This window comes from Temnothorax longispinosus, chromosome 1 (assembly GCF_030848805.1).
Source record: "Temnothorax longispinosus isolate EJ_2023e chromosome 1, Tlon_JGU_v1, whole genome shotgun sequence".
Classification (NCBI taxonomy): Eukaryota; Metazoa; Arthropoda; class Insecta; order Hymenoptera; family Formicidae; genus Temnothorax; species Temnothorax longispinosus.
This window is the reverse complement of record NC_092358.1, coordinates 10,745,905-10,864,649: the sequence shown is the minus strand read 5'-3', so window position 1 is coordinate 10,864,649 and position 118,745 is coordinate 10,745,905. Positions and strand designations below refer to the sequence as shown.

At 34.8% G+C, this 118,745-nt stretch overlaps 9 protein-coding genes across 27 annotated transcripts; 5 read left to right on the top strand and 4 right to left on the bottom strand.

Moving 5' to 3' along the window:
* Positions 1-2,564: 2,564 nt before the first annotated feature.
* Positions 2,565-24,292, bottom strand: LOC139816222 (uncharacterized). 4 transcript variants are annotated; one of them, XM_071783802.1, is made up of 14 exons: positions 24,133-24,292; positions 23,121-23,307; positions 22,226-22,579; positions 21,750-22,023; positions 21,326-21,439; positions 19,251-19,343; positions 9,417-9,506; positions 9,068-9,190; positions 8,403-8,729; positions 8,019-8,240; positions 7,005-7,853; positions 6,758-6,859; positions 4,916-5,049; positions 2,565-3,926 (listed from the first exon to the last, which is right to left on the bottom strand). In XM_071783802.1, the coding sequence occupies exons 2-13, from the start codon at positions 23,300-23,302 to the stop codon at positions 5,026-5,028; spliced, it is 2,754 nt and encodes a 917-aa protein (XP_071639903.1). In that variant the 5' UTR covers positions 23,303-23,307; positions 24,133-24,292; the 3' UTR covers positions 2,565-3,926; positions 4,916-5,025. The 4 variants fall into 4 exon arrangements, with proteins under 4 accessions (XP_071639903.1, XP_071639758.1, XP_071639823.1 ...); XM_071783657.1 differs by lacking the exon at positions 2,565-3,926 and having other exon boundaries at positions 4,915-5,049; positions 6,235-6,859; XM_071783722.1 differs by lacking the exon at positions 2,565-3,926 and having other exon boundaries at positions 4,915-5,049; positions 6,295-6,859.
* A 2,940-nt stretch (positions 24,293-27,232) lies between these two features.
* Positions 27,233-35,585, top strand: LOC139825405 (uncharacterized). Of its 7 annotated transcripts, none has more exons than XM_071769281.1 (4): positions 27,233-27,599; positions 30,499-31,004; positions 31,096-31,596; positions 32,465-35,585. In XM_071769281.1, the coding sequence occupies exons 2-4, from the start codon at positions 30,652-30,654 to the stop codon at positions 32,763-32,765; spliced, it is 1,155 nt and encodes a 384-aa protein (XP_071625382.1). In that variant the 5' UTR covers positions 27,233-27,599; positions 30,499-30,651; the 3' UTR covers positions 32,766-35,585. The 7 variants fall into 7 exon arrangements, with proteins under 7 accessions (XP_071625382.1, XP_071654236.1, XP_071625391.1 ...); XM_071798135.1 differs by having other exon boundaries at positions 27,233-27,615; XM_071769290.1 differs by having other exon boundaries at positions 27,233-27,625.
* A 1,357-nt stretch (positions 35,586-36,942) lies between these two features.
* Positions 36,943-38,818, bottom strand: Noi (splicing factor 3a subunit 3 noi). The gene is made up of 2 exons (XM_071798092.1): positions 38,449-38,818; positions 36,943-38,335 (listed from the first exon to the last, which is right to left on the bottom strand). Exons 1-2 carry the CDS (start codon positions 38,659-38,661, stop codon positions 37,046-37,048), a joined length of 1,503 nt encoding a protein of 500 aa, XP_071654193.1. The 5' UTR covers positions 38,662-38,818; the 3' UTR covers positions 36,943-37,045.
* A 3,369-nt stretch (positions 38,819-42,187) lies between these two features.
* Positions 42,188-46,764, top strand: LOC139817898 (uncharacterized). Its single transcript, XM_071786179.1, has 6 exons — positions 42,188-42,510; positions 45,317-45,458; positions 45,550-46,063; positions 46,147-46,378; positions 46,469-46,619; positions 46,739-46,764. Exons 1-6 carry the CDS (start codon positions 42,298-42,300, stop codon positions 46,762-46,764), a joined length of 1,278 nt encoding a protein of 425 aa, XP_071642280.1. The 5' UTR covers positions 42,188-42,297.
* On the top strand, positions 46,693-48,460 carry LOC139809622 (CD180 antigen-like). Of its 2 annotated transcripts, none has more exons than XM_071772648.1 (3): positions 46,693-46,826; positions 46,904-47,258; positions 47,398-48,460. In XM_071772648.1, the coding sequence occupies exons 1-3, from the start codon at positions 46,817-46,819 to the stop codon at positions 47,675-47,677; spliced, it is 645 nt and encodes a 214-aa protein (XP_071628749.1). In that variant the 5' UTR covers positions 46,693-46,816; the 3' UTR covers positions 47,678-48,460. The 2 variants fall into 2 exon arrangements, with proteins under 2 accessions (XP_071628749.1, XP_071628758.1); XM_071772657.1 differs by having other exon boundaries at positions 46,904-47,252; positions 47,398-48,459.
* A 41-nt stretch (positions 48,461-48,501) lies between these two features.
* LOC139809616 (transferrin-like) lies at positions 48,502-54,939 on the bottom strand. Its single transcript, XM_071772635.1, has 9 exons — positions 54,781-54,939; positions 53,036-53,272; positions 52,219-52,515; positions 51,870-52,030; positions 50,801-50,910; positions 50,257-50,649; positions 49,706-50,175; positions 49,326-49,447; positions 48,502-49,020 (listed from the first exon to the last, which is right to left on the bottom strand). Exons 1-9 carry the CDS (start codon positions 54,836-54,838, stop codon positions 48,691-48,693), a joined length of 2,178 nt encoding a protein of 725 aa, XP_071628736.1. The 5' UTR covers positions 54,839-54,939; the 3' UTR covers positions 48,502-48,690.
* A 1,473-nt stretch (positions 54,940-56,412) lies between these two features.
* LOC139817875 (modular serine protease-like) lies at positions 56,413-60,764 on the top strand (the record flags this gene model as incomplete). The annotated part of the gene is made up of 9 exons (XM_071786158.1): positions 56,413-56,627; positions 57,027-57,223; positions 57,364-57,583; positions 57,659-57,778; positions 58,048-58,376; positions 58,501-58,761; positions 58,998-59,429; positions 59,846-60,147; positions 60,407-60,764. Coding segments are annotated over 9 exons (2,181 nt in total), but the record flags the coding sequence as incomplete, so codon positions are not given.
* Positions 60,765-60,950: 186 nt separating this feature from the next.
* LOC139817867 (cilia- and flagella-associated protein 47) lies at positions 60,951-76,931 on the top strand. Its single transcript, XM_071786151.1, has 26 exons — positions 60,951-60,974; positions 61,196-61,390; positions 61,473-61,750; positions 62,043-62,180; positions 62,252-62,386; positions 63,128-63,285; positions 63,604-63,927; positions 64,098-64,296; positions 64,462-64,573; positions 64,935-65,320; positions 65,728-66,115; positions 66,193-66,478; positions 66,778-67,097; positions 67,314-67,837; positions 67,987-68,317; positions 69,098-69,387; positions 70,835-71,080; positions 71,113-71,320; positions 71,473-72,099; positions 72,672-72,830; positions 73,005-73,218; positions 73,368-73,586; positions 74,132-74,328; positions 75,527-75,752; positions 76,082-76,243; positions 76,781-76,931. Exons 1-26 carry the CDS (start codon positions 60,951-60,953, stop codon positions 76,921-76,923), a joined length of 6,489 nt encoding a protein of 2,162 aa, XP_071642252.1. The 3' UTR covers positions 76,924-76,931.
* A 169-nt stretch (positions 76,932-77,100) lies between these two features.
* Positions 77,101-101,227, bottom strand: LOC139808755 (uncharacterized). Of its 9 annotated transcripts, none has more exons than XM_071771119.1 (15): positions 99,743-99,946; positions 99,113-99,331; positions 86,709-86,827; positions 86,476-86,575; positions 85,816-85,924; positions 85,423-85,737; positions 85,096-85,334; positions 84,878-85,006; positions 84,630-84,744; positions 83,641-84,544; positions 82,762-83,319; positions 80,612-80,752; positions 80,064-80,255; positions 79,812-79,957; positions 77,102-79,716 (listed from the first exon to the last, which is right to left on the bottom strand). In XM_071771119.1, the coding sequence occupies exons 1-15, from the start codon at positions 99,905-99,907 to the stop codon at positions 79,604-79,606; spliced, it is 3,564 nt and encodes a 1,187-aa protein (XP_071627220.1). In that variant the 5' UTR covers positions 99,908-99,946; the 3' UTR covers positions 77,102-79,603. The 9 variants fall into 9 exon arrangements, with proteins under 9 accessions (XP_071627251.1, XP_071627220.1, XP_071627211.1 ...); XM_071771110.1 differs by having other exon boundaries at positions 80,064-80,252; positions 80,612-80,764; positions 99,743-99,944; XM_071771102.1 differs by having other exon boundaries at positions 77,103-79,716; positions 80,612-80,764; positions 99,743-99,934.
* Between the last annotated feature and the right edge of the window lie 17,518 nt (positions 101,228-118,745).

Here is a 118,745-nt window from a genome sequence, read left to right as displayed (position 1 = left end):
TTCTTTCTTTATCGACGAATTGCCTCGATTTCTCTGAAGAATCCTTCAGGCGAAGCGTGACGCCACAGAGTGCACAAACCGAGGAGGACGTGGCCGCGATTAATCCAGATCCAGAACTGCGCGGCTAACGGAAAATACTTACTGTTTTACTTTTAATCTCTTCTGATTATTTTTTATTCTTAATAAATTCAAAAATAAAAATTTCACTACTTGTTTACTGCTCTCATATCGCGAATCAGGATAGCGCATCCGAGGATCTGGGTCTTTTCTCCGTTGCTGCTCTACGTCACTCGCGATTAATTGTATCAATCTCGCAGCTTCCTTGATCGCTTGCAATAAATCGTGGAGGGTCGTAATCTATTAGCAATTTGTTATTTCCATCTAATGTAGACTCAAGTGAACTAATTATGGATACGCACGCACACGTGTACATTGAATAAATTGGTCAATGTAATGATTTTTTAATGATAAAGTTAATATTTTTCAATAATTATTAACGCTTCTTTCTATAATTTTTTGTATAAAATCTTAACTATGTCCAATGTTATAATAGATTCAATTCTTTTAGTTTATTATTTGTTGTATCAAACAGATTAATAAACAAAATAAATTATAAAATTACATTGCAACAGAAAGTAAAAAATTCTTTGCTTTTACCATATCTGATTTATAAATTCATAATATTTCAAGATATCAACATTGAAGTAAAAAGCTCTGATATTAGATATCCACAAGTGAAAAGGAACGAGCTAAATAAGAGCCAGGCGCGGTAAGCAATGCGCAAATAATTATTATCACGCTCTTATTTACCCCGTTCCTCTTCCACTTGTGGTTTTCAAGATATTGTCATCTCTTTAATAGCAATAATTCCTAAACCAATGTTTAATTAACCTCATGTTTTTTTTTCACAAACAAACATATACATATAGACAAATGAAGCTAAAAAAGTTATTTTGAAATGTCTCAAAGTTTAAAAATTAGAAGTTTTATTATAAGAGAATTTGTTAATATTTAATATTGCACTCTCAAGAGTACAGACATAGAGAAGAATGTTATCTACTTGCTGATCATGATCGCTGTCAAGCACGGGCGAACGGTAAGGCCCTCTTGACTCTTTGCAGAAGCGATATGCAGGACAAAGGGGCATTTCGGGTCTCGAATGTGTAGTGCCTGATGATTCATCGCGACTCATCAGCACAACACCTTGTTTCGATGGAATCGCGACGGCAAGAGGACGAAGTCTTGCGACGACATCTTTCGCATCGCCTATCGTTTCCATCGCGTTTAATTTAAAGAAAACAAACTCGGTTTAATCTGCGGTAATAGCGGTGCGAAAGTAACACGATGGCAGCTAACGACTCCGATGACTTCCGATAATGTTGAGCCATTTTTTCATTTTATATCGCCATGTCACTTGTCACTTCATCATTTCGTATCGCCATGTCTCATTCGATGCTGATTCCGACGCCAACGCGACTTGAAACCTGAAGTTTAAAGATTTTTATCCTCGATGTTAATAAAGGACACATTCACGATGCTAATGTTCGTCTGGCATCGTGACCTAATCTTAGCTTGTCAAAATTTTTCGTGAACAATGGCTGATTTCTCGAAGACGTCGGTAATCGACGAGGCAAATACCAGTATAGACAGGTCCGCAAGTGAAGTCAATACTAATAAAACGAGTTATTGGAGGCAAATGCTGAAGAGCTACGAGAAGAGGAACGCATCGTTGGAGAGGAGACGTAGCGCACTCGTCGAGAGAGTTCGTTTTATGGAGTGTACATTGCCGTCTTTGCTGATGAGCGTCGCTGCATCTACTGCTTACGGCAAACGAGGAGTCCACGATAAACAGGCGAAAAGCCGCGAAAACACGTCCAAATCCACCGCTCAAAAAGCGTAGCTACAGAATGTATTACAAAGTAAGAGAGCACTCTGCAGACGGTCAAATCTACCAAAAACAGATTTTATAAAGTATCTGCTTTAATCTACATCTTTTGTCGGCAGAAATATAACAGCCCTGGTGACAAAATTTCTCATATTTCAGGCCCGTATTCTAAATAAATACCGAAATTTTGTAAGACTCAAGACGTATAAAAAATTCTGAAAAAAATATATAAAATTTCTCAGATACTTTCAAAAATAATTGGACGAGGATTCTCGGAATATTTCAGTATCTGTATATGTATAAAAATTTCTGATTAATTGCACAGATTTTCTTATATTTATTCAGATTTCTACAAAGATATGTTAGCGGAAAAGATCTGAAATATTATTATTATTTTGTCCGAGTTTTTCTGAGAAACGTTTCAATTTATATAAAAAAATCCGAAAAATTTTGATTATTCTGAAAATTTTTATAGAAATTCTGATTATAATAATATGAAAAATTTTTTCACTAGGGAAAACCTGCCAATAAAATATGATGGCAAATTGACTACAAAAACCGAGCAGAATCTGCCATTTTATAATCATTAGAAAGACACATTCTATTTGAATAATATAGAAATAAGGTTCCGTTAACTTATACGTTTTAAAATTTAGCGATTTAATAATAAGAAAGACGGTGAACAGGTGGACAATTTTATTCGTTTCTCGTCGATACACACGCGACGAACAAAATCAATTCTACATATGAAACGAATCTATGAGCGAGGCAAACAGCCAAAGCTGTCGAACAGAGGCTTGATTGAATTGCTTCGAAAATTTATACAACATAAATACGACAAGCGTTTGGATATACCTGTATACACTTCTTCTTGCAAAAGATACTAAATCTACCAAATCATTCAATGTCAACGTGCATGTTAAGGCACGCTGTGTTCAATGATCGAACGAAATGTAGGACTAGAAACACATTGTTTATATTCTAATACTATATATCAATGAAACATTAAATGCTGAAGCATACGTACGCGCATACACGTATATATTTTTCAGATATAGAGACACACGCAAGCCTATATAAGTTTAGTTTCGATAAGATTCATGAAATTATATTCTACTCTGTAAAGGTAGCAATTATTTCGGATTAATTTAATATATAATCCTATTATGTACCTTATATCACGCAAAATCGACGTGCAAAAGTTTAAAGAGAAAAACTAAAAGAAGATATCGGAGTCAAGTGAATCGATCCATTTAGGAATTCATATATTCCCTATGATACGTATATATATTATTTTCCTACAATTACTCTCTCTCAAACGATTCTTCACGCAGTGTATAATGACGGAAATATAACAGTATCTCCAATAGTCGTTGATATAGATACTATAGAATCTTTGTTCTCAGCAAATGGCACCGCACAGACATGCCTTTGTGGATCACTGAATGCATTGTATTACGAATCGCGCGCGGTAATTTGCCACGCACACGCGCGACGTGTGTCATCTCAAATTAGTTTTACGGTCACGCGCAATTTTTCCTTGGTCCTATCAAATTTAAATGTACATCAAAACGTAGATTTAAATTTCGATAAGACGATACTAGGAATTCAGAGATACATTTGATTTACAAGGACACGTCCGTTTAGCGCAATCGTCCTTAATCTGATTCTCTCTGGGCGTATCTCCATTTCTTAAAAATGCATCAATCGCAGATGTTTTGAATCATACGTATGAAATTATTTTGTAATAATTATTGCAACGTTGTAGCAATTATTACAAAGCACTGTTACAGTTATTTTGCAATAATTTATCTTCATATAATTTACGCTCGCGTGTGAAGGAGATATTTTTAATCTACGGCTTATTTGGCACTTGATTTCACAGCTTGTACGAAAAGATTGGTCGTGACGTGGGGAGGTGAAGTACGTGAAACCGAGGGTTCAGGTTGGCACTCGATCCGCAGGCGCCCTCGTTTTATTTCTAGGACGTACCATTTCTGATCGTCACTTGGGCACACCAAGCAGCGCCAGCCGTATTGTCCTGTAAGAATGAATAAAAAAATTACATGAACAAGCTGTTATTTGTTATATATAATTTAAAATCGATTAGAGGACCGAATAAAATTGGAACTAAATTTATATTGGGTAATTGTATAGATGGGGGCGATCACCTTGGATGACCTTGATATTTTAGTATGTTGTCAAGGTCACCCTCCTGAGTGACCTTCAGAAGATTTTAGCCCGCGCTCGTTATTCATTAAAAAGTTATTAACAAAAAATGTCTCGAAAATATAGCAGCTATTTTGAGTATTGGAAGGCATAAATGACTAATATATACGTGTGTGTGCCCTGCTTTAAAGAAAATCACAACTTCTATAAAGCAGAACATACACACATGTGTGCGTGTGCGTGTGCACACGTACACGCACACGCACACGCACACGCACACGCACACGCACACGCACACGCACACGCACACGCACACGCACACGCACACGCACACGCACACGCACACGTGTGTATGTTCTGCTTTATAGAAGCTGTGATTTTCTTTAAAGCAGGGCACACACACGTATATATTAGTCATTTATGCCTTCCAATACTCAAAATATAGCTGCTATATTTTCGAAACATTTTTTGTTAATAACTTTTTAACGAATAACGAGCGCGGGCTAAAACCTTCTGAAGGTCACTCAGGAGGGTGACCTTGACAACATACTAAAATATCAAGGTCATCCAAGGTGATCCCCCCCATCTATACAATTACCTTATATTGTCATTTAAAGTCAGTTTATAGATAAACTGACTTTAAAGTCAAACGATCGCTGTATATAATAATTCTCTGTACTATATTAATTTTGCACGTCTTTATTTTACTTGCGAATAGATAATATTAGACACGCAAAGACATAAATCGATATTCAATTTGCAGAATGAGTTGACGTAAATGTTTTGAAGCGTCTGGGAACTTCTTATTATTATGACTTGCCACTTATTAATATTAATGAACATTTGGAAACGTTATCTTACCTCGTTTATGCCGCGGGTCACCCACGGGTTTATTGACTCTTCCGTGGAACTTGTGGGTTGATGGACAGAGTCTGCGACGACGAGAGACGACGGAGAACCTCTTCTCGCCTTTATCTCCAGCGAAAATAGATCACCTGCGTAAAATATACCCAGGGTAATGCACGAGCTCACATCACGTTCCCCATACAGCACAGAAATTTTCAACTAACATTTCAGCAACATCGTAATCTTATAAATTGCGGTATAATATTACAGAGACATTGTAGAGGGACATACAATTTCAACAATTTGTAGCGATATTAGCTACAGAAATATTGTAAAAAATATTACTGCGCAATATGTACACTGCAATCTTGCAGTAAAATATTTTTGGAATGTTTCTGTAATCTTTTTGTGCTGTACGAGTTCTAATTCTTTCGCTATTCAGCCAGAAATGATTAGTCGAATCGACGTCAACTAGACGTCGATGCGTCGATAAATATAGTCTAACTGGATAGAAATGATTGTAATTGCTTAAAAGATTTTTTGCGTGACAGTCGAATCCGCTAGATAGCAATAATGTTTTAAACGTAACAAAAAGACATGATAATAACGCTAAATATTATTGATACGTATTTTTTTCTCAAAATAAAGTAACGCGATTTTTATTCAAAAAATAGTATTAATGTTATTCGCTATCGAATACTATTTTTACGAATATGTTCATGCCATGGCGATTAATTCCTAATGAGACAGATGAAGAAAATAGGAGAAGTGAAGCATAATAATCATTACCATCACCAACTGATATTAAGCGCGTAATGTTTAATGTCGTGACTACACTGACTACGCCGTATAGGCGGGAATATGCTACAAAGCGCTACGGTCTAAATAGCTAGTCAGAGCTATTTTGAATGACTCGATGAAAATTTTCTAATCAAAATACATTAAAAAATCATTAAATGTACAAACACTGGATTTGATCATTTTGAGAATGCAAATGTGATTATTACCACAACAATTTGGAAAATATTAATATTACAGGCACAAAAAATACTGAAAAAATTAGAAATGTAGCGCTACAATATCCCAGCAAGCAAAATGTTAGCATTATTCTAGACAGCCAAGTTTGTCGAAAATATAGATTTTGCAAAATGTCTGCAGAAAGGCCGGCAAAATTTGTAGCAGACATTTCGCAGAGAATTTGTTCTCGACAGTCTTAACTATCTGGGATACTATTTGGCCATCGCGCGTATTTGATAATTATATATCTTTTTCATGTTTTTTTCCGTTAAGTCAAATAAAACTGTGCTCGTCGATCGTCTGTCTCATATACGTACGCTCAAAGACGTAAGGTAGATATGCAGTCGGTTAGCTTTCCTTCTCCTTCTCCTCCTCACCTCCTCATCCGCATATTTTCTCCACGACCTCGGTCTTCTTCAGTTCGTCGCTATTTTCTGGAAGCCGTCGCTCCGAAGAACACACGCTTTGTTCCGCGCGACCCTCCTATCCGCGAGGGAGATTCTCAGCTTCTCAAAAACTACACGTCAACTTGGGCAGAGACACCACAGCTTTCAATTATAACGCGAGCCACAACTTTCTTCACGGTGTGAAAACGGGGAATTACAGCGAAAGTTTACTAGACGATGTTATCGGATCTTTAAGCCACGCCCATCTTACTAGAGTTCGTTGTTAAGGATTCGACATAGCGACGGCGTAAAGCTAAACGCAAATTTCCTGATACAAGACCAACGGATGGTTCCGCCGCCCGAAAGAGATGTCGCGGACGAATCGGTTTGTCATTCTTGCTGTTTTCGCGGGCCGTACTTCGCGCTCGTTACTCCTAATTCGTCTTCGGCTAACCTTCTTTTCTGAGTCGTTTTTGGTAAGGTCAATAACGGCCGGTTTTTCCGATTTACAGAGTTTCAATTCGTCTTCCTTCTCCTTCTCCTCCAGGGATACAAGCTGTAGAAAATGATCAATTTACTCACTGTTTGCTTCGAATTAGAAAAGAGATGTTATATCTCTACTGCAGATGAATAGAATTAAGCTATTGAAATTGATAAATAAATAAAAGAACTTGATCAATACGATAAATAAATTTATGTACCGTGATATTGCGTTGAGCATCCTGGATGATCTGCTGGTCGGAGTTATCTTTATCTTGGCATCGAGGACAATTTGTAGCCACGTAATCTCCATACGTTTCTATGGTTTGAACAGCACGCGTGCAATTTGCATCTTCACATTGATCTTGCACATCTTTCGAATTCTTCTGCATATCTTCTGGAACTTGGTGCTTAGTTTGGCTCACGTCATTCATTTGCTGTTCATTTGCAGTTGTCTCGCCTCTATCTTCGCCATCATGCTCGTCGAAAGTACCTTTTGCCACGGTCCGCAGTTCGTTTTCCAACCAGTATACTCTCTCTGTAAGTCTATAGTTCTCATCCAACAGCTCCTCCTCTCGCTGCTTCGACAGCCGTTTCTCTTGTTCTCGACTCTTTTCGCCTTCCTCATACATTTCGAGTCTCTCCTCGAGGTCACGAACGCGCTCCTGGTAGGAGGTCAGCTGGACTATCGGATCCATTGTCGACACATCGAGACAGATCTTGGACGAGTCAATCGGTTGGAAGACCGGTGTTGTGATCTTGGCCGCTCGTTCTTGAATTCGCGCCCTTAATTCTTGGAGACGCTGCACCTCCTGCAGAAGTTCGCCGGACGGCGCTTCCGTCTGAGTACCGCGGCTAGCGAACTCGACGTCGCGCTCATCCTCATCCTCGTACTCCTTCTCTCCTTCTTCCTCTTCCTCCTCCTCGAATATACCGCTCTCCTGGAGGGTGAGCGGGGGCTTTCGCGGTAGCACGGGTGACGTGGATATCACAGAGTTTATTGTAGCATTATTCGTGTAGGGTATCACGGTCGCCACGGCGCGGCTTCTCTGTTTGTTGATTGAGTGATCCTAAAATATTATTGTATTGCAAAAAGTAAATTACATGATTATCGGCCAGGAATAATCTTGCAACAAGTAGTAAATAAGATTCTTTTAGTGACTAATTATTGTATGTTAATTCACTTAAACAGAACGTTGAAACGATTCAACGTTATATTCGAAAGAGAAACTGACCTTGTTCGTATGAGCGGGTTCCGGTGAGACGATGCCACTGTCCACCGCATTGGGACTGTCCTTGCGCACGGGTATCTCTTCCATTTCGAGCAATCGAAATTCCAGCAGCTCGTTTTGCTCCCGTATCTCCGAGAGCTCCACCAAAAGTGTAGCTTCTCGTTCTTCAGCAGCTCGTAGCTTATCGTTCAGCTCATTCAACTCTTTGTCCCGATCGGTACATTTCTGCAAAATACAAAAACCTTCGTCAAAATTCTCAAGCACGCGCAATACTAAGAATTAAAAATTCTTAATATCTAATTTCTAAAATCCCAGATTATAATCTATTCTACATTATAATATTAAACGAAAAGAAATTGTCAAGAAAAGTACGTAGAAATATTTTACCTCTTGCAAGAGTGCTTTTTCCAAGTCGCAAATGTGAGCCCTGGCGTGCGACAGTTCGCGTTGCTCTTTAAGAAGCTTTGACTGTAGCTCCTCGATCTCGACGAGAACGGCTTCATATGCTTCTCTAGTGACGCCATTGCCCTGCCACTGACCATAGCCTCCAGGCTGCGGCGACATAGAAGACGGGGCGCTCGACAGAGCGCTGTCATCATCTTCATGATCCTCCTCGTCGTCCACTTCGGCCACCGGCTCTAATTCCAGCCACTGTTTATAGAATTCCTCCTTCCTCTTTTTGTTGGATAACTGCTCCAACTTTCTCTCTCTCTCCTTAAGTAACAGAAAAGTAATCCGTTTTTATAGTTTCCAACTTAATTTCTAACAGAGTACTTGTCATTAAGGGAGTAAATATGAGTTGATTGTTTTATTAGCAAATTTAAATTATGATTTTCTCAAATTAAGATACCTATATTCTTATTATACACCATATTTTAAAGATGTTCTTTTTAATTCGCAAACTTTAGATTGAAATATCTTTCTTCCAAAACCAATGACGCGTAATAATTTTAGTATTCCGCATAGCACGTCAAAATTTACAAGATATAAACAAATTAAAAAATTATATTTTTCAAATTTTTGTATCTACTTTCTTAAGAAAATTCCATTACCTTAACTGCCTGTCTAAGTATTTCGATGACTTCCTGCTGCTCAAGCGCGAGTTCACGGAGGCGCTCGACCTCGATTTCATTTATGGCTCTGTCGGATTCTATTGCGCGCACATATGACCTCACCTTAAACAATACTCCACCTTAATGGCTTATGTTATTACACACTTTTATCGCAATGAGAAATATTAATAAGAAATATTAACGGTAATAGATAATCGTTTACGTATAAAGTTATGTACAAAGTTTACATATAAAACTTATATATAAAAAAATAATTAAAGTAATTTCGCAATATGTGTTTGTCGGAGGAATTAATAGAAAAAATTACTTGCGTTAAAGAATTACGTACTATGTGACCATCGTCTTTGAGAATCTTCTTCTCTGTGCGAGATGCGGCCTGTATCGGCCGGTTCCCCTCGTTCTCCCGTAACTTCCGCATCTGTAATAGATAATTAAAATAATTAATCCTTAATGGACGCCTTCATCATATCAATTATTCCTGTAAGTAAACGGATATTCCGTTTTTTTTTGCATATTACATTAAAGTGAAATATATGTGACAAAAATTGTTTTTTGAGCAGCAAAGTTAAATGTCAAAGTTGAAATAAGAGAAAAAAGAAAGTTCCATAATTAACTTCTACATAAAAACTATTAAATCAATGCACAAAATGATGTTCATTAAAAAAATTTACAAGTATTTTTCTTTACAGTTACTTTTCGACATTGTTTTATCGATAACAATGCCATTTTTTGGTCAAATAACCGCGAGGTAAATAAAGCCATTGGATTCAAAGAGAGGAGCACAATATTATTGTGGCTTTCTTCCAAAGCGGAGTTACGCCGTTCGTTCTTAGCGTTCCTCGGAAGGAAGTAGCAGAAATCTATCGCGATAGTTTCAGCGGATTCAGTCTTCCGGATGAACGTCACGGTCCGATGCGACATATGTGCAACGAGCCGGGAAGCCGCTAGAGGAAGAGACGGAGGGAGGGGAGAGATGGGAGAGAAAGAGAGAAAGAGGAGAGAGAGAAAAGCAGACGAGTTGCGTTGCAACGATTGGATTACGGGAGAGTCTCGAGAGTCTGGGTGGACCGTTAGCTTGGCCCCCTGACATACAGCCGCGGCAGAGAGTCTCTCCCTCTCTCCCCCTCGCGCCACACAGTTTCCTTCCTCCTCAGGTGATTTCAACGTGTGGCGGTGTGTGTACAGCGTGTATATGCACCGAAACGTAAAGAGATGCGCCGAGAGAGTCGACGATTGCACCTTGCGCACTTGCCGTACCGCGCGCGATGATGCACTTTGCGCTATATATGTAAATTGTTGGACACGCGCGCCCGTTTTACACCGGCTCGTTTCTCCTCTCTTCTTCGGGCCAGGGGGATCGACTATATCGGATATAAGACATATTGGGACAGGTGAAACGAGCGCGTCACGCGTTACCGTTATCCGCCGCTTCGCCGCTCGTCTCGTCTTGTTTTGTCCCGACGTTTTCTTATATTTATTCGACACCTGGGGTACAGTTAATCGGAATAAACATTGAAATTATACACAGCGATTTCAATGAGCGCAGAAAGAATCTATTTGCCGAAACTCCGGATATTTTACATCGATTCTCCGACCTCTACACATAGTAATTAATACAATAACAGCCTAGGGCAATAATTAAAATGTTCCGGTGAATGAGTAGTCAATGAATATTGATAAATAATTCGATCTTTTTCCTGAGTGAAAATATATGACTTTCATTATTTACTTATCCTTTAGACATCAATTAAAACTTTAATTTTTGGAAGATGACTCTTTAACTCTTTAAAAATGAAAATCGCGTCGTGGCTCTCGAAAGGATTAATTACTAGTGAAATTACTAATAACTTCACCAAGTGTTTCTTTTACATACTAATTGAGTCACCGAATAGGAAAATGATTGTAATCATAAATTATACTTTCTTTTATAAAGTACAACCATCTTTTATAGCATTATTCTTTTCTGTGATTAAAAAAGTTGTAAGGAGAGATATCTGAAATCATAAAAAAAATACGTGATCTTTATTTTCATTTATTTATCATCCCATTTTCTTTCTGATTTATATCGCTTTATTCATACATCATCTAATTATCCGTCCAACATCAATTATTTTTAAAATATATCATATTTAATATTGAAAAAAATTCTACGCTGCAATTGAAGCGTGACATCTCTATAATAGGAATCCGCATGTATCCGGCAACTCTATGTAACGATGTAACGAGAGTAGTAGATCTATCTATAGATTCGTTCCCTCTGTGAACAGGTTGAATTTGGGATATCCTATGGAAATCTCGCGTGCGGCGTCTTGACTTGATCTGTACCATCTCATGCAGTAGGTACCTGATCTCACTTTCACTGATCGTCTCTCGCCCCCGCTTACAGATCTCGTAATCCGTCTGCGTGTTTCGCGAATGGCTTGCGTATTTGAGTATTTCTAATGTACTACCGCCCATTAAAGATGAACGGAACTTCTTTATTAATCCGCGATCGGTCCTTGCTCCTAGACTGTCAGATCGATCGCAATCGCGATAAAGATTTACGTTTCGAGCTTACATCATCCGAGAATACAAGGCAATCGTTTTTCTTTATATGCGATTATGAAAAAAACTAAGACGTTTTATAAAGATTTTATCAAGAGATTTATAAGATATTTTATCAAGAAAAATTTAAGATATCTACAGTATCAGAAATACAGTTGATAAAACTATTTCGTTATTAATTCTTCATTGCGTGTAACACATAATCTAATGGTTTTTATATAAATACATTAAAAATAATTATAGACAATGAAGAAACGTATTATAGAGATTCTTGATAATGACGTTGATTAACAATGTAATTCGAATTTTGCAAATAATATATGCAACACAATTGTTCTCTACACACACACACACACACACACACACACACACACACACACACACACACACACACACACACACACACACACATCTTTTTTTTACAGAAATACGAAACGCTTTTTAGTAAATATATTTTTAATCCTGAAAATATTTTTTATACTGTACAATATACAATTATAAATTTTTATACACAATTATAAACAAAATTATAAACTTTAGTCGGAACACTAAAATAATATAAAATTAATTAATAAACATAAATTTTGTCATATTACAGTCTTCTTTAAAAAGATACGATAGAGGCACAACAAATTTTATTTGTACCAAGAAAAACTCATTAAATTACAATTCTTCTTGAATGTACCTCCTGAAATAACATTCTAAATTTTTCCAACTTTAATCAAATCAAAATAAATTTTCCATTATAAAATAAAAATAAATCTCAAAAGTGGCATTTAGCTCCGACACGTATGTTTTTTTCAATGCGCGCGCCCGGCAACACGACGACGTGCGCTCATGATTTATTATTATATATTAATTCGATTCTTGCCAAGCCCTCGCGCGCTGTCTGTCGCGCTCGAAGCGCGACTTTCGCTCTCATTGTCAGTTTTACTCGCGCTCGCCGACCCGCATGTAAAATCGAAACGTCCGCGTTATTGAAGGACGTGCCGTGGGTGCCGAACGCGTATATATAACATACCTATAATAACGTATCGTCCTTTCTATGCGTGCTCGTTACTTCTTACGCTAAGAAAGGAAGTTGCTAATTGCACCGCAATATACGCCCACGATTACTCAGGTATTATTAATAACGTGACTACGATGATTGGATTGGAATTACATAGCGCTCCGCCGGCCGTATAGACTACGTGAGACTACGTAAGCGCGCGTCTCTCCCACGCCAGTCGCGGTACGTTCCGCACAGATGCGATGCCCAAGGCGCATCGTGTTTGCGGCTTGACCACGAACTTGGACTCCGATCATCCCCCCAGGGTTTCTCAATGACGATTATCGTCAATTATCTTCTTTCGAGAAGAACCAAAATAAAAGACCGAATCAACTTATCCGCTAATTGTAAGACGCGGCCAAGACGGTGAAGACGTGGCGGGATGCCATAAAATGTCACGAAGAGCTCCAGGGAGATCGGTTGGTTTAAGCGAGCGTAACTTTATCGCGGTTTCTCGCGAAAAGAGGATGGAAAGGAGACAGATCTCTCGCCGGATCTCTCGATTATTCTTTCCATCGATCCGCCCGCGCGCGCGGATCTCTCTATAAAGTCAAGGATAAGAGAGGCGAGGTTGAGCGAAGGTGTTGTTAAGTAGGTACATAGAGAAACCGCGACGGTGATCCTCGAGGTGATCCGGTCCGGTAACGTGACCGCGGGCTCGATCGCGCGCTAATATATGTGCGGCTCTCGTGCACCGATGTATCACGACCCGCGCTCATATCTCTGCGGTTGCCTGCAGGGGGACGAGGGGGGACGCGAAGGGGACAGGGAGATTGGGAACTTTCTTCTGCGAAGTAGCTCACCGAGAGTGGCCGGTATCGTTAGTTGTCGAGAAGGTACTTGCCTACCGGCGCCGCGGCCATGCCAAGCCGAGCCGAGCCGCGCCGCATTCTCGCCCCGAAGAGTCTGTTCTCCGCCGATTCTAGAAGGCTCAAGATAGAATCGCGAAGGGAGAGAACGTGCCGCGCGCCGGCCGTTCCACTTGCAATCGAGAGACGAGAAGCGAGGAAGCGCATCCGGTGAAATAACAGCTCCGTTTGGAGCCCGGTATATACGCGCGCGACGGATCGCTACCGCCTTTCTCTCTCTCGCCTTCTTTTACGCGTCGCGGAGTCATTGAAATTCATCCCGCGTGCCAGCCGCCTCGAAGGAGGACAATGGTAGATAGTTAAGTGCTTAAGGCATACTTACGTGTCCGCTCGTGCCTACACGCGCATCGGGACACATTCAGGCATGATCCGCCTTGGATATACCAGGCGTGTGTGAGTGCGGCGGACACGGAGTTTCAACGGATCGGCGAATTTGCATGGAGCTAAGATATTCGCCTATTAACCGCCGATTTCTCGTGTCGATTCATATTTACGAACTTTTTGTTATACCGTTCCCGCGAAGTCGCGGGCATTCCGCATTCCGTGATTGTTCGATCTTAATCTTTGAGCGAGACCGTGGAAAATTAAGTTAAAGTTAAGCTACTATTGTATGGCGCAGCAAAATGCTATATATATACTCTGTCTTAAGAATACTCGTCTTTTCTATAGAAATAGGAGATAATTAACAGTGAAACTTGTATGTTATTTTCAGTTCAGGTAAATCAACCGGATGATGAGTTATTGCAACGCGTTTATACACGCATCGGCAACCACTATAATTCTTCATACATAATGAATGTATGATGGAAACTACTATTGTTGGCTCTTCATAACGAAAGGATTAACGGTTGGCACAGTATATTAATATGTTGTGCAGGATACATTAATATACGGTATATTATACTGTGAGATTTGGCACTTACATATTTACATATTCACATATTTATTGTCTATTGTTCTAAATTTATTTTGTAAACATATTAAAATCTCTTTATTTCACTCTATTTTTCATTTAAAATTCCAATTCTTTGATTCAATGCAGTACATTGCCGGCAATCCGCTCAACAGTTCTTGTAATAATTTGGCAACGACTACCAATTAGTCGAAAACCAATTCTTCTTAGGACAATTTCTACTTTCAGCCAATTGCCTCTTACGGAATTATTATAGGTATTACCAGAAGCGCGCTAATTCAACATGTGTATGACTAACTGGATCCACTCTCTATTCTTCATTAGGCGCAAAATGACTACGCGAAATAATTCAATTACGGGAATTGTTACAATCGTTCGGAATACACTCGTGTTTTCTGCTATTTTTTTTCCTCTCGCGTCGCGACCCGCATTGCGAGGATCGTTCCCACGGTACGTCGACGACACGCAACTTATGTCGATTTCCCTGGGAACGCGATCGGCTCCACGCTCTATTCGCGTTCTACTCAGGGACAAGAGAAGGCGCCGGTGAAACTGGAGTAGGAGCGTGAAAATATTCAATCTTGATGACTACGTGCGAGCGCGGACTGTCGCAGCCAATTGCTCACACGGAATAATAATGTAAATATTTGAACCCTGAGTGATGCCAATGCGCAATATTTTTAAATCTTGAATTGCGCGTTTACGATAGAATATTAGTGTTGCTTTTTATTATTTCTAGAAAAATTATGCTCGTTGTTTTGACCGTAATAGCGGCTCTTATTTATAAATATTTTTTCTAGATTTTGTGATTTTTTCAGATTAAAATTTCGCGATTTTTAATAAATTAATATTATTGAAAATAAACAAGAAAAAAGATACTATCATCGTGCAATGCATCGTTATTATTATTGCTAAGTATTATTGCTAAATATTATTGCTAAGTATTTTGTAACATCTCATATAGCGATCAACTTTCGTGACGACGAAATCGAATGAAAAGCATTATCGTCGTTATGACGTAACAAATTATATTTGAAAAAAAAAACTATTCTTACCTATAGAATTGAAATGTATGACTTTTATCGCATCGTCAATCAACAATTTACTGAAATATTTGTAAATCACCAAGTTACTGAAAAATCGATAAAAAAATCACTGAAAGTTTCTTTCCTACCGATGTTCCTAATGATGCTCTTTCATAACGCGTCTTAACGATGAATCGTTGTAATGTCATTATATATATGCAGTGAAAATTTTCATTATAATGATTTCTTGTATGTGATGAACGCATAGGTGAAAGCCTACTGTAGTAGCTGTTTGTACTGAAAAGGTTAAAAGTTAAAATTGCCAATTTCTCTCCCTCTTACTCCTCTATTCAAGTAACCCTTTATAATATAATATAATATATTTATTATATATTTATAATATAATATAATATAAAATCTAATAAATCTTTATAACATAAAATCCGAAATCAAAGTTATAATTGCCAATTCTCTTTTCCTTACTTTTTTACTCAAGTGACATTTCAAAATATAAAATCTAAAATCAAAGTTAGAATTGCCAATTCATCTGCTCCCCTTACTTTTCTGTCCAAGTGATCCTTTACTTTAAAGTATAAAATCTAAAATCAAAGTTATAATTGCCAATTCATCTCCCCTTACTTTTCTGTTTATAAGTGACACTTTAAAATATAAAATCTAAAATCGTCCGGTGAAAATGACGAATTTATTTGAAAAAATTTGCGATCTCGAGCTCGTCGACTCTAACGGATAATCGCGCGTAAACGGAGGAGACAAGGGGAGATGCGGACCGTAATCCTTACCTCGTTCCACGCGAACCCCATGAAGCGCACGTTGATCCTGAGAATTCATATAACGGGCGTGAAGAAGGGAGTATATCGGGATGTCAGGTATACGCGCCGGTATACCTGTAAAACGAATACACGGAGATCGTTGCGAATCCTTCGATCGTGTGTCACTACTCGAGGGGGGGGAGGGCCACACGTACAGGGAAGTGTGGTGCGGGCCTACGTCGGAAGAGAAGCGGTGCGCGCACGGCCGACGTCTAGACCAGACTGAAGCGAGGGTACCTCCGATAATCGTGGGGGCCTTCTACGCTACCTGTGCGCGCGGAGTTGCGAGCGCGGACCCGTTCCTCTCCTCCATACCATTCGGAAAGTTACGGGCGTATATCTACGGTTTGCTGACCTGGCAGGAACTTAAACCCGAGACACAATGAAACGTAAGATTAGGATCATAACTGCTCCCTATTCCCCTCTCGTCCCAACCCCCCTTCCTCGTCAAAGGGTGTGACGGAAGACAATGCGCTCGCGTACCCTTCCGTGTGTTATCTTCACGTCAGAATCGTACCTGTGTGATTTTGACAAGCTAATCTGCTAATTCTGCATTTGATTAACGGAGCATTTTCTTGAAGTAAGAAGAAAAAATGGAGTTTATATCATCGAAAGCTTCCATTATTATTCTTCTTGATATATTAAAAGAAACGTTTAAACACTCGATTAGGAAGAGTTTTTAGACTGTATATATGTTTCTCCTGGAAAGGAGAGTGTATTAGACATCAATTGAGATTGGAAATTGAAAAGTTTCGAGGCGAAGAGCGAAGCGTTTCTTTGTGTGTTTTCATTTCTTCTCTTTTTTAGATTAGAGTTCACGAAACCGTTGGCAAAGAAAAGAAGCGTCTTTTATCGCTTTTACCGCTTTTACTGTAGATCCCGCGCTACCGTTAGCTAGCTCGATTAAGCTCGGCGATAAGACGGGAAAGGGTGTCAATTATATTGTGCGGCGCATAACTACAACCTTTTAGCGGCGGCCGCTCTCGCTCGCATGGCCTTTAAGTTCCTTTAAGATGACGAAGACGCGTATAATGCACAATGAGCGAGCGGCGCGGGTCGTCTTGCGACGTTGACCCGGTACGTTGACCCGGGCGGTATCACGATATATCCGAAGTACCTTCGGCTAAAAGCGAACCATCAAGATACAAAATATCCATCGGATTCAGCGATTTGTAATGGCTTCGTTGAATCATTAAACGCTTCGACGAAAGTAAAGACCGCTGTCCAAAAAGTAGCGACCGCGACGTCGTCAGCGCATCTCTTTTGGAGCGTGTCCAAATATCTAAGTCTTAAACGGCGCGGTATCATCTTAAGCACACTTCGGTATATCGCTTCACCTTAATGGTTCATTAACCATGCATCGGCGAGCTACTACAGCCACACCTATAGTTTTGCGTTTGACAATGACGTAATTCTAGTGACTAATGGCTTCTTTTAGCTCTGTGCCACTCTGTGGCTTATACTGAAACATCCTGACAAAGAAGAGAAGCGATAGGACACGAGTATTTCCGGTTCGAGAGAAAATGCTCTCTAAAAATCATCTTTAGCATAAGTACTATTATTATGGATAGACGGGTAGATGGCATTTTTAAGAGCTCGAGTATAAGCCGATGATTTTAACTCTCTGAACGAGCCGAGTGTCCGTGTGCCAATGGCTTCTAGGAAACTTGATGCTGTATAAACTTACATCGGAAGTCACACGATATGATAATCGCGTGCACCGGTACGGTCCTCAGGGTGAACCGTTGGACTGTTCACACGACGGTTCTTTGCCGTCGTATCTGAGAACGAATGAAATAAGAAAGAATTCAGAACGAGATATCCCTGGCGAGAACGAGACAAAAGAGACTATTGATACATTCCACTCAGTGACAGACGATTAATTAAACAAACATGATGTGCTATAAATTAAATAGTTTAAAGATCTATATCTGAAGCGATAATATCAATATTCAAATTAGGAAAGATATTTTAATTTATACTGTTTTTTAGCTTTTTTAAATGACCCAAACAATTTCGAGCAGTAAGATCATTGAAGAAATACCTATGAATAAATGGATATATAATAATATATACAATGTCCTAGAACATATTTTATCTCTGCAATCGGAAATTGGAATCGATTTTTATAGAAATATCGAAAGCCTAGTATTGAAAACTGAATAATTATAAGCAATTAGAAATGAAGAACCTTTTAGGAAACAAGCTTTATAAATATGATTGCATAGACAGACATAATATTTCTTATACAATTTAGATATATTGACACTAAATATTTATAAGTCGTAAAATCTTCCAAGACCTAATAATACGCTTCTCTTTTCTCATAAAAATGTTTAAAAAATGTTAGTTTTCTAATGTATAGAACTATTCAAAAAAATTTTATTTTTCAAGTTATATTGATTGCTAAGTATTGTAAAATAATTATAATATTATGTATTATAATTTTGTTTTTTGTACTTTGTAAATGATATACATAGCATGTTTATTACTAAATGTATTTAATGAGCATTGCTCATAGCAATGTTTCTTGTCCAAAATTAAAGTATTTTTATTAACAAAAATATTACGATTCGATGTTAGCAATAATGAATTTTAGACATAGAAATTTATAAACGCAAAATCTTATTATACAATTTTAATAAAATATCTTCAATTTAGATGAATAAGTCGACTTAAAATGCATTTTTCCACGACACTTAATATCAAAGTTTTGTTAAAAACTTAGAAAAAATGTAACACATATTTATCACATTTTATTTTAGTAAAAAAACTTGTCTTTAGCAAAAATGATATCACCCGCACGAGTAAAAACGCAGCTATTACTAAACACTCTTTGTAAAACAAGGGAAACTTTGTATCCTGGTTTTTAATCGCTCCACGACTTTTCTCGCGGAAGCGGAAACACGTCAGTAAATAATGCAGGTACTCACCGTCCTCTCCTGCTCCGCCGGCGCCAACTTTCGACGTTTCAAGAGCTTCGACAGCTTCTCAATCTCTCGGCTCTTGCCACGCAGCTCATCCATCTGCAAAAATTCGCAAAACTCGTTTGAATGCGGCGGATCTCTCGCTCGCGCGCGCGCGCGCGTGGACACGTGTGGCGAAAGTTGCAATGAGAAAAATTAACATCGCCGGCGATCGCGACGAAGAATGGGATACACGGCGATGACGAAGGGGAGGGGCAGAGCGATCGGTCCCTTTCGTACCGCTTTCGAGCTCTCACCTCGTCCCACCGCGTCTCAAGTCAGGCTTGTCAGGCCCCCGGGGCCTTTTTGCCTTCACCTTGTCTGTACAGGTGTGGGATGAGAGAAACGCCGCGTTTATCCGCCGCGCCGTCGATATCCCTAAGCATCCAACGGTGTCCGCATCGTATATACAAGCACGTACAAGCGCGTGCGTTTTGTTCCGGTTGCGCGCGATAGCAGCCACGATTTCTGAGAACGATGAATCATCTGGCGACCGGAAGTTTTAAATCAATGATATTACCGTGATCGGATTACGATCCGAACGTGACGGCTAAATGAGCGCGTAAACGAGCGCCGCTTGATAATCCCGTCGAACGGCATTTTCGTCTCGTAGCAATTATAGGTATAGTTGGATGTCGAATTCGTTCAATTCTTAGCGTTAAAATACACGAAAATTACTAACTTTCATTCTATTTGTATTGTATATACTGTATATTGTATAAATATTTTTAAATCTAAAAGATTCTATTGCAATTTTATGCTCTTATAATCTTAACAACTACCACTTTAGATTAATAATTAATGAGATTTTTCCGTGAATCTGACGTTCGAATTAATTTTCATTAAGTTTCCATTCAGCAAACGAGATTCATGATTCTTCACTTTTGTTTGCTCGCTCCACATGCCGAGCCGTCTCGTCAGTCTCTTTTTGTTATCTTCGATATTTGGCTGCTCGCCAAGAATCAGGTCGCGATCGTATTAGTTCGCGCGCGCCGGCAATGCGGCAGGCAACATCACACCGCACGATTTCGACCGCAATGTGGCATGCTAGGAAGCGGGAAGTGCCTCCCCAAGCTACACACGGCGAGCCGATGAATACGAATAAATATCTTAGAATTAAATATAGCATCCGACGCGGACTTGGACGCGGTAGCGTCTAGAGATTAGACATAGCTTAAAATAAATCATTGAAAGTGAGTTTTCGTTCATCGTAAATAAAACTAAATACAAAATAAAATTACATCGGTGACTTTGAAAGAAAATCGAAAGAAGAGAAATTTTAATCTTATACGTAATTCGAGAAGGAAATGAGTATAAATTACCAAAAGTACTCTTCTTTATTTTTAATGCATTTAAAATTTGAAATAATATAGAATAAAAAAGATCACAAACTTCATTTCCGTAAATAATTCATGCTTTCCATATTCTAGCGATCGATCTATTAGATCGATCGAATAATTACCGTATCAGAATTGAAAAGATGAAATTTAAAAGTCGATTATTTAAACGGAGAAACAAATTCAAGAAGAGGAATAATTTTCCCTATTCATTTGCTGCACGTACGATCTGCCTTGCAATTTGCAAACTGTTGAATCACACATCGAAATTCCGGAGCTCAAGAATAGAGCGTGGGAAACTCGTGACCATTTTGGGTAATCGCATAGCGAGGGTATTCTTTTTCGTCGACGCTATGGCCGTTTCGCCGCGTGTCGGTAAAACTATTGTCCGAATAAGCCGCCGGACCGGACTGCTGCATCCTGGACAGGCTCATTCCTAGTTAGTGCGGGGCCAATACCGCAGGGCATAATTTTTTAATAAGCATCTTCGGAGGAGTCTCGTGCTGACGCTAGCGCTCTCGCATTCGTGAAGGCGGATATTTTTACGTGCCCGAGTGGTGAATCGCCCCTCAGAGGCGATATTACGACTACCCTCTATTTCTACCTTCGGGCCAACGTCACGGCCGCATAATTATTAAGAGCCATTAAGGTATTTTATGACGGCGCTGTTGGTATGTACTTCCGATATCTAAACTATGCGCTTACCATTTTTATAGCCTCGCTGCGAAGTGATTTTCGCAGGGCGGAAAGTTCAGCCTCGTGACTCTCCCGTTGAGCTCGTATCTCAGCGATGCGAGTTTTCTCGGCATTTAGAGCGATCTAAATATAAAAATTTCTCTTATAAGCAAGAAATTACGGAAGAACGAAGATTTATCGCGCGCACGTAATAAATCAATGACAATGTGTCTCGAAAAAGACATTTATTTAAAAGTTATAAATTAAAAAATTCATACGATTAAGTTCTTAGTAAGAAAATATGAACGTCAAATTTGTTAAAACAGAAAATATCGTAGACATTTCTATATTTGTTACTAAAATGATCTATATCTATCATTAAAGTTGATCATTTCTAAATTTAAGTTCGAAAGAGTCTTTCTAAAAGCTTAAAAAATTTAGAGAGTATACTTACACGCAATTTTTCTTCGAGTTTCTCGTTTTCTGCGCGTAGATTTCGTATTTCTGCTTCCAGACGGCGCGCATCACCGTAGGAAAAAGTACCATTGGTATTGCGAGCAATGTTCGCTTGCGATTTCACCAATTGTTCGAGTTTTCGTATTGTGCCCCCAGCTTCAATTAAGCGTTTTCTGAGGGTTGACAATTCATGCTTGTGACTCTCGTCTTTCACGGGATCCGATTTGAATGGCGGCGACGGCGACGGCGATGGCGACACAGATTGGACGATCCTGAAAGAAAATATTAATACTCTTTTAATTACGTTTGTTGGACGACAGTCTTCGGGATTCAAGTTCCGAAAATTACGAATGATCATTTTCTATTGAGGCATAAGAATGGACCTTCAGACTTCAGAACTGAAATAACTGCCATAAGAAATAAAAAATTGAAGAATAGGACACGCGAAGCTTCAGATATGTAAGGACACTTTACCTGGTCTTTAGGTCGGCTATGATCGGTTGGTACTTGGCAGCCTCGGCAAATCTGGTTTCTCTAAGGGCAGTTTCGAACTCCCTCTTGGCAATTTTTGCCGCCCTTCGCTCTTCATGTAACTCCGTTCGCACGTTCGCCAGATCCTCGCGTAGCCTTCGCGCACCTTCCTCGAGCCATTGTATCGTTTTTCTTAATCTGGTCGCATCACTTCTTCCCACACCTGCTTCGCAAGACCGTGACATTCTAACATCTTGCGGATTTATTGGCACAGCCTGCTCTTTCTTTCTCAGACGTGACAGTGATGAGTCCTTTTTATCTTCCGTATGCTCAGCCCTTCTTTCACTGGTTGCTTCACTGAGGATGAAAAGTAAGAAATTGCATCAAACATTAGAACACATAATTTATATAATATTTTCTAATTAATCAAACCAAACTAATATTTTTTTTATGTAAGTCATAAAATCTAAATACAAGAGATTATTATAGCAATAATTGTAATAATTGCTAATATTTCGTTTTTAATGTTTAAAATATACAGAGCATTTTCAGATTTATAAAAAATAAACCTCAAATTTATCAAATTTGAGAACCAGAAACTACAGAAAGATCGAAAATATTTCTGTAGTTATTATTAAGTAGCCACTGTAGTTTGTCTCTTCTAAATTTTTACAGTTTATTTCTTCTAAACATTTTTTTTAATTCAAAGAGTGTTTTTACAATACTAGAGCTCGTTAAGAAATTGTAAAAGGACACATTTTCTTTTTTTTTTGCATATTTAAAACTTCTTCTTTGTTTGAATATCTTTGTTTAGCTGTGTTGTTGATGCATTTTTGAACAATACCGATAATTAATCGTAGATATTTATTACGTGCGAAGTCGCTATAAATATCCTTACGCATAGGAATTGCACGACTCGTCGCGTCGCTGCGTTTTCTCAGGGATCTCCGAGTTCGTTGTCAGAGATTCTAATCGTCGTCGTTTTCTCGCACCCTCCGTGGATGCGAGAATGTTGATTCCAGTCGTCGTTGATTTGTTCGTGTTCGGCTTGACGGTGTCTCCCTCTGAGGAGCTTGCCATCGTCGCTGGTAAAAAAAAACCGCAGATATTTATAAACTTTCAAACGTTCATCTACATACATATATGTAGGATCTCCCAGCATAGGCGCACGTAACCAAAGAGTTGCGAGAAAGGGGTAGTCATTTCCATTCTTAGAAATAATTTAAAAACAATCGCGCGTATACATAATAATATAAATTTTTTTTATAAAACATTAAGAAAATACTAAATTGTAATTAAATAAAATCGTCTTTCAGCATTCTTATCCCCGTAAACTTCGAAACTCGACTTTAGCGTTTAAAATTTTTTTTGCAAATGGAATTATTTTATTGTATTAGTCTGAATTGCAGCAACTTTTTTTAATATTAAAAGCTTTCTATTTTTTAATTTGTCAGGCTCGAAACAATTAATGGAAGTGATATTTCCATTAAAAGGCTGCAAATGAAATTAAGAATAGAACAATAAAGCCTTTATTATGTGTGTGTGAGAATATAGATACTATTTCCAATACTTTGATATGAGACGTGCATTAATGCTATTATCTTAAATGCCTTTACTTTATAGAGAGGGTGCGGGGTCATAACACAAAGAGCGTTCTTTTTCAATTATGAATTTCCTAGTTAAATGGATTCTCTAATTAAACGTTTAAACGTTTTAAATGTAACAGGGATGAAATTCCATGCAAGTGAGGTAATTGCAGCTTAGAACCTCACGTGATATTTTTCTAAATGTTTATTATTATTTAGTGAAACTGAAAAGGCCTCGGCCAGTTCCGTTTTACAGCCACGGCAAGCTTAAAGCAAGCTCGTTCGCCGCTTGGCGAACGAGAATCGCGACAAAAACGGACTTACCGTTTTTCGTGAGGACGTGAAAATATCTTGGCCGACCAATCTCGGGCTTAGCCGAGTATATTGTTGGATCTCCGGTACGGCGGCGAATCCTCCTCGCGAGAGACACCGTCGCCAACTAAGAGAGGCCGAAGCCCTAAACTACACCACGGCCTGCGGCCGCTATATGTGCTAATCGCGTCATCTCGTCTCTTTGGCTCTATTTAGCTCTCATCACTCCTGTCCCCTCGCCCCGCGTACCCGCCCACCCACTCTAAGTTTGACCAACTGGCCGTGCGCGTCCGCTCTCATCTGCACGAACTTATGGTCGCGATCATTCTCGACAAAGTGTCTCGATTAGAAGGGAGATCTTTTCATATTTTAATATAAACTACTTAATAAAAAAATATTTGGACAGATGGTGTCAAAGATTATCATCCGCTGTTGAAAGTTCTAGCAAAGAGAGTGAAAGTTTGGTTTACCATTTTCGATCAGTCTCTCATCAAAACACTGCTGACTCATGATAAAGAAAAGGAAATTAAAAAGGAAAAAATGATAACAGTATTAAATTATACGATGATATACAAATACTTTTCTTTAAAGCGTAAATGAAGTTAATTTATCAACTAACTTTACAGTGCGTGTAAACTGTACTGTAAATATTATTAAATATTTCATATGTATATAAAGTACTTCTATCATAAGTGCTGAAATTGCAGCTAAATTAAAATATGCACTGAAAAAAAAATTGATTGTACGGACTAAATTTTGTAGCTATATACTTGTTGACCCAATGATTGATTCAACAATTATTAAGTTTGCTCTAAAAAGGTATAATTCACTCACATATCAACCATCAAAATTTTTAAATCAAGAATTAGTTAATTTAATTAATGTTTACTTAAATCAACTAATATGTTTAGTTGAACATATTGGACTAAATATTTTAGTTGGATGAAACACATTTTGCGTTTTTCAATAAATTTTTTTCTCAGTGTGTATAACATAAATTAAGCAATTAATATTCTTTCTATGAAATATATAGAAAAAACCGGGGCACCATGAGCCACGGGGTACCATGGGTCATTGACTGTTTAGGATAATCTAAAATGTTTAGGTTGGTATAACTATAGTATCATGTGACAGTTACTTCATTGCCCATACTTTGTATCTTAGGTGATAGTGATCAAAGTCTGTGATCAAAGTCTCGTGACGCACGTGACATAAATGATTTTCGTGATACATATAAGTATATAACTTTTTAACTGATTAAAAAAGTTTTAATATTGGTTTTGTAGTAGAATATACATGTACTGACACTCAGGTGCAACTTTCCTGCTTTCTTTTGTGATTTTATAACACTATAGATAATCATGTATCATTTATTTTTTAAATTACATTTTACCGTTTTCTATATTAAGTGCATTCGGGGCACCATGGGTCACACATTAACTTATGCACGCCATCGAGGATATTGATAGATAAAGATTTACAGTCAACGGCACAAGAAAAAGAAGTAGCTGATGAGATTCCAAGCCAGTTTAAAAGTTCCACAGAAATTAGAGGCTATCCAAAGGCAATACATCAGTATGGAACTAGAAAACGTAGACAGCAGGGTAGCAGCAAAATTTAGACTGATTCTCCGGAAAAAAAAGCTTAGTAGAAAAAAAGAAAAAACAAGAAAAAAAGGAAAATAAAACACGAAAGAGAAAACTTAAAAGTTAAAAGACGTCCTTACAGTTATTAGGTAATAAGTCAAAGCACATAACATGATAGCGATATACGACGGTCGTAGTCCTCGACCTGACAAATCAGGATACGCCAAAGCTTGTGCGTTACTTACGTCCATGACTACGACTGTCATATGTGCTTTGGCCCTTATTAATAAATTAGATAAAGAAAAAAGTATAAACGTTTATGTTTTTTGTTTGTAAAAGAGTATAAACATTTAAGTTACTGTATACATATATGTCTATATATATACATATAATTTTTCCAACAAACTGCGCGCCGATTATTTGTCGGACTTAAAACACAGTAATTGTTAGAATTAAAAACCGAGTCGATTTAATTCCGGGGAGGGAAGGGTTTTTAATTCTAACAATTACTGTGTTTTAAGTCCAACAAATAATCGGCGCGCAGTTTGTTGGAAAAATTATATGTATATATATAGACATATATGTATACAGTAACTAATATAAGGCTGTCAAAGACCTAAGCTTGGATCGCATGGCTTTTGATTCTAATTGATTGTATATCGTTACGATCCTATTTCTCTTATCAGTATAAACATTTGTTTTGTTTGTAAAAAAATGAACAATTATGTCTTTTGTTTGTAAAATGTTATTTTTGATCAAAGAAAACATGTCAGAAATAAGTTTTTTTTCCCAGAAAATAATATTTCAATAGTAGGTAGTTCGGTATCTTGTCTGTCCTGTAAAATCCTAAACAGTGTGATAAAAAATGTATAAAATAAGATATATTTTCAACTTTTGTAACATTTTGTTACTTCTTGAATGAATAAATCTAGTTTTTGTGTGTGATCCATAGTGTCCCAGTGACAGACTCATGGTGCCGCGGGTATGGAGTACCTTGGGTCATTTCTCAAAAAATGTGTTTTAATTTTTTTTCAAAAACTAATCAATATTTATCAAATATGCTAAATAAACTTTAAAATATACATTGTGCTTTAACTATTAAAACAAATGAGACAAAAAATCTTATATTTAAAGGTATACTTTTCAGAGTTTAAATTTTTGTGGGTCATGGTGTCCCGGTCTCCCCTACATTTGTTTTTTTTTTTTTAATTGGTCGATACTCTTGGTTATCTGAATAATTAAAGCGTTACAAAATAAAAGATATGAATTAATAAATCGTTTAGTTATTATTTATTTAACGGTTATATCTGAAGGAACTCAAGAGATTTCCGTCGCAAGTCAGGAGACGGTCATTACAAAATCGCCGTGAAGTGGTCCAAAGGCCCCTAGGGCCCGGTCCGCGTCCCACACCGCTGATAAGGGATGAAGAAGGGATGCGGATCGGCCGTTAGCTCGGTAAGCGAGAGAAAGTCCAAATCGCGTGGGGTGCGGCGAAACTAGAGGAGAGCACAGCTATCGATCGATAGCGACGCCTGTGCAGTGAGCGAGCCCGTGTGCCATGCCACGATCGACGACCGTAGAGCCCAGGGGAAACAATCGCGTCGTCTCTTTGACATAGCTCTCGCGCTACGAGAGACGACGCGCGAGAACGGCGGAGCGTTGACAGTGGTTGTTGTTGTTCCCTTTCACGTGCTCCCCGTGCACCGGCGATCTCCGTGAGCAATCGTATATGTCCCTCGCGTTCCTGGCGCGAAGGGGACATCGCATCTCCTCCGAACTTCGGCTTGCGAGCCACGCAACCCGGCTGACAGACACGCCGTTCGCGACGCGACGGCGGCATCCTCGGCGCGGCGATAAACGTCGTCATGTGGCTGACAGTGCGAGATACATTAGGTGCGCCGAGAGAGTGGTGAATATTCGTGCGTATTTATAGAACCGCGCCGGTTCTTCGCTCCGTTTTATCGGGGGTCTCTCATCGCCCGACGACGACGACGACGGGTTCGCTTTAATAATCGCGACGAGAATTAACCCCCGAAAAACAAAGCGCGATTCTAACGCAGTTGATATAAATTGCTGAACACATATATATCGTCTGCAGTCCCGCTTAATTAGCGCAACTACGTAACGCGTAGTTACGCGTAGTTGCGCTACCATAACAGTTAGTTTATGATTATGCCTAGTCTGCAGGAAACCACCGTGGAGGCAAGTCAAGTGGAGTATAATTACCTGCATATTTCTATTAATGAGGACAGGCTCGCAAAAAAATTATCGCGTAATGGAGAAATTGATTTTGAAATAGAAAATTTTTAAAAATAAATAGTTTTTAAAAAGCGTAAAATAACTCAGTATTAAATCGGGAAATATCGAGGAATGTGTGTATTTCGTTTTTAATATCTCTCACATTTGATGGAAAGTATATTATTTGAACACTGGTGCAAATATGAATAGTTCAAATAGTCATATCATGATGAAAAGTTATTTATTTCTCGTTCGTCAGAAATGACATTTTTTCCATAATTTTTTTTAAGTACGAAAACATCGAATAATTTAAAATTTTCAAGTTTGCATATAGCGCGTTCCAGTATGCTCCTTCATACATTATTCTTTTCTATACACAGTAGAACATTTCCATAGAACATTTCTAATAAGCATCGAAGGCTAGTAACTTTCTAAGTATCCTCAATCAAAGTTGATTCGAGAGAGATTCGCTGATAGAAATCATATGATAATTTATTCGATTTTCGCTGAGTGTCACGCGTGACACACTAAATGACCGCGAAAGTCGATATCTGATGGCTGATGAAGGCGCAGGTTCAAATATCAATCTTGAGAAAAGTTCTTGAACCTTGACTTCAAGAGAATACATAATTATCGATTACGTAGCTACATATGTTGATGCCTATATACATCAGTTGTAATACGATACTTAATTCTTAGCTAACTCCGCGACTCAGAAATTGTTCTTTTCTATAATATAGAAAGGAGAGGAAAAAAGTTCACCCAGGTTATAGTTAATCGATTATGAGATAAAGATAGAAATAGATAGGCAGAGAAAGTGGGAGAAAGAGGGAGAGGAGAGAAGAATGATATAATAGTAAAATTCATACGTATGTTTACCATCAAGTTAAATATTGACAATAAATCACAGAAAAAGGAGCATCGAGCCGCAACAAGGTGGAAGTGTTGTAAAATTCTAAATTAAGAAAACAAATTGACAAACGTTTCAGCCCCTTATGGGACCATCTTCAGTGTCAAATAACAATTAAGTCCAAATTTCGAAAAAGTTACACGTTACATACTCTTACACTAAAATTAACGCAACTAAATTGCGTTATTTGGACTTAATTGTTATTTGACACTGAAGATGGTCCCATAAAGAGGCCGAAACGTTTGTCAATTTGTTTCCTTAATATATAGAATTTTACAACACTTCCACTTTGTTGCGGCTCGATGCTCCTTTTTCTGTAATTTATTTTTAATCTTGTGAGTCTTTTTGATATATATTAAATATTGACAATTTTTAGAATTTTCTTGATATTCTTATGAAAAATTGAATTTAACGGCAGAGTCTTTAAAACATTTGTTGATTGGCAAAAAATTTACAAAAAATTCTGAGAAAAAGTTGTTATCTGTTGCACTTTTTCAAAATTATACATTAGATATTTTAATAAGTATAACTCGAATATCATTTTAAGAAAAATAAAGTCTATTCAATTTTACGTAATTAATAAACTTATTTCAATTGCACACGCGTGAAAGGTATACACGTAGAAAATAGAACGTTTTGCAACCAATGCACTTGAAAATTACTATATATTATATTTTAGATTTTGTTTAAAAAAATAAAAATTAAGATATATCGATACTTTTATTAGGTAATATTATGGTTTTAAAGAAAATTACTTTATAGTATAGATGTAAAGTATGCTTTCGCTTCCTTATAACATCGCGAGACGGAGTATACTTCACCACGCCTACGTAGTGACGGCGTTGCAAGCCGTTTAGCACCTTACCTGCACATTCCAGCTCTACAGATTAGATCAAGGACTCGTGATTAGATAATAGTTTCTCCATCTCCGCATTAATCCGCTACATGTGTGGTATCATATGTAATCCATAATATCTATTAACAGTCTCACCATAATTATCTTTCCAGCTAAAAATAAATTTACTTTTATATACTGCATATTTCATTAAAATAAAGCTATAATAATAGTATGCTGGCGTTCTACAAAAACTACATATTTCTAGCTGACACCTCTGTCTGGTCACTGCATATCAAATTATGACGTGGAAGCGAGAAACTGTGATTTCTATTTATAGTATACTTATATCGAAATTAATAATTTTATCGCACGTTTATTATATATCAAATCTAATTGATAAAAAAACTTGCAATATATATATGTGCCAATTTCCTTTTCAGCTTCTGACTTAATGAATGCTGCAATTAAGCAACACGATATAATTAGGTCAATTTTTATTGAGTATATGTACGCGAATTAAATTACACGGCCATTTATTGATGAACGAATATTAAAAAAAGGAGTCTTTGGTATATTTAATCTATTCTATCATATGAGAAAAAAAATCATTGTTCTCATTTGTACATGATATTAGAAAACGATTAATTAAGGTTTCTTCCTTCTAACGTTCTAATCAAACATGGCCGCCAAAACAGAACGGAAGCCTTAAGTAACTTCTTGGAAAGGTTTCTGATTAAAAATTAATTTTTTCACATCCTGATTTTATCGTCTTTATCTCTAAGTTGTCGTCTGTGTATCATATATAGTTGTTACTCCGGAAACCGCGAAGAAGCGTCGGACGTTCGACATGACGTAAAAGCTAGCTGCAGTTACCGCGGAAGAAATTGAAACGGTTGAAGCGCCGTGCGACAGAAAGGAAGACAAATAGATAGATAGAAAAAAACGAACAAAGTGCAAAAATGTCCGAAAATGAAACGAAGTCGGCTTCGCCGATACCCGCGGTTATGTGCGCGCAATGCTGCAGCAACGACGACGGTGGTGACAATGACAGTGGCGGCGGGGGCGGCGGTGGAGGTGGCGATGGCAGTCAGACGACCATGCAATGCCCGGCTCTACAGGTCACCTCGCGGATGCTGCGCTCGCCGAGTCACGAGAGCGTCACCACCGATCTGTCGCTCTTCAGCGTGTCGTCGATCGCCAGCGATCTGCGCAGCGCCAACAGGTTGGTCACCTTCAAGTCCTACAGCGACGCGCAGCTCACCGGACGGGGGCCCTCGCCGAAACCGGACTCCCGACAGATTCAGGGCAACAGGTTCGTAGTACAATCGCTACTGTGCACGATGAAGAGATATGACTACTTCACATCGACTAATTATTTATTTATTACGTGCATTTCGCGCTAGGCCGGCGGACATTCCCGAGATTTTATGGTTCGAGGAGGAGAACGAGCTGATCCGCAGTTGCGGTGTTCTATCGTCGGCATTGGGATTGCGTAAGAGCTTCAGCACAAGCGATGTATCGCAGCTTCCCAGCCCAGACGCGGCTGGGGCCGGTGGCCTACGAACGGCGGTATCCGCACTGGCCCTCGACACTGCCCAGCGCAACACCCTGTTGCTGGAGCACGCCAGGCTCGATCACGCTTCGAGGTCCTGCAGCACCTGGGTCGCCGTAGGCGAGCCCGTGGCCAGCACGTCCCAACTTCCCAGCCCGCATGGAGGAGCCGCGCAGGAGCAGCAGCCTCAGCAACAACAGCAAGCGCAGCAATCTTCTTCAAACGCTCAATCGGTGCCGCAGCTACCACCGCAACCACCGGCACCGCCGCCACCACCACCCGTGCCCTTCACTGGAGCGGATCTCGTCAGGTCCGTCAATAAGAAAGTCCGACAGAATTACATACGACGAAGGTTAGTAGACTCGAAGTCTTTCTTCTTTGCTCTGCCTATGTTCAAAATACGCGGACTTTTCAGATACAATTTTTTTGAAACAAGGAAAAAATAGGACGTTTGTATTTGTCTTTGTCTTTTGTTAGCTGCATAAAATGGAAATATATAATAAATTTTAATTCTTTTATCTAGAATAAGCTATATCCCCAGGTAGCACCTATGCGTTTCAAAAATGTCCACTCGAAGAACGTTAAAGTAAACGTTTTTTTTCGGGTTCGGAGAATCTATAATAGATTCTCAAATGTGAAATTTGACCAGAGACAGTACATAAAGTCTTACGGCAAAAATTTGTCACTCGCTGTTCTATACATCATTGCAAGCCACATAAAAAAAAAAATAATGAATAATAAATATTGAAGTGAAATGAACTTTTAAGTGAAGTAAACTGATTATTTAGTCGAAGAGCTGACGACTACTTTAACGTTTTTTCAAGTGGACATTTTAACCGTTATGAAACGTTTCGAAGAAACATTTGTAAAACGTTTTTGAAACGCATAGGTGCTACCTGGGATACTTTGATCATTCTTACCAAGTGTAAAAAAAACATGCATAAGTGTCTTTCCCCAATTTTAATGATTTTCCGATACTTTATAATATAAATAAAAAAATAAGAAATAATGCATCTTTCTGAGACATTTTTCCACCAGAGTGAGAACGGTCTCTTAAAAAAAAAAAAAAAAAACTTATCTAAATTTCATCGAAATTGGGGTGCTTACGTATGTTGTAATCTAAGTGGGCTCAAAACGCATTTTGAAGTTATTAAGTCTCGCCGTTATAAGTTTCAGTATAAAAAAGGCAGGACTAGAGTGTCTCATTCATGTTTCATTAGGCTACTGACCACGTATCGCGCTTTGGAGCGCCTCTCGCAGAGTGAATTTAATCTAGACCAGCTAGAAGCGGCGGCTACCGCGGCGCAGAGCTCTCACGGAACCACTTTGCTGGTGCCCGGAACGACCGGCGGAGTTCCTGGTGCTTCCTTGATCGGGCGGAAGGAGCGAAATCACGCGTTGACGGTACGGGACGTTGAGAGGGAACGTGGGAATCAGCTGTCCAAGTATGAGAGGAACATGATGATCTTTAATTGGCTCCACACCTTGGACGACAGCGCGGTCGTAGACAGCGTCGAATAAGGGACAAGGAGACCTCTCCAGCATCTCCCCAGCAGTTCCGACAACGTGCGACCTACCGTGCCTAAGTCTCTTCCTCCTCGATATTACTTTATCGAAGACGCTTCGTTGATACCATATTGTCGCATTTCGAAGAACACCGCTAATATGTAAGACTTCTGATCTTGTTGTTAGCTATATTGAATTATGACATCTAAAGCGAAGAATTATATGAATCTTTCTCTTACACTGTTCACCGAAATAAATAAGTTTTTTTTTTCAAATGCTCCACACTCATTTGGTAAAACAAAACAAAATAATGCATAAAATGCATTTCCCTCTTAGTCCTTCTTCATTAATTCTCGTCTAGTGGATGCCGGGTTTATTCAGATCAATCTCTGCTGAATCATCAAAGATGTCGTTTATTTTACCTTTCCCTCATGTTTAGATATCATGGGATGCATTTTAGACAGTCAGCAGAAAGATGAGTTGATATTCAACAGAGATAAGATACGTATTTGTCAGGCGAGAATTAATAAATAATTATGTAATTCAAGTTAAATGTACTCTCTATGTTTAAAAAAAAATAAGCCTCATGATTAAGATTATTAGGATTTACAGTTATCTTATGAATTGAAAAAAGAATTCGGTATAAACGTATTTTATCATCTTATAAACTTATTTTATTGAATACAAATAATAGCATGTGTAAAAAGACTAATTTATTCTAATGTACATTGCGAGAATAAATCGCTACAATGAATGTGATGTATAGTATGATTTCATAAGCGTGGTCTCTCGCGTGTGATGTCATAATCCAATATGGCTGCTATAATAAGCCAGGAGCTATAAGCTAAAGTAACTATCGCAAAAACATCCGTCCCTCCTCGTCCAGCGATTGGTGTCGCTTAACGAGTGTATCCGAAGCATTTCGTGTAAAGCGAAATCCCGTTCTATTGGCTACATATACAAAGGACTTATACGGGCGTTATAGCGATTTCGGTTGCTTAATTACTCCACACTGATGCGCACTAAAGGCATGTAATTATCTGACAAAGAAACATATATAAATATGTAACAATATAAATCAAAATATAAAAGACGTATTCTTTTACAGGTGCGTTAAAGAGAAACATCCCCTTGAAAATGATCGGCTTTTATGTTTATAAGCGTATATTACTGAAACAGTAAATATGGAAAAACATTTTAAACAAAAGTTTTGTTTAAAACAAAAGTTTTGTAGTTTTGAAAGCACACTATTTAAATATTTCAAATTTTTCGATAAAATGTAATATCTCTCGAAATATCCCACCGCCCATTATCGTTTTTGAGAATTCAAATCATTTTTATGACAAAATTAGACCTTATTTAAAGATAAATTCAACAATACGTAAAAAATTCTAAAATTCTCAGAAACGATAGTGAGTGGCGAGACACTTGCACGTGTTTCTTTTTAAGTGTAAAAATATACGTATTTTAACTGATAAAATATCCAATGTATCATTACATTATTTAGAAGAACATATGTTGACTATTTCACGGTTAACATACTTATACTCTGCTGTTGCAGAGTATATGTCGAATAAAATAGTCTTTATACGCATTAGTGTGGAATATTGAAGGCAACTAAATTGGTTATTAGAAACAAATTGAGGAATCGACTTGGAAATATCTCTAAGTGCAGTACGAGGAGTATACACTAGTACGTGTATACTTTTGGCATTCTAGTGATCAGCTGATTATAGAAATCTTTTATCTATAATATTTTATCCAAATAATTTATTGCTTAAATTAAGGAAATAACTTTTGAGATTAGAAATATTTCTACGATCTAATGATAACAACATGATCACAACGTTTCTGTGCGAGATTTCATGGAACTTTTTCGTAGAAACTTTCCTACAAGTCAGTATTCGTAAATTCAGTTTGCCAAGAGATTTAATAGGATGGATTTAGAGGCTGATTTTAATAAGCCGTAATTTAACAATTCAGTAATTCCGTAGCGAGCGTTTGCATTGAAGGAAACCAACGTATAAACTGAGAGAGTATACATCTTGCGTTAAGTACTTAGACACATATCGATAAGAAGTTTTTAATCAGCGGAGAGTATTCGAGAGGTACCAAGCTGTTGCTGGAACGACGAAATTTTAACAATAATTGTAGACTAAGAACCATACAACCGTTTTGCATTTCGAATTTGCAGTTAGCATGGATAATATCCGAAATCGAAAAGGATACCGTGTGTAAAGATTTAACGATGCGAGACGCAATCTAAAGAAGCTATCTACTTGAGATATGAAAGATGATACGCGCGATTTAGCGTACTAGGACTTTTGTGATTGTACACCCGGTATGAAGACTAGTCGTCTGAAATTCCGTTTATTCTGAACGGTTATATGAAGAACTTGTTGGTGCCGGTGATAAAATGTTACTCAGAGTACATGCCTAAAAGTATTTAATTCTATGAGTGTGTTCCTTATGAAAGTCTTAATTATCCAGTGTAAGCAGAAAATCCGGAACTATTGTACTTCCTGTCATGACTAATTAACGACAGATCACATCAGTATTATGCGCCGCAGCCCAGGGTGATACTAAAGTGTTTTTGGAATAGTAAATGGATGTGTGATCACTCCCGCGCGCACGCGCACACACGCACACACGCACACACGCACACACACACACACACACACACACACACACACACACACACACACACACACACAATTAATGTGCTTTTATGTATATTAAATGTTTCCCCCCTTCCATATGTAATATCCGCTAACATCGCGATATTACCTGGTGCAGAACGTAATGGAGCAAATATAAGATTTATTAAGTATTCCATATCTATATATGCACAGACTTTGTTTTTGTAATTAAAGATAAGAAATATGAAAGTAAGAAGAAAGCAGGTAAGGAAATTGCGACTGCCGGATCCTTCTTATTGATAATAGATATAAGAAAAGAAGAGAAGAACCCGAGCTTTGCAACCTTGTGCAATAATTTTTTTACCGAATGCCTAGAATGTGAAAAATTTATATTACTGGCAATATTTACGTTACAATCAATTTAAATGTTAATTTTAGAGTATATTAAAAGAGGAAAAGTTGTATCTTAATTTTTTTAAAATTGAATTTTTAACACAAATCCAATTACTATTATAATAAATAAAAAATTAAACAATCCACTAATTAAAAAGAACAAAGTGGAAACTCGTTTTTCTTTTGGGCCACATTCATTTTTATTAGTAGGAGATAGAGATAGCTACAAAGATGATCGATTATAGGCGAAATTTGAACAGTGAGTTTCAATGAAATATGCTTTTAATAGTATAATAAAAAAACTAGCAACAAAACAAAATAATTTATATAAATTATTTAAAGCATAATTATTCTTAAACTTAATAAGTTCTCAAGCTTTTAATATATTGTTTAAGTAGACGTAATTTTTTTACATTGTAGTTTATTTTCAACGATATATTCAACTTAATTCAAAACGGAATTCTATTTATAATTTTACATATTCCCCATAATATAAAAAACTTTTGACAAATTACATATATAGAAAATATACGTATCAAAATGCACGCGCACATACACACACATACACACACACACATCAAAAAGTATAGCAAATAAAATTAATTATAGCATTCTGAATTCTAATACAAATTATACATTATTTATATATCATGAGCTTGAAAGTATGCTCTTATTGAATGCAATCAAAATTCTTGAATATAGCATTAAATATCCCTTAAAAAAATACTCGTGTCCAAATCAGAAATGTGATTCATATATGTGATAAATGTATTGAAAAGCAGAAATAATAATTTCTGAAAATTTATATATATATATACATATATATATATATATATATATATATATATATATATTCATATATTTTTTTTATAAAAAAGATAATCTCATTTTACATTTGAATAAGTGCCTGAATTTTTACTTCTCAAGAAGATATCCTTTTTTAGATTATTTCTAATTTATATCATTTTACTTTTATTTACAACCTTTTTTGATTTAAAATAATCTGAGAAATAAATCTGAAATAAAATTTCTCTCTATGCAGATGCAAACGCATGCGTAACCGTGTGAATAATATTGCTCTTTAGCTATTTAAATGCAAGTTTCTTTTTTAAGGTACTAACCCAATTTAACAAATTTTAAAGTAATTGGATAAGAAAATATTTCACTCGTGAAATCACTTTAATGGACAAGTGGAATTATAAAAAGATTAGTGATACAGTTAATAATCAAGGATTACAATAAGATCCAACTAAGAAGTACACTTTAGAGCAGACCTTGCCTTTTGAGATCTTCATACGTTTTACGATTTACTACATTGCCAAGCGAATCTTCGAATTCCTCTTCCTGCTCTGGTTGCCAACGTTCGGCTTGTTTCTGCGCCTTGAGTTTTTCCCACAGAGCAAGAGCGTCTTCGATCTGAGTGACATTAGCAAAGTGCGCTGTATTCGGTATGCCAAGACAACGCATGCCGTGCGCGTGCCTCCATTCCGCGAAGTGTCTCTGGAATGCTTTCGGGCCTTTATAAGTAAAGTTTCCACAAATCTCGCAGTTGTAACTGATATTTAAACCGTGCAGCTTGTACAACCAGTAAGGTATGGGCTTTCCGTCCCAGCCCAAAGGTAAATTCTTCGGATTATACGGAACCTCATTATCGTCCTCTTCTTCCGATTCGCTCGCGCTTGCTTCTGCATCAGAGTCTCCCCTTTCACCCTCGGTTCTCGCCTGTTTCCTCTGTACGTTTTCCTTCGTAGCCAGTCGTTGACTAGACACTAATTCAGCGAGCTTGTATACGTGAGCTTCGAGTCGTGCAATCTCCTTTTGCTTCTCGGAATCCTTGCTCTTAGCTGACTTCCCCTTTCGATTCTTGGCTAATAGGTTGGGATCTAGGGAGGCTTCACCTTTTGTACTGAAAAGTCTTTGCGCCCGTTCCTCGAGAGTACCTCCGCATTTGAGGCCTAATGCCATCAAAGCCGATTTTAATCTGTCTAAACCGAGAGATGCTAATTCTTCCCACGACGAGAACGCAGACAGCTCCAAATGTGCCCCTACGTGAGTCAGAGCACTTCCAGTTTCTTTAGGCCAACCAGGGAAGGTATTTTTCTCCCACTGAGCTTGAAAATCCTTGTTGGCTTCTTCAACCTCTGTGCTTATATCGAGCAGAGGCCTCATTCTGTTCAGATATTCTGTTAGATACCCTAAAAGGGACTCGACATACCTCTGATACTCTGCGTTCTTTCTCTCTCTAGGAATGTCGAATAAGTGATCAAAAGTCGACAGGTAAGTTATATAATCTATCTTCTCTATCCCCTTAAGATTGATGAATTTTTGATAACACTCGTGAAGATCCAGGTATTTTCCATAACCCTCCTCATCTGTGAACTCGACGAGATTGGACAGTTCTTCGGTCGGATTTTCTCTCATCTTGGCCAACTCCTCAAATTCGACGGACATGGGAACGCTGATCTCGTTAGGATGTCGGCGATAGAATTCTTTTATAGACTTTAAACGCGAATAAAATTCTGAGAATTCATTTGGGCCAGAAAGTGCTTGAACCTGCAAACGATAAACCATGAGATAGAACATATGAAACTCATGAAATGTTAGAAAGGTTAGAATCATTAAAGACATTGTTTTTAATTTATACCTAAAATCTTATATTAACATACCTCTTCTTTTCTCTGTCCGTCCTTGTCCTCATACAAATCCTGCAAATGCATCGTACTGTCCATGAATTGATCCAACAACATTTTCAAGCGATGCTCCGAATTGATGGTCTCGCGGTGTCCCGCTTTTTTGTGCAACATCTCCTTCACCATCGCATCCATCAGCCGCTCCCTTTCTTCGTGATAACGTCGTTGTTGTTCCAATATTGTCTCCATCTCTGGTTTTAAACTCAATTTACTTTGATATATCAACTCAACTCAAAAACACGCTAAGTCAAGACTTATTCTTTCAACAATAAAGGCCCCCTAACCCCCTAACGCCAGTGTCGCCAGTGCTGCGATTTCGAGTTCGAGGTTCGAGTACTTCGAGTTCGAGCCTGTTCGAGCTTCGGCTTCGAGCCCGCGCACCGCGCACGCCGCAGTCCACGTCACGCTAAAGCCCCGGACACACAAATCGACGGAAGACGTAAGACGTAAATCGTAAGGAAATCCACTAATCAGAGTCGACTATTCCCCTCTTCTTCCCTCTTAAAGAGGGAATAGTCGACTCTGATTGGTGGATTTCCTTACGATTTACGTCTTACGTCTTCCGTCGATTTGTGTGTGAAGGCCTTAAGTTGTCGCTTCCCCCTCCACTAGTGCCTCCACTACGCATACAGCGTGACTCGGTCTATCGGTGTGTACTGTGTCGGCAGCGCTCGGTACGCCGAGCGAGAGGGAGAATATCACTCCCTCCTTGTTGGTTTCACTTAGCTCGCGCGATACGAGACACAAGATAAATGCATGACAATTTTACTAATACATTTACGCGAGCGTTACTTCTGTAGTACTTACGATAATTCCTTCGCGTAAACAGGATTTTCCTTCGCGCGTAAACGGGATTTTGTAGTAACTTACGATAACTTACTCCGCGTAAACGAGTGAAATTATCATAACATATAAAGTTATATTACAGAATAAGTAACGCTCGCGTAAACGTAGTAATTGTCATTTTTTATTAATTTTGTAATGCTTTATTTTTAATTCTAATACACCTCTATTCTGTAAATGTTAACGACATCATTTCGTGCTTTGCGCAGGTATGTAACACTGTAGCAAAGCACGTAAAATATCGTTAGTGTGTACTGACACGTATTATGGAACTTTTCGGAATGGATTCCTATCGAAATTACGCACTGTTTTCCCTAAAAACACAATAGAAATGTATCAGGAAATAACAATTCCGATCGGAATTTATTTCAAAAAGTTCCATAAAACGCACCCTGAGAGAGGCTCCTAAAGCGGTCCGTATCAGACTACGGATTGGGATTGAGATTGGATTGAAATTTAAATCAATCAGAACAGAGAAAACTGATCTCAAGTTTAGTAAACTTTGCTCTGATTGGTCAAATTTCAATCCAATCTCAATCCCAATCCGTAGTCTGATACGGGCATAGGCTCGCTATTTTACCGCTCGTGATTGGTTCCGCCATGGTGTTGCACATCCAATGAAAGTAAGGACCAGTCTGTCCAGACTCTTATAAAAAGGACTCTCGCTAGGGATAGAATATAAGTAAATAGTGCGCTCCCTGGACTGCGCTTCGAAAACTTTACTCGAGTGCGCACACCGCGTCATTATATTTTTGTTTTATATTTACTAAAAGTTTACTAAACAAGGACAGAACGACGCTGGTGTGCACCCGAGTAAAGTTTTCGAACGCAACCCTGAATGCAGGTCATTAAAAAAAAAAAAAAAGAATATATTTTTTGGAGAAACGTTTTCATTGGTTACCTTCCACGGTACTTCATTTCCGATTCGTTTCTCCCTCGACAACCATGGGATTCAACCCTAATTATTAAACTTTCCGCCACGTGTTCTCGTAACTTACACTTACACGTGCTACTTCTTCACCTGCTTCACCCAGTCTTCCACTAGCTGCCGAGCTGCACTCGTGTTTGTGGTATATTTCGCTCGTCGACGAAGATATCTTTATATTATTATAATCAAGGAGGATTCTATATAAATATAGAAATTAAAACAAGGTACATATTTATTTTTTAATTAAGTTATACTACAAGAAAGTGTCATATATCGAATGGGTATTTTGAATTTTATCATTTAGATTTTTAAATACAGTGTGTTCGTCGTAAATCGCATTATATTTCCGCATTGTGTGTGAATTAAACATTAAACCATTAGAATTGGAATAGTAGATGTTAATATCGAATTTCAATTTTAAGATTTTAAAACCAGCCAATAAAATAATTGTACAACATTTTACTTAAAATAATCCTAAGTTAACGCAGCTAGTACGCACGTGTGCTACGATTTTTCATACTAATTCGCACGCGATCTAATAAATTTTGCTGGCAATGCATCATATAGTACGTAAAATTTATAATAATTTAATTACTATATCCATATGAGTTTGCACGAAAAATTGCAAAAAATAACAAAAAATAAATTAATGTCGAAACCAAGGCCATAACAGTTTTTAAATAATTTTAAAGAAATATTTAAACTTGACTATTCAAATTGGCTGAAATTAGCATGCTCAGAGATCACCGAGATATAAATTTAATGTAGTATATATTAATTGGTGTGTGCATTTACTGCCATATATAAGCTACGTATATATAGGCCTGCTGTTCTTTTCAGCTGAACTTGCACGCACAGTTCATATTTTCTTCTTTTTCTTTCCAACTTGAAAAGAAAGAGAGGAAAGATGAACCGTGCAAGAAGTTTAGCTTAAAAGAAGCCTTTTGTAATACTCCATTGAGATGGAACATTATAGAAAAGTATGGAACAGGCATTGCGAAATGCGACGCAGTATAAATACATACAGTAGGGATCGTCACATGACCGCCGCTATTTTCTCTGTAGGATAGGGGGTTGTAAGAGAGAAAGAGAGAGAAGTATCTTTCTCTTTGGGCCTAAGCAGAATGGCTGTCTTGGCAGTGTTTTATGCCTTAATTAAGTCTTTGTCTTATGTAACGCACAATACTGTACAGCCATTCTGCTTAGCTTAGGCCCTTTGTCATACATACAAGCCGTCATATTCTCTATAGCCTCTGATGTAGGATATACCAATCATGCGCACTGGAAATTGACGACCACTAAAAAAGTTCAGTGTCTCTACTGTATTGTAAGGCCCATGCACATAACAAAGTTAGTTTTAATCGTAAGGCCGTAAGAAAATAGACCAATCACACTCGATTATTTTTCAAGCGCGAGGAGAATAATCGACTGTGATTGGTTTATTTTTTTACAGCCTTACGATTATGACTAAAACTTTATTACGTGCAATGGCCTTTATTATACTGTGATTATGCGGTGTATATTTTTGACTAACATATATATTTTTTAATTCATCAAGTTATTGTAATCACTCATATTCAATTATTCATAAATTTATAATAATTATTTATATTTCAGTTAAAAGAACAGAGCTAATTTCAATGTCCTATTAATTAAGATTACTATCTAAAATTAGTATGAATTTTATTATAATACACACAAAATCATCTTTACTTTCTAATAAATATAAAAACATATAAAATTCACTCGTTACTAATTTTAAGAATTATTGTTCATTATTGTTAAATGCCATTTTTTAAATATTTTGATTATACTATACGTGCTAATTATTGTTTGGCTTACAAATAGCGTTTGTATGATACAAATAAAAATAATGTTACTTTCAGTTTGTTAGCATGCTGACAGCATAAAAGCAAGCAAGAACTCACAATTAGATATACATTTTACAGTATAATTGTAATAAATATATTATATTACAATATAGCATTTTAACATATACCTATGCTAAGAACAACTCAAGATTATTACACTCCGTATCTTTAATTTTTTTTTAGATGGAGAATTTGGCATCCTATCATTCGATCGATAAAGTAGTAGCAGGTGAGGATCGTGTTAACTTTATCTATCAATATGTAAAGGATAGCGATGGCTGGGTTAAAGAGTATAACTATATGAATACTCCGAGCATAATGAAAACTTATGAAAGGATAATCGGACCACCTACCAATTTTCCTAATTATGGAGATTTTTTAAGTACATTTGTCATGGTATGTATATTTCTTGATATCTGTTATGCTTTTTAACCCGTTGAGGTCACATGGGGCCCAGTGGACCCCAGGCTTTTTTTTTTCTTAAAAGTATACTATTTTGAGAGTAAAATGCACAAAATTTTTTTGCTTTATCTCAAAAAATTTTGATGAATATTTTTGTGAAAAAAGTCAAATTTCTCGAAAACAAATTTTTTTTCTCGCGTTTTTTCAACATAAAATTTTTTTTAAAATTATTGGATTATTAATAGGCCAGTCATATTAGACTAATTTAGGGGGGTAATCTTCCAATCACTCTTTTCAGGTTGCAACCACCATGAATCGCTTTGATTTAAGGTGCTGTAAGTGGGAGTAATTTTGCTTCGCATAATTAATGCGCATTAAAAAGTTATTAACAATATTATCAACAAAAAACGCGATTTTTTTTATTTTTTCTCAAATATCTCGAAAACTAAGCAAGATAGGGTAACTAACTATACGTACCTTTTTTGTAGAGCGTAAAATTATCTACAATAATGATCTGAACAACATTTATCGTCAAGTCAGTCGTTTAGCTTGCACGCGCTGTCAAAGTCCGAGACTCGGATCTCGAAAACCCTTGATTTCATCGTTTTTTGATGTTGCGTCGGTGATTTTTTTCAGTCATTTAAAATGGAATTAAAAATTCCCAAAAAATCACACATTATCTGAGAACTACAAAGAATACTTTTCAGGGTGTAACTGATTTTTTAGACCTTTTTTCTTTAGTTTGTAGCTATGTAAGCAAAAAATTTTGATTTTTTGGACTACCCTTAGTTTTTCGCTGTTTTCAGGCCTTAGAATTTATTTGAGACGAATTTTATCGTATGCATCTTGTTGTGGACGAAATTTGCAACAAAAAAGGACCCTTGTATTTTTTTCGTACGACAAACGCTGATTTTTTTATTGACGCGCAAAGTTATCCAATATTGCGTACAGGTCGGATAACGCTTGTTTTACACTAAAATAATTACTTTTTATTAAAATTTACGTAATTTTTCGCATTATTATTAAACCATATTGCAAAGCCGTTTTCAACACATTCTCTCATGTTTACTTATTTATTAACAAATTGTTTATTTAAAAATTATTATAAACAATTAAAAAAACATGTTATATTTGTTGTACTCGTCGTCTTATTTCAACTCAAAAAATGTTTTTAAAAAATTTATTCATGTTATTTATAACATTTATTCAAACATACAGTGCATCTTTTGACTATTTTTCGTACCATCTCTGATCCAATGGTGCGTTTTTTGTGGTTTTTCCAGTAGGCCTAATCCACAAGCATTGAATATATGTCCTTTCACCACCAAGATCAAGAAGCTGAGCAAAACGAGGCAGAAAAGGACGAAAGTGACATAGAAGATATTGTAATTCAAGCTGAGCCTATGAATACTGAGAATTGAAATAATTATTCAAGACGCGGATGTTAATTTTCATCAACATCTGCGTGTTGGATAGTTTTAGTATCCAAGGAATATCCAAATGATTATCACATCAAAAGAACATATTTTCAATGCTTGTGGATTAGGCCTACTGGGGAAACCACAGAAAAAAAACGCCCCATTAACTTTACCTTAGAGGTGGTGTGGAAAATAGTCAAAAGATGCACTGTCTGTATGTTTGAATAAATGTTATAAATAATATGAATAAATTTTTTAAAAACATTTTTCGAGTTGATATGAGACAACGAGTACAACGATTATAACATGTTTTTTTAATTGTTTATAATAATTTTTAAATAAACAATTTGTTAATAAATAAGTAAACATGAGAGAATGTGTTGAAAACGGCTTTGCAATATGGTTTAATAATAATGCAAAAAATTACGTAAATTTTAATAAAAAATAATTATTTTAGTGTAAAACAAGCGTTATCCGACCTATGCGCAATATTAGATAACTTTGCGCGTCAATAAAAAAATCAGCGTTCGTCGTACGAAGAAAATACTAAAATACAAGGGTCCTTTTTTGTTGCAAATTTCGTCTACAACAAGATGCATACGATAAAATTCTCAAATAAATTCTAAGGTCTGAAAACAGCGAAAAACTAAGAGTAGTCCAAAAAATCAAAACTTTTTGCTTACATAGCTACAAACTAAAGAAAAAGGGTCTAAAAAATCGGTTACACCTTGAAAAGTATTCTTTGTAGTTCTCAGATGATGTGTGATTTTTTGGGAATTTTTAATTCCATTTTAAATTACTGAAAAAAATCACCGACGCAACATCAAAAAAACGATGAAATCGAGGGTTTTTGAGATCCAAGTCTCGGACTTTGACGGCGCGTGCAAGCTAAACGACTGACTTGACGATAAATGTTGTTCAGATTATTATTGTAGATAATTTTACGCTCTACAAAAAAGGTACGTATAGTTAGTTACCCTATCTTGCTTAGTTTTCGAGATATTTAAGAAAAAATAAAAAAAATCGCGTTTTTAAATGATAATATTGTTAATAACTTTTTAATGCGCATTAATTATGCGAAGCAAAATTAATCCCACTCACAGCACCTTAAATCAAAGCGATTCATGGTGGTTGCCACCTGAAAAGAGTAATTGAAAGGTTCGATGTCTAATCTGACTGGCCTACAAGAGGAAATCATAAATTAATTCCAGTTCAAGGTTTGAGTCGATACATCAAAAAGAACGCAAATGGAAACTGTTGTGGGGTCCATTGGACCCCATGTGACCTCTACGTTATTTTTAGGAGGTGTGACCTCAACGGGTTAAAAAGTAATTATAATCTATAATTTTATACTACAATATTTTCTTGATTTTTTAATATAGAGAACCAATGGTTTCGACATCTCGACATCTCCATGGCAGTCGAAACCTATAACAAGCTCATATGACAATCCACCACCGCCACCATCACCACCACCACCATCACTACCACAAGATGATAGCCACATGTATTGTAATTATCTTGGTATGTAACATTTATAATTGATAAATAAGATATTGTTAAAGAAGATACATTTATGTTTAAGAAAGATTATAATTAATTTTCTATTTTGAAGATCTCGAGTTTCATGAAGCCGTATATCCAGTCAGAGTCTCTATATATGAAGTATATAATCCTGGGTATGTAACCAAAATTTGGGCTCAAGGTAAACAACAGTATCCAGATGACATAACTCTCACTAAGAAGAAAGAGTGGGAGAACAATCAATGGTTTCTATTATGGAGTGGACCACCTCAGAATGCAGTTCCTTTGACATCGCGGATATTTTCGCCGCCTTTAAAGTTCTGTGACTTCAAAACCAAAATACTCAGACTACAATTTATGTACAGCCACTGGGACTATTCCACACACCTAGATGCTGTGGAGCTAATTGGCACATCAGAATTAGTCCTACCTAAAAGTCCTATACTGAATTTGACTAATCTGTTAAAAAGTATTAATTGCAAGTATCCTTGCCATGGGGACAGCCATAATTTAACACCTGGATATAGTCATGATCATGATGCTGCACACTTGGATATAATTCATCTGCAAAAAAATTTCTCAAAATATTGCGTTATTTGTAAAAGGTATAATAATCATCATAATATTTAATCTTTCTTTATTATTCTTTTAATAATAAAAATAAATTTTTTAAATATGTTATTTGCAGCAATACAGCAAAGAGTTTTAACAAGAGCAAGTTCGGGCACAAGCAAATTTCACAGGAAATAGATGTAGTGGCATGTTCTGAGCAGAGATATAGGAACCCATTTATTAAGAGAGGCATTTATAGGAACCATTTCTTACGACATCATCCAAATTATGCAAAGTTAATAAAAGATATCGAACTCTATTCGAATGAATCCAAAGAGCAATCATGTAGCAGTTTTTCTACGCTTTCTGTAAGTATTCGAAGAAATCTATTTCTCGTAAGTCGTACCAATATTTATTACAATATAATTTCATGTATTAATTTTTTTTTATCTTTACAGGATGAAATAGTATTAATAATATTAAAAAACTTGGATATAAGGTCGTTGTGCCGTTTGAGCCAAGTAAATAAAGGCTTCAATATTTTAACACGAGATCCTCTTCTCTTTAAATGTTTAAATTTACGAAATTTGCGCTATACGAATTCTATTTGTATTCACAATGTTTTATTTTACTTTGCATTTAGATGTAAATATTTACAACAATTAGATCTTACATCAAGCAACATTTCTGTTAAGCACTTCAAAAAATTTGTCAACATTTGTGGCAAGGGTTTAACGCACTTACGATTAAGTAACTGCCAATTTGTTAACAACTCGGTTCTTTTAAAAATTTCCATAACATGCAAAATGTTGAAAGGTATGTACATAAATAAATATAATATTTAAGATTACACTGTAAATTGTGTATGATTAATACATATATTTTTTTTTTAGTATTGGATCTCAGTTTTTCTGATCATTCAAAATACCAACCATTAGAATTTTCGTGTCTCGAAAATCTAGAATTTCTAGAGGATTTAAACCTTAGAGGGATAGATATAGCAACTGAAACTCTTTGCAAAATATTGCAAAAAAATCGCCGGATGCGTAACTTAAATTTGAGAACATTTAGCGGCCGATCACCATCAACGTCTTACGAAGATCGAGATGCAGTTGCAATACAATTGAGAAATTCGTGTCCAGACTTGGAAATAATAGATTTAACGGGCTGTGGTATTACCTCGCGAGGTATTAAGGCCCTCGCTGAGTGCAAGAATTTACGAAAACTGAACATTTCATATACGTACGTGTGAGTTACATTTTCTTTTAAATATATTATTATATTCTTTATCAAAATTTGCATGTTTACATCTCTTGCAAACATCATGAAACATTGGTTTTTTTTCCTTTGCGGAAACCATAATAATAGAGTATGGCTTTTGTTACAGTAATTATTTTGGCGGAACCGATCAGCTTAGTTTACGTAGATTGTTTTCCTCTTGTCAACTCCTGGAAGAAGTCAATTTGTTGGGTCTTAATGGCAACTTCGGCGAACCACTGATGCTGTGTAAAAACTTAAAACACTTATACTTGGATGTACCTACCGAGGACGCCAATAATTTCGCAATTTTCGAGCAATGTCCTAAATTGCAAACGATCTTTTTTTCGGACAATGGCCCTTTCATTGCCCAGGCGAAAGAAAAATACCCACATTGGATATGGACTTGATGGACTGGTGGGATCCAAGGCGTGTTTAAAACTCGCGCTCTTTTTGAACGCGCAGTGGTGGGGACTCCAGAAGATAATAATTGTTTAAGTTACTGTTACATTTAAAAATATTTAAAAACAGAGAAAGATGCATAAAATAAAAATGTTAAATGACGCGCATATATATATTGTTACGCTCGCCGAGCGTTAGCCACTCTCTCGCTCTTGCACACACTCGCGACGCGCACTCCGGCACTCGCTCAATAAATAAGGCTCGTTATTATATAAAAAGGAGCTCGTTTAATGAAGATTCGTTTATACACGGAGCTCGGGTTAACACGTCCGATCGTGACGGAAACCCGGAGCGAAATCTGACAGACGTAATTATCAATAACACAGCCGTCACTAAGGACGATTCGCGACTTCTCGCTACGGGGCGACCCGCATGAGCGCACGGAACGGGCGTACAGCACGGGCGTAACAATATATATATATATATATATATATATATATATCAATGTATGTATGCATAAAGATTGTGACATATTTTAAAATTGCTATTAAAATCTAATAAAGTGTTATTTTAATATAAATATAATTTATGTAAATTATTATTTAATTAACAGCATTTGATACATTAAGTTTTATACATTTAGTTTTATACATTAAGAGAGAACATAATTAAAATTTTTTATCTACAAATATATAATAAAATTAAATAACATTTAATAAAATTTAATTTATGATACTACACTATAACAGTCTAAAAAAAATTTTGCAAAATACGATAGAAAAGTAGTATATATTGCAAAAGGATTAAGTGACGTAAATAAAAATTCAGTGAATATAGAAAAGTAATAATAATGTTTTATTCTAATCTCCAAAATAAGGAAATATGGTAGTGGTGCTTTTATTTAAAAAAAGGTCAATAAAAAGTTGGTCAACGCTTAGCCATCCATTATACTTAAAAGTACATATGGCAATTGTATATTACGTAAATATTGTAAATATTGGAATTAACAATGCAGAGAAAATTAGCGTACGTGACTGGAAAGAAGGTGATAAAGTGCGACTAGGCCTACAAAAATGAAATTAGCGGTGACCGCGAAAGAGTCATTCGAGCACTCCTCGACGTGACTGAAAAGCTCTTTATAGGCAAGCACTGTTTTCTTCATCGACGATGAGGAAACCAAACCCGACGAGGAATCTTTGAAGAGAAGATCTCTTGTGTCGTTGAATGGCCCGAACATGTGAATTGGTCTTCGAGCTTTTACACGATATCCTAGCCAATCTTCCATTTTTAATAAGGCTAGAATAGTATCCGTTCTAGAAATTTGCACGCTATCCTTCCTACGACCAACGATCTGGAAGAACATTGCGATTTATTCGATTTGTGCAAAGAAATGTTAAACATTTAATGCTTACATTATATAGTCTTTTAGCGTTTTGAAATTGATATTTCTGTTTTTTGTTCTACATCAGCATATTTTTCATTGTTTTCGTTATATAAGTTTTTTACATGTAATTAATTATAATTAAAATATCTTATAGCACAATTACTGTGTATTAATAATATTAAGGATTTTTAACAGAAATATTTAATTTCTTAATTAAACACGATGACGTAGTTTAATTTAAAAATTAAATAATTTCTAAGAAAGTTATTTACCTCACTGTCGATTGTTACCGATAGTGCGCAGAACTCGTCAACAGTAAACCCTGGATTTTGGGCCAAACTTCCATTTTTGCACAAAACACGGTACATATTTGAATCGATGGCGAAGTAGTCGACTGTATAACAAAAATATAATAATTACCAACTATCAAATAAAAAAAATGTTAAGAATAGTGCACGACGCGTTTAAATTCAAGTTAGAGATATTTTTCATAATTACGAGTAAAAAGTTATATAATAATAAACTTAAGAAAAGATGTTTCCATTAATATATGAAAATGAAAAATTGACAGATTAAAAGCACATTTTGTAAAATACTGATCTTTGAAATTAAATGGTAATAGATGATTTCTTAAACTTTTATATACATTTACCATAGAGAATATTCGCCTTCTCGACAAACGCAATGTCGCCGGCTCCTTCAATAAGGCATCGCATGGCCCCTCTGTCACCGTAATAGTGATTAGTTTCGTTCCCTGCGCAGGATGTATTATTTTGATGTCTGCAAGCCGAGCAAAGCTTGGACGCTATGTCCGAGGGGACGGCGGTGCTCGAGTGGTCGGAATCTTCGATTCCGGGGGTACAAGCGCCCGACAGCAGGTCGGACACCAACGATGGATAGTCGCAGGATTTAGACGAAATGATATCGTTTGTTCTAGCCGTGTTGATGAAACTCAACCAGGTGAGTCCGCCGTATTCAGGGAAACATGCTGTTTTATCCTTTAAATCGTGAAAGCTCTTTATGGGGTAATCGTCGCCTCTGGGCTCACGCACCACCGCGAGTGTCACACTATTCTTATCATTATCAGTTTCGCTGTATAGAACCGTTGACATGTCGTAAACCCTGCAAGCAAAATGTAAGAAAAACGTCAAATAATTTTAATGTTGCTCAAAGTTTCGTCGATACTTGAAATTTTCTGCTTACGTTCGTGCCAGATAACCGTAATTAGAATCAATGACCATGATATCCGTTCGATTTTCTTGTATATCGCGGAAGCATTGAAACGTGGAATTTGACTTCATGCAAGAAATGCTCGGTGCCACACCAAGAGCCTTCGCCGCTTTCGCCACCCATTTGCACTTGTTGGTCTCCAGATCGCTGATTGTGCACCAACGAATGTGTTTGCCGCAAGTTTGAATATTGTCGATATCAACGATTCTTCCCTTGCTCAAGTACGTAGCTATGGACATTTTCTCGGTTATCTCGGAGGCCCAACTGTCATCTTGTATAATACTGTCTAAAGTAATTAGCCAAAGTTCGGTATGAGGAGGTTTCAGCCATGTCAACAATTTAGACTTTAGAGACTCTGCGATGTCGCTGAAAAAAGGGAATTATATAATTAAGATATATATATTCAAGTGGATTATTTCAAAAAGAGACCTAAATAACTTATATAATTTTCAGAATTATATTTTCGGGAAATAAAAGGAAAAATTTTTCTCATTGATCTTCGTTGCTGTTTGCTTACTTTCTAGCTACAACAACGCTCCACGGTTGTTTGAGCCAGGCGCAAGGATTTTCAGTGGATAAAGGAAGAACGGTGCCGCTTGGACATAAAAACTGATACGATTCATTTCTCTGAAACATAATAATTAATTAATATAAAGCATAAAGAGAAGACTCAATATAAATAATTAATAATTGTTATACACGTTGATTCTAGGAGAATTGCTGTAATCGTTTCTTAAGGACGTTCACCGGCAAAATCGTTTTCTTAGAAATTTTCTTAAACTTTCAGTATATGTTTAATTAAACGCGTTTTATACGTAGGCGTTTTATTCAATGCCCCTTTCGGTACTAAAATTTGAGATATTCAGCTTCAAAGTTCCGATTTTTAACACAGGATCCCTATGTTGAGCTCTCTCGACACGTTTATACGTAGGCGTTTTATTCAATGCCCCTTTCGGTACTAAAATTTGAGATATTCAGCTTCAAAGTTCCGATTTTTAACACATCAGGATCCCTATGTTGAGCTCTCTCGACACGGACATTTTAATGAATAATAAGTACAGTTTTCTTAGAATTTTTTTGAAAAAATAGTATAAGATGCCTCATATTATTAGTAACGTATGACAATAAAGTTTGATATAGCAAGCGGTATTTATTTTTGAGAAATAGTCGTCTAAAGAACACTATCGGACATAATTTTCGTCTGCTCGGAGGCAGGGAGAGGGAGAGATCACTGCGAGACTTGACAACGTTGCTACCGCTGCGACATATAGGTTAAGTAGAGAACGTCAAGATCTTATGGGCAACGTTATTTAAATCAAGTTATTTAATCTTTTTTCTTTATGATCCATTATTATTTACTTTTAGAATGCTCAATAGACAAGTAGGACGTACTCATTTATGATTGGTATTGGAGAAATGGAAACGGAACAAAAATTTGCCAGATCGAGTAAAACTGCGCGGCTAGACGAGTTTCAGACTTTTGCGCACGGAAGTAGTTGTCAACCATATCATTACTCCGTGCGTCTGAGTTGAGCACAACTGCCACCGGAGAACGTCCTTAAATGAAGATAAAGTATCTCACTTACTTTGAGGTAATTCTGAACGTAGTTGAGTGCTGCGTATGCCACTTTACCTTTACCACGAGCTAGACATTGCAAAGCTCCGATATGTCCATGATGATCCATATTATCATAACTGCAAGTTACCTCGTTGTCACAAAGAGCACACAGTTCTGGATATTTCTTCTCTGAAAAATATATTATTTATTGATTATACACTTTTTCAAAATAGTGCAATTTTTATTCTTGAATTTATGTATGTTACCTTTAAAATATCTTGAAGTCATCTTTTTTTAAGCAAAAATTTGTAATAGATAATAATTGATATACTTAAGGTAAGGAAAATAAGTTTATTTTAATATGTAAATCGACTTACTTAGTTCTTGATCGACGGCGCTATCAGCAGCCCATTCGCCCGGCCTACAAGCTTTTCCAAAGAAATTTTTAAGATTTATGATCTCGTTTTCGATAGCGGTTACATCATCCTGACATTGCAGAGGGTTCACTGAGTTTTCAAAGTTCTTGAGAATATAATCATTCCACCATTGAGATTGGCTAAAACCAGGATGGCAAAAGCCACTATCTTTCAAATTTTTTAGACGTTCACCAGGGAGTATGTTTTGCTGCGTCAAATCTACGGGGACCACTGCCACCGTTTGGAATTCAAATTCCTCTGTAGAAGTTAAATTATGTTTATAACACATATATTTTTTTTATCAAGATGTGCAATAACATAACCCAAACTTAGATTTTTGCCAATAATAAAGAAAATATCGTAATAGTTATTTTAATACTCAATTTAATGCTCAATAATAAGAAATTATTAAAAAATACAAAATTCAGAATTTTTTGGCTTTAATTTTTAGTCAGTTTCAGAGGAGACTGTTAATGATAATTTGTAGTTCCAAAAAAGTAGTAGATATTTTAAAAACATTTAAGGAATATGTTTTAATTTTTATTACTTATATATTTTAAGTTTGAACTAATTTTAAAATTCTTAATTTTACTCGATAAAACTCTTTACGCATTGATCTCTAGTAATTTAATTTTTACTATTAATTTTAATTTTTTTATTTATTATGAATTAAATTTAAGTTGCTTTCTTTGTCTATATGTATATAACTAATGACGTCGCGCCTATAAATAATAACTTTTTATTATATACATTTTTCTATAAGTTTTTGAAAGACTACCTTCCTGCCTATCTTTATGCCTCAGTTGAAGAATGGGTTGTATGTGAGATGAATAGAATTGATGCGTCAACAACAATTCTTCTGCATTAAAGACACCGAAATCAGCTTGGCCTTCAGCTAAGCGGATAGCGCACTCGGCGTTGTCCTGCACTTGCAAACATGACACTTCGCTGTCTCCTCGTTGTAAACTGTAGCACGCAGACTCGCTTACTGTATCGAGGGGTGCGCAGAATTTGTCTGAAAAATCGCGAATCGATCGACATAGAATAACTCATTTACCAATAACAGTTACCAATGAGATTTATCAGCTTTTGATAATGTCGCTCATTAGAAACCATCAAAATATAAGCTATGAAAGAAAAAAACAGAGAAAGACAGAGAAATAATTTAATTAGGTAATTTAACTAGGTAACGTATTAAAAATGATAAAAATATAATAATGGCGAAATGTCCTTTATTTTCTAATATTTTACATTTTAAATGCTTATCATATTTTTATCGACGATTTGATCGAAGTTTACTTCAAGTTCTCTTTAATCAAGATAATTCATAGAGTGTTATCACTATCTCGAATATTTGATCTTATGCGTTTACCGAATTCAAGTTTAATTTTGGCCGTTTATGATGCATCAAGAGATAAAAATTTAATGAAACTCTCGAAAAGTGTGATAGTAAAGTAAATGATATAATATAAAATAAATATGATATAAAAAACGGCGGTTAAACATAAATACGAAATAAATACAGATTAACTCTATAGAGTTAATATTCATATTACTTTATACAGCAATATGGGTATATCCATATAAAATAATGCTGTAAATTGTAATCCTTTTAAACACATTGCCTAGATGCCTTACATAATATCTTTACTTAATAATATCAGTATACATTTATAACATAAAATAACAACTGTAATATATTTTATATCGGCAAGACTATATTACGTCAATTGCAATCAAGTAATTTGATCATTCTCAAGATATCTGCTTATCTGATGCTTGATAATGTCTAATAATGCAAAGAATAAGCGTTATCATAAATTTCTGACTCAAACTTCTAAAAAATTAATCACATTTTAAATGTTCACGCTGTCACGCATCTTAACTGGACACAAAAACGTATCTATTAAGTATAAATTTTTAAAATTTATCTTTTTAATAAGGATTAAAGAATTCTTTTTTAGAATCGCTGTTCAGAATCATTTGTAACTTTCAAATATTTACAAATACAAAAATTTCTTAGCTATTTTATATAAAAATAATGTATAAAATAGTAAAAATAGTTAATTAATTTATACATATTCAAAAAAATTAATGTAATACTCTATCTCATCTATAATATATTTTTTATTGTTCAAAACTGTAACTTGTTTAAAAAATTATAGATATATATATTTTTCATGATTCTACTATGAGCACTATTGATTGATTTCGTTATCAATACGTAACAAATCGGACTTTGCCACGGCATATGAAGCTTAAGATACGCATTTTAAAATGGTATGCTTTTTGATTTGCAGAATATTCCCGGAAAAATGCAGTAAAAACTAAACCCGTATATTTAATATTACATATACTTAATAATATTATTACAAGTACCATTAAAAAGTTTTATTAAATTAATTGATAATAAAAACATGACACTCATCATATAACTACACAGTTTCTGCATTTTTAATTTTGCGCGTAGATAGATAATAAAATATGGTAAATAGATAATTTTGATAAAATAAATTTACTTACATTTATATTGCGCACGTGCAGCGGCAACGAGCAGAATTACCCAAACGAGATTCCTCATTGCTGATCTGGAGGCAATATCCAGTGAGAGTTTGATACGAACTGAAATGATTGAACCGTTTTTCAACGTGAACTGCAAAAGAGGAACTAGGTGTGCCTCTTCACACGAACCGAGTGATAAGAAGCCTCCGATAACGAACGCACACGCCCTATACATACATATACCGCTGTATTATTATCGCCATTTCTGTGTAACCATGTTGTCCTATCCTTCAGGGATCGGATTATTGGCGCAAACCATCGATTGTAGAAACAGCGTATTCATCACAGGTTTATTTCGGACGATTTGTATTTCAGGATAAAGTCTCCGATAAAATTCTACATGTAATTTTGTAATAAATACGACATAAATTTGTAAATAAATTATAATACATTTGTATAATTATGCATAAATAAGTTTAAAAAAGTTAAGTTAAATAAATTAGGAGAAACTCTTATGTTACACTAATCGGAAGTTTGAGTTGTGATTATGTACGTGGGCGCAAATATGTGATTTAAATCATTGTCACACACACACACACACACACACACACACACACACACACACACACACACACACACAATCTCCATCTTCTTATTTTTGAATCTATTATTAAGGCACATTTTCTTTCCCAGGAGTTCTTCGTAACTATCTTTCCTATCATTGACATTTCTTTAATGACGTCATGACGAAAGATGTTAAATCGTTAATGACGAATATTCCAAGATGCGCAACAACGAATTACTCGCTTATCTGCAGATGACGATAGCTTTCCATGAAAGTAGTGGGTCTATTGATGACTAAACGCCAACACTTCTACGAGGATGAAACGTTTGTTAGTTTTTTTAATTTGAGTCTGTAAATTCTACTGAGATTTCTGATACAAAGAAAACAAATATTGATCTTATACGTTTTTAAGATTTATTTGTACCAAGAGGTATAATTTTTAGTTGACAATACACACAACTTTTCAACAGTCAATAAATATTGTAGGGCTTTATTTGATCAATAAATAAAAGATAGATCAGCTAAACTTGAGAGCACATGTATCTATGTACACAAAACGAAATTCTGAAGGATTTAGAGCATAAGTTAAATTTGTAACTCACTTGAATTATAAAATAATATCTTATTCTACTCTGATTCCGAACCTTTTCGTTATCGTCCGAAAGAAAATGATCAACGCAAAACCCATTTTTATTGGAAACACAACGTGTAACACAATACTTTACAATCTGCACCCTTTTGTTTTCGATAATAGGGAAACGGCATTCATACGGTATTCTATTGTGACTGGACGAACAAAATATGCAATTTCCCGTACTGCTATAAAAATTATGCACGGACGAGTGTCAGAATAATTTGTCAAATAACTACGAGTATATATAGAGCCGATAGCTAAGTTCGCTTAATTCTGCGTTTTGTGAGAAGAATAATTTCAATTTTTAGAAATAGTAATTACTCTTTATAGGGATGATTGCATTGACGACACTAATTATAACGATGCTCGGTACGTTTGCATACAATAAAGTGGACCGTAGTGATTATATTGAGGATATTTAATCTCTATGTCAGAGGGTACATTGTGAACGTGCGCGGTGAACGTAGTCGCGACGAGGATCATTAATATTCGCGAGTTTGCAGGATTTAATAGGATATACGTTACCACAAAAGAGAATAACCAAGTGTATTCATCATTGACATTTATTTGCGTGGACGGCACCGTGATGCCATTAGCGAACGTTTGCGATGGTATCCCTCATTGTCCGGACTCGTCGGACGAAGTCGGAACACTGTGTCGTCACGTTGTGTAAGAAGATATTTCCCGTTAACTTTCGCCATTAGTCACTAAACAAGGAATGTCGCAAAGAACCGGATATTCTTCCTAACTGAAGATAAAATAGTTAAAGCACAGATAAAGCTTCCTTTTTTTTTTACTTAATTATGATTACATTCTAATACTTGAGAAAAGTCTTAAATACTTTTTGCATATTTGACTTTTTATTCCAACGTTGTGGCGTTCTTCTGCTAAAACATTTTTATCTGCGAAGAAAAAATGCAAGTCTACATATATGCAAATCAATCTCCACACACACGCGCGCGTGCGCGCAAGCATAATATTCTTCTCAATGCAATTAATAAAATATGCTGGTAACTCGAATAATCGTTAAGGAATATTCTGTATTATTGTATTAACTCGTTTTTGCAGATGTCCCACGCATATGTACAGATGCAATTACGGTGCCTGCGTGAGTCGCGCGGCACGATGCGACGGTCTGGCGGATTGCGTGGACGCCAGCGACGAGATCGCTTGCGATCGAGATGCTAACGACGTTTGCTCCGACAGGGATTTTCAGTGTTCCACTGTTAATCAAGAGTGCATACCTTTCGCCGAGGTGTGCAATGGTCTGTAATCGTTAGATTAATTTTGACGACGATTTAATGCAAAATTGCATGAGCCGGTACAAGGTCACGCAACGTAAGGACAAGTGTACTCGTTTGAACTTGGAAATTTTTATCTCTGTGTTCTCTCCGCTTTTTATCAGGCTATAAAGATTGCTCGGACGGGAGCGATGAGAATGCGACGATCTGCCGCGAATATACGTGTCCCGAGCACACGTTCCGTTGTGCGTACGGAGGCTGCGTTCATCAGGAAGTGGCCTGCGACGGTGTGAAGGATTGCGTCGACGGCACCGACGAAGACTCGAGCACGTGCGCGGCTGTCGATTGTCAGGATCAAGAAGAATGTTCACAATACGAGTGCCGGTTGGTTAAGGAATTTTATTTCTTCTTGATTAACAATTGTTAGTTAAAATTCCGACGGTTTATTTCTTACTTTAGAGACCAAGAATTCGCATGCGAGAATAGACGGCAGTGCCTACCAATAGCTAAAGTGTGTGACGGTACTCGGCACTGCGCAGACGCATCTGATGAGAGCGCGAAATTGTGCGAAGCACGTGAGTACGTATGCCGAGTATGATTCACGATCGAGTAATTTAATTTTCTCCGTAATTTAATTTTATAGTAAGAGAAATTTTACAACTGGTTCTAGGAGATCGACTAATATTTCATCAAAAATTAAATATTTTTATTAGTATCCGTTATCTTATTCAAATAACGAGAATTTCTTCGCGAAACATCCATTTCCAGCATTTTCAGAGTACGAAAAAATTACTGCTCGCGCGAGATTATACGCAATAAAGATCACCGATTGTTCTTTATCTTTACAGATGTCCTGAAAATTGGTTCCGCTGCGCTTACGGCGGATGCATTCGGTCGGAGCTGAAATGTAACTCTCGACTTAATTGCCACGATTGGAGCGACGAGGACGAGTCTCTGTGCGGGATAACGCTGCCCGAAGGTGCCTGCCGATTGCCCGCCGCGAAAGCGGGCACCCATTATAGCGTGAGCGGATGCTCTGGATGTCGGCCGGGCGAGGTTGTTCCCGAGCTCACGCGCCTCGATTACGCCTGCGACGTCGAAGGCACCTTGCAAGGTGCCAGTGAAATTTATTGTCAGAATAACCGCTGGTTTCCCGGTATTCCGAGTTGTACCTTCAGTAAGTACCTAACATTCTTCCCACGAGGACCACCGGTGTTCTAGGACGGAATGAGACTCTTTTTATCTATAAATTGTCCAAATAAATTATTAACTTACGATTGATCGTGTGCAACATATTTCAGGCAATGAAACGGAAGGAATAACGTGCCCGGCGCTGTCCGAGACACATGATGCGATTAAACGATGCGAGGCGATGTGGGGTCCTCACGAGGGGTGGCTGCCTTGCGACCGGCCCCTCCCGGTTGGCACGCGGGTTTTCCTCGAATGTCCTGCGTTTTACGAGCGTAGCAAAGGATCGTCCAGTGTTATGTGCCTTTACGACGGCACGTGGAGTCAATCGCTTCTGAGTTGTACTCCTATCTGCGGGATGAGGGACTCTACAGGTTTGACAATTGACGGGTTGTCATACTTATGGAATTAATTAATCAGAATCGTTCAACCGCTTCGTTAGAATCGTCGTAGTTGGAAGAAATACACGAAGAGTTTTAGAAGTTTTTAATATGTCCTTTGTTCTTTTTTATCGTTATAGCGCAAATATTTTTCTTATCAATATAAAACGGCATTTGTTAGTAAATCTTTAAATTTATTTAACTTGTACAAGAAATGTTAACATTCTTAGCGGCAGCATTGATCGTAAAGGGGTGGCGCGTCGAAGAGGAAGAGACATTGCCATGGCAAGCCACCCTCTTTTCGCACGAAGATGGTCAATGGAGATTCTTTTGCGGCGGTACGTTGATCGGAGAACGCGTTGTGTTAACTGCCGGTCACTGCGTTTGGAAGACCGCGGCGGACACGATGCGCGTCGCTTTAGGGACTCTCTCGAGTGATTTAAGTCAAGTAGGAGAAAATGCGCAGGTGATCGACGTGGAAAGTATCGAGCTGCAGAACGCGTATCAAGATCACGAGAGTAACTACGGCTCGGACATCGCGTTGCTGATTTTAAAGAGAGCTGCGACTATCAACTCGGTTGTTGGGCCAGTTTGCGTTCCTTGGCATTCCGATGAAACATTACTGGAATACCAGCGAAACGGTGGACTTGGATTAGTTGCCGGTAAGTTTAAATTTTGCATTAAAAATCTAGATAGAGTTAGAGAATAAAGTTCGAGAAAATTGAATGTTTTTACTTAGAGAAAACAAGGTTATTAGATAATATAATTATCAAATTTTTTATTTGATACGTTTAATAAATTCTTTATATTTCTTCATTTTATTTTATACACATACTGCTTAATATAATATAGACAATTATTATTGTTTCTTAAAAGAAAAAAGAAAAAATATTAATATTTTTTTCTGAAGCTAATATTCTTACTTTTATTGTACTATACTCGTGTGTTGCTTGAAAATAAAATATTCAGTAAATTTGAAAACCACTAATATAAAACTTAAAAATCAAGTTATTAACTATTTGTTTAACAACAAATATAGATTTCCTTAACAATTCCTAAAATTTAAGAAATTTTTCAGGCATGGGGCTGACGGAGAATGACACATTTAGTCCAGTTTTGAGGGTAACTACGATGAAAATTATTTATGACGACGAGTGTCGTCAAAACCAGAACAGAGATTTTCGAAAATATTTAACTTACACTTCCTTCTGCGCTGGATGGGCGAATGGTACTGGGGTATGTAATGGAGACAGCGGCGGGGGTTTGGTGCTTCAGCGGCCGAATTCTAGTATTTGGGAAGTTCACGGAGTTGTTTCCGTGAGTCCACGGAGATTGGGCACCAATGTATGTGATCCGAACTTTTATGCTGTCTTTACGAAGGTACATTAACATAAATATATTCATAAATTTATATCAATAAATATATTAAAAGCGATCTGTAATATATTTATAACTTTATTATCTGCAAACTATATTCTATTCTCTTAAGTGAAGTCTGTCAATGTTTTTTGTTATATTTCCTATAATATTTCTTTGTTCGCGATAATTGCCATTCATTATATTAATGGATTGTGTTATTTATAATATTAATAGATTATGTTATTTAAAATACTAATAGATTATATTTTTTTTATTACAGGTTTCTATGTACACCAATTGGATTCATGAGATTATCGAGAGCATACCTATAATCGGCCTATCTGATTTGAATCAACAACCAAACAGGGATAACATCGTTGTTTGATGAATAATAAACTAAATTAATTTCAATTGTAATATGTATGTAAATAAAATTAAACTATAAATGTGTGTACGTGTTTATTATACATATAATATATATTAAAATATATATATGTATAGAAAAATTTCATTATTTGTATAAATTATTGATGCAACCACATATCGATAAATTAAATTCCGTTTCTATTAATATTATCCCCTATTTTATTTCCTTTCCTCGAAAACAAAAGAATAATTTCCCTCGAACATAAAGCAGACATGAGTAGCATGAATATTGACAATATGTCAAAACAGAAATAAGATTTACAATTTTATTTATTTAATTAAAAGATATTAATTAAAGACATGCATCTTTAAATAATTCTTAAATAATTCTAATTGGTGAAAATCTCTTTTTAGTAGTATAATAGGCGTTATAATTCCGTGCGTCTATATACGTCAGCATGACGAATCTTTCAACGACAACCGTAAGTATAATAACATTAAAACAAATAACATATTTTAACGAGCTAAATACAACAAAACGAATAAAATCAAAGGATACAGATATATAAATAAGATAAACTTTTTAGAAAAAACAGAAAACTTTTTAAAGATATAAAATTTAATGTATTCGCACTATCTCTATACATTTAACGCTCGTTTCTGGCTAGACATTACTATCTTTTAATTTGTATGTCAATATTAGATCACACAGGAAATGCAGACAATACTTTCTACGAATGAGTTAACAACAGGCATAAGATATGACGACGTATACATCTCACCGAGTCATATAAAATTCGACGAAGCCTTCGAAGGAGTTACGTATCGACAACGTATTGTTATCAAGAACATCGGATATAAACCTGCGTTTATCAGAATTCGCCAACTGAATTTTATAGTAAATATGCTTAACATAAATAGATTATAATTACGAAATTTTAAGAAATAGAAAATTCTCAATGGTTAACGCTTTCGAATAGGCTTTTCAAGTAAAAGCTTTGAAAAGTGGCATACGGATCAGTCCTGGCTTAAGTATAACAACATACGTGACCTACACGTTCAAAAGAACGTCCATATCACATGCAATAATTCCTATTGAAATCAATGGAAAGATTTTCGATTATCACGTGATATCTACTTTAGCCATCGAATATATCAGCATCGAACCAAAGTTGATAGACTTTGGTACTATCGATATTGGTTATTCGTCCGGTTTAAAAATAGTAACAATCCGTAATGAAGGAAGCAAGAGCACCAGGTATCAACGTTATTTTTAGAAATTTCTTGTATATTAGAAATAATATCGCAATGTATTTTTTTATATCTTTATTTTTAAAAAATATTTTTAAGTAATTCTCGCTATTTTTATTTTTTATTATATAAAAAGACTTTCAGATTATGGAAATTATTTATATTTATGTAAATATATAGATCAGTTATTAGACTTTTTGCGCAATTTATATTTTATTCAAATAAAAAATAAATTTAAATATTATATAAAGAAATATGTTTGATATAAAATAATTTGGTAAAAATCTAAAATTTTCCAGATTTGCGATTGATCTCGGGCAAAATGATCTAGACTTAATGATAAAGCCTCTTCGTGGAAGAATCAAACCGCAAAAGGAGATAAAGCTTCAAGTCGAATTAATGGGCGTAAATGAAGGCACTTTTTACAGTGAATTTTGGTAAGACGTCCTCGCTATTTGTCATGATAACTTTTTATCATCGTAAGAAAGATTCGTACGAACTTTTTCAGGATTAAGTCTACTCCGAACATACGTGTTCCCATCAAAGTGCGGGTCATTGTACCGAAATTGGTAGTTTATCACACAAATACGACCGGAGATTTCACGCTCATCGATTTTCCACCTACGGTAGAAAATACCTGTAGGTACGATACCTTTGTCCTGCGTAACCTTTCGTCTCGAGCTTGCAGTTATGTTGTCCTCGGTGAGATCGATAACGAAGTAAAGTGCATTCGGGTACGGAACAATTGTTCCTGATAAATTAAAGATTTTAGCCACTAACGGATTATCGAAAGCGTCCTTAGAAAAGCTTTAGTAAAATAATTTTACCATTCTCTATTTAAAACTATTAAAATCTGTGTTTAGAATTTGTAGAACACTGTCTATAGATAGATATATATTTGAACAGTTATCGAATTGTTTATTTAATCTATAAAAGTCTTTAATATATATATATATATATATATTTTTTTTTTTTTGAACATTTTTTTTCAATATTAGTATATGCGAGAGAAAAGTATCAGACGTAGATATAACTGATAAGCTAGCGTCATTAAGCTGGAATCCTCGAAATGCATGGATTTTATATGATAAATCAGATAAATTGATATATTCCCTGTCACTGACTTAATCAATCTGACTTGCATGTAATGAGATTCTTACTAAAATTATTTTTGCAGGACATTGACCATAAGCAATATCTGACTTATAGTGTTTTTGAAATTCATCCGCTTGAAGGGCGAATAAACCCATTTCAAGGTATCATCTTTGAAATAAAGTGAGTCGAATTATTGTATCATTGCATATTGAACAAGATCTATTATAAAAGGTACAAATATACACATTACATATTAAAAGACAAATATCTAATAAATATATAATTGCAGATTTTCACCAATAAATACATTGCAACGGAGAAAAGAACACGAGCAGAAGCAGCTGAGCAAATGTGAAAATGAATGTCCAAGTCTAATGAAAAATAGAGATTTTATGCAATTTATTAGAATAGCCAGAGTACATTGTACAGAATCGGAAGATATCACCAGTGTGTCTCTTTTAATTTATTTTGCATTGCAGTCAACTAAATAAATATTTATTTAAATAATATTTTTCCAGGGATTGAGCCTGTAAAGGATATTGCGATGGATAATTCATTATCACAAAGAATTTATATACGTGAGTGATTTCTTTCTAATAATTTGTATCTTAAAAAGATTTATTACAACCAATATAGCTTATGTTTGTGTGTTTTAAATAAGTCTAGATTACTCTTGAATCTTTTGAATAATTTCTCGGGTAATCATATAATAGTTATAATAAATAATATATGTAATTAATTACTTTGTTATATATTTGTGAACAGAAGAATCAATGATGGAAATTTCATCCATGTTAATGTCCCGTGCATCAAGTACTGATTCAGGAATCTGCGATGTAATAAAGCTTTGTCTTTACGGTGAGGTAGAAGCGGTACAATTGCATTTCGAACCTGATACCCTCTATTTCGGAGACTTAATTGTCGGTCAGATATCGCAGCGCGTACTTCGCTTGACAAATCCTTCCGCTGTTGCACCGATATATCTAGAATGTGCGCCGAATGCAGCTGCACGTTGCTGTCCGAATTGGACGAGACTCAAGCCGAAAACGTCGATCGAAGTTCTCGTTAAAGTTTGCGGCAAAGAAAGCAGTAAATTACTACAAAAATTTTGCTTCTATATTTATATTAAACAAATAAATTATATATATTTTGTTAACACCCTATGTATTTTGTTAACCCGTTTGTGTCTCTGGTCTTTTTTTGAAATTCCGTCGAGCCGCTCCAAAGTATTGAGCACAGCTTAGAATTTATTTTTACAGTTGAACCTTCCTTCAAGTTGTTCTTCAATGTCGCAGCAGATTCTTACGATTCGACCGCGTCCAGACGACGCTTTGGAAGAATAAAAGTCGGAAGTTACTTCGTTGAATGCACGGTGAATATTATTTTCAAGTCTAAGAAAGGACTTTTAAGTAAGCTTACGTTAAATAATTCAGTCGGTAAAAATTTGAATTTCCTGACGTTTTAAAAATTGACTTGAATTTTTAATAAAGGTAAAAAAAGCTTGCCAACAAAAATAATAGATGATGACGAGGAAATTATGAACCGCCTTTTACGCTCACCCAAATGGAAACTGTTATATAAAGATTATTCGGAAGTAATAAGTAGATTTGCGGGAAATGTAAGATCTCCGTTCAAGAAATCGATTTCGACAACCAAGGCAGCTGTATTGATACCTTTATCGCCTTTACAAATATACAAAGTCCACATTTATCCAACCACCTTCGCCTTTGGAATGGTAAGTAAATCCAATATTATATAACTCATAAAATTGATCAAGAGTGTCAAAATCACAAAAAAATTGCTCAGAAACTTATTATCTTAGAAAGAGATCTTATTCATCTGAGAAAGGAATAATATAAAGGTCATAAACATTTATTTTTAATGTATTCTCTCTCTATTTTTCTCTCTCTTTTATTTGTCTCTTTATTATATAGTAAAATTTTTAGAAAAAATTTTACACTATGAAACCATTTATAAAAACTTTTGAACATTTCATCGATTTCGTGAATTATAATAAACTGTACGAACAAGAGCGATGATTCTAATCGAAGCTCGTTAAATTATTTTAATCATGGACATCGAGTAATTGGGTATAGGTAGCACCGAATAGCTTCAACTACCGTCGTTTGGTTGTAAAGAATACGAACGACGTTCCAGTGATGATTCGATTAATAAGTTTATCAACCAAGAGCATCTACTTTCCGGAAAACCACTTAATGATCTTGCAACCAGGCTCGATAATGACAAGATTAGTCGAGTATTTTGCGGACGGAGTTGGCAAGTTTAATGGATATATCAATTATGTGATTAACGATAATCACTCTTTCGAGCTCAATATTACTGCTTACATCGTTCAAAAGCAACTGTATATTGACAAAAGAGAGATTGAATTTGGGAAGGAATGGTCGGAAGGAGAAGTTTATCGACCTTTGGCCTCTGTTGTCCGAATTACAAACAAATTGGATGCAAAAATATGTTTTAGGTAAAATGCATTTTTTTTGTAAACAAGGATAATTCGTCTAATAAAAAAATTGTTTCAAAATAATTGAAAAATTATATACATAAAAAGTAATATACTAACAAGAGTAACAAGCGAACATTTGAGAAAGCAAGTAGCGATTTATGTATGTATGTTTAAAATTCAGAGTATAAATGAAAGATTTCTCGGACAGATCGTTGGCTTAGTATTAATTTCCGAGTTTGAAATACATACGACGTGGCTTCTTTCTGAATCAATATCTCAATATAATGGGAAATTTTGAAGATGTTTAACTATAAGGAATAATTGTATCTTTTTTTAAGCGTCCACTTGTGATCTCGATAAATCTCGAACTTGTAGAATAACTCGAATAATTTAAAATACAACACAGAATAATAAATTCGTTACAGGTGGGAAGTGCCAGCGGCGTCTGGATTCCATATAGAACCAAGATCGGGTTCCGTACGGGGTAACGCTACGTTACACGTTTACGTGCGCTACGAGCACTCCGATAACGCTAAAGATAATTACGCTCAAGCATTGATGAAGTGCGAGAGCGGAAGTCGCGTGTCCCTGCGACTTAGCGTACCGCGATTTGTACCGAAGGTCGAATTCGTGAGCGACAACGCGAATCTGGGGGAAATACCTCTCAATTTGCCGACGAGGGTGGTCGCCGTTCTTCAAAACTTTGAATTCAACGAGGTGACGTACGAGATAGATAGCGCGTCACTGATACGCGGCTATAACGTTAATCAGCTACGAGGGAAGATATCCCCGCGCGGTATCGCAATTCTTGAGGCACGTTCTCCATCAATCTTTCTCTCTCTTTTAAATAGTAAAATTTTGCAATATGCAAACGACATTTATTATCGTAGGTGTATCTTACGTTCGACGTTTGCTGTCGCTTTACTACAACAATTGCCGTTACGATTCAAGGATGTCTACAATTACTATATAGGATAAATGGCAGCGTATCATTTCCGCGATTGAAGCTTCTGCCGCAACGAATAGACGTAAAACGTCTCAGCATTGACGCTCTTCAAACTTACCAGATAACAGCCACAAATGTCGGGACAACGTTATTGAAATTGCAAGTTTTGTTGGAAGAACATCCCGAATTTCACGTCTCTTTATTGGAAAATGGCAAAAGTTTGGAGATAGGTAAGCGGGTTCGGTAGTATAAAAATAATGAAGTAAAAGATAACTTTATGAAGAATTAGAAAGGATGGCAAATATAAATGTAGTAAAATTTGGAAGTAGGTAAGCGGACATGGCAGTATCCTAAAATAATAAAGTAAAAAATATCTTCACAAGAGAATAGTATTTTCTTAAGAAACATCATATATTTATAACTATAACAATTAATATTTTGATAATCCGCAAGATAAATAAAAAATTATAAATTTTAGCTAATGAATCGAATAATTTGATTGCAATTTATATATTCGATAAACAAAAAGGTACGGAAGGGATAATCATCGTCCCAGGTGCAAGTCAAACTCTTTATCTGCACTTTCAACCAGTCGATTTGGCCAGCTACGCTTTCTATTTGCCGATCGTGATAAATCAGCTCCTCGGTCCGGTGTCGATGCTGAATCCCAAGAGCATTCGACCAGCGGAGTTTTTGAAATCGCATGAAGCACATTATGCGCATTTACCGGGTTTTGCCATAACGCCGTTGCCTGATAAGCTGCCGACTATATCTATCGATTATACCGTGGCTAGCCGCGTTATTTTCTTCAGCAAACTTTCGTTCCGATTCAACGCTGCGACTAACAAAGTAAGATTCCGCGCATGTACCAATAAAATAAAAACAGAAAACTCAAAATAGAAGTATAAAAATACTGTAATACAAAAAGATTCATGTAAAAACATGCAGAAAAAATTTCTATGCACAGAGATAAAATATGTTTGCCTTCGTAGACCGTAAATTTTATATTGAGAGTCATTTTAAGCTAATTTTAATTCAAGTTTTTTTATCATTCTTCGCCATCAGCTCTCCGAAGAATTGTTCATAGAGAATCGGGCAACGTCGAAGGAAATAGCGATGTCGATAAACATCGAGGAATTTAACAAAGCTGATTGCCCGTTCGCCATAGAGCGGTCTCACGGTGCGGAGATTAGAAGGACGTTAGACTCGATCGAGTGTACTTTACGTCCCGGCGGTAGCGTCTCCTTCGTTCTCGAGTTCAAGCCGAGAAGACGCGGCAGCTTTAACGCGGAGGTACCGATATACGTTCGCGGCGAGCCCGACGACGGCGTCTTCAATAAATTACGCCTCGACGGCGAGTTTCCCGCCAGTTCGATCGACGTCGAGCCGACGGAGATATATTTCACGGCCGTTCCTCTCGGCGTGGTGATAGAGGAAAAGTTTCGGATCCGTGCGAGGCACTTTGATAACACGGCGTTTATACGGTCGAACTTTTTAACGACGACCGCGACGCCGCGATGGAGCGGTGATTACAAAGACGAGTTGTTGCGCGTCGAGTTCCCGAACGGCAACGTTGTCTCTCCCCAATCGTGAGCTGGACTACTTTTTTCTCGCTTATCGTTAAAAAATATATTAATATAACGATTAAATAATTGTAATTTAATAATATTTAAATATTTATGTAGCGGAGAATTATTATTATTCTTTTTCCGATTATGTCAAATTAACAAAAATAACATTTTATGCGAGGATATTTAAGGTTGTTCTTTGTTGCGAGAAGATACGTGGAACTTGAAGCAAGAATAACGTTCAAGAGCGAACAACCGGTATCGTTTTGCTTAACTATTGAATTTTCGGACGATCGCGCGCTTGCCGCGTGTTTTTTAACGGTGTATGCCACAGCGGATAATAATTTACTAACGACGTACATGTATCCCATGAAGCCCACCTTTGATAAGACTTACGGCAGATATCTGGATAAACATGTCTCGTGTCCATCAGTATCATCGGATAGCGCAACAGACGAGGACGATTACGATAATGAAGGAATTTCTCGCACACGCAGACACGTGCGTTTCTATTTTTTCACTTTTTCGATTTGCCATGGAACAAATACTTCAGAGAATGACGATGTAATTCTGCTAAATTCAGTTTTTGATATCGCAGATACGCGATAATATTTATTTATTCGTGAATAAATCACAAAAGGCCGCAATTGGCATCCATTTTAATAACATATGACAAAATTTCATTATAATTTTACGTATCCCGTAAAGCTCACTTTAAACGACCGAATAATTCACGTCAGATTTTTTAAAATAGAATTCTGCTTATAATTTTATATATCGTGTGTTTTTTAATGTGTAAGCGTGTATTTTAGTTCTTCAAGTACATTTTCTGTTACGCGGTACAGAAAATTATAATTAAAATTTTATCTTGGATTTTAATACAAATTATAGATATATAGATAATTATTTAAAGTGGACTTAATATACGACACTCATACATATATAACAATACGGAGTATGAGATGAATAAAATGTCATCCTGAATTCTGACGCGTTGTAACAATAGACCGTTTAAAATCTTTCTTATGTAAGCCATTGAAGATTGGATTTATCAGAATTATGTCAGTTCTAATTTTCGTTCAGAATTAATAAAAATAATTACGATTTTATGGTTCGTACTTTCTCATAGTCTTTCTTATAATATCGTTTATTCAGACAAGAATATGCTGTAATATCATAGACTTTAGTGTGCTTTTATATCTTTCTGAAGTATCTGTTTTGATAATAGAATAAAACCATTTGCATATATTTTATTAATATAACCTACCCGTTTAAATTCAGAGCGAATTACTCGAATCAAGACTCAGTATTACTTCGCATTTTAATGATCAAAGCAGAAGTTTTGTCGATAAAACGACAGATTCGAAGTTGCATTGGAACAAAGAAAGAAATGATAATGGAATAGGTAACGAGAATATTCAAGTAGATGGAAAACGGACGGTGAATGATAACGGTAAACGAGTATCGATTCGCAAAAGACCTTCCGCGCTTTCTATGGCTTTCGGAACGAGGGACCGCAAATTCTCCGACAGATTATTGCATCTTAGTTATCCCGCCAGCGATCGAAAAGAGTAAGTTACGAAAAATGAGAAACAACATTTATATTTGTCCTATTTGTCATATTTAGTGTAAGAACTTAAAACGTCTTGAATTATAGCCATTAAAGATAAATTTGATAATTATTTACAAAAAGACCCCACTCGCCAATGACCTTGATCTTGACATATGTTGTGAAGGTCACTTTCCTGAGTGACCTTCAAAAGTTTTTAGCCGGCGGTCGTTATTCGTTAAAAAGTTATTAACAAAAAAAGTTTGGCGACCTTACCGATTTCAATGACCTTGATATATGTTGTCAAGGTTATGACCCCGAGTGACCTTCAGAAGGTTTTAGCCATCGCTCGCTATTCGTTAAAAAGTTATTAACAAAAAAAGTTTGGAAAATATAGTATATATAAGTGCATATATAGGTTAGTTGACGCGCTTTAAACACTTAAATACTTTTAAAGCGCGTCAACTAACCTATGTGGCATCTCGCATATTAACTTTCCACGCATGAAAAGTTCACGCATACACTTTCCACGCGAACCGAGGTTCACGCACACCCCCCCCTGCTTTCGGGGGAGGTGCGGTAGCCCCGAAATAGTTCACGCATACACTTTTCACGCGAACCGAGGTTCACGCACACCCCCCCCTGCTTTCGGGCCGGCCCGAAAGCAGGGGGGGGTGTGCGTGAACCTCGGTTCGCGTGAAAAGTGTATGCGTGAACTATTTCGGGGCTACCGCACCTCCCCCGAAAGCAGGGGGGGGTGTGCGTGAACCTCGGTTTGCGTGAAAAGTGTATGCGTGAACTATTTCGGGGCTACCGCACCTCCCCCGAAAGCAGGGGGGGGTGTGCGTGAACCTCGGTTTGCGTGAAAAGTGTATGCGTGAACTATTTCGACATATATATTAGTTATTTATGCCTTCCAATACTCAAAATAGCTGCTATATTTTCGAAACTTTTTTTGTTAATAACTTTTTAACGAATAACGACCGCCGGCTAAAAACTTCTGAAGGTCACTCAGGAGGGTGACCTTGACAACATATGTCAAGGTCAAGGTCATTGGCAGGTGGGGTCTTTTTGTAAATAATTACCATAAATTTGTATGACTGGAAGAGCTTAAAAGTGACTTTATATTGTTCTTCTTTAAACTGAAGCTTAAAATAAAGCAGTTCTTATTACTTTAATGATTAAGGCAATTAGTTGGCAGTTAAAATTAACACAAATATTTATTTAAGAAAGTATAAATGCATAGAATAAAATGTGTATAAAGTGTGTATAAAATAATGTTTTACTATTTAAGTTATAATCATCATCTTTTATATATCTTCCCAGATTTTATAAGGATTTATTGAATATTTAGGAACCGTCAATTTAATGATAGTTAATTAAAATTCTGCAAATCAAATTTAATTTATAGATATTATAAAATGTAATATGACTGTTGCACATATCTTTCATGTATTTATTTTTATTAGCGATTACGAGAAACATATGGGGAGAATAATGACGATTATGGAAGAATGGATGTATTCGGGACCATTGAAATTTTGTTTTTATCCAAACATTCCTTACGGCATTACGGCAGCTTTTTCATACTTCCACATGAAGAAAAGATCATATGTGAGAAATTCTAAACGGGAAAACGGTGTGCCTATGCTATCGTTCATCGATGTCCTCGAATCGCTTGTAGGACCAAATATTCGCACTTATCTGGGAGAATTGTAATATTGTAATATTCATGAATTATTGTACATGCTTCCTCGAGTACATCGTTTCTTCGTTCAAGGTCGAAGCAACTGTTACCTGAAAATGATATTGAAAGAATCGATTACATCCTCCAGTTATATAACAAGATACTCGACTTTCTTCTGTCTCAAGGAGCGTATTTAGTTCACGTTTCGCCGCAATTTCTTCTCAATTACAACGATTATCTAATTAGCACTGACATCGTACAAAGCAATGTTAGTTATAAGCTATACGAGTTTATATAATCTCGCTTTTTTTAAGTGGCAATAATAAGATTTAATCCATTAAAGGCCAATAAACGGGAGAAACTTTTAGCTAAATTACAGTTCCATGAAGATCTATCTGTCTACGATTAATTACGTTACAGGTACGAAGAAAAAGGCTTTTCAATACGAATTGTGTGCCACGTGAACGACTGCCGCGGCAATTATTCGAATTGCGAAATAAGCAATCCTGGTTAGATGTGATTTCGCAGACGTACAAGTGTTTCGTGCTCCGTGGAATACATGAGCGTAAATTCTGGACGTCGCCGCCTATCTCGCCGAGAAGATCCACGGTGTATCGGGAATCGATAGTATCGTCTACGTCGAGGTCCGTTATTGCGTTACGTAATTTTACAATCGCATCTTTAATTGGGTATGCATTTCCTAGTTTGCCGAGGCAATACGATCTACACGAGAGAGCCATTCAGAGTATCGCAAATTCGCCAAGCTGCGAACTCGCTTCCGATGATCGTTGCGCGGAAGAAAAGTTTCTGCTGGCTTGGTTGCAGTATCATTACGAGCAACAGCGTGCGCGAGATTGGATGACCGATCGCTGTGTAATCTTGAGTCTGCGAGAAAAGCAGGATGTGGCCGAGCGTCGCACGATCCAGAATTTTAATAATGATCTGTCAGATAGCCTCGTGCTAATCGCGGCTACCGCGGCTTACTGTCCCTTTCTCATCGACGAATGCTTCAGCAACTTGTACATTTGTCCGGGAAACAAACAAGAAGTAATTCAGTGTCGAGAATTTGACTTTAGCAATACCTAAAGAAACTCATATATTAATTTATACATTAATGATTAAAACGATGTCAAAATTGTGCGCATTAAAACTCGAGATCCAGTTAGAACTGACTGTGAATCAATAAGATTTTGGTCACACGAATGTTAAAACAACGGACATTATAACGAACGCTATTTTTGACAGATATAATTATTTTATTCTTAGGTGTAGAAAATACTGAAAATTTGCAAAATAAATAACAAGACGGACGAAGTAGAAACTCGATTATATTATTGTAAATGTCGAGATAAAAAGCAGTAAAAAGTTACGATTGGACGGTAGATTTAATTAGTTAAGTTAAATTTTTGAAATTAATTTTTGTAAATTGTATTATCTTTTTAATTTTATGCAATTTACCATGACTGTTATAAAGACGAAGAAGAAAGTATAGAATTATAGAATAAAGAACACGATATTAAATTGACGGTTGTAATAATTTAACAAATTATCGTTATTTGCAATCTTAAATCATGATACAATTCTAATTATATTGGGTGTAAACTACATAATTTTTGCAGATGTTGCATAACGCTATTTGTCTAGTCACCGCTTGGAGGAAAATACGACTTGGCTTCATAATTACGCCAATGCAATTAGTTAATCCGAATCAAGTGCAAATACTAATGCTGGTCGTCCATCTTTTCCAAGTTTTGCCGACATACGTACCTCGCGCCAAGGTTTGTGCATAAAAAAATTATAAATTTACCATTACTTTTATATTTTATATTGTAATACTTTTATAATACTTTTACTAATACTTTCTAAATGGAAGACTTTAATCCTCAAACACATAGTCTCATATCACGCGTGTAAATTGAACAACATCACTGTTATTTGTTTCATTGTTACAGATCAAATTTAGCTGTCCACTGTCCCAAACCGTAACAAAGCAAATAAGCGTTTCGAATCCGACGGACAACATTGTGAATTATTTATTGTTGCTCGTAAACGATGTCAATCGTTTTTTTACCATCCTGAAGCCCGTATCGGTCTTGCGTTTAAACGCGCACGGCAGCGGCCAAATACAAATACAGTTTCATGCCAAGAAAATACGGAAAAACAGAGGTGAAGTATAAACTCATTTTAAATTATTTTTTTAAGCTCCCAAATCCTCACCCCGATTGTACAGGACGTTTTATTTAACTGGACAAGATGACTTAATGAGATTTCTTTAACTCTCGCGTGTAACATCGGATTTATTAATTTACCAACAGCGTACTTGGTGCTTTGCGGACGGGCTATTGGACCGTATTTCGGAAGGAATCAGACTATCGTCTTGGAGGGTCATATCGATAATCTGGGAATTGCGAGCGAGTATACTATACGCAGCAAACTGTACGAGATTGTCGAAACGAATCTGAAAATCAATGTACCTTACCAAAACGCGGCAGAATACGAAATATGGATGACGGACGAACGGCCGAGCCACCCCTGTAAGAAAAAATAAAATCTTTGAAATATCGAAGATTTTCAAGACTCGCTCACTACCGTAAATACGAAGAACTTATCGACGTTTTTCCAGTATAAAAAACCGATAACAATCCATATCTGCTAAAAGTTACTTTTTTATCTAAACTCGTGGAAAATGCAACGTGCTCAACTATTTTATTATATATTATATTCTGAAAAACGTCTAAAAAGAAAAACTGTTTATATTAGTAATTTGTAATAGTTGCATTTGACGTTTGATATGTTCCAAGCTAATTCATTATTCTTAATTTTATGATAAACGATATAAGATACACTGTCAAATATTAAAGGATGGAATTTAAACCAATGCCTTGAATTAAATAACATTTTATTTTTAACTAACATGTCGTTTATGATTAAAAATGACTTAAATTAAGTATAACTTGACACAAATTTTAACAGCGTAATAATAATTTAATAATCAGAATATTATTAATCTTATAATATATACAGATATAACAATATATGCAGATATAATGTGACATAATCGTAACCTACATATTTTTAGCGACCCTAAAAATAACGCGATGGCGCGAATTGCGAGCCAGGAAAATACCAAGAAGACTTTTCCTGAATCAGGAATCAATAGTAGTCGCTGAGGGTGCATCAAAGGCGCAGTTATCGATCAGTGTGGCGTGCATCACACCCAAGCAACGAACGTTTTGGTTGATCTTCCAAGCAAAAACAGGCGACTTCATTATCCAAGTACGAGCGAATTGTTTTTTTTTTTTACGACAGACGAAAATACAAGGTCGTCTATAAATGATTCAAAATATGGAGAAAATATATTACGTGCATATAAAGTGTTGAATATTTTAATAAATAATTATAATAATATATATTTTTTAAAGATAGCTTATTTAATCAAGATAAGCTCCATTGGTATCAACACATTTCTCCCAACAATTGTGTACAATGAATAAACCATTTTCAAAAAAATCTGTATTTTAAAAATCAATGAATTGTTTTACAACTCTTTCGACATTATATATCTTTATTTTTAAAAATCTATTTCTTCTTTACAAAATGATATTTGAAATATTTGAAAATATGATAACTTGTAGACGACAAATCTGGTGAATAAGAAAGATTTTGATGTAAAACTTTTATAATTCAATTTATTTAGCTTTATTGTTGTTATTCAAAATCTATGCAGTCATTAAGAACTATTACTCCATAATAGATAATCAATGTTGGACACTATTTTTACTTATATCTATTCTTCTAACGAGTTCTCTTGTCGTCTGGCTAGGATCCTCTTTTACTAAAACTCTAAAAATGCCATTATCAACTAAAACTTTATCATGTGACTCATTTTGCAAAGAAACATTTCCAGAATGAAATTTTTGAAATCAATGCTATATTGCAGTTCTTTTATTAACATCAGTGTTTTCTACAAAAGCTCTGTTAATATTACAAGTAGTTACAGTAACATTATTTTTTAATTTAAATTCATATAAAAAGTTTATACAAGTTTCATTAGAATTCAATCAATTCATGCTTATTACTTTAAACAAAACAACCAAAACGTGTCTTTGAAAAAAAATTTAGCACAATAACTACAGTGATAAGCGTAACTAATGATAACTAATAATATAATAAGTAATTAAATTGTATATAAAATTGTGCTCTATGAAATTAATATAACTGTAATACTGTATCAATAGGTTTATTCGTTTTAGCTGAACTTCTTGCATAGTTTATCTTTTCTCTTTTTCTCTCCATTGTGAAAAGAAAAAGAGGAAAGGAACCGTACAAAAGAAGTTCAGCTAAAACGAACAAGCCTAATATCTTCAATTAGCAAAACATTTTATGTGCACTAACTTAATATTTAGAATCTGGAAAAAATTAAAGATACACCGATAATTCAATAAAATTATATGTTTCTTATTGATTGTAACAGATAAATTCGGTTTGGCAAACGTCGGTCAACGATCGCCTCGTTGTCGAGTGGACCGCTCAAGGTGAATGCATTTGCTCAAATCAGCGAAGTGGCGTAAGAGACAATTGTCCATTTAACGTCAGCTTACCTGTACCATCCTGCAATGTTCAGCTTCGGAAATGTGTAGCTCAGATGTTTCAAAAAACTCTTGAATCGAAGGAACGTCTGTTCTGGTCCAAATACTTAAGTACGTCATTCTGGTGAATCGTATAACAACTAAAGATATTAAAATGCTTATTATTAGCCGAATTTGTTTAGTTTATTCGTAACTCTATACTCAGACACCATGCATATCTCAAATCGGGACATATGACGTCTTAAAGACGTCATTAAACGACAATAAACGACTTCAAGACGTCTAATGATGTAACGTCTTTAAGACGTCTTATGTCCCCGATTTGAAACATTATGTTCACTGGGTAGTCTATTTATTTTGCCACGTGGACAAATAATTGTCATTTTTATGTTGCTACCTTTTTTACTCAATTTCTAATTCCTCTCTTATGTTGTTTTTAGATACCCATATCGAGCTACGATTAATAAAATGGTTGATGGGAGATGACGTTGATTCCGCAGCTTTGGAATTTGTCCATGTTTTTAATACTGCCGTCACATATAAAGTTACAATTTCGGACAAATTGAGTCCTCTTATTCTACCAGAATGCTTCACTATACAAGGCAAGTAAGATTCAGACTGTATGCTTAATTTGATTTTTTTTCTATTGTATACACAAGATAGTACATTTAAAAGGATAGACTTAATTTATCTTTGTTATCGTTTTCAAAAATGCGAAAATATATCATTGCCTTCTACTATCATTCACCCATAAATAATTCCATCTTTGAATAATTTGGAGTCGATATTTATGTAACTAAAATGTTTCCCTGCAACAACTTTTTAATTTTTTAAACTATTAAAAATCTAGAGAAAATTCTCTCAAGAATTAAGTTTTGAAGATGCAAGAATAGGATGTAATTTGTTTTTAATTTAATTAATTAAGAGGCAAAGAATCATATGAATTTGTTTGGCATTATACGACAAGAAATAATTCTTTTCATCCATAGTATAGTTTGATAAGATAAATATATTTATATATATTCATTATTCCTATAATACATGTATATTTCAATTTGCATGTATCTTATGTAAATTGTTATATCTTATGTGTTTCCAGTAAAAATAGAGATTTTGATTACTTATACATGTATGTCTAGATGTGAGGTTGTCCAACCAGCAAGTTCCAATGATTATACATGTTCTACCAACAACTCCTCCATTATATGAAGCAACAATCACTCTTACATCCTTAGATGATAAAGAACTTCGAGTGTACACCATCAGCTGCTTACGATCATAAAGTTATTGTTACTATATGATTATGCATCAAGTAAGTGTAAAGAAAACTTGTTAGATCGTAAATTTCGAATTTACTTTCTATTTTGGTGTAGAAAACTTATAGAAGTGTTTTGGGATTTGGAGAAAGAGATAAAGGGAAAATGAGATAAAAATATGGAATGGTAGTAATCATCATAATCACAATTATGTGCTTTTTAATATGCATGTATTTAACAATAATTGTTCGTATATACATAGATTCAATTTAAAAATTATTATGATAAAATTTTGTTTATACGAGAAAATTCTCACAATTTTTTTTCAAGACCAAGATTATCTCATTGTTTTACCATCGCTAGAAAATCTGTTTCTAATCAATGATTCTAATTAATAGTTGATCACGGCAGTAAAACAGTAAATGATTAATCGTATAATAGAGAACGCATATAATGTATATAATATACAATTAAACTAACGAAGATGTAACTAAACGCTTACATTTCATTAAATAATTCGGGCTATGTATACTATATATAGTATATATAGTAGTAGTAGATATTTTTCGCGGACAAATATACGACATATTTGACACATGTAATTTAATTAAAATTCTATAGAGTTCTCTTTGCTATCGCTCGAGCTACGTAATTGAGTCGAAGATTAGTCGATATCACAATCGGGTAACTAAGTTAATATTTAATAAAACAATGACGATAATTCTTGACTAATTTTAGCTTGCACAGAATAGATATATAAAGAAATAAATGATATATATGAATAGACATGAAGAAAGAATAAACATGAAATATTGATATAGTATCTTGTTTTAAAATGACTATGAAAAATCATGAAAGAAGCAATAAATAATATTTAAACATAATTAAGGGTCAAAAAATTTACAAAAAAAATGCGATTTGCATATTTAAAAATGTCCTAGCTATAAATAATCTAACTTCCACGCATATATTCACATTTGGTTGCACATTACTTGCACATATGGAATCAATACGTGGAATTTTTTGAAGTAAATCTCTGCACTTTATCTTTCATTGCTTTTTCACAATCACGTTACCACAAATTCAGAAATATATCTATATTAAGGCAAATTTTGCCTCTCGTCATATTATTTTTCCTAAAGCTGTGCAGATAGCAAAGTTCGTGATCATTCAAGTTCGATTACTCTCATAAAGATCAGGTACTTGCTAAATCTGATTAATAATCATATGAATATTTCCGATTATCCGTACCTTATTACGTAATCACAAAAATCAATAAAATTTATCATTTATTTTGTGGAAAATTTAGTAATATTTTGGTGTGGAGAACTTATAGAAGTGTTTTGGGATTTGGAGAAAGAGACAAAGGAAAAATGGAGTAAAAATGTGGAATGGTACTAATTATCATAATTACAATATATGTGATTTTTATAAGGAAATAAATATTTGTACTGTTAAGGAAATAATTAAAGACATTAAAAAATCCGTATAAGGCATTGGATATCTGAAAATTTCAAATGATTGTACGCTCCTAAAACCATATAGTACTCATCAATGGAACGAGCATTCGCATTCAATAATCGTTTATGTACGGATTAGTGAACACGAGCGAGTAGACAATTAAACTCACTCGTGCTTGCGAATGATCCGGCTAATATTGGGACATCAAAGGAAAGATGTGTTCACGCCTATCCGATGTGAACGACCGTTCCTTTAATTAGACTGTTAGGCGAGCAGTTTATTTCGTGTCTTCGGTCAGAAAGGCTGTCCAATGTGGAATGGCCAAATAATAAAAATTTGAAACTCATAATAGAGGGTTACAGAATCAATCCCGTATTGTGGGATGCTATTAATAAATATTATAAAGTAAAAAATGAAAAAAAGATGCGTAGAAAGAATTAGCTGCATTAATGAGAACAGAAAATTAGCAGAAATTAAAAAGAAAATGCAATCACTTCTTGTGTTATTAAAAGGAAACGGCAAAGAGTCCTTGCTATTATACGATCTGCTCGCTATCACTTTTTGGATCAATTGCAAACCCGGGAAAAAAAGATTATATATAATTATACATAAATATATATAATTATATATAATGCAATTATATATGAATTTTGTCTCTATATGATCATATATAATCATATATGTACATATATAATGAGATATATATGTAAATATATATGGTCATATATATATATATATAATCAATAGATATTAAAAAAGAATTCTGTTAACTTCGATTAAGGAATATCGCATTGATAAATTAAGTGTATATTTTTTTCAAAAGCTAGAATCAAAGGTGAAATGATTTACATATAACTTGGCGCTGCTTGGCGTGAGATACTGCCGTATCTCTTGATACCATTCTTATACCATTGTTCGTCAAATTTTAAACAGGAGCGAATTTGTGCCAGTATGGACGTAGAGCAAATATTTCGATCGAACACGAGCGAGCATTTGTGTAAATATGGGCAAACGCTCGTTGTTGCACGCTCGTAGGTACTCGCTCCGTTGGTGAGTACGCGGCTTAATATTTACTATTTACTGTAGTAAAGGAGCAGCACCGAAACACACTGTATACATGCACCGTATGCATAAGGATAGATACAGGTGCGTTTCTTCTTTCAATTTACTTTAATTATGTTCATTTACTTTAATTATGTTCATAATTGTTTAAACTATATTTAAAACTATTAGACAATACGTATGTCAAGCTTTTCTTTTATTTTCTTTCATCATGCTTTTGGCTTGCATTAAGAGATAATCGAAGGATGCCTCTTCATTTCCTTGAGACAATCTCGGAGTGTTACTCCTCATATCGTCTGTTAAGAAAATATAATTGCTATAAGCATCAGACAATAATACTTTGTACATATATATGTACAATATATTAATAATGTAATTAATTCTCTCTTACCAAGATCAGCATACGTGGAATTGCAAAAGGCTCTACGACCCCCAAAGCATATATCATATCTAGGTAAAGACGGATTGTCATTACCGTGCTCCTTAGCTTCAAACGCATCATTTCTATACTCAAAAGTGACGAAACCGTAATTATCGCTGAAATCAATCATATATTGTAGATAAGAATAGTAATTTCAAGAAAATAATGAAGTCAATGATATAATGTTAAGAAAATAATAAAGTGGATTGTAAAGACACATACCCGCGTTCACGAAAATGTAAACTAACATCTACAATAGGTCCAAACGCCTCAAATCTTCTACGTAGATCAGTTTTGGTAATTCCTTCGTTTATGCGTCCCACATATAACACTCTCCGTTCATCTATTTCCTTCTTTTTTACTTTGTTATAAGTGTATTCATAGGGTTTGTGATAAGGACGTAATGGCGATCTACTAGAAACAAATTATAAAAATAATGAAAGGATCTTCGTTCGAACTTGTATTGTTATGTTAATAGGATTTTACATATACGGCTATCTATTAGGGCGCATAGTTGACACCAATGGAAAATTTAGTTTCCACAAATAAGTTCATTTTTTTTTAATTTTTGGAAAAAATATATAATTTTATAAATATTTCATAGAAAATTAATTATAGGACATTATGAAAATAAGCTCTTCAATTAGCAACACGCTATTTAACATTGAACACAATGTAATAAATTATAGTAGGAAATTTGTTAAACAAATATTCGTTTCTATGTCTAAAATCTAAAATGTATCTCATGTATCTCAAAAAACATGTTTTACCTGCGACTTCTATAATGATTGGTGGTAACGAAGGAATATGATCTCTCATACATATAAGGTCTTTCAAGATCGCTGGGATTTCTTTCTCGATGATTAGACCATCTATTTCTACCGAAACTATTCGAAGACGGTGGAGACCTACTGTTATAATTTCTATAAGAATTTTAAACATTTATATTTAAATCAACCTTATTCGTAATTTAAGGTAGTTCCTTAAGGTATCCTTAAAGTAGTTCTCCGGTCCTTGTACTAGAGAAAATCGATTTTCTATAGATTTTCTTGAAACTGTGAATATACGTTAATTTAGGTGTGCTTTATGCGTGGTATAAACTTCAGTACCTCTTGCGGTATAAAAATCGAGATACTGAGCCTTCAAAGTTTCAACTTTTACTAATTTGGTAAAAATTGAAACTTTGAAGGCTCAGTATCTCGATTTTTATACCGCAAGAGGTACTGAAGTTTATACCACGCATAAAGCACACCTAAATTAACGTATATTCACAGTTTCAAGAAAATCTATAGAAAATCGATTTTCTCTAGTACAAGGACCGGAGAACTACCTTAACTTTACTTAACCCTAGACAAACTAACTTATTTTTCTCATACGTGAATGACTCACTGGGGTGTCACGATACCCCAAACTTGTACCGCGTGTATAATATTTCCAGAATGTTCTTAGAAAACTTTATAATAGATAATTGTTGTTTAATAGGGAAGACGATAGTAGTCATCAATTTGCGGTAGTAAAAAAAAAACAGTAAAAAAATTTCGAAAAACAAGAAAAAGAACCAAAAATTGGGCTGAATGACTATTTTTATAAAAAATGCTGTAGTTTTTCATAAAATTCATCGATTTTAAAATTTCCAACGGATTTTGAAAGACGAATAGACAACCTTCAAGAGCATGTAAGCGATTTTTTCGTTTCTTAAAAAAAACATATTTCTTTGAACATCTGAAGTAAAGGAAATGACGAAAAACTGTCGGATGGGAAAAATCGCAAGAAATGGAAAGTAAAACAGATTCTGTCGATTATTATTTATTTGAAAGGTAGTCAAAAGTTATAAAAGTATATGGAAACAGTAAAATTAACTCCACAAAAACTTTACAAAGTTTTAATCAGTTGCTGTGCAAGAACAGCAAAAATGAAATAATTGACCGAATCTTAAACAATTATATATGAAACAGGGGTAGAATTTTCCGGGGAGTGCTATAAAGTGTATAATTTTTCGTTACCGATTTTCACAAAAAATCTGAAATATACTTTACTGTGGTAAATGTCGAGCGTAAATGACTGGGGTGTACGGACACCTGAAACGATTTTCTTTTTCGGTTTTCAGCTGCTGCACGGATCTAACGCACTTGCTGAATGACGGAGATCGACTGCCGGATGATTAAACTGAATTATGGTTAGGGTCTCGGTATGAAAACTAACCTTACTAAGGCAGGGGCTCAATTTGAATTTCGCGTGGGATCCCGTAACACCTTAGTTAGTCTGTCTAGGGTTAATACTTTATATTATTATACTTATTTATATAACTTTACTTACTTGTTTGGAATGAATTATTTCAATAAACAAATAATAAAAAATTCATTAAAGTTAAAATAGCGAGGAATTATATAAGTTTAATTATTTTAATAAATATTAATATAGGTGTAAATGCTTATTAAAATAATTAAACTTATATAAAATTTCTTGCTATTTTAACTTTAATGATTTTTTTTTCTATTTAAACTTGGAGTTTAAATTCTATTTTTTTTAAATCAAAAAGGCAATCATTTCAAAATTATAAATAATTAAAGAAAATTCCTTGTAAATTAAGTTTCAATAAGTCAAACAGATTGCACCATTCGTCTACTTAAATAATTCATTTACAAAGCCACATATATTCTTTCACTGATTTAAAATGAGAATTTTATTTTAACATTTTTTATTTAAAGTTTTTCATTATTTTTGTTAAAAGAAATATCGTCTCCAAATTCATTCAAGAATCCATTTTAATTGCAAAAATTAGTTCAATTTTAAAATTAAGATTGTCAAACTAGAGAGATGTAGGCTGATTCGAGGAAATGTAATTATCTTAGAATCATTCTATATAATTGATTGCATAATTATTACGTGTCATATTATTTTTCTTTCTTTCGTTACATACCTTGAATGACTGGAATAATGTTGCCTGGTAAATCTAGATCTGGATATGGATCTAGATCGAGATCGGTTGCGGGATCGAGAACTGGAACGTGAATTTGAGTATTTCGTTGAATAAGGTGAGCGAGATGAATAACTGCTGGTTGAGCTGACAGAACTGCGTCGATGACTTATTGTTCGTCGGCGGGTATTGCTACGTCGACGAGACCTACTCCGACTTCTATTCTTACTTCTACTTCTGCTTCTGGTTGTGCTTCTACTACGTGTATTAATATTTCTGCTTCTGCTTCTGTTCCTATTTCTACTTCTAGTCCTGCTCTTGCTTCGGCTTCGGCTTCTGCTATTACTTTTGCTGTAGCTTCTATTTCTCTTTCTATCTCTACTCCTTCTGCTTCTGCTTCTACTTCTGCTTCTACGCCTGCTTCTACTCTTGCTTCTGCTCCTGCTTCTGCTCCTGCTTCTGCTCGTCTTATTCCTACTTTTGTCTTTTGATCTAGATCGACTTAAACTGCGAGAGAGTTTTTTGCAGGACTCTTGTTCTTCCTTCTTTGTACTTTCCTCCCTATATAATATTATACAAATTATTATAATTAAAATGAAAAAATTCTTATAAAATTTCACAATAATTTTTCTCAGAGAAGAGACAAAAAGGACTATATTAAAAACATGTGTTAAAACTGATCAGTTTAAAAAAAAATCTTTTCTAAACGTATGTAGTTAATATTATCATATTGCATCATTGTTTAATATAAATAAAATCTTTTGAGCAAATTATTCGCGTTGTTAAAACAATTGGCTTGTCTTGGACACAAGGAACACTCGAATAAGAAGGTTCGTCGTGAAATCTAATAAAGCTTAATAAGACTAATATTTGATACATTACTTTTTTTCATCTTTCTCCATAACATCCGTCACTGCGTTTGTGGAACATTCAAACATAGTTTCGTAAGTTTGTGCTTCTGCATCACAAGTAGGTGGTTTTGGCTTGATTTTTTCTGCTTCTATCTCTGATTTCTTTTTAATGACTGGAAATATATCTCTTACACACGAAATCTCAACATTACCATCATCTTTGATTATGAGTTCTGTCATAGTGGTAGCAGTATAGATATGCACTACTTCCGTAGGATCCGGAATCTGAGTGGGAGATTTGTTTGATGTTTTCCTAATTCGATATTCTTCAAAACTTATTTTGACTCTACGAGATAGATCGGTCTTTACTTCTTCATGCAACTTCACTTCTAGCAACGTGTTTTGAGTACTCTGTACATTTATATTTTGTACTTCGTTGTTTAAACTATTTGTAGTGGTCACTATATTTTCATTAGAATTATTTGTTGACAACGGTGATTGTGATGCGTTTGGCGGATTCTTCAGTACAGAAATCATACGCTGTGTTTTAGAATTCGTTTGTACAATATTTGTTTTAGGTAACATACCACTCGATTGCAAGATTCTGTTAGCTAAAGCTGAACGAATGGGCATTTGAAGTGTGGCAGAAAATGTAGAAGATTCGTTCGAATTTATATTTTTAACTGATAAATTACTTGAATCATGAGATTGTTTTAAAAGCGTCTCCTTTTGACAATCTTCGTGATTATTTTCAAGCAAATTATCTTTCATCGTTTTATCTTGTAAGGCTGCTAACTTGTGAGCTTTCCTGTTAATGCCATTAACCGGTTTCAAATTGTAGTATACATTTGAAGTGAGACTATTCTGACGTTCCTCAATTATGCTCGAATTCTTATTTTGGCTCGATTTTTGTATAGATATAGGTTTCGTAGTTTCTACAAACAAAATACAGAAATTTTAGTATCTTTAATTTAGATAGTTTTTTGCTATTGTTGGATTGTCCATTGTTAAATAACTTACTGTTATTATTACAGCTCTTAGTATGGACAGAGAAATTGGGAAGACTGCTACAATAATCGTGATCCAACTGTACCGAGATATTACTGAATGTGCTACTCTTAGCATCGTTCGTTACCTAAAAAAGCGTTTTAATTAGTAATTGATTATTTTATAAAAGATTTTGCAACAATGGTCAATATATGAGACAAATAGATGCGCGATTTTACATGCACATTTCAATTGCGTCATAATTTAAGGAAAGGACTTACTGTAGAACTTGTCTTCAAAATCTTGTTACGAGGAGCTCTGTTTTGCGTTCGTATACTGTTACGACGATTCCCACCTTGTATATTTGGCATAGCAGGTATTATCGGAATAGTTTTTTTACGTCCAGATGCCTGGAAAATTCAACAAGATAATCGTAATTAGATCGTGATCAGATTATGCTAGCCTGCTTAAAAATTAAAATATTTATTAAGCTAATAACCTTTATTTTATCGAGTACGTCTTGGGATAATGAGTTGCGTGCACTCTTTTGTAGAGTGGAAGCTTGCGAAACGGATTTCTCCGATACGCTAATCCGACATTCTTGTGTTACTTGGCACGGTTTGTTTGATCTCGTGTCATAAGTGCGATTATTTTTAATGACCAATTTATTGCGTGGATTTGAATTTTGAGAAGCCTCAAATTTTTCTAACAAACTCGTTGCATCGACTGCTTCTAGTACTAATGAAAAATAAATCTTAGTAAAATGTTACTATACCTATTTTTATCTAACGGTTTAATACGCATCTATATAAATTGATTTAAATACCTGGTACTTCTTCTTTTGGTACGGTTTCAACATCTACATCTTCTTGTTCCTCTAACTTGACTTTTTTATTAATTATTGCAATTGAATTTTCTTTCTTTTTCCTTTTTCCTTTTGCATTTTGATTTTTCTTCCTAATATTTGTATTTCTCTCATTTATTTCTCGAGATACAGGCAGAGTATTACTTGATAGACATTTCAATTCTTTTTCTTTTGTTTCTTGTTCACTTTTAACTTTTATATCCGTCATCATTTTATTATTATCAGTTATTTCAGATATAACATCTTCCTTAATATCAACACCTTCCTTAATATCAACTATAAAAAAAAATTTTATTCTTAATCAAAATAGACAAGATAATAAGAAAAAACATTTAACAATTATTGATGACAAACCTGTGTTTTGTTTTTCTTCCTTTAGTATTAATCCAAAGGGTTGGTTTATTATTGTATCCGACTCATTTACATCAGGTAAATCCATGTTTACAGTTGAAGCGTCCGCATTCTGTTTCCACATTGGTTACAAATTAGAAAAACATTTAATTATTATATTGTATGATTTTAAACAATGCAATTTATAGATAGTATTTATTAAGGGTCCTGGATACTCGTCGCTTCTATCCTAATTTGATGACGTCAGAAGCGAGAAATGACACGTTGAGAATTCTTGTGTGCAATTTCCAAATAAAAAGATATTTGCATAAAATAACACTTCAGATCACTTCAGCACACTCGAAAATACTCCGAGGTCTATCCCTTTCCCTTGACAGTTAATAAACAGCCGTGAAATAAATGTATAAATACGAACCCTAGTCATGCGCCTGCGCATAAGCCTACATGACTATAGGCTTCGTATTACATTCATTTTACGGCTGTTTTAAGGGAGTATTTTCGAAGGTGTTGAAGTAATCTGAAGTGTTATTTTATGCAAATATCTTTTTATTTGGAAATTACACGCAAGAATTCTCGTGTCATTTCTCGCTTCTGACGTCACATTCCAACATAGCCGCGACGAGTATCCAGGAGCCTTAATTATAATATTATAAAAAAAGTAACCTGTAATAACTCCGAGTAATATTGCTCAGGAAAGTTAGTAGGACAGGATGATATAGATCGCATCATAATATCATCATCATACCAGCCCTGTGGAATCGCCCTGTATAAAAAACAATTACATGTGTTTACATATTGCACATTCGTCATAATTATCGGATCATATATATATAAATATGCATAGCGTTCTTGATTTCTTGAATGAGAACAGAATACTTGAATGAGAATGTACTTACAGTTCATTGTCAAAAATGGTGCTTGGATATGTTGTGGCATTTTGAACATTGATAGAAGGTTCTTCAAAGTTTCTTATTGCATACATCAGTGCTTCGTGACGTCCTAGCGGCGATAATACCTAAATTTTTTTATAAAAAATTCTTTAAAAAATATTTGTAAAAAAAACATAATAAATATTTAATTTTTAACCCTTAAATGCCACTCGGGGTCCAACGGACCCCAGACTCTTTACAATGATATATTTTCAAATGTTTCCCCCAAAAATGGAGCTCATGCTCCCATTGATGATAGTTGAGTGATTGACCTACTCGGTTGTACACTTAGCAGTACTCAGTTTATTTAATTTTTTATACTATGTTGAAATTGAAATTTTAACAATATAAGCATTTTATTCTCTTTTCTAAGCCTTGAACAACATTGTAAATAATTTTCATAACTAAATATCAAAAAATCAATGAGTAAGGAGACATTTTTCATGCTGGGGTCTTTTAAACCCCATGTGTCATTTACGAGAGTCTTGAGAAGTGTGGCATTTAAGGGTTAAAAATTATTATTTGCGTATAAAGAATATTTTATAAATAATATTTTTTATGTAAGTGTATATTGATTGCAATGCTTTAATGTTTTTTACATATATAAAAGATATTATTAGTCGTATGGTCCAATATAGATTCTACCATTTTTCAAATTTTTATTGTATCATTATATTAATTTAAGGAGGATATAGTTACGGAATCATAAAATAAGAATACTCGTTTTTCTTTTTCTCATAGGTTAACATATTCGAATCATCCTTTTTTTTACCCTTTTTCTCATATAAATTGACTTCATCTTAACTGTCATTTTTGTAAATATATTCCTTTTCGATTTGAATTATAATTTAAAAAAGTTAATTCTTTTTGCAGTTTTAATCATTCATAATTTTTAATTAAATCGTATTTATTAAAATCAAACAATCAAATCGTAGTCCATTTATTTCTAAAAAGACAAAAAAACTAAAAACTGACACTTTCCAACAAAAAAGTATATAAAGGTAAAAAAATATGATTTCACAGAAAGGTGTTAGAAAAATGCTACTTGGCGATCTCGCATCTTTTGTAATTTATCCTTTTTTTCTTTGTTTACTTCACATTTAAATAAACAGAGGGTACTGCAAGATGACAAATCGAATAAAGATTTAAAAAATTTAATTTTTAAAATTATTATCTGCTTCTAATCGCGAAAGAAATATATAGTCAAGATACTTTTTTAGACATTTAAACATATTCAAAATTATTTTATATTATTCAAAATATGCAGGAAACAATCTGCTCTTTTTAAATTAACACCTTGACTTCCGCGCGAATTTTGTAACCTCTATTAAGCTAGCAGGACCAAATCAGCAAAATAAAACTGGATCTGTCAGGTTATTCAGTACCCTGTTTGTACTAATTTGTACTATTAATAATAATTTTGTACCCCGTGCCATTTAAAAAAAAACTGTGGCGCCGTTACAGTTTTTCCATTAGCTAGCAGGACAATAAAAAAAAGAAAATCAAGGGCTGAAATGCAAAAGACATACGAGTACTAATTTAAATCACTCAAAAAACTTAATATATTTATCACTTCTGCACTATCAAAGCAAAACTAGTCTTTTAAGTTATCAGCAACAGTTTACTTTGGTATCAAACACGCTGCGCCGCTTTGAGAAGGCTTAATATACTCTTGGAGTCTGTTGCCAATGCATTTAAATCTAAAGAATATATATTTGTTTTTAAATCGTTTAATAAACAGAGTAAATTACTTAAAAATTCTAATATCTTAATTGCTTAATATTTTTTTCTCATAGTTCTACGAGCATTGATAATTTTTACAATTTATTTATATACAAGATTATATATTTGTATCGTTATTTATTTATATATTTATATATTCATATATATTTATATCAATATATAAATTATATTATTTATATAATCTTATATAATTTCTATAATAAAAATATTCTTATATAATTGTATACTATTGTCTCAATTATAAAAATACATGAATATAATAAATGTAAGAATACTTTTACACATATGTCTATCATGTGAAATTATTAAGAAACATGGCTCATTTAAGAATTATTTATTCTTATAGACAGACAAATTTAATCCAGATAATTAATGACATACATCTTTTTAATCATGAATCATGTTTCTTATATGACTCACATACGTTAACGGAATGCATGCAAATAATATTCTCCATATAAAGTGAGAAACGTACAAATCTTCGAAAGGACTAAATATATAAAAGAATCTAAACTGCATTTAAATAAAAACTGACATTATCTGCGATTATTTTCGCATATTGATCTGCAGCTTTCATTGACATCTCTTTAAATGATTCGTCATAATGTTTCCTCGACTATTAAATCCATAATCGTGGAACATGAAGTCACCACTTCGTATCAAATCCGCTTGTAGATTTGTGATTCTCTATCATCCTCAGTTATTCTATGAAATTTCTTACGAGCGTCCTCTAACAATTTTATTCGCCCTTTATGTAATTTTATTTGGTTATCTCTTTGCTATTCAAAACCTGCAAAATATTTGTACGCATCCAAAATTTTAAGCGTTATCTTCGCATAACTTTCAATGTCAGTGTCTGCAGTAAAATATTTCTTCGCTATTTTAAGTTGTCTCAAAGTTTTTACAAAAACCGATTTGGCATCAGCAAGATTTAATATACATGTTTCTGCAATCTCAATATTTTTACATTCCAATTCTTTTTCTAGGTCAGAAAATATTAAATCTGTCTTCTCAGATTTTATTTCTAATTTTGACATAAGATCTTGCATCTCAGATTTGTTTTCTTTACTCTGTGAGAATTTTTCTATCCAGAAACGTAAAAGAGAAACTCCATAGAAACCCCAAGATTTAGCACTAACGGCAAAAGCATAATCTGCATAATCAAAATTTTCATTATACAAGTGAAAAGAAGCTTTACTTTCTTTCTCTGCCGTTTTCGATGTATCTGCAGCCAATTTGCATATTACACAATTTCCAACAGCAATATGACTTTTAGCTTCAGCAAAACGATTGTTTGCTAGAAAGTATCTAGACAAATCAAATAAGGTTAAAGCCATATCGAGACATCTTTCGTCAAATTTTGCCTCGTCAGATACCATGTCTGTCAGTCGGATGTTTAACATATTATGCAGATACATTACAAATCCGTCCTTATCTTTCGACCTTGTAAGATAGTCAAGTCCTAAGTCCTGTAAAGTTGTATGATGCAAAGTGTCCAAGATAATCTTAGAATTCGATTCTTTTTCTTTAATACCAACAAGACTTGCTATGTGGATGAGATCAGGATAATTATCCTCCAGTGTATATTCCAAATATAATTCCAATGCTGAATTCAAGAATTTATGAGTACCCTTCATATTGTTGACTTTCTCACAAACTGAATTCAATTCGTTAAGTGCACCTATAGATGTCAATATAGCTTTACGGTCCAACTGTTTATCTGTTAAAAATGTCCAAACATCTTGAAAAACATTGTACAGCAGTATTTAAATCGTCAGTATCTGTAGAAGTAGCATATTCTAAACCTATGTTGTAATAAGCTGTCGATAAAGCAACAATGTTATCAAATTTTCGGTCCGTTGAAACATCGATTACTTTATGATATAATACATTTATTCTCTCCTCTATCGCTTTGATTTTGTTTCTCTTCTTAGCAAGTTTAATGTCTCCACCCATGTATTTTACTTCAAACGACAACTGTAGAACTTTCAAAAATTTCTTACTAATATTCATACTTGTTGCGGGTTCGGCGCCGGTATCGTTTCTATATAAACAGTAAGTTATAACGGTGACAGATCATTACATGGAAATTTATCGAACTAAAAGTTATTTATATGCGTTACCGAGTTGAAGGAAGGCGCGTCTTTCTTCCAATAGTTGTCTGAGGAACGCGAACATTATTGCTCGGTAATGATATAAAGATAATTTCCAGTATGAATTTATAAATTTGTGTTGCAACTTCCAAATTTATCAAACGTTCTCTAACCTTTGACGAGAGATTTCCAAAACACGTTCTATGCATGAAAATTATAGAGGGCCTTTATACCTCTGATATCCAATAGATGTTTATTTTATAGGAATCCAAGAGAGGTTTATTTTATAGGAATAAAATTTCTCTTTATCTAGGGTCCCTAGCGCGTTCTTCTATATAGAATATCGAATTGTATACCGGACGTTAGATACTGATAAGTTTTCTAAGAGACATAAGATCCCACTCAATGACCGAAAGTGTCAAATTTATTTATTTATTTTTCAAATGTTCTTCCAAAAGAGCTCGTTATAATAAATATCCTTTTTAACTCTGCAACCGTACATGCGGGTCGTTTGCGTCTTCGGCATTTGGACTATGTGGTATTTTCCAAAGGTTCAACGATTAAATTAACAATTGCAAAATTAATTTTATAATATTATTATTGTTTAAACTTACAGTTATAAGATCTCAAGGAACACCCATGAACTTTTTTCTCAGAATTTTCGGTAAAGTTTTAGGTTGTTTAATAAGCCGCGGACGCAAACGTCCCCATATACTGTTAGATGGGTGCCGAAAAAGAGTGTACGGTTGCAAGGTTAAATTGTTGAAGGGATTGTTTGAAGCAAAAGGGATGAATATATTAATATTTTTTGGTACAAATTGGTACAAATTCAGTCTTTTGCTTTCTGCCCTTGGTTTTTTTTTTTATTGTGGTCCTGCTAGCTTAATATTAAAGTAACGGCGCCACGATTTTTTTTCGGAAATGGCAAGAAGTACAAAATTATTATTAATGGTACAAATTAGTATTACAAAATGGATATTAAATAATCTGATAGGTCCAGTTTGATTTTGCTGATTTAATAGAATGTCGTGCTAACTTATAATAGAAGTAATTTTGTATGGACGTTTTACTCTGAGGGTCACAGTAGAATTTTCATTATCAGGATCATGTAATGATAAAATATTGAATAATATGATTAAATAAGGCTATATCCTTATCAATAGCTTTTTACTTTACACTGTTATCTAGTTATTTACGTTATTAAAAATTATTTATACGATAGCATTCATCTTATTGTAATCATTTTAAAAAATTTGCTAGTGTCAATCATCAGTAACTATCATGGTCTTCTCAGTGAGAAGACAACTGCCAGTCACGAGTAACCACCATGGTTATCAATATGTTTAAAAAATTTATATTTCGGTTATTTTCAAGTGCCTCTTAAATCTGTAATGACCATAGCACATTCAAGCATGGAAGTGCATATGCATCTGTGAAGTTAGCACGACATTCGCTACGAATTAAAAAAAAAAAATACTTGTAAGAGTTCTAATAGCACTTTCCATATTTTACAGTTCCTGGTAATATAAAATATAAAAAAGAGTTTCACATCTTTATAATAAAATATTAAAATTGAAAAAATGTAACTTTGCAAATCCAGCATGACACCCTCCCCTCAAAATTACTAAAACGCGTTAAATATTATCATTCTTGACAAAAGTTCCCTCTATTTGAGTTCCACACAGATATACAAGTTCAGACCCTCCGATATTTCACCAATTAACAATTTCTAAACAATTTTTGATATCCGCGTTCAGCACAACATTTAGTGAAAATGTGTTGTCCTAATGATCTTCCGCAATTTTAAAAGTAGTTCTCTACAGTTCCTTAAGAGTTAAATGCTTTCTAAAGCAATGATTTTTATCATTTTTGCAAAAAGTTCCGACCGCGTTCATTATTTTTTAAATAATTTTTTAAATATATCCAGCGACACGACACACTATGTGTCATGTTGGACATAAATGTTAAAAATTGTTTAAGAAATAGTTAATTATCGGAACTCTTTCTAAAACTAATTCTAAAGCATAGAACTGTCGAAAACTGTTGTTAGAACTGTAGAAAATCATCAGGACATTTTCATTAAATATCGTGCTGGGCGTGGATATAAAAAATTGTTTAAAAATTATTAATTAGTGGAATATCGATATGAAACTGTATATATGTGTGAAACTCGAATAAAACTACCAAAAACTCTTGTAAAAAAAAAAAAAAAAAAAAAAAAAATATTCATCGCGTTTTGGTACTTTAGAAAGGAGGGTATCATGTTAGATTCGCGCAGTTAGCACATTTTTCAATTACGATTTTTTAATATAAGAAATGCGGAACTATTTTTAATGTTTATCAGAACTGTGGAAAGTGTAGAACTATTAGAACTCTTAGTGTTTTTTTTAAATTCGTAGAATGTCTTGCCAACTTCACAGACGCAGTGCATGTGTGAAATAATGTTCTGATGGAAAAAGATTCGATATTTTTATACAATTCAATAACAACATGCTAAATAATTTCAATTAAACGTACTAAAAAAGTGTTGTGTGCATGTATGTAGAAATATTAGTGCAAATGAGTTTATTTTCAATCGTTTTCTTCTTCTCAGGTCTACCTAGTGAACTTTAATCGGTTTAAGTTCAATGTCTATTGAATTTTTTTAATCCATGCCCATTGATTGCAGGAAATAAAAATGCAACTTTGCAATTATTAATTATTAAATTTATACTATTTGTATAAAGCGTGTGCACACAGAAATAAACTAAACAGATATCTCACGTAAAAAATTGACAATATAGCTCATTCTGTTTCAATTGTGAAATATATAAGTATACTGGAATAGGCACTGCCATGCTACGCCCGTAGATGGAAAACGACCCTAAGACAGGTAAATAAGTTGGGATCTCTGTCTTTCTCTGGTGTACAAGACGCATGCCTATTACTGAGAGAAAGATATAGGTGTCTTTGTCATGCAAATTGTATGACGAAGACACTCTGCCCTGATATTTACCTATCTTTCGGTTCGTGCCAGCCGTATACTAGTAGATATATCTACCATTCAGTTTCCATCTCCTTTCTAGTCGGCTTTTATGTAAAGAATCATGTATAACAATAAAGGATTTAAAGCGGCTTAACGAGATGTTGGACCTTCGAAATGACCAAAAAATCGATTTCTAGATTTTACACGTGGCCATGGTGATAACTGATGACCTGCGCTAGCAAGTTGAACGTGACGAATAACATTTCAATATTAATTATATTTATACATTACAAATATTATCCTTTGCGAGTTTTGCCGACTTTTCAATAGTGCCGCGTTGGCGCGACGCGTTGAACTCAATAAAAATACTAAAACTCGCAAAGGATGATATTTGTAATGTATAAATATAATTAATATTGAAATAATAGTCCAAAATAATATAAATGTACTACATAATAATTTTGCATAATTTAATTGTATTATACAATTTTGTTGAAATGTAGATTTAATATTGAAAATTTCGACATAGTCTAGAGACGAGCGGATTAGGTCATTCAATAAATAAGTTAATGATATCTAATAATAAGCCAATCCTTTAAAAGCATTTTGCCGTTTATTGAGCTAAAAGATATATGTATTAAAAATTACGGTTTTTGGCATCTGGAAAAACCAGAGAAAAGAATTATTGAATTTTTCAGATTTGAATTTTTCTCCGCGCTTCTCATAAAGGCAAAATTTACCTGCGTATTATATATTGACTGCAAATATGTCAAAAGCATCTAACCATTGTTAAAACTGCTTTGTGAAATAGAATATATTTTAAAAGAAATACCTATCTTTTATGAAAAGGAATATCTTTTAAAGAAAATATTTTCTATAAAAAAGAATAGAAAATGTCTTCCGAATTTTCGTGACAACCGTGCTAACACGATTATTTCAAAGGGTGCTGCAGGTAACTTGTGTATTTAAGCGCGACGATGGGTATTATCGATATCTGAACGTGCTTGCACAATTTAAATATTAATTCGGTGAAAGAGTTATCCCCTGGTTGGGAGGGAAGGGAGTAATATTTTTCGCACTAAATGCTTTACAGTGATTTTAAAAAGGATGCTTGTATACATATATTAGCATCAAAAGTTAACTCGATTGAGAAGAACCGAAATCTATGTTTCCTAATCGTCACGAAAAGTCGTGACGATTATAATAAATGTAGTATTGAAAATATCGAGATGTGCGTTGTCGAGTATGTGTGTTGTCAAGAAGTGTGCGTAGTTACGAGTTGTGTTAGCGAAGATGTGTGTGTGTGTCGCGTGTCGCGATGCTGTGTTGCCATGCAAAGAATCTATTAGAGAGTCGATCGTCTAATGACAACAGAGTGTTAATTTGTAGAGAGTCGTTTTTCGGAAGCAAGCGAGCAAAGGGCATTCGTTGCCCAGGGCCCAGGCAGCAGTAACAGAGAAGCCTTCGATCGAGAAGTCGAGCTGAACGTTTCGCGTCGTGCGTAGTTTCGGAGTTTGTACGAGGCTCAGCCTCAGCGTCGATCGAGCAAGTGTGTTTCTTGCGTTCTGTATTATTCTCATCCCATATTAAACATAGTTCTTTATATCCTACAAACATTGGGTATCTTTCCTGCATAAATGAAGATAGTCAGTTAAATCGAATAAAAAATGTCATTATTAATTATTCACCAGCGAAGTAAAAGTTTCTGATTTGGAAAGAGTTATATCGCTATATGCGAGATATTAAACAAGACGCACTACGTGATAGGCACCTTGCGCGAGAATTCATCTGGAAAAAATCCATTTCTGATGGTGCAGGATTTTAGCAGGGATAAAATCAGACAATGCAATGTGCTTCGTGTACTAATGGCGAATGAAAGATATATTCAATATAGCATGTATACAAGAATCGAGAATCGACACAGAGTATGCAATCGATAGATCGATTTAGAGCGAGAGTGTGCGAAAGTGTGCATGTACACTCGTGGACCGAAAGGTTGTCCGACTTATACACCCGTATTCATACTATGAATACGGCTCAAAGTCGGACAACCTTTTGGATAACCTTTCTGTCCGCGACTATACATTATGCTATTAAACAAATAAGATGAGTTTACTTTCTATATCTTCAGTAGATTAAAAAACCTCACTTTTTCTCTCTCTAAGATCTAATTATATACTTTTCTTTAATGTACGAAATACATATAACGTAATGCTACAAAGAATAAATTTATATCTTTTTCGGCACAATAAATTCGGTAACTTTTTAAATTTAGTATTTTTTCATTAAAAATATTCTTTATTATCTTCTTGATATCATCGGCAATATGCCATCGTTGCGCATCAGTAATATGTCATTAAATTATTAACGCGTTGAGTGACGAAGTTAATTCGGCTCGTCTCTATATCTGTGCTAGAATGAAAATTTCTCTATTCCACATCTTGATAAAATATCGCATAATATAATTGAATTATGCAAAATTACGTTTGTTACTTTAGACTATTACTTTGGTATTAATTATATTTACTAAATTACAAATGTCACTTGTAGGTTTTGTGCGTTTTTATTGAGTTTGGATTGTTTTGGAAACACCAATCACCGACGCGGCAGCGTCCAATCACCGTGGCGTCATTGAAAATTAAAGTGTCGGTCACAGGTGACCGACACAGCATTCAACGTATTAAGCAATCAATGGAAGTTTATCACTAACGCTTAATTCTCGAAAAAATTCCCGAATTTATTTCGAATCATTAGAGGACTGACTGGTATCGTTTATAATTATAATTAGCATGATACCTAATGTTTTCGAATTTTTGATTTTTGTGTTTAATTGAAGGACTACGTTTAGCTGAGATAAAACAATCAATTTTATAAAAATATTCTTCAAATAAAATTAGTCCAGAAAATTTCATCTTAAAATTCTTGAAGATAACAAAGTTTAGTTCGAACAATCAGAATCGGTACGCAGGTATAAAACCCTTGGATTTTTTTTGTCCCTTTGACCATTAAAATATATTTCTATAAGCTTCTTATATCATTGAGTCGAAATTGTGTACAGAGTGACGATGGAAAAATTGGGACTTTCTATCTCAATAAAGAAAAAAAAATTCAATATTTTGTGTCTCAAACATGATCAGTTTTAGCCGAACGTTTCTAAGAAATATGTATCTATAATCTGTAAGAAATATGTGTAGGTCTACCTCGCAGCACTCACCCCTCGAAGATTGTACTCTCATTTGTTTAAATTCTTTAAACAAATTTCGTTATTGTCTATTTAAATATGTACTTCTGTTTGCAAAAAACTTATTTAAATACAATTTTAACAATTGTCACTAAAAATTCATAAATATTAACCGTCTGCAATAAATTCAACGTTTCGTTCCAACAACTCAATAATGAAATAAAAGCCCTTTATTTCTGAAAACACTACATTTTATTATGATACCCTGTCATTTTTCAAGATTTATAATAATACAAAAAGATACAATAACTCTTAGAAATATCCACGTCAAACATAATACGACAATCGAGTTGCTGAGTGAAATACGATGTCGGGTATATAGTTTTAACTTCAGACAAAAAATTAATATTTTTGTATTATTATTAACATGCCTTTCACTTATATAGCCCCTATAAACTATGTCTGGAAAATACTTTCGCTATTGAAGACAATAGTATCTGAATAAAGATCTGGAAAACATTTTTCAAAGTCTTAATGATGACAATGAAAGTTGTAGGGGTAATAAAAGAATAAAAGAAAAGACAGGCTTCTAGGTATCTAGATAAAAGAAATTTTAAATACCGACTTTTTTGAAATTTTAGATACCGACGAATTCCTTTTCCTTTCATATTCTTTCAAATTTACTAAACTAGAAACCTTATTATACCTATGGTATCGATTGCTTTTCAAAATTTTCTTTCTTTTATTTATTCTGTAGACCACTTTAACTTTCACCATTACTAAAACTTTGAAAAATCCCGCTTTTCTTTATCCAGACACTATTTAAATAAAGAGAAATTGAACGACCTTATGCTTCGTTGAAGTCATTCCGACAGTGATTAATAGTACGCAAACTTAAAAAAATAATATTTCACTCAAACAATTACACAGTATATTAGGGGAACGCTTTTATTTTATCAGTAATATGTTGTATCTTTTTATACATATTTTGATAGCTGCTAATGTATGAAACAATATTTTTAGAAATTCGAATTTAAGCAGAAAGATGTAAAACGACTAAAAATTATTTAATTATTACTTATTTATTACTTTTATTTTTTTGTAATAGATTGTTTCCTGCACACTCTTCGAGCTACATAAAATGTTAAGACATGTCGGGATATCAAGAGAAAGAAAAGATGTTGAACATATGAATACAAAATACCGCCTATGTGACAATTAAGCAAAGTTTTCAGGAGAGATAAAAGACTGTGCCAAAATTGAAATGTACAACTATTTATGTAACTTCTTGAATAAATATTGAAACTCTTCTGGAAATAATATGTATTTATAGAGCTTGTTGGTCCAAGCTCTATAGAATAATGATACGGAACAATCGAAGCCAAAAAGTGATTTTTCAGAAAAAGTCACGTAGGCAGTATTATTTTTTCACAGACGATATATAGTCATTGCGCTGATCAGATTAGACGACGCGTCTATACGACTGCGCAAGTCTAACGAAAGTTTTTAAATTATACCATCACAATTATAAATTCTATTTCTGATCTTATTCCGACGCGTGCAAAAGTTTATATCAAAAATAAAAAATGTATTAAAATTGTACATTCCACAAATATAAGACACTACAACTATAAAGTATTAATGAAAATATCTGTAAATGTTAATATAAAACGTCAATAAAAATAATATTTTTAATCGATAAAAAATATTTTTTTTTAAGATGATATTAAGACTATAAATGTCAAGATAAAATATATGAATAAAAATATATGAATGAATGCTTTATCATTTTCTTATGAGGGTACAAGATTCCTGTTTACAATCACAAGGCATGCGAAAAAAATTTTGCATATAAAAACATGTATAAATAAATATATATATACATATCTAATTATACATAAAATATATAATTATTATTCACAAGATGTTTTATTCATATACCTATGTTTTCTTTTTCTCGTATAATTTCTGTTCGTAAATACAGGAAAATTAATAGGAAGAATTAAAAAAGAATTAAAAAGATAATAACACAAATATCAATTTAAGTCAAAATGCATTAAATAAATATAGAAAATAAACGGAGTCCTTCGAAAAATGGTCTTGTTAAAAAAAAATGTAACAATCACTTTCAAAAATATAGGTACTTTCATTATATTCAAAGAAGACTAATTCTGACTAATCCTTTATTACGAATATGTTAACACAACAGCTCTTTTGCAAAACTGCTATGCCAGATGGCATTTAGGGCAAGAGCACTAGCCCCGTTTCTTGACAGCGATATCAAAATCGTCGCGATAAGCGCGGAAATTAATTTTTTCCCACCACTATCTAGATGTTCATAAGCACGTCGTTCGAGCGATAATGACTTCATGCAAAAAAAAAGCCTTACCTCGCCTCTCTCCACGGCTTGAAGCTCGTGTTCGGGAAAGAGTTCCTCCTCGGGAAAGAGAAAATTTGGTCCAATCGGACCCTCCAGGGATCGGTCATTAGTAAGAAGAATTGAAGAATCGACATACGGTCGAGCGTAGTCGTAGGGAAATCCACTGAAACTAGTTTCCATGGCACGGGTTTCCCATTCGATGCGCGTCGCTCGATCACGTATGAATAGCTGCGCACACAAACGACACACTTGAGAAAAACTGAAAAAGAGATTACTCATACGCCGACAGAGCTTACGCGACTAACATATTCGAGCGCGCTGCCAAGCGTGCCACGCGCTTTTATTCTAGGTTATGTTACCGCGGGGGTAAGGGAGCGCGACGGGAACGCGCACGTGTACGGCGTTTCGGGGACTTGACACTCGACGCGAGCCGCGCTTCGCACGACCAAAGGGCGATTTCGCGTATTCGCATACGGCGGAGTACGACCGGAAAAACGTGCGAAACGCGTGCGTGAATCCCGTCCACGTTGCACGCCAGCTCGCCCTGCTCGCCGCGCCGACGAGCCGCCGTGTCGTGGACGGAGCGAACCAGCTGTGGCGGCGGCGACAGCGGCGGAGTCCACCGATCGGCCGGGGTACCGTTATCGCGAGAACGGAAGGTAGATTCGCGGACGACGACGCACTCGGTAAACTTGCACGACTCACGGGGATTCGCCACGCTCGACGGCGTCTCGGATGGACGATGGACGAACGGGCGAACGGATGAGTGCGCGGCTCGAGGACTCCGTCTTCGAGCCCGCACATGGAAGGAGAGCGTCTCACTCTACGCGCGCGCGGGGAACGAGAGCCGGGAGAGAGAGAGAGAGACCCGTCGGTAGTCGGTAGTCAGCACCGTCACGCGTGCGCGCGGCCTGCTGAATGAGAGAATGTGAGTGAATGCGCGGCCGCGAACTTGCGTATATGTGTTATATTGCGCACGAGTGAAAGGGAGAGAGACAGGAGGAAGAGAGAGAGAGAGAGAGAGAGAGAGAGAGAGAGAGAGAGAGAGAGAGAGAGAGAGAGAGAAAAGCCGGCAAGCCATGCTCCATGCTTGCCCACGCCGCGGCGCCGCGCCGCGCGTCAGCGTCAGACACCACGCCTCCGGAGATTATAGCGCGGGCTGACTGGCTGACATTCCGCGTGGACACGATTATGGATGTCCGGCTGGATTATTAGGACGCGACGTCGCCTCTGGGATCTACGCTGCTGTTCGCTTTATCGTTCCGTTCGATCACGTTAACGCCATGCGACGGCGCGCGGCGCGCGTCAAATGGCAAAGCTCCACGAACCTCATTCATCGGCGGAGCGAGCAGCGGATAATCCGCTTGATACCGCTCGGAGTACTGGAACATCTTGTTCGCGTAACACCACGCACCGATATTCGCGGAGCAAGAGCGAGAAAAAATAACGTTGCCCGAAAAACGCTGCGCGAATCCTGACCGGTAGTTCCACACGCGCGAGAGCACTCGTACACGTGATCGCCACGTTTGCGGAGGTACGGACACTGCGGATGCGGACCCGGCCACGAGACGGTTCCAGACGGTTCGCCTATACCGCGCGTACTGTACTGTCCACACACACTGACACCGTTCTCATAAGTCTGCCCAGAGAACCTATACTAGTCTGCCTCTGTGTCCGACGCAGTCAGTGACGAGTATCGGACTAAGAGAACCCGAGACCAGAGACTGGCAGAGACTAGCCACTAGCCGGCCAGTAGAGGGCTAGTACTGCTAGTAGGACTAATATAGGAGTAGGGTCCAGTAGAGGGGTAAAGGCTTAGTGAGCAGTAGAACGTGGTGGGATACTGAGATATCCCCACCACTTGACACGATATGCATTTCGGTGTAACTGATGGAGAGAGAATCGTACGGCTTTGGAAAACGAAGCAAAGGTGTTCATGTTCATACCGCTTATGAATACGAAAGACACGAGAAAATCAGCCCGCTCTCATGCATCTTATCTCTAAAAGAAATTTTTTTTACAGAATGACTATTTATAAAAAATTAATTTACTAAAAATGATATATTTCATTAAAATGCTTATTTATATTTAATTATTATATTGTATACGTAATATAAATAAACATATATGTATATGCACATATAAGCTATGCCTTATACGCATTCTATTTTATAAAACTAAAGTTTTAATTAAAAAATCTTATATATATAAAAATATAACTAAACCGTATCATTTTATTCTAGGTTTGTCGTAATGTGATCTCAATGGTATAAATGTGTTCAATGTTTATTTTAACTGTTTTTTCTAAAAAAAAGTAGCATTTGACGTACACACATACCCCACACAGCACACTTTATCTGAGGGACGTCCTACAGACATCATTTTGGGATATCGCAATAACCGCGGGACATCCCAAAATGGTCTCAGATATCCGGTGGATATCCAGTGGATGCACAAATGTCCGGCTATTTAGATCTTGCAGACATCTTCACAGGATATCCGAGGGAGATCGAAAGATATCGCAAGATATTAATTATAGCACTCGCGATATCGTTTGGATATTTTATATACAATAAAATTATGGTTTAACCAGAAAGGGGATAATCGTATACAATCGTGGACAGAAATATTGTTTCTCTTTTGTGATAAATTTCGGAATGTGCATTCGTGTTGCTTAATAAAAGAATTCTTCCATTGGAAAATAAATTGTAAAATTAAACAAATACATTCCAATATTATAAAAAAATCAATCTTTCTGTCCACGATGTACATGAAAAAATAAGTATATTGCATATTAAATCTTTATTTATTAAAAGAATATATAGTTTTTAAACAAAGTACCTCTAATTAAAAAAAAATACAATTAGTAAAAATAAAAATACATATCACACGTACGAGTCTAATAAAGCTTTCGATCCGAGGTAAAAAAATAGAGGTACATATATAAAGTACTTTTAAACTTTAACACTTTTTGTAAAAAAAATAACAGCAATAAATGTAATGTTGCTGATTACTACAGAAAACATACGGTCTCGGCTTTTTCACGAGTGACCAAGTCCTTTTTTTACGTTACACAGACATGTCAAAACAAAATATATTTTTACGTAGGGAAAATATTTAATTATGCAACAAGGATGGTCTTGTTCAAGAAGGAAAAAAAGAACGTTAGAAAAGGCGCTATTAGAATTTTTATGAAGGGACACTTGGTTTTTCCCTCCTCCGCCCGAGACCGTATGTTTTCTATCGCGCTACAATTAAAAATGTATTAATATACCGGTTATAACAATAGCGGCATCGGGGGGGGGGGGAAGCCTAGTGGTTTCTTATTGTCGGCGCTTAATTGCGGTTGAAACATATTTGTAGAATGATAAGCTCGCCCACGTGTACGCTCGCACATACATAATATTCGCCTTTTTTGTGTGTTTGATGTTACCGGAAGCAGCGACCGCGCCGCCTTCGGACTTAGCCGATTCGGCGTCGTCGGTGAAAGCAACACGCTGCGAGCGGACTTTATCTTCTGATCCGTATTAATTTATATATTCTGAGTAGTATACGAGAATTTACGAAAAATAATATACTACTGTGAGATATTACAAGTACAACCTGAGAATTTACGAAAAATAATATATTCTAAAAGATATCCTTCAGGAGATCTCGTAAGATATCTTATGCAAAGCCAACGGATATGGCAGAATATTTAGATATCCTGAGATCATAATAGGATATCTCACGATATCTTATTGGAATATCCCGGGATCACCTGCTGTGATATCCATGGGATCGTATTTGGAAATCTTGGTCAGTTTGGGATATCCTCAGGATACAGTGTGCTGTGTGGGACACATGCACGAGGTGTAAGTCCGACCGTGTAACTTCCCCGTGAAAGACGATAATTATTCAATTTTTTCTCAAAATCGACCGAAGTTATTGTGTTTGAAAAGCTCTACTCACATCACTTAAAATGACCACTGTCATTATCTGTATAAATTGCTCGACCCAAAATACTCCATTTAGTCGGAGTTAAATCTTGTGCGAGTGCGTGTGTGTGTGTGTATGTCAGCCTAGCGGAGATAAGTATCCCGCGGTTTGTCACTCCCGTATAAACATTGCAATTTGTCATTTGCATCATTTTGTCAACGGAACAGTTTCAAAAGATATATACGAATATCGGCGGCAGAATATAGATTTTTAGAGAAAAGGACCTGAAAATGCACTACTCACTTCAAATTGTCATACTTAACTCAGTGAAAAAAAAATGGTAGCACAATGATTAAAAAAGTATTGTAAAGAGAAAATGTTAAATTTTACGATACAATTAATAAAATTTGGAGAATAAATTTCGTTTTCAACGTGCACGCTATGAAAGTTGAAGTTTTTTCTTCAATTTTGCAAGGTTCACTTTAAATTTGCGCCGTAATAAAATCTTCGTAGAGAAGCCTTGAAGCATTCTAAAGCTGAGGATTCAAGCTTTAAAACGCTTTTTTAAACATCACTCTGCGATCGTTTTTCACAAAGATATGTAACTTCGAATTTGGTGCTTTTTAGCGCTGATTTCAAGTGGCTCATTTTTTTACGTGTGAGTGTATTTAAAATATATATATCTTATGATTGGAACGTAGTTAGATTATAAGGCCTCTGCAATGTCCTTTTTTTTGCTCGTCAAAAGTTTTTAGCCCTCATGCAGGCATTCAAATCCGATAACCCTACTCCCGAGAGGGCGGAATTAAGAATTAGGAACCACATGAAGAAACATAACTGACTAAACCATCAACAATGGTCACGGCAGGTAAGACTGATCCGTATAATCCTTTGAGCTTAATGAACTTACGGACTCGATGCTACTCGCGAACACACACACACACACACAGTGACATATCCATATAAACACACAATTCGGGAAAAGAGATAAGAGTCACGTACAAAGAGTATCACGAACCAGGTAGAAGTTTTGTGTAAAAAAATCGGTTGAAGGCCGGTATTCATAGTCTTCAAGATAGTCTTAAGTAATGTCTTAAGACGCTAATACGGCTCTGTGATTGGTTCATGACATCTTAAGATTTAACTTAAGACGGTCTTAAATAACTTATGAATACCGGCCGAAGCCACCGGACAAGATTATCCTTATTCCAAACCTTTAAAAACGAAACACTCAACAATGGTTAGCAACATGCGTTTCCAATTGAGGAATGAAATTAGACACAATATCACATGTTTTTATGACAAAAATTGATTTTTGATACAACCCTTTTTGCTGTACTAATAATATACAAGACACTTCTTGAAAAATTTCAAAACCTCGTTCAAACTATGATCTGCAACGCTACGCGTTATATCACACTTCTGACTGAAGTAAAATAAAAAAAATGTCTAAACAGCGTTGTTCAACAGTTTCCACTGCCCAGATAGCACAGTTGATCTTTATGAATTCATAAAGATCAGCTGTGCTATCTGGGTGCCCACCGAGAAAATACAACACGTAACAGATTTAATATGGGGGATTAGGGACAAGGGAGATAATAGGCATAGTTCCGCTATTAAAAAAATACTTTATATACTAAAGAAATTTTATTGACTGAAATTTTTGAGCCTCTTAGTACTCTAAACTTGAAAAAAAATCAGACCTGCTGTGATAATTTTTTAAATAATATATGATTCGTATGTTTAAATGGATATGCACAATAAAGCGCAAATTTGACCATACAATTTCTAGGTGGTACGCTTTAAGGAGGTTGGTTGCCGTTACATATTAAAAAATTTGATTATTTAAGGTGAAATTTCATGGGCAGTGAAAAGCAGCAGCAGATTGTACTGATTGGCTATAAAATAGAGAAGTTCTCGAGTTTCTAGAACTTCTCTATTTTGTAGCCAATCAGTACGATCTGCTGCTACTTTTTACTGCCCATGAAATTTCACCTTTAGAGTTGGCAGCCGTTCCTTCTCTCGCCACCTGCCCCGCGGGGCCAACTCTAAATAATCAAATTTTTTGACGCGTGAAATAAACAAGTTTTAGCAAATGAATGAATGAAATGCATTTAATTAACTGTTTTTTAAGTTTTAAATCATTGTTTGTACAATTAAAACCGAAATACGTTGAAATGTGGCAATATGCTATTTTATTTTTACAATTTTTTGATAACTATATGTAGACAAATCATTTCGTAAAAGTCCTTTCTATAATTATGTAAAGAATTATTTGCACCTATTTTCATTAAATTCTTATCATTTTTAATATGCTTTCGCGAATTACATTATAGGTGTCGTAACATTTTTGCTACACTAAGGAAAAAAAATTTGTTAATCCCAAAAAATATTTCTTAGTCTATCTATTAATTAGTCCGATACGTTCAACTAAACATTTTAGTTTTAGTTTAGTTAACTACCTGAGAAAAAATGATTAGATATAATCACATATGATTATATAAAATCGACATTAGATATAATTAGATATAAAAAAATGGCCCGATATAATTGTATATAATTATATATAACCACATATAATTATGTAACCATATATGGTTATATATAATTGTATGTGGTTATATCTAATTATATCTAATGTTGATTTTATATAAAATCATATGTGATTATATCTAACATAATAAATATTTTATATATATTAAAAAGAATTCTGTTAACTTCGATTAAGGAATAAAGCATTGATAAATTAAGTGTATATTTTTTTCAAAAGCCAGAATCAAAAGTGAAGTGATTTACATATAACTTGGCGCTGCTTGACGTGAGATACTGCCGTGTCTCTTGATACCATTCTTATACCATTGTTTGTCAAATTTTAAATACGTGCCAAGTTTTGATTCTATAGCTTTTGAAAAAATATACATCTTAATTTATCAATGCTTTATTATCGTTAACAGTTCTTTTCCAATATATATTGACTATATATGGTCATGTATGGTCATATATGATTATATATAATTATATATGATCATATAGAGACAAAATTCATATATAATTGCATTATATATAATCATATATGTATATTTATATATAATTATATATAATTTTTTTCCCGGGTACGCACACATGACCTGCAGTAATATTTTATAATACTGAATTATATAATATTATGTAACGAATTTTTGAATTTAATATCTATAATATATATAAAAACGATTCAGATAAATTTTTAAATTTAGGATTAAATATCTACAGTATATATGATGACTTGCGAATCTATATCTATACAGATATAGTGTTATATCTGGTTGTACATAGGACAAGATTAGGCATATTAATATATCTGGCTATATATGACTTTATATATATATTTGTATATAATGCTATATCTAGTTATATGTAGGGTGCACTACTCATATATCATTATATCTGGCTTCACATACATTTATATACGATTAGATAAGCGCTATTTCTGGTTGTGTATAGCGCCAAATTAGTCACATTAATATATCTGGCTATATATGACTGCATATATAGTTGTATATAATGCTATATCTTGTTATATGTAGGATGCACCACTCATATATCATTATATCTAGCTTCACATAAAATTATATACATTTATATACAAGTAGATATGGTGCTATATCTGGTTGTATGTAGGACCACTGATTGCACATGTGGCCGTGTATAATTACATATGACCCCATATAAAAACATATATAATTATATATAATATATATATACCAGATATAATTATATATGATTATATCTAATCATTTTTTCCCGGGTAAATATTAGTTGAATTAATTAATGCTTGATTAAAGAAACTAAATAAATTACTGGAACAACTAATGTTTAGTTAATTAACTAAAATGTTTGGTTGAACGTATTGGGCTAAATATTTTTTCGGATTAACAATTTTTTTTCTTAGTGTATGTAGTAAGAGAAAGCGAGAGTATAACTTCAATGATTAATTACCTACTCGAAAACCATGCAGACAATTGTCTTCAACTTTGGCATGGACGACAGATTTCCATAGACTCCATAAATATCCTCCATAAATTTAAACTAATTTTTATCATATTGATTTGAGCAACCAACCTCCTTAAGAGAAGCTGATGTCGGCGATAATTTTGAAAACAGCGTAAAATTTTGCATTTTTTAAATTTTATGCTAAAAAAGTAAAAAATTAAATTATGCGGATACTCTATAATTGGGAGAAAATTTTTCTGCAACGGACTTTTTTTTATTTTTTTATCAAAACAAGTCAAGTGTTTCCACAACACATTGTACGCATCGATCCATTTGAACGTATGGATCCACTCTTAAAAAAACCATGTTAAATCGAATTGAATTCATGTCGCCCGTTTTCCGCGATGCTGATTGGTTCTCTTGCTTGGCTAATTGTTTCGTTCTGCGAGAGAAACTCCCGGGAAAAAATGTTTATATACAATTTTATCTAATTATATATAACTTTGTAGATATAATTATACATGGATTTTGACCTGATCTAATTATATATAAATAGATAAAATTGTATATGATTATATGTAATTAGATCAAACTATGCATACTTCATATATATATAAATGATTAGATATTTAATGGATACAATTAGATCAAATCTTTAATGGGTCTTTTTTGTGGTAAATATGTAGAATCAAAAGTGAAATGATTTATTTTTTATATATTATAACTTGGCACTGCTTGAGACAGTGCCGTGTCTCTTGATACCGTTTTTATACTACTGTTCGTCAAATTTTAAATACGAGAAACGAATCCTATCGAATGCCATCTATTGGATAAGCCAAATTTAAAGTTTATATATGATTATATATAATTATATATAATTATATATAACAGCGCAAACCGACTAGAATCTGTCAGAGGGAAATGGAGCGAGCAATGCTGAAAATCAGCCTGAGGGATAAAATCCGAAACGAAGAGATAAGGAAAAGAACAGGAGTTGCCGACGTGGTTGACGAGCAAGTAAACAAAAGTGGCAATGGGCGGGACATGTTGCGAGAAGCAACACCAAATGGACCAAGGTCCTGATGCAATGGAGACCAAGAGAGTCCAAAAGAAGCATTGGCCAACCACAAACGAGATGGCGAGATGACATCCAACGCCACGCAGGAAAGAGGTGGATGCAGACAGCACAGGAGAGAAAGACATGGAAGGAAATGGAAGAGGCCTATGTCCAGGAGTGGATGAAAACAGGCTAGAGAAGAAGAAGAAGAAGATAATTATATATAATCTTTTTTTTATATTTGTAACACACCAAATTTAATAAATTCTATTATGTAAACAATAAAATATATGTGTACGCATATATATAAAAATAAAATTACATTATTCTATACTAGAAAAATGGTATTTTTACGCGAATTTATTATTTATTATTTTAATCAAACATTAAAAAAATATATAATTATATCTAATTTGGCGCAATTATATATATAAGTTTGTATATAATTTGATGTATCTCAACTCGAAAAAAATTCTAATATAACTTTGCATAATTTGATATAGAGTTATAAATATTTTAATATAATTACATATAATTATTTACTCAAAAAAGAGTTTTAATATAATATTGTATAATATTCGATGTGGAGTTATACATATCTTGATATAATTACATGTAATTATTTACTCAGAAAAAAATTTTAATATAATGTTGCATAATTTGATATAGAGTTATAAATATTTTGATATAATTGCATATAAATGAATACATAAATAGATCTTATTATATATGATTATATTATACATAAGTATATAATATGATATAAATGATTAGGTAAAATTGTATATAAACATTTTTTCCCGGGCTGTCAGCGCGGAAATCATGTTTCGATAAATCACAAATGACAGGTTATCTGATTGATTTTAATTATCTTGATGCGTGAGAAAGTAAAGCGGTAGAGTATTCGCGGGGAAGATTCGGAAAGACAATTTCTAAAAAAATAAAGGAATTATAATAACGATGTGTAAATCACGTTTTGGTACGTATACACATGTTATACGGCGCGCTTATTTTAATGCTATTTCATTTTTATTTCTATTTAGAAAAGGATTATTTTTCTGCATTTTCTTTCTTTCTTTCTTTTTTTTTTGTTTTGGTCGAGGAGGCGTCGGTAGTACACTAGGGGAGACCGGGGCTCGTTGGCAGCGTTTTCACAATTTCGGCATTTGAGCCTTTAAAAAACTAATTTTCATGATTAAACAGTATTAATAGGATAGAGAGAACCTTTCTCTACATTTTCATGCCAGGCACGCTCTTGTATACTGTATAGTTTCTTTGTATAATAAGTGAAATACGAACATGCTGCATTATAACCAACTTGCCCCGATAGTAGGGTAAGTTGACTATGCGACAAAAGTCCATGTTAAATTAATGAAAACGCAATAGAAACACAAAACGGGTAACAGATGTGTACTTCTTGATAAATATTGTATCTTTTAAAGTTATTTTTTAATAATCGAACAGCAAAATGCTGTTGCAGAAGAACAATTGTAAACTATTTTAGATATAGTTTTCTTCAATATAAAAATATAAATATATATCTAGCTTTAAAAATATAAATATATATTAATATAAATATATATCTAGCTTTTATCAGCATTGTAGGTAGCAAATCACATGCTCATCACACATCACACAGGTCTCACGCGCGCGGCAATAACAAGTCAAGCTAAGCATGCCATGCTTTGATATGAGCCAACATACCCCATCTTTACATACGTTTGATTTCAGTCATTTTCTTACAATAAATTACTGTTGTTCCTCAAAATGACGTCGTATAGTAATAATAGAAACTTTTCTTTTAACTAATAATACGTTACTTTGATTTACTTCTCAAGCTGAAGAGCATTAATATGATATTTTGAAACGCTCGAAAATTTACTTGCCACCTCTTGAATTAGTTTTCTCTTTTTTATTGTAATACTTGTTTGATTTAAATAAAACTTTTTGGGAAAAGCACCTATATCATAAAAGAGATATTTTGTGATAACTTTTCCATTATTTCTTTCGCTATAAATACATAAACGGAACGCATTGCCAACTTGGCTCTTGTGCCAACGAGCCCCGGTCTCCCCTACTGAACGATGACGGTGGGCGAAAGTGGTGGTCGAAAGAATGAAAACCAGCAGGGTGCCTATTGAAAACAACAAGCATTTTTCGTCCGAGAGGACGATCAATCATTTAAACCGAGAACGAAAGTTGACCGAAAAGTTAAGTTTGATGCGCAACGAACGGCACACGTACATTGAATTTTGCTAATTAATAATTTATTTACTTTCTCCCGTTTTCTAAAAGGGATCGATGACGAGCCGAACTGGGAAATTAATCCCATCGGTAAAGCCGATCGATACGCAGTCACTCTCGCCGATGTGACCCCTCGATTTCAGTACGATCTATTTTTCTTATAGTTTGGTTCTAGTTCCGGAAAGAGACAAACGATGACTTACGATTAAAATTAACTCGACATCGACCGATAAATATTTCCACTGCGCTAAGACATTAAACCGATAAAATTATTCTCAACTAATTGCAAAAAGTTAGGACAATCTTTTATAGCTTGTAGGAACAATGTGTCTTGTAGATGGACTTAACGATACAGAAGCAACGGGAATTTTGCGGAGAAACAGATACTCCGATCAGCGTTATCAATAAACATCCTGAGTAGAAATTAATAAGAGTATATAGTAGACAGAAGGTAAGAGATGTAAAGTGGACGAGAATAGATAGAAGAAGTTCGGGAGGTGCCAAGTTTTTAGACATAGACCTAGTTTACACCGATCACTTGATACGCGAATTAAATAGTAAATAACTAGTAAATTAGTTTGATTATTGGCTGATCAGTTCAAATATACTGTTTGATACGCGTATCAAGAGATCGGTGTAAACTAGACCAGAGTGAGAAAGTTCTCCAAGTTAGAGGACGAGAAGGAATCGAGCGTGATCTCGATCGTAGAGCAAGGTGCAGTATCAAAGATATATTAGCGCTAAATATATAGAGACTACGCTATTGAATGAATCGCGAGTTCGCGCTTGATGGTCTATAGACGGAATGAAGTAGAAGCGGATTTCAGAATGACAACAAGTAAATCACGAGTTAAAGTCCGCCCTAAGATCGGGACTACGCAATCGGCGTGAGAATCGGCGTAAAACGAGGTAAAGAAAGAGTGAAGAAAACGGAATCGAGTATAGAGAGTTGATGTTCGATTCCGTGAGCACCCTCCATACTTACCACTCGCTCATCATGCGTTGCCAAAATTGTTCCTTTAGCAAAAGTGAAAAAGGGGGCTTTCTTGAGCCGAGTCAATCACCCTCGCAAATCAATCTTATTTGAAACTAGCACATGCAGGGTTACGTCATGCGTGATGTAATTCTAACTGGTCACACTCTGCTCCAGTAGACCGCTGAACGTTTTTCGGTTTTCTAGTTTTTACGTAATAACATAATTTTCTAGTTTCTTTATAATAAGTTTAGTTTAAATATAAATTATTTTCTTGACCTGATATTATCATAAACATCTTATTTAGAATCTATATTATACCAATTTCTACAATAGGGAAGACCGGGGTAAGATAACACTTTTTACATTTTATTTCCTTGTTCTTTTCATACAACATTTTGACAGCAGAAAAAAATATATACTGAAAAGTTTGAAAGTAAATTTATAGAAGAAATCCGTTTTATCTTCAAGGATGTCTAGTTGCCCCGTAACGAGGTACACAATATGAGGTAAATTGTCTAGAAAAATATGATTTAATTTAATTAAATGTTGACGTTAGGGTTTACCATAAATATATAAAGTAAGAATCGTGTTTAATAAAAACAAGAAATAGTTATACGAATGCATTTTAATCACTAGACGTTTATTCGAATAAAATTGTATTATTGAAAAAGATATTAAAATTAATAAAAGAACGATAAAATTACTCACTTCAAGAATCGATCACAATTTACTAATACAAAATTTTAATATTGCTTTATACATTGATATAAGATTGAAAACGAAAATAAAAATAATTACCGAAAATAAAAATAATATTGTTTTTTTTTTTAATTTAAATGGCTTGTAACTTTGCTCCGATTAGTACTTAATGTGTACCTACTGTTAGAATTGTATTTTACTTTACTACATTATATTATGGACAAATAATATAACATACACATTGTATTAATTTTATAATATTTATTTAAAAATTTATTTTAAAAATATATAATATATCTACACTATCGCTTAAAAGTATTTGCCACCCCAGAAAAAATAGAAAAAAATTCTAATCTTTTTGCAGTAAATTTAATTTAAAGTGGAGATTATTGTTACATGTACTTATTGTTACTTTACACAAAACTAATGTTATATTGATATTTCATACTTTCTAATTTTATGTAATTATTTTGCGTATGAAACATCTCAAATAATAAATACATTTTCCGAGATCATCACGTCGGTGTATCTAGGAGCCAAGAATCAATTGGAAAATTAATCAACAGGATGCCAAAACTGTGTAAGGTATATTATGTAATGTAAACTGTAATAAAAAGAGGCCACATTAATGAAGCAAAACTTTAAAATAATGTTACTTTTTTGTCAAATAATTGTTTAACATTGTTAAAATAACATGTATATAACTACTTATGCAATAGACATGCATGTAGCAAATTATGGCCTCTTCATTAATTCACTATAACCTCTCTGATGAATTCTAACCTTAACGGCCGACTTTTAATCCTCTGTGATCACTTACGGCGACTTTTTGCAAGTTGACGGCATATGGCGGATGATTGGCTATATCTCGCTTCTAACGCGCCATCCATTCTTGACACTATCAATTAGAACGTGGAACCTGGCGGTGGGGAAGGTTTACGGCTCATGTATGCGGCCGAAAAACTATACTTAATCTGTTGTCTTTTATAGAGGAGCAACTGGTGCACCTGGAGGCGACGACATTGAGACTATGCGTGACGAAGATTGTGATGGTCGGACAGCCGTTCTGTAGGAGCGCGCACGACTGCCATAAAGATAAAGGAGCTATTGCATGTTAAACTCTTGCAAAAAAGTCGGCTGTTAAAGGGTTAAAGAAATTTCATCAGAGAGAGTTTATTAGTGAAATTTTAATGAAAAGAGGCTAATAATTTGCTACATGCATGTCTATTGCATAAGTATAGTTACATGTTATTTTAACAATGTTAAACAATGATTCGACAAGAAAATAACATTATTTAAAGTTTCGCCTTATCAATGTGGCCGTTTTTTATTACAGTTTACATTATATAGTTTACTTTATACAGTTTTGGCATCTTGTTGATTAATTTTGCAATTAATTTTTTTGCTTTTAGATAATACACCAACGTGATGATCTCGGAAAATGTATTTATTATTTGAGACTTTTTATACGCAAAATAATTACATGAAATTAGAAAGTAAGAAATACCATTGCAATATAACATTAGTTTTGTATAAGGTAACAATGAGTACATGTAACATAAATCTCCACTTTAAATTAAATTTACTGCAAAAAAATCAGAATTTTTTTTTTTTTTTCTGGGGTAGCCGTTGTTCACGGCGAGGCTCGTGTTTATTTTTAATACCAATGCGAGTTAACTTTAATCTCGGTTTAATTTACTTTTTATAATCTTCTTCTAATTCTTAAAATTATAGAAAAGGATAAAAAATAAGTTAAACCGAGATTAAAATTAATCGGCATTGGTAAAAATGGACATAGATGTGAATTATCTGAAAATGATCATCATGCATGTTCTTCAGCACGGTCGAGGGTGCAATCGGCAAGGCCGTGCTGGACGGCGTGTTGTCGGTGTTCAATCAGATCGTCACGCATCTCGAGTGGAGTCAGGATAACGTGACGCTAGAAGCGATACATATGTGTGCGTAACGACCCTGTCGGTGACCCCGCAGCCGGAGATTGAGACACGGGCGACACTGCTAATCCTTTTACAAAATCCAGCCGCGCTAAATCTCCTGAAGCAGCTGGTGTTGCTGTTCGGCAGAAATCCGGATAACTTCGTGAGTTCATTAGTAGGTATCAAATATGTAAAAAAATTTTTCTACCTTATAAACTACCTCTATATACAAAACCCTTAAAACGTAAAAAATGTAATCTAATTTCCTGTTACTTCATTCTGATCTAAATTGTAGAAAAAAATACTCCAGAACAGGTATGTTGTAAAAAACTTACAGATTATTACTACCCTTGCAAACCATCCCTACATTAAAGAAAACATCTCCGTACAGTTCAGAAACATATTACAAGTCGAAAATCTATCTTCCATCATTCTCAAATAAGAAAAAATTTTACTAGGACATGGAAGCTACCCCGTTGAAAGTTATCCACTCCCAAACCACCCCTTTAAAAAAAAAAATAAACCGACTATTCTAAAAGTCCACAAAGAGTGTTTTTTCGGCGTATTATCACTATTAGGAGTAATTTTTCTTGCGGTCCTTTTTTATATATAATTTTGACTTTATTTCAAAACATATACATGAACTGAAGGTAAACAAAAAATTCTAAACATTGTGCTTATTTTTCTTTTTTTTTGTGATTTTGGCACTTTTTGACAAAGTGAGGGGTTGCTACTCTCAGGTTCAGCAATTTTTTTGTATTTAGAGCCTATCTTCCTCTTTAAACTAAGAACCTTAACAAAGTCAATGTGTTGATTTTTATGGAAGATATGATATTTCAAAGTAGGTGGAACGTATGTGTTCCACTGGCCGTTAAAAGGTTAAGGTGGCAAATACTTTTGAGCGGTAGTACATATAATATTTATAAATATGCATATAATATTATATAATATTGAGAACGTGTTAGGCACCGAATATTCGGAAGACAAAATGTGCGACGTGAGATAATGCCGAATTAGAAAAAAAAAACAAGATGCAGGTTTTGTTCATGTGATAAAGGTAAAAAGACTTAAATTACGTGCCCATTGTGCATAATTCCTCGTGATTCCAATGCGTGATTCTTATCGATCTTTGTTGTGCACTCAATGCACTGAATAGATGACATAATCTATTTAAATAATTTACTTTTTATATTCTGTATTTTTTATTCTTTTTATAAATAAATATGCATTACAAATCATTGAATTTGTATTTTTTAACAAAGATCCTAACTTTTATATCTATCTGCAAAACCGTTAGAAAATAGAAACGTGAAAATTTGTTATTTTTGGAGCCTCGTAATTTTTATGATAATATTCCAATAATATTTAAAATATTATAATATTCCAATATTTAAGCGGCAAATTTTTTTATACTTTGAAATGATGCTCTTTCAAAATTTATAAAGTTTTCTTGATTATCTCTATTAGAAAAAAAGATATAAATTTTTTAAGTAATTGTAATAAAATGACGTTTATAGTAAAATGACGTTTTCTCTGCATTTATGCGTGATTAGAATTTTTCAACACGTATTTATTGGTATTTACTATAATTTTAGGTTAATTCTGAATAAATATATATTTTTCAGTTTATTTACGATCTGAAGAAAAAAGGCAATCAAAATACAATCATTTTCTCAACAGTTATAATAAAAAATGTAGCAGGTGTTCTCCAGACCCCAGTGTGTCATCTACGTATGTGAAAAATAAATGTGTATACCTAGGGTTAATTGGTGAAATAATCTGAAATTGTATGTATTGTGTGGAACTCAAATAAAAATACCGGAAACTCTTGTCAAAAATGATAATATTCATCACGTTTTGGTACTTTAGAAAGTAGGGTATCGTGCTCAATTCGCGCAGCTAACACATTTTTTAAATTTCGATTTTTTAATATAAGAAATACAGAACTATTTTTAATGTTTATCAGGAACTCTGTAGAACTATTGAAAGTGCTATAGAACTCTTAGTATCTTTTTGAAATTCGTAGAATGTCGCGCCAACTTCACAGACGCAGTGCATGTGTGAAATGATGTCCTGAAAAAGATTCGATATTTTTATATAATTCAATAAAAGCATGCTAAATAATTTCAATTAAATGTACTTAACTAAAAGAAGTGTTGCGTGCATGTATGTGGACAGATTTTTAGTGCAAATGAGTTTATTTTCAATTGATTTCTTCTTTTCAGGTCTATAACTAGTTATCTTTAATCGATTTAAGTTCAATGTCTATTGAATTTCTTTTATCCATGCTCATCGGTTGCAGAAAAAATGAAACTTTGCAATTATTAATTATTAAATTTATACTATTTGTATAAAGCGTGTGCACATACAGAAATAAAAACTAAACAGATGTCTCGCGTAAAAAACTGGCAGCGTTCCGTTTTAATTGTGAAATGTATAATCGTGTTAGCACGGTTGTCACGAAAATTCAGAAGAAATTTTCTTAGAAAATATTTTCTTTAAAAGAATATTTCTTTTTATAAAAGATATTCTTTTTCACAAAGCAGTTTTAACTAATTGTTAGATGCTTTTAATATACTTGCAGTCAATATATATTGCGGGTAAATTTTGTCCTTATGAGTGCGGAGAAAAATATGAAAGACACAATCATTCTTTTCTCTGGTTTCCAGATGCCAAAAATTGTAATTTTTAATGTCTTTTAGTCCAATAAACGGCAAAATGCTTCTAAAGGATTAATTACCTTATTAGATATATCATTAACTTATATTGAATGCCGACCTAATCCGCTCGTCTCTACGTCTATGTCGGAATCAAATTTTCAATATTAAATCCACATTTCGACAAAATATTATATAATACAATTAAATTATGCAAAATTATTATGTAGTACATTTATATTATTTTGGACTATTATTTATTGATAATAATTATATTTATAGATTACAAATATTATCCTTTACGAGTTTTACGTATTTTTATTGAGTTACATATTTTTATTGAGTTTAACGCGCCACCAGCGTGACACTGTTGAAAAGCCGATGATTGGCATTCAGCATTGGTATTCAACACGTTCAACTTGCTAGCACCGGTCATTAGTCCCCACCGTGGCCTCACAGCGTGTAAAATTTAGAAATTGATTTTTTTGGTCACTTCAAAGATCCAACATCCCGTTAAGTCGCTTTAAATCGTTCCTTATTGTTACATGGTTCTTTACGCAAAGGCCGACCCGAAAGGAGATGGAAACCATTCAGTTCGGCTGGGACCGCCAATCGAAAAAGAGGTAAATATCAGGGCAGGCTGTCTTTGTCAGACAATTTGCATGTCTTTCTCTCAGTAACATAGGCATGCGTCTTGTACAACAGAGACAGACAGAGATCCCAACTTATCTACCTGTCTCAGGATCATTTTCCATCTACGGGCGTAGCATGGCAGTGCCTATTCCAGTATATATACTTATATTTCAAGGGTGCTGCAGATAACTTGTACAGATAACTGTATATTTAAGCATGACGATGATTATTATCGATGTCTGAACACACGTGTTGCACAATTTAAATATTGATTTGGTGAAAAAGTTATTCCCTGGTTGGGGGGAGGAGTAATATTTTTCACAATAAATTCTTTATAGTGATTTTAAAGAAGATGCTTGTATATATTAGCTTAGCACTATAAATATGAGTGATTACGATTTTTCAACACGTATTTATTGGTACTTATAATTTTACACTAATTCTGAGTAAACGTACATTTTTCACTTTATTTATCTGAAGAAAAAAAAGGCAATCGAAATACAACAATTTTCTCAAAAGTTATAATGAAAAAAGCAGCAGGGTTCTCCAGATCCCAGTGTATCATCTATGTATGCAAAAAATAATTGTATACCAGCTAGGATTAAGTAATTTTTTACTTTTCACAAATGGATCCGCGGAGAGATGGGCCCGCCGCGGCGCGCTTGACGGCGCTCTCTCCCTCTCTCTCTATCCCTTCTTCCCCGCTATCGCTGCCGTGCTGTCGTTGGAACCGCTGTCACGCTGGTATAGGGCCTGTCTACCTACGCGTACCCTTTCTTGGAGCCTTCCTCGCGTTAACAATTGTATCATTTAAAGTCTTGTGCATTAAAAGTCATTTAAATAAAACTTTGATAAAAAAGAACTGAATCCTACTCTCTTTGCGCCGCGCGTGCTCCGGTCTCCACAGCCTCAATTTTACGTTTGAAACATTTTTGACAGCGAATTGTTTTTCGACGGAAAACAGCTCAAACAATCATCTTTCTCGATTTTCAAACAATTCTTTATTTCACTTCTTACAATTTATTTCTGAATAAACTCTTTTAATAGTACGTTTCTTTCCTATTGATATACCCTTCGTTGTGCATCTTTCACAGGCATAAAATGAGTTAGGTAGTTTACAATATTTTATAAATGCTCTCAAAGAAGCATCTGCAATAATAGCACAAATTTTAAATAAATATTTTTTTTTGTAAATCTACATTATTACTTATTAATCTTCTAGCTTTCCTCACAAAATCGTAAAGATAATTGTTACTCCTTTGAGGTTTGAAATCTCTAAATACCGATGACAAAAGGCTTACAGACATAATTGGTGTAGAACATTTTTACAGTAATTAGCTACATTTGAATCTGTGAATTACAGAAATTTTATTTTTACGATACACATTCGGCAAAATTATTTTCTCTAATTCCTTCTGTATACCTAAATATATATATAAGGTAAATGTACCAATCCCTGGACACGTACCTATATCTGGACATTTTCATTATTTTAGTCCTTAAATAAGTTATAACGCAAATTAAAATAAAAAAATCAAAGACCCATTTACAA

What these genes read in the sequence shown, in the direction of transcription:
- LOC139816222 (XM_071783657.1), bottom strand. Translation starts at nt 23,302, where the DNA reads ATGGCAAGCTCCTCAGAGGGAGACACCGTCAAGCCGAACACGAACAAA. An exon ending in CGGCGGAGCAGGAGAGGACG is followed by an intron (nt 9,507 to 19,250) that starts GTGAGTACCTGC and finishes TATCTATTACAG; the next exon opens with ATGCGGAAGTTACGGGAGAA. An exon ending in TCAAAGACGATGGTCACATA is followed by an intron (nt 9,191 to 9,416) that starts GTACGTAATTCT and finishes GTATTGTTTAAG; the next exon opens with GTGAGGTCATATGTGCGCGC.
- LOC139825405 (XM_071769281.1), top strand. Translation starts at nt 30,652, where the DNA reads ATGTCCGAAAATGAAACGAAGTCGGCTTCGCCGATACCCGCGGTTATG. An exon ending in CGACAGATTCAGGGCAACAG is followed by an intron (nt 31,005 to 31,095) that starts GTTCGTAGTACA and finishes ATTTCGCGCTAG; the next exon opens with GCCGGCGGACATTCCCGAGA. An exon ending in CAGAATTACATACGACGAAG is followed by an intron (nt 31,597 to 32,464) that starts GTTAGTAGACTC and finishes ATGTTTCATTAG; the next exon opens with GCTACTGACCACGTATCGCG.
- Noi (XM_071798092.1), bottom strand. Translation starts at nt 38,661, where the DNA reads ATGGAGACAATATTGGAACAACAACGACGTTATCACGAAGAAAGGGAG. An exon ending in ACGGACAGAGAAAAGAAGAG is followed by an intron (nt 38,336 to 38,448) that starts GTATGTTAATAT and finishes TATCGTTTGCAG; the next exon opens with GTTCAAGCACTTTCTGGCCC.
- LOC139817898 (XM_071786179.1), top strand. Translation starts at nt 42,298, where the DNA reads ATGGAGAATTTGGCATCCTATCATTCGATCGATAAAGTAGTAGCAGGT. An exon ending in TTTTAAGTACATTTGTCATG is followed by an intron (nt 42,511 to 45,316) that starts GTATGTATATTT and finishes TTTTTAATATAG; the next exon opens with AGAACCAATGGTTTCGACAT. An exon ending in TATTGCGTTATTTGTAAAAG is followed by an intron (nt 46,064 to 46,146) that starts GTATAATAATCA and finishes TGTTATTTGCAG; the next exon opens with CAATACAGCAAAGAGTTTTA.
- LOC139809622 (XM_071772648.1), top strand. An exon ending in AACATTTCATATACGTACGT is followed by an intron (nt 47,259 to 47,397) that starts GTGAGTTACATT and finishes CTTTTGTTACAG; the next exon opens with TAATTATTTTGGCGGAACCG.
- LOC139809616 (XM_071772635.1), bottom strand. Translation starts at nt 54,838, where the DNA reads ATGAGGAATCTCGTTTGGGTAATTCTGCTCGTTGCCGCTGCACGTGCG. An exon ending in GAAGGCGAATATTCTCTATG is followed by an intron (nt 49,448 to 49,705) that starts GTAAATGTATAT and finishes TTTGTTATACAG; the next exon opens with TCGACTACTTCGCCATCGAT. An exon ending in CGGTAACAATCGACAGTGAG is followed by an intron (nt 49,021 to 49,325) that starts GTAAATAACTTT and finishes ATGTTCTTCCAG; the next exon opens with ATCGTTGGTCGTAGGAAGGA.
- LOC139817867 (XM_071786151.1), top strand. Translation starts at nt 60,951, where the DNA reads ATGACGAATCTTTCAACGACAACC. An exon ending in CCCGCCAGCGATCGAAAAGA is followed by an intron (nt 69,388 to 70,834) that starts GTAAGTTACGAA and finishes TATTTTTATTAG; the next exon opens with CGATTACGAGAAACATATGG. An exon ending in GTCCGGGAAACAAACAAGAA is followed by an intron (nt 72,100 to 72,671) that starts GTAATTCAGTGT and finishes TAATTTTTGCAG; the next exon opens with ATGTTGCATAACGCTATTTG.
- LOC139808755 (XM_071771102.1), bottom strand. Translation starts at nt 99,907, where the DNA reads ATGTGCGGGCTCGAAGACGGAGTCCTCGAGCCGCGCACTCATCCGTTC. An exon ending in ATTACTCGGAGTTATTACAG is followed by an intron (nt 85,925 to 86,475) that starts GTTACTTTTTTT and finishes ATGTGGAAACAG; the next exon opens with AATGCGGACGCTTCAACTGT. An exon ending in TTACATTTTCGTGAACGCGG is followed by an intron (nt 79,958 to 80,063) that starts GTATGTGTCTTT and finishes GATTGATTTCAG; the next exon opens with CGATAATTACGGTTTCGTCA.